Source organism: Fundulus heteroclitus, chromosome 3 (assembly GCF_011125445.2).
Source record: "Fundulus heteroclitus isolate FHET01 chromosome 3, MU-UCD_Fhet_4.1, whole genome shotgun sequence".
In the NCBI taxonomy this organism is placed as follows: domain Eukaryota; kingdom Metazoa; phylum Chordata; class Actinopteri; order Cyprinodontiformes; family Fundulidae; genus Fundulus; species Fundulus heteroclitus.
Genome location: NC_046363.1, coordinates 22,675,402 through 22,819,580, shown reverse-complemented (window position 1 = coordinate 22,819,580; position 144,179 = coordinate 22,675,402). Strand labels below are relative to the sequence as shown.

The 144,179-nt window shown below is 39.4% G+C and overlaps 1 protein-coding gene, 1 long non-coding RNA gene and 1 pseudogene across 3 annotated transcripts; 2 read left to right on the top strand and 1 right to left on the bottom strand.

The window, feature by feature from the left end:
• Positions 1-9,944: 9,944 nt before the first annotated feature.
• LOC105926297 lies at positions 9,945-19,648 on the bottom strand (annotated as a pseudogene).
• Positions 19,649-36,279: 16,631 nt separating this feature from the next.
• Positions 36,280-39,521, top strand: LOC110368548. The gene is made up of 3 exons (XR_002428174.2): positions 36,280-36,435; positions 36,555-36,876; positions 39,504-39,521. It is a non-coding gene; the product is annotated as an uncharacterized LOC110368548 (long non-coding RNA).
• Positions 39,522-79,548: 40,027 nt separating this feature from the next.
• On the top strand, positions 79,549-141,380 carry LOC105926286 (G patch domain-containing protein 8). 2 transcript variants are annotated; one of them, XM_036133231.1, is made up of 5 exons: positions 79,549-80,069; positions 80,194-80,444; positions 126,159-126,296; positions 134,721-134,851; positions 137,429-141,380. In XM_036133231.1, the coding sequence occupies exons 2-5, from the start codon at positions 80,292-80,294 to the stop codon at positions 141,246-141,248; spliced, it is 4,242 nt and encodes a 1,413-aa protein (XP_035989124.1). In that variant the 5' UTR covers positions 79,549-80,069; positions 80,194-80,291; the 3' UTR covers positions 141,249-141,380. The 2 variants fall into 2 exon arrangements, with proteins under 2 accessions (XP_035989124.1, XP_012717995.2); XM_012862541.3 differs by having other exon boundaries at positions 80,191-80,444.
• The last annotated feature ends 2,799 nt before the right edge of the window (positions 141,381-144,179 follow it).

The window sequence follows — 144,179 nt, the reverse complement described above, 5'->3', positions numbered from 1 at the left end:
AACATGGGCAATATTATGCTGAAATTGTGTAAAAACTTGTTTTGCCCAAAAATCTGCAAAAGCATTGCTATGATATAAATGTTGAATGACATCTATCTTTATATTTCATTGATTAATCTTTAGAGAATCCTCCATTAGATGTTGCCAATCCTGTTAATATTAATACATGTCATGATTTGTCTTGGATGAACCCGGACATAGCACAAACACACACAGAGCTGGTTTCCAGAGTTTATTGAGACAGCAGGTAGTGGGTGATGAAGCCAGAGTAATTTTACCAGACGGAGTTGTAGAGGTGCAGGAACTGGCAGACAGGAACAGGACCAGGAGATGAATGGGAACAGGACAGGCATGATGGTCAGAAGACTGCAGACGAACCGGTCACTATGGACAAACTGAGGTGAGTCTATATAGTGGTGAGAGCAGGTGGAATGAGTCCAAGGTGATTGCAGCCTGACAGGTGTTCCCAATCAGGGCTGCACTGGGGAAGGAGCAAGAATGCAGCCTTCCCATCGTCCCCACCTGCCTGCCCGCCTGCAAGTATTAATTCTGCCGTGCTGCTGGTCCTGCTGTTACTCTGGTGCTACAAGTATTCACTCTGCCTTGCTGCTGGTTCTCCTGCTACCTCCGTGCTTTAGGGTTCTCTCTCCGGCGCTCCGGCTCCGTCCAGCTTGCCAGTTCCTGCCATCACCATCCTCCTGCTCCAGCCCGGTACAGACTGTTGGTTTTCATCCTCCACTTTCCACAACCTTCAATAAATTCTCAAATTAAGCTCTGCGTGTGTGTTTGGGTTAGGGGTAGGGTTAGGGGTAGGGTTAGGGTTAGGGAAAGCACCAAGAAAGCAACCATACCGGAACTGACTCTTGTTCTCTCGGACACTGGACCATTACCTCTCCACCAACACTGAATCCTAACGCCCTCCCCCGCTATTACCCACTATGGTAAAGTAAGTTCTCACGTTCTGTCATTATTATTATTATTAATTTTTTTTGGCACCTGCCCCCCTCACTGACTGTTAACTCATCCCTCTCCTCTGTAGACGTACCCGAAGCAGATTCTGTAAATGCAGAGCTGATCTTGGTGGATTTCACTCCTTTTACTGAATCTCTTTGTAAATAAACCTTTATTTTAACCGGTCTCTTGTGAAATTCTGCATGTGGGTTAGGAAATTGCCTGAAAACATGATGCCATAACTTAATCAACACCTTAGTGCTAAACCTAGCCCAGGAAAAAGTCCTCACTGTACTTGTAAAATGAGCCGGAAAAGTTCTTGCACAGCTGCAAGTATAAAAACACACAAAGCAGAAAGCTTCCTGACAGCAGGAAGTAGGCCAATATAGGCAGTTTCCTCTGTAATAGAGTAAAACTATGCAAGTGGTGTGAGGGTTTACAGATAGAATGCACTGATATTTTCAAGAGGCAAGATAATAGGTTATCTGACTTAGAGGATGCTTTGGGCATGGACCAAAGGGAAAAATAATCTTCTTACCCAAGTGTTGTATTCTCAGCAACAGCTACTTTGTTCCTACCTTCCCTCCTCTGTCTCTGAGTCATTAGCTTTAAACAAACTCTTTTACAAGCCATGTTGTCTTTTCATCAGTTGTGAATGTTTAGTTTATCCCACTTCTTGCTTATCATGGTAACAGTTATCAGCCAATCCACTGATAGTGCAGGCTGTTATATATTTTATATATATTGATATCAAAGTTTTTCTTCATACTTGCTTTGAATCTATACACTTGCTAAGATTTGAGATTCTATATCATTAGCAAGTTCATTTGCTTTTGGTTTCTATTCAAATACAATTTCAAATATATTTAGTGGATATAAAGATCTACGCCACAATTAAAAGACTTTTTGCAATATAAAAAAATGTTAAACAAAGTAAACAACAAAGCTTTTGGACTATTTTCACATTTGATTTACTTTAACATGTACGGCTTAGTAAAACTTTAACTTTCCTCATTTCTGGCCCACAGGAAACACTAATACACATTCCAGGCCAGTAAATGGTGCCAAATTCCGTGAAAGATCACATCAGTACTACTATCCATCCATTTTCCGAACCGCTTTATCCCTCATGGGGTCGCGGGGGGTGCTGGTGCCTATCTCCAGCGTTCAATGGGCGAGAGGCGGGGTACACCCTGGACAGGTTGCCAGTCTGTCGCAGGGCAACACAGAGACAAACAGGACAAACAACCATTCACACACACACTCACACCTAAGGACAATTTGGAGAAACCAATTAACCTAACAGTCATGTTTTTGGTCTGTGGGAGGAAGCCGGAGTACCCGGAGAGAACCCACGCATGCACAGGGAGAACATGCAAACTCCATGCAGAAAGACCCAGGGGTGTACTCGAACCCAGGACCTTCTTGCTGCAAGGCAACAGCGCTACCCACTGCGCCACTGTGCAGCCTCAGTACTTCGAGCCAACTATATTAATTGAAGCTTTTCAATAAATCTATTCCACCAACAATTAAAATGTTTTGGCCGGAACAAAATACACTAACATAGTTCGATGTGTAAGATTAAATCTTAAGACTAATATACTATTTATGCACCTTTTGATTTACTCAGACTTTTTTGGCAGAAGCCTGTCAGAATGGCACATCATGACTTTGTGAAATTTGTCCTCTTTTCTTGGCAAATTTGTCAAACTGTAAGGCCATCTTAGAGTCCTTTTCAGACCACCCCAAATATTTTAAATGAAATTCTAGGCTCTGGCTATTACAAAAGTTTAATCTTACTCTGGTAAAGCCATTCTTTTATTGATTTGGATTTGTGGTAAAAGTTGAAGTTCATCTTCAGCTTTCTGTTATACAGGTCATGGCAATTTTCTTTTGTGTTCTTCCCTGTACTAATACTTTTTGACAATGAATGACTTGCAGAAGCTGTTAACATGTTAAAATTTAAAAATGTATTCTTTATTCTATTATTTATTATGGATTAAAACACATAAATTATACTTTAGTCCACAAGCATTAGATTTTAAACTAAAGCTAAAACACTACAATTTAGCTTATTACAAAATCTCAATATTATAAGTAATGGCAGGATATTTAAAAGGAAAAAGGGCTATCCCCTTTCCTATTCAACATGAGCTGCGTTTCCATTGAGCATCAAATTGTGCAAATTGTAATTTGCTTAATGGATACAGGGCAGTTTAGGACGAGGTGATTTTCAGGCGTATCAAAATTGGTGTATTTCGCACTGCTATGGAAACAGATTTTTTGCATCATACGAGTCACATGATTGACAACTGTATGTTACTTCTGGCAAAAAGATTAAGAAGACGCCAAGTGTTGAATCCATAGCTCTTCTGTGAACTCACAGACAACTATTTCCCAAATACGGCGCTTATGTAGCCGTTCCCAAGTATGAGGGGCTGGTTGCTCCAATGCTTCAATAAGATGCCGACATCTTCGCTGATTGCTGATGATGAGGACTAGAGCAGTGACTGAAATATATATCTCGTGTAAGCGTTTACAACTGTCACCACCATGTCTTTTAATGAGTCATCACGTCAACAAGCATATTCATGCGATTAATACATTTCCTTTGTAATGTTATTAATTGCATTTCTTATTTAATAAAACACAGTTACGAAAGTGACAAAGTTTTGCACATATTTGTAAAGCTACTGTCTCCTGTACTGACATATATTTTCATTTTGTAAAAATATCTTATGTTCTGACATAATTAATTTAAAAAAAATTACTATTGACCACCAGTCAACAATGACAAACGGTTGCTTTCACCTTGATCTATTTGAAAAATGTCATAATAAACCCTCCTCATGACCATTATACAGACAGTGAACACAAATGTATCGTGGAGGTGTTTTCTGCAACAGGACACCTCCATAAGAATCCCCTGCTTGCGCAGCCTCAGGGCTCTTTTTGCCAGCTCCCCAGGTTATCCTGGGGCAAGACTACAATCAGTGAATATATTTGGCAGCTTTTTGTGAAAACTCACAAAAATTGGAACTATATATATGTTACAAAGTATCTGTTTTTTTTTTTTTAGAAAGTTAAAAGTTACAGCTGAGATTTATAGAGCTCCCATGTTAGAAATGTGTACAATAATCTAAACTACATAAACTATCTGAAAACTTTACCACAGGCAGTATCCATCAGGCCAGATTCATCTTTCATATGTATAATCTAGTATTTATGTATTTGCTTACTCAGTTTCTGTTTTTGTAAAACAATTCCTTTATCTGTTTTTTTTTCCTCCAGCGAAAGCCCTTGTCAAATTATTATTTTGTAAATAAATGACAGAATTTTATTTCCCTGCCAATATTCCTTCCTTTCCAGTCTTATCATGTTTTCTGGCTCTGTCGTTTGCATCTGTCTGTGTGGATGACATTTGCGGCTGTGAGCCTAAGCTGCCAGTGGTGTGACTTTGACTTACAGGTATTATGAAGTAATCTGATTGAATGAAGAATGACACAAAAAGACAGGATTGGAGAGCTCTGTCTCAAGGACAACCTTTAACCATCCAAATAGAGCAGCATGAAGTCCAATAGAAGACAAGTTTAAAGCAAACATTCACACTTGTTTCTCTGGCATCTCACTCCATTAGAAAATACGACTTACGACAAAAATCACCTCAAATAAGCCCCAAATGTAATGGAATCGCTGAAAAATCAAGTCATATCTGTGAGAGAACAGATGAGATATGTACTTTACATTATGTCATTTGTTAAGTATGTCTACACCTTTCCTGCAATTGACCGGGGCAGCATCTGAGCACCCTATACTGACAGGCCTCCACTGATTCTTAAAGTCTCCAGTTTATTTGATGTCTGTTTCTCAAATGTCAGCTGCATGCATGTTAAAAAGATGCATATAATCAAATATATAGAAACTGTAATTTAAAACATCTTGCATCATTTGTCTATTCAAATTATATACTTGCCTTCAAGTTTTTGTACATCTCATAGTATTCCATGGCATGACTGTCACAACTGAGAGACTTAAACAGCTCATACATGCCACTGCTAAATAACTTGCGCAAGTGATTCTCCAATGCAGTAATAACCAGATAATAACAGGAACCTAATCCAATGTTAAACTAGACACTGTCGGCACTGGTGAAGATTCACTCACCTTGCGATGTGGAATGCTTAAAATAGCCAAAGTGGCAGGGGAATCCTGCTACTTTGGCTATTATATTTAGCTTATTATTTAACCTGTAACGTGCGGGGAAAAACGGATCCAATTATCGACTCAGAACAGGTTAGTCTGTAACAATTAATAGGCTCTTTATTCAGAAGCTGAGTGTGCTGCGGTGATGCGTAGCTCACAAGCCGATAACTTCCTGTTGAGAGCTGTAAGTCCGGCTGCAGGCTGTGTCTGCGGGGCGTAAGCCGTGGGGGCGGCAGCCGGGCTGATGGTCTTCTGGGACTCTCCTGGTGTGATCCAGAGACGGTCCAGGAATAATCACTTGTTCGCCGGGTGCACACAATGTTTCAAAAAAGGGGAAATCCAAAGGCAGGTCCAGGTCCAATCCAAGGTTCAATATCTTGCGGGCTCAGAGGTACAAAGGGAGAAGGCAGGCTCTGTAACTCAGACAGAATGGGGTTCAGGCTCACAGGTAGGCTTTCCAAGGTCAGACAAATCCAGGGTTCCAAAGACAGATCAGGGTCGGGAAACAGAACAGGCATGCAGAATCAAAAGGGCTTGAAAGTAATCGAGAGTTAGCTTGAGACGATCTGGCGCTGGTGGTTTGTTTGGCGGTGGTTTATAAGGAGGTGGATGAAGGTTGATTGCAGTTGAGGTGGAGCCGAGATAGGTGTACTGAGTGAAGAACAAACCAACCCCAGTGCCAAGATCATCACATAACCAACTGGGGCACTTATATAAAATATGTATAGATCATTGACATTTCAGCCCAAGATGGTTAGGTGATCATTTGAGATACGCTGCTCAAAAGTATTAGAACCACTTTGAAAAAATATTAGATCTCACTTGAAAAGAAAAGAAAAAAAAAAACAAAGTAAGTTCTAGGTTCAAATCCTGGCGGCTTGTTTTTTTTTTTTTTCCTTTTCTTTTTTTTTGATGGAGTTCACATGTTCTCTTTGTGCATGCGTGGGTTCTCCCTAGTGCGCTCGAGGAAGCCCAGGGAAATCCTGCAGTCCAATAAAATGACTTTTAGATCAATTGGTCTCTCTAAAGTGTGTGACGAACTAGTGGCCTGTTCAAGGTGTACCCCACCTCTTGTCATGACTGCTGGAGATAGGCACAGAGGGCTCAATCTGAAACCAGTGAGAAAGTGAAATTGAAAAACTCATGCAGTAGGCTAGTCCAATTTGCTGAAATGTTATTGCAGTTACTGAAAATTGTACTCAGCAGTTTGCATGCCCCCACGTGTGATAGTATGCATGTCTGACAACATCAGGGCTCATTATCAGATGATGGATGGTGCCATGGGGTATCTTTTCCCAGATCCCGGCCACGGCATCACTGGGGTCCTGGACATTCTGAGGTGCAACCTGGTGGTGTCAGATGGAGATAAACATGATGTCCCAGATGAGTTTTACTGAATTCTGGTCAAGGGAGCATGGAAGCCAATCAGTGGCATCAATTGCTATATTCTCCAGGAATTGGCTACATATCCTTGGCACATGAGGCATTATCTTGTACCAACAGAAACCCAGCACTCACTGCATCAGTGAAAGGTCTAACAATGGATTTGAGGATTTAATCCTGATATCTAATAGTAGCCAGAGTGCCATTGTTTATTCTGTAAAGGCCTGTGCATCCCTCCATGGAGGTGCCTGCTCGGACCAGCAGTGACCCACCGCCAAACCGATCATGCTGAACCACGTCACAAAATAACCTTCAACACAACTTCTCCAGACCGTTTCACTTTTGTCACATGAGCTTAAAGGGAACCTGCTCTCACCTGTGAAAAGAGCAGGACGCCAGTCCCGAATCTGCTAATGCAAACGCCAGTCAAGCTCCACAGAGCTGGGCAGTGAGCACAGGGCCAGTGTTGCCAGATTGGGCCTAACTGGTCTTATTTTAAACATGTTGGGCTGGGGAAAAAAGAAGCTTTGGATGGGTTGTTAAACTTTGGGATGCTTTTGTCTACAGGAATAACGGGATTTTAGCAAGTACTGGTCATAGGAACATTTTATCAAAATAGTCACTGTGTGGCAGAAAAATAAAAAAACATTCACATATTAATAAAATATATTTTCTTTGCACTCGTTTTATCACTTAATTTATTTTGGAAATGTCCAAAACCTGTCAAACCTGACCTTATTAATGAACAAAAATCATCGGTTAATCAAGTATCACCATGAAATGGTATAGCTCAATGTATATTGTAAAAGCCCTAAATGGGGTTAAGACTACAACTGATCAACTGAAAAATATTTGGCTGATCTACACTCTGACAGAAGTTTTTGTATTTATTGAGATACACAACTTATGTTGGTGAACTGTTGAGAAGTATTTTTGTGTGTGGATTATTTGGTTTCCTGATTGCACAATTTGTGGGGAGCCTGTAGGTGCTACGTTTTTCATTTGCTTTAGTGCAGTTGTGTGTTCATAACGTGTTCTTCATTATGTGTTCAGATTTGGGCAGAATGAAGTTCACTACATCTGGAGAGATGTCAAGTAATGAAGTATGAATAATTTGTTACCTTATGTAGTTTTGTTTGTCAGCTGTCCAAAAAACAAACAAACATAAGAAAACAAAGAAGAACATAGCAGCTGGATATGGCTTGACATGATAATGTCCATAGTAGAATTTATACAGAACTTGAGCGAAAAATGCCAACCAAGCAACATTGGGGAGGTTGGTATAGGGTGACCAGATGTCCCTGATTTCCGGGGACAGTGCTTGTTTTGGAAGACCTATCCGCAGCAAAAGCTATCCTGTGAAATCTCCCCAATTTCATCTTTCTATGATAGAGGAATACGGTTGCCTGCAGCAAGAGCTGACTCCTGCTGCTGTCAAGATGTAGTAGATGAGCTGAGTGTGCCTCCCCCCGCCCAATCAGCATTACAGGATGATTGGATAAAAAGTTAAATTTGACATTGTTGCCATTAGCTAAAGAATTTATAAAAGTACATATCAGGAAGACATCAATCAGGATTTTTTTTAATTAATTATTTGGATTAAGAATAAATTTTGACAACACAGTGCACTGTATAGAGACAATTATACAAGTATAATGGACACAAGTATAATTATCACTAAGCCAGCCCTGAATACACCGATTTTCTTGTCCAGTTTTGTTTTCTTACATCTGTTGCCCTTACAGGTTCCTGAAGCTAAGCTTGGAGCTGGTTGATGTGAACCCGGTCCTTCAAAAGTTGCTGCTCCTAAATTTGGACCCAGCTGTTGTGTATTAGGATGAAATCTGTCAAATAGGCAGCCTGCCACTGAAAAAAAAAAAAAAAAATTAGCAGTTATGTAATCTTCTCTTTTTTCTTTTTATACATAATGATTGCATGATAATTGTGGCAATACTCCCTCAAGTGGTCAGATGGTTATCTTAGTAAACAGATAAAAGGTCTGATTCCATTGCAATGTCAGCCTTAAAACATTCAGTATGCCAAGAGGAGTGAAGGTTTCAGTGCAGACAGAACATTTGCTTAGTGTAGCATGAGATGAACAATGTCATTATGAGGTTGTTGCTAAGAAACTTGTGCAGCACCTATGTACATTTACAACATATATGAAAATGTGATTTTATAACTGCCGGCTATTGCTTAGCTGAAGATCACATGACAGATGCTATAGATTTGATCCAAAATAAAAGGCAATGCTTTTTATCTTTTTTTAACCTCACTCTCCTAAAGCTGTATATCTTCATGCCCCATTTAAACACAAGGCAGATGCACAGCCAGGCATTTAGAGAATGAAGTCTTATAAGTATAAAGTCTATAAGTATTATCTTAAGTATAAAGTCTTATTCTGTACATGCTGCATATTTTAAGGAATTATGGGTAGATTAATTGTGTTACTGCAAAATATATTTGTGCCAAACATAGTCTTTCTTTAATGAATAAATAATTTCAGGGCTATTTTTTGTATAAGTTGAATGTAATCTTTTTTTGTGGTACTGCTACAAAGTGCTAAAAAAATGCAGATTAATTATGTCATTTCACAATAACAAATCTCACAGAACACCAGTTGCCTTTAAGTCTCAATTTGTGTTAATCACTGGGATAATTTGCTTCCATTCAGAGTTTTAGCATTGGGCTGCAGATCTTCCTGTCCACGTTTGCTTACAATAAAGTCAAACAGCGAAAGCAAACAAAATAAACAAACAAACAAAAGAACCATATGAATGTGATGAAGTACTAACCAATCATTATCATGAACAGGGGATAACTTATTTAATTAGTTTGAAACACCAAATCCAATTGTGAGGCTTAATATGCATAGATTCTTCTAGTCACACAAATGACATCTGTAACTAGAAAAAAATACTTTTTTTTTTTTTTTTTTGAAAATTGCTAACTCAAGTGTAAAATCTTTCACAACTCTTTTCAACAGATCACAAGCATTATTTTGACCTATGCGTCTTTCTGTGGGCCTCATTCTGGTGTCTACTTATGGACCTGACCTTTACATAAATAGGCTTGTGACCTGTATTAACAATGTCCCTCCTGGGACTTACACCAGGTATCATAATTCTATTTAATGAATAACTTAACATTTAAAATTCCAGGCAATAGTCCACCAGGCTTTTACTCTGTGTTCCTGTGTTAGGGAGTTATTTAACTTTGCTCCAGGGAGACGGGTGCCAGCAGCTCCTGCTTTCGGAACATTTTAATGACTATCGTAAAAGAAGTTGGGAAGTCCAAATATAACCCTCCACAAAAGTGCTTAAAGATCTTTTCTACTGATTGATTTACTTCACGTGACGTGATAATGTTCATACTCGTAAAGGTGAAATGCACACTCACACACACATTCACATTTCAAACAAAGCTCTGACCTGAATAAAGCTGAATTCTCTCCAGCTGAGGGAGCCTCCCACAGAGGGTAGGGATGTTAGTCCTAACAGGACAAAAAGAAAAAAATCCCAGGATTCCCAATGAAAAAATGAGTCTGTGCCCCACGCTTCTGTATTATCAAAGTAAAATGGGAAGGTTTTAATGTTCTTCATCTACAAAAGAAAGGAAGACAGAAAAAGAACGGAGAAATAAGTGATTTATTTTGTATTGTTAGTGTCTTGCTCTTCTTTTTACACAACTGTGAAAACATTGTAACTGGTTTGGATCATCTTGGTGTACCTCATCCACCACTGCCAAGATGAGTTTGTGCCTGACAGCATAGCGAATAGGAATGATGAATGTGTAGATGGCATGCAGAAAAGCATAACCGAGTACAACAACATCCATCTGCTTCCTGCAAAGCATCCAGCAGTCCAGCCAGTTAGGGAAACGCCTGGAAAAAGCAACACCAAAGCCAAACACTTTTTATTTTACTTTTTGAGTTACTACAAAAAGGTCCATAATGTTTCACATTTTCAAAGAGATTATTTTTTTACATTTCCTTGCTATTTGTGTGATGATCTCACCTGTATTTGGTACCTCTGTGTGGAAAGAAAGCAGCTATAGCACCGGGCAGGTAACAGAGAGACAGCATAATGAGGGCCACAATTGGAAACACCTGAAATATGTTTTTTTTTAAAACAACCTTGAGAATAAAATCTATAGATCCACAAATAGACTAGTTATTGTGGACAAGTGTTTAACTTGTTGGTCAGGGACATCATTATTCAGTATGAGATCTCATTCTTTTTTTCAACATAAGCATAGATAATATCTCTAATGAGGATGTAGAAGAAGAAGAAGGTGCTGAGGCCCACAGCTATGGGCAAAGGTAGCCTCCACTCTGGGAACAACTTCATGGGGAAGTCATCCAACTCTCTGGCTGCTGACAGAGACCCTTTATCCAGAACAATGAGGCCCAGTTTGGAAGCCATCCATGCCACAACCTGCTTTGCTCCTCCACTTTCTCCACACAGCTCCACCTGCACACAGTTTAGGGAACATAAAAAATTTGCAGCAGCTAAAAGGTTTAGAAAGTGTTTTTCCACATGAAAACAAAGTGATTTTAAAAACCACAATTTGTATTTTTATTCCAAACGCAGTTTTTATACCTATGACTGTTTGTTTTTATAATTTGGTAAATCTAAAATAGATTCCCAAAAGTTTCTAGCTCTGTGTACTTTATCAAATATCACTAAGGACATCCTTGAAAAGAATAGACGACGTCACTTTCTTGCACCAGTTCAAAATGAGCTTATCAAGAAAATAAATGCAGAAGAGTTGTTTTATGCATCTATGTAAGGCACTTAAGAAAACTTCTTTGTTGTGGTTTTCTTCAGAAATATGAAGCAATTTCAAATAAGTGTGAAAAAATTGACAAAGAAGTTATGAAGAAATACAGGTTTCAATACATCTAAAATAAAAGCACGGTTCAATATTGGTAATTTATTTTCTGTTTAAATTGTCTTTTTATAAACTAATAGTTTATAAACCTATAACGTTTGCGCTTCATAAAGACCCTGCGCATATAGAATGCAGACAACTACTTGGGATGCCAGTAAGTATTTGTGAGAAAGAGTTAAATGACCCAGATAGACAAGCTAACAGGATCAAGAAGGAGGGGAGAGAAGTTCAAATCTGCTGTAGCATCTTTAGCATCCACGTTTTTTCTTCTTTCTCTCTATATTTCTTTGACAACCACATATGTGTACTGTGTCCCTTTTAAAGTGTTGCATTAAACTTAACATTACTCATAGTTGGAGTGAGATTTTGGAAGGATTAGGACAAAGATTAAAAAGCTCCTTTTGGTTGTTTATATGGTGATTGAGTCTGCAGGAGATTCCACTTCTACAAATGGGTGTAAAAGGCTGAATATTTCTAAACTGTAACAGTTGCAATCAAAGAGTACGCAAACTGAATAAAGTGTGAATTTCTTAACAGAAAACAATTTACTCTCATCAACCTGCTAAAAGCAAATACAACAAAAGCTCTCAGATTCTACGAAATCTAATCATCCTTACCAGTAATCATACCAAATCATGCTTTAAACATAAACATACCATTTTCTATTTAAATAACTCTGAATGATTATAAAAATCAAATCAAGTTTCTCCCGCCGCACTCTTACATTCTTTTTACTTGCTGCTTGTGCTCCAAGTTCATCGCCGGTGTCTGCGAATTTGCGAAGAGTGAAATCCAGAAAAAAAATTTACATTCAAAATCTGTCTGAGGACAAATCCTTCTTTTGTTTATCTCCCACTGTTGCTTCTGTAATCTTTTGAGCTGAAACTCCTCTGCATCGTTTGACTCTGTAAAGGCACAAGTCCACTGCATAGACACATATGCTCAGTATTAAATCCCATTTCTAGATCTCGCCGTGCTGACGCTTATCATCTTTACCTCTCAGCTCTAGGATAAGATGATTAAGTTGTTTGTAAGAAACTAAGAGCTGCAGAGTGTTGGGAGAGAGCAGTCTGACAGGCGTGTGTGAGAGTCGGAAGGATAGAGCACTTTTCCCCAGGTGTGTGTATAAGTGGACTGGGCAGCCAGCCATGTCTGCCTACATTACTGCACCAGTAACAGCAGGGGATGGCCGACAGACTAAATCTCCATCTGAATGTAAATGTGACAGCGCCACAGCCCCGCTGTGGATCTAATCAAATTGCTGGCCAGGGAATAGCACACATTCACAAGTATGTATGTGTGCGCATGAATACATATTGCAACTACATGTGCAGTGAGAAAGACACAATTCATGTTCTTTACCTGTTTTCAAAGAAATAGAGTTTCGCAGAGGTGTTTGTATGTGTGTGTGTGTGTGTGTGTGTATGCGTGCGCGCACATGCAAGCATGTGTGCATGAGTGTGTACAAATACGAAAGAATGTTTGTGCAAAAGAGGATTTGAGGCAGATTCAGGTTTGGTCTCCGGGGGTTCCAGCATGTTTGTGCTTCTCTTGAAACAAACTGAAACGAAGGTTGCAATAAACCCTGGGCTTTCAACTTTGTAACATCATAAGGTGTGTTTGTTTGTGATGTTTCTTTTTTTTTTTTTTTTACAATGTCCTCATTTTCTTTACCCCTCAGATGGAAAGTTAATACAATCAGTTATCAGCAGGAAGGCAAATGAAAAGAATCCCATTTCCAAGTGCACTGTGTATGACGAAGTAATCTCTTTTTATATTTACAAATCTAAGAGGCATTTTCCCAATGTACAACAAGCGATGAAAGCAGTTATTGTTTCTTGGTTTGGTCTCAAGCGTTTCTCATCATGAACAGATCAAGTTGGTAATCTCCTCCCTGTAACTGCTCTGTCTCTGCTTCTTTCCTCCTGTCAGCTGAAGTATTTCTTAATGCCTGGCAGCTTCCTGGTGTTGTTTCGCCTTGATCCCACTGTCGTTCTCTAAAAGATTGATTATTTCTTACCCGTTTCCCTGCTAACAGTCCATTCTGTAGGGCCCAGGCAGACAGTGCGTTAAGGCCTTTCACCACAGCAGCTTTGGGGACCAAACTAGAGAACACACAATATTTCACCCCTATTGGTTTAGAAAAAAACACACACACACACACACACACACACGTATCACGCAAATGCTTACAACATCCCAACTCAGCATTGTGACGGCTGTTTACCCTGTTTAAACCTCAGACATTTGGTTTGGGTTTGCTCGTGACTGTTGAGGTGAGGGACAGCACCATGGTCATTATTATACATAAATGCCTCTGCTCAATACCTTCACATGCTAGATAGTGTGTATCTTGGAGCTTTGAGGTTTATCACAAACTGTGGATCCCTAACTCATCGCTCTGTTTTAAAGGCCAAAGTAAAATGGCCATTGCTGCATGTGTGGTGACCTGGCCATAGGTATGTCTGGATTTATAGGGCTATTCTTAAAAAGAGGGCACCTTATTTATCATATTTTTCAGTTTCAAATAATAGGGCCTGCAATCTCTGATCTCAGGACTTATTTTTATTTTAATGTTCCTCGAGTTGGAGTGGAAAAGCATCTCCAAATTCATGGAACAGTGTGCAGTCAAAACTCAAACTCAAAACTCTGGTTTCTGTAAATGTATTTAAGGACATGATAGATCCCATCATATCCAATTTAAATAAGTGCAATTGTCTTATTTCCATGTAAATATTTTTTTTTAACTTTTTGTTTGTTGTAAATATTGTATTATATATCGATGTCACGATCTTCAGGTATTTGCTGTGGACTTTCTTGGATCGTGCCTTCTTTGATTTATTATCCTTTAGTTTTTGTTTATTTCTTTCTGCAGCATTTTACTATTATTGTCTGCTAGATTTCTTCCGGTTTTTGCTCCCGTTCTGCTCCGTCATTAATCTCCCAAAAACTCGTGCCTTGATTGCTCTTACCTGTCACCCATAATCATCCGATTGCTTTGACCTGTTCTTTATGTCTTTCTCTCCTCACATCCCTGAATTTAAGATGCCTGGTCACACTCTCCATTTGTATGATTCTTCGTTTGCAACCGCTGTTCAGTTCCCTGTTTCTCGCTTTTGTAAGTTCTTTTGATGTTTATTAAATTTGATTATCATAATGGCGGCTCCTGGCTCCTGCTCACACTTCAGTTCAGCCACTACATCACAAAACATGATAGATGTGTTTACAGCTTTTTTTTCACTGTGTGCTGCCCCTCTGGGCCAAGTCTCTCTTGCAAAGAAGATATTTTGATCTTAATAGGACAAATCTAGTTTAATAAAGTTTCTTGTTATTATTGTTATAAAAGAGCTGTATTAGGCACTCAAAATGAAGATTGCAGAAGCCTATGAAACTGGTAAGAAATTTAAAGATGTTTCAAAAGAATTTTAAATCTGCTATTTAATTGTGAGTTCCAGGTTTAGCCATCCCAATAAGTTTGCTCTGAGAGCAGTACATAAAATGCTAAAACAAATCTACAAAAACTCTAAAATGGCATGTGAAAGTTAATATCTGAACAATCAGAAAGAGGCTGAACAGGTTTAACTTCCAAGGGAGGTGTACATTGAGGAAAACTTTGCCTCATAAGGAAAACATGAAGGCCAGACTGATTAGGCAAAGACCATATAATAATGTTTGGACAAATGAGTCTAACATTAAATAACATGAGTGCTAGATCAGAGGACATGTTTGGCATAATCCAAATACAGCATTCCAGGAAAAGAAGCCTGTGTAAAGCACAGAGCTGTACGTCCCATGGTTAGAGGATGCAATAAAGCAGAAGGATTTGACCAGGTCACCATCACAGAATACAGCATGACTTCTACTTGCTCAGATCCTGCTTTTGGAAAATGTGAGACCATGGATGAGTAGGGGAAGTGAAAAGTCTAAGTGAAGTCAAAGCCCAGAGCTTAATCTCATTGAGAAGTTTTAGGTGTTCTTTAAAAGGGCCATAAATGCAAGAAACCCTTCAAACATCCCACAGCTAAAAGTGTGGAGTGGGGCAAATTTTCCTCAGAGTGATAAATAGGAAGAAGTGTCTCGTTGACCTTATTACAACTAAATTGATCAGACAATTTATTATAGGGTTAAATGTGAAACATGAGTTAGACATTGATGTGTAAACATTTCATGTGAAAGTATTAAATTCCATCCATCCATCCATTTTCCAACAGGCTTTATCCCTTGTGGGGTCGCGAGGGGTGCTGGTGCCTAAGCATTATTTGATAGAACAAGGGAAAAATTACAGATGTGCTCCTAGTCATCAAAGGAGAGAAATTAACAATTTAGACTGGATTAAGAAATTTGTGACATGATGAATAATTGTGACAGTTAAATTATTGTCACACAGCATCAAAATGTTTGAATGCACCTTATTTATATCCTCATCATTATTTTAATTTGCTTGTTATGCTTACTCACCATACTGGTCATTTTATTGCTTCATCTATTTGATATTAATGCGCACTCACCAGTTAGCATTTTACTGGGATTGCCTGCTTGTATAAAGCGGTTGTATTTGGCAACACGAACAACATAAAATGGAGGAAAAAAAGGTGAAAAAAACTGAGAGGAGGGGTGTCTCTGTCCCACACAGTTCTGGGAGGAGAATAGTGGAGTGTTGAAAGGTAAAATGGTCCCAATGCAAATGGGCAGACTTTGAAGCACAGATCAATTTTTCTCTGTGCATCTTGGTGCTTTTACGCACCAGTCTGGAAAGTGAGAAGCGCTTTGTGCAGCAACCAAAAGCCAGAGAGGAGATGGATGTACAATACAGGAACTACTTTCTCACCTCTTTTATCTTGTCTAGAGTCTTATATTTTTCTGCTACATTTTCCATTTCTTCAAAAATATTTGTAATTGTGAGCATTTCTGTAAATAATAAAAATTCTTCTGTACTATATTCTTTGTACAGTTCTCCAATTTTTTATTCTTGATTATTCAATATTTTTCCTATTATTTATTTATCCTCAATAAAATTACATTGCTGGCGGCACACCTTTAACAAATCTGGTCTCTGAAACTAATCAATTTCCCCTATGTAGGGGGAAATTGATTAGTTTCAGAGACCTTATCATCCTCATGAATGATAAGGTTTATCTTATTTGCATAGTAATAATTGAATGATTGTTATAGACGTTTATGTGCTCATTTCCTTCACTGTTGAGGTGGTGGATGAGCCAATCAGCTCTCTCTATATCCATCATCTGCACTCATAGGCTCGCTAAAACTCCTCCTCGGTACTCCTATTTTTCTTCTTTTTTTTTTTTTTTTTTTTACTTTTGGAGCCCTCTTAAAGCCTGGGGTGCTTTGTGAATAACTTTTATGAATAATGCGGTAGAATTCCCGAGAAAAATCTAAGAATTTGGCAAATTTCCTAAAATGACATCACTACTTTTAGTCTTAGGATTCGTTGGGAATACAGGCACTGATTCTTATTAATGAACCTTTTAAAGTGCAACACCATCTAGAAGCCTTACACAAAGCTATGATAGGTAATAGGTTATAATTGGATTAAATTTGCAGCCCACCATACAACAATAATTTATATTAATTTCTCTTCTGTACTTAGTCTAGATATTATTACCTCTGCAAGTGACAGCATTGGCTTCCGAATATATGTCTTTCCTCAGATTGTTACTGAGATCCACCAACACCTTCAAAACAGAACATATTCAAAACTCTTACTTGATAATTAACAATTTTGGCATACATACAACAACTCAAAAGTTGGAAAAAATGCCAACCACTGCACTTATCAAAGCCTTACTAAAATGACAAAAGGTTTGTACTAGCATCAAAAACAAGTACCAGGACCTTTTAATGTAAAAGCTTACATTATTATTTATTTATTTATATAGCGCCAAATCATGAAACATGTCATCTCAAGGCACTTTACAAAGTCAAGTTCAATCATATTATACAGATATAATAATATATATATAAGATGCAACCACGTTCATTTTCAACACTGAGAGGTAGTTGTTATGATGTTTACCTTTGGAGGTTATTTGGCTGTGTCCTACTGGGGGAGGGACCATATCCCTTCTGACCTATTTTCCCTTGTACATTTATGTTGTTACTATAGCACTAGAAAAAAGAAATATTTAATGAAAATAAAATATGAACATAATATGCTGTCATAACTCAGTTTAAACAAATGGGAACATACAAAACAGGAATATACTGTATATAAACAACATACATGTGAAATCATTATGTGAGGTTAATTTAAACTTTGTAGAATCTGCATCATGAGCTTGGTTGGAGAGGAAGTCACGCAACAAATTAATCATTTTAAAACAAACCACACATTCACTAAATACTGATTCTGGTTCTTGAGAGTAAAATTTACAGTTAATAAAAATTCTCAACTTTGTGTTTGACACAATGGTTTCTTTAAAGGTACCTGAGCAGTGTTACATAGCTTGTTTCCCTAAGGTTGTGCATTGGGATAGGTGATTATTAGCTGGATATGTTATATCCCCTCTGGTCTCACCCAAAGAAATGTTATTATTATCACTCTGATTGGTCAATATGTTTTAGAGATATGGTCGAGAAATGGAACTTCAATGTGACAGATTACAGGACTGTCTCAGAAAATTAGAATATTGTGATAAAGTTCTTTATTTTCTGTAATGCAATTAAAAAACATGAAATGTCATACATTCTGGATTCATTACAAATCAACTGAAATATCGCAAGCCTTTTATTGTTTTAATATCGCTGATTATGGCTTACAGCTTAAGAAACCCAAATAGGCAGTCAATATCTCAAAATATTAGAATATCGTGAAAAAGTATACTAGTAGGCTATTTTAACTAATCACTTGAATCGTCTAATTAACTCGAAACACTGCAGGGTTTCCTGAGCCTTGAAAAACACTCAGCTTGGTTCAGTAAACTAAATCACAAGTATGGTAGTGGTTAAGAGACGACATAAAATTCTCACAGTAACTGGTGTACTGACCATGGCATTACTGTCCTTGATTGGCCTGCCAATTCCCCTGACCTGAACCCCATAGAGAATTTGTGGGGTATTGTGAAGAAGAAGCTGAAAGACACCACAGCCAACAATGCAAATGAGCTAAAGGCCGCTATTGAAGCATCCTGGGCATCCATAACACCTCAGCAATGCCACAGGCTGATTGCCTCCATGCCACGCCACATTGATGCAGTAATCTGTGCAAAAGGATTCCCAACCAAGTACTGAGTGCATTAATGGACATTTTCAAATGTTTGATTTTGTTTTGCTGTTATAATTTTTTATTACTTGGTCTGAGGAAATATTCTAATATTTTGAGATAGGATTTTTGAGCTTTCTTCAGCTGTACGCCATAATCAGCGATATTAAAACAATAAAAGGGTTGCGATATTTCAGTTGATTTGTAATGAACCCAGAATGTATGACATTTCATGTTTTTTAATTGCATTACAGAAAATAAAAAAACTTTATCACAATATTTAAATTTTCTGAGACAGTCCTGTATTTTGCCAATATTTTACCCATTAAGTACCAAACCAAGATTTCAAACAAAGTTTTGCTGAGTTATTTTAGGAATATGTGAAAGCTATTATTGCAACTTATCCTGTTATTGGGTTAATTGGATTTTTATTTTTTCCAGAGTCCCTTAAAAATACATTTGCAGCAATTTGTCTCTATATAAATAAACTGAATTGAACTGAAAGTAAATCCAAACCATATTGTTAGATTAGGTTTACCTAATCTAACCTTACCTTCACTTGAAGATGATGATCCATTGTTGTCAAGAATTCATAGTGTTCATGGTGAACACAAATGAAGTTCAGGTTAGCACATTTGGCTGCTTCTGCATGGGCCATCACCTGTACAAACCCTTAATTGAACTCTTCCGCACATAACTCATACAGCATACATACATTTATGCTTTCGTTTTGCTTTCATGAAACAAACTCTAGCTTCAGTGTTGTGTCACGTGTTGTACCTGAGCTCCTTGAGGCAAAGGGCCACATCTGTGTGGTCTTCTGCTGCCGTACATAACTCTGTAGCCAGACTGGAGCAGACAGAGGCCCAGAGAGTGCCCCAGATCCCCCGTCCCAAATATGCACAGCAGCTCTGGCTCAGGGACAGCTGCCATGTCCAGAGGATGCAGCGATAGGCAGTTTTCCTTCATCTCCTCTGACTTGCCCCTTTCCACACTCATGTTTGCATTGCCAGAGTAACCATGCTGTGAAGCTATACTGCTGTGGAGTCTGACCTTTACTCTGCCTCTCCCCTCTTCTCTTTGACCTCTCTCTGCATGACATAGGAGAAAAATGTTTGTGTTTATTACACCTATATACAGCCGCCAAGTACACATGCAATGGAGTGTGTAAAATATTACATCATCAATCCCAGTAGCTGTCTTTTTTCACAGTTTTCTTCTTTTATTATTATTATTATTATTATTATTATTATTATTATTATTATTATTATTATTATTACTGCTATAAAACTGTAGAACTTTAAGTTGAATTAGAAGCCTACACCTCTTGGTGAAAATACTACCAACAGATTCACAACTTTCAACTTTTTTTTTATCACTTCTGAGCAACACAGACTGCTTTTGTTCAACCAGAATACGATTTTCATATTTCACATAAGAAAAAAAAAAATTCTGCTTCTGCTTTCCAGGGCTGCCACCTTTTATTTCTTCTGTTTCTACACTAGACACGATGCCGTGTGGGAGATCCTGGCCCACATATTCATTATCATTTCAAAACCTGCTGTTCCAGCCAAATGGCTCGAAAGACAATTTGTTCAAATTCAGTGTCCCTGTCCTCGTGGCTAAAACATCTGCAAAGATGTGACACAAACAGACTCAACAGAGCAGAAATGAAGCCTGGCATATATGTTAGCGTTTTATGTGTAGTTGCTTTGCCTTTGCAGTCTATTATGTGCGGGTAGACGCTTGCGAGTTTCTGGTCGTGTTCGTGTGTGAAACGGGTCAGAACGATCAGAGCTGAGTAAGGTCTCAGCTGTGATGTGCTGCACCTGGGGAGCTGGCTCTGCAGACAGGGTGACAACCTGGCTGTAGAAATGACACTCAACATCACATCAAATTTACTGACTGTTTTGCACAAAAATACACTCGTCCCCATAAAAGCAGCAATCACCCTATACATATAAATATCCGCCTATATTTATGAGCGATAAGCCGAGTTCCTCAGGAGGTTTTACCGTCAGGTCCATAACTAAAGCATTAATGTCTACCTGGGGGGATATTGCAGCAAAATGAAAAATCCTTTTATGCCTAACTTTTAAGGCATCCATTCAGTTGTAGCGCTGTTAGGATGTACCTGATAGTACATCCACTATAATGACTCATTTACTGCCTTGCCTCTGGGAAAACTCCTTTTTCTTGATCTATTCATGTTCCTTCCGACGTATCAACCTTTCTCTGCAGTCACATTATTACATTTCTTTATATTGCTGTTCAATTCAGGACAGATACAATATGTCCACAGCTAATACCTATTGAGCCAACTATGTAAATTTATCCAGAGGTGGTTATAACAGTGTCATCCATGTCCATGCACTCTGCCTGTTTAACTCTAAATATCTGGTAACGTAAAAGAGTGATTGGCTGAGCACTGTGGCCTTCCCCCACCACTCCCAGTGGTTTCAAATGGCTCTTGACATATATGCCAATTTGGCTTCACAATTAAATGCTGTTCTAATGTTTCACCTATCAGTGCAGCAAAAATGCCTCTAGCGGCGGATCCGAAACAAGTGGAACTTATGAATGCATTCATAGAAATGTATTTCCATACATTGCCGTACAACAGTTTTCATATCTTTTTGAAATTGTTCACACTTTGTGATATTAAAGTCACGACGTTCACTGTGAGTTCATGATAGATCAATGCACAAGTAGCACAACATTGCAAAGTGGAAGGCAAACGAAAAGTGTGGATTGTATTAATATTAATACCATGGACACATTGTGGATATTATGTCCAGAACAACAAACTGCCTTAAGAAGTCACCTTATTAGAGAGGTCTACAAGTGAAAAGGATTTAATTTCAATATAAATACTACTTTCTGTGAAGAGCTCTGGCATTTGTTGAAGAACAACACAAAGGATAATGTTTTGAAGAAATTTGGTTGGTTTGAACTTCTATTCTAAGCATTGAATATTTGCAAACAATTGCAAACCTAACCAGACATGGTTATCTACCTAAACTCTCAGGTGTTTCTCAAATATGGCTTTTATGAAAGTGTGGCAAGAGGAAAGTCATTGTTGAAATAAAGTCATGAAAAGTGGCATTTGCAGTTTGAAAAAAGGCATGCAGGGGACAAAAAACAACATCTGGAAGAAGGTGTTGGGGTACAGATGAGACCAAAATGAAATCATTTGGCCTGCATAACGTGTACAAAAATATGCATAATGCATGCATGCAAATGAAAAATGAAAAATTAAATTATACCTGCTAGTTCATACAGTCAAACCAAGCTGTGCTAGTGCATTGCACATGATCTTTGACACACTTTGCAGAATATATCACGCACTCCCTACAAATTTGATGGTGTATCTAAGCTGCAAACCATCATACCACATTCTGCATATGATGCAAATCTCAGCCCCCCCCCCCCCACCCACACACACACACACACACCACCACCACCACTGCAGCAGCCAAGGTCTTCAAGGTCAGAACCCTTCTCTTCACTTCCTGACTTGCAGAACCAGGGCAGGTTCTTTGCATAGGCCTTGTAGGCAGTCGCCCAGAGCCTAAAGAAAAAAAAAACACATCAATGTGCAACACTGACTGGCACCCTGGAAGCTGAAAATCAAAAGTTAGCTTCAGTGACATGTATTCCATCTGAACCAGCTGTTTAACTTGGTTGTTTGAGAGTATTTCGTCCTGTGAATAGGCCAACCAGAAGCCATACCAGATTGAAAATAAATATAAAAGATGTAAATATCTTTTTGCTCCACATCAGACTCATTATTATTAATAGTTTGCATCAACTTGTGCTTATCTGTTCTTATATGGTTAATTTTAAAAATCCTTTTTTACAGAGCCATTAAAATGGCTACACCTTAAAACTTCTCCAAGCCTCCATAGAGACAGAAAGCAAAATAAATAGTAGATTCCACATGAATTCCTATTTTCTTTTTAATACAGTTATTAACTACAGCTAGTATTACTGTTTTTGACCTTCTCTAAAGGACCCAGTTGTAGAAGACCAGCAGTATCTATTATTAGAACCTATCTTATAACCTTCTATTTCACTAAACATTAAGATGAATATTTGATGTTAAACAAAGTTTACGCAGGGTATACAGACTGCAAATATTAATACCTTTTATGGTTTTCTACATGATACTATAGCCCGTCTCCAAAATGAAACCTTTACTAAATGCGGCTGTTAGAACAGCCCAGTAAAAGTCCAGACCTACATGAAGGTAATATGTGGAAAAGCTTGAAACTGGATGTTAAAAAAACACTAAATATCTAATCAGACTGAGCTATTTCAGGATGAACAATGGGCAACACCCTTACAGATGTAAAGGTTTGTTGCATACTTCCCCCACACCCACCTTTATTGCCCACCTGATAAAACATTTACAAGAGTCCAGCAAAAATGTCAAAATTAACATTTAATTTTTGAGTATTTATTGATTGAGGAGACCACAACTGTGTTAATCAGAGATTATTTTCTGAACCCATATGCAGAAAAGCCACTCAGGACACAGAAGCTGTTTTTTTAATAATGTTTACTGAAGAGACGTTGAATAGAGAGGAGGTGGCTCAGAGGGAAAGGTTCCAGTCTGGCTTGGAGATGAGATGCTGTGAGCTCTCCAGAGGGATTGAAGATGCTGAGTGGCAGGTGTGGGGGAGAGCAAGAGGGCAGAGGACTCTGAGGCGAAAGAACTACGGGAGACGACAGTGGAAGTGGAGAGTTATCCAGGAGGTTCATAAGGGGGATCAGAATGTGGCTTGGAAAGCAATTGTTGCTCTGAGATACAACCTGGATCTTTGGCTCTGAAAAATGTGGAGAATAGAAAAACATGTTTGAAAGGATTTGGAGAAGTTTAGTTTATGGCTTGCAATCCCATCAGTAGGGCTCCTTAGATACTCAGAGGTGGATTAGATAATCGCCTCCATGTCTGACTGCAACACCCTGCCCAGACAAACGCCTCAAACACACCCACACTCCAAACCATGACAACAATTTTTGTTAACCATGTTAATATTTTGTAAAACCCAGATTTACAACTAAGACTTAGTCTTCTCCTATAATTTCTGATAAGGTTGGCGCAAACAGACAAAGGGATATTTGACCATTGTTCATTGTTTTCTTGGCAGAGGCGACCAGTATTTTATTTAAAATTTCCGGGTATTCAAAGAGTTTATGATGCCATGTACTCTAACAAGTGCCTTTAGAAGAGAAACACACCCATAGTATCACAGATCCCCCATAATACTTAAGAGTAGGCATGAGGTGCTTTTTTCCCCTCGCATTCATCATTTAAGACTCCTCTTAATAAATTATGCAGTTCCAGTTGAAGACCCTGTTGCATTTAGCAAATCTTTGAATCCTTTGCTGTAGAATGATGGGCGTGTGACTTATAAAGCCTAAACAGTAAATTAAACAGTAAAATGCAACAGTTCAGTCCAGTAATTCGTTATTCACGGTTAACCAGAGACACTTATACATTTGCTGTTAGGACCAAACTCCAGCTGTATGTGCATTTGCAGCTCATTCAAAACCATCCTTTGACGATTAAAAATGATTCTATCAGTCAAATATTCATGGCAGATACGGACATTTTATTTCAGAAATTTCAGAAAAGGGAGATTTATTTAGCAAACAATACCTAAGTTCTGACAGTTTCTTTTTTGTTTATTCTGTATTTCATTATGAACAAAAAAGCATGAACATAAAACATTTATTTTGCGAACTTAGGGGACAAAAATGAAGAATTCTCATTTGCAACTCCTTTTCATTACACTGCTAGAAAGCAGAGGAGGTCATGGGGAAATGATGTGCTGCTCATGCACAGTTCTTGTTGGAAATTATTTGGGAGATTCCAGCTGTTTCCAGCCGTCAGAAGGCACTCAAAGGGATATGAGGTGTAGTTGTTAAGACCGCTTCCAGTTACAGCATGCATATAGTGGATAGCTTCACGCTGCTGCAATGGCAAAGAAATGGCCTGCAGGACAGATGAGTTCTGAGGGATTTCTGTTAGATGATTGCTGCTGTGGTAGTGTATTACATATGAACTTCAGATGGAAGTACTGACTGTGCTCAGGTTATGATCTTTGTAAGAAAAGCAGACAGAAGGAAAGGAATGTAATAAAGGATACAGCATGAAGTACGAGGCAACAGAGAATTTCAAAGAGACTGAGACAAAAAATGAGATGCTAGACAGGCAAAAAAAAAATAACCCATAGTGGAACAAAGACAATTATTAAAACTAGAAGTTCCCAAAGCATTCATTTTAATATTCCATTAATATTCTATTACTGGCATTTCAGACAGGCAAATTGGGAATGCTCATTATAAAACACTGAAACTGCTTTAAGGAGATTAAGAAACAGTCCGACTAAAGTATATCTTTTTTTGCAGCGATACTATATTTCTTCCAGGAAACACTAAGAAATTAATTGGTTCATGTGCAAAAGCCTTTCTGAGTGCATTTTCAATGACAGCGAAGAAAGTATACAGTGCCTTCCAAAAGCATATATGCTTCTTAGACTTTTTTACATTTCCTAACATCACGTTGTATCCATTTTTCCATCAACTCTGACTAGCCCCTCTGCAGAAGGAAACAATTCCCACACCATGATACTGCCACCTGCATCTTTCACTGAGGGTGTGGTGTTTTCAGAGTGATGTGCATGTTAGATTTCTTTCACAAAAAATGCTTTTGCATCTAGGTCAAAAAGTTGTGTTTCGGTAGCTTTGCCAGCCAGGCTGACTTCCACGGGGCAAAAGTCAGTCTGGCTCCATATGCTCCAGCCTAAAACAAACCGGACCAATCACAGCGAGGGAGGCGGGAATTTATGATGCGTCACTTTCAGCGGCAGAATTACCCATGATGCGGCAGCGCTTTTCTCTAACCATAACAGTCAAGATACATACAAACTTCCAGTTTTTTCACACATGTAGCAACTGGACCTGCTGAAGGGTCACATACTACAGGGTTTTTCAGACCTACTAAAGGCAACCAAAAGCATCAAACTACTGCCAAAACTTATGCTAAAGCAACAGTTTGAAGAAACAATCAAAACATTTAATTACGGCTCCATTATATAAGAAATGAGATACAATTTATTTACAATGCAATATTTTAAGTTTAACCCACAAATAAATATGATTTTCATAGTGTTATTATTTGTTATACTCATTGAACTTTTAGAACATCATTCTTTAAGATTTTGAGGTTGTTTGTAGGTGTCGGAATTTTGAAGTTGACTGAAGTCTAAATGTGTTTCTATCTAAACAAACAACATAATGTTTGGGCTGCAATGAAATAAGTTCATTCTGTGTGAAAGATATTTAATTAAAAAAATGCAATATGTTAAATTCCCATGGTAAGATCTAGGGCGACGTGAACTGTTTTGTTTATTTTATTAAGGCTCTTCATTTACTGTATTTCAGTCATGAACATTTGAGTATCTCTCTGTTGTTTTTGTAAACACCGCATGGTTGTAATTTGGTAGTAGATTGCTTAACGCTAAATTCTGTTCTGTATTTATATTCATAATGTTGTATGGTTAAAAAAAATTATATAGCCTATTTTTCATTAGTTCACAGTTAATGTTGTGTTCCAGCCTTTTTTTCGTCAGCAACACAAGTTTGCAGTCCCACTACCCAGATGCATTCACACCACATACACCTAAAGCAATTAAAACTTATTTGACTGCAATTAAGGTCAGGTCAGGTCTCCTCTCACGCTCCACCCTTCATTGCAAACAGATTTTTGTGCTGATTTGCCCAGCTGATTGGCCTTAACTAAAACCAATTGACGTAGACTTTCCCTGACTGGGAATTTAAAACATTGGGTAGCGTGTGCCCAGCTATATGTCTTTCTTCTTGGAGCTTTTCCATCAAGGAAAAGATTTGTGGCATGCATTAGTAACAGTTATCCTGTCAACAGATTATCCCACATGAGCTGTCAGGCTCTGCAGCTTCTCCAGAGTTGCCATCAACTGTTTCTCTGCTCTCCTTTTGTGCCCTGTAGATTTGAGTGGACAGTCATGTCTTGGCAGGTTTACAGTTGGACCATCGTTTAATTTCCAGATGATGGACTGAACAGTGTTCTGTACGGTATTTAAAGCTTACCCAAAACTCGTTCAAAATTTTTAAACACTTTATCCCTCACCTGTTTGGGCTTTTTCTTGGTGTTCTTTATACTTTTTTTCTTATTAAGATCCTCTAATGGGGTCTTCAGATTGGACTAACTGGTGAAGTAAGGTCTCTAATACGCATGATTTACGGACATATATATGATCTGAAAACTTATAAACCTTTCTGTGCGTCATGTGTCCATGTAACTACAGCGAAACGTTGTATTTTCTTATTTTTATAGTGCCCCAAATGGGAAGCTGTTTTAACTGTTGAGCATTATCCAGGCAGTATGGTCCCCTTTCACAAGTGTAGTGAGAAAGTGATCCAAAGCTAATGAAGATGAGAAATTTTGGACGTATTCCCACCCAATCAAAGCAGCTACTACTGGAATCAACTGGCACACACACATGGTCCTGTTTATAAACTAGGATTTTCAAGCTAATGATTGCACAGGATGGTATAGAGGTATATCAAAGAGGGCTGAATAGAAATACATGCCACACTTTTTAGACATTTATTTTATAAAAAGATTGTACGTCCTTTTTCCTACCCTTTCATTTTGTGTTAGCCTATTACATATAACCCCAATTAAAATCCCATTAAAATTTGTAACTAAGATAAACACATGTAAAAAACGTTTAAGGGGTATGAATACCTTTGCAAGGTTTCACACATGTGCACAGGCTGTAAGTGTTAAATTATTATTTCCATTTATCAGCACCAGGCATGCATGCTGCACAGACATATCCCAACTCATCCACTATATCTGCTTTAATGGTTTGAGCACAGGCCGCAAGTTTAAAGTCAGGAATCTTATCTGGCAAGCCAAGCAACAGAAATTGAATCAGGAACGAGCAGCATAAAACTTCAGATTTAGAGATTTTCTTCTTTTGTCCTCTATACATCTTTGCTGAATTATACAGACTTGCTGGGCTTCTTTTTTTTTTCCAGAGTTCAGCCTTTTCAAAACCAGGGGAAAGAGTGTGAATTTTTGAAAATGCCTCCACAAAGACAATGCTTGGAAAGCGGGCTTCGATAATCCCTTCGCTTCATCTAACTTCTTCACCTCTCCTCATGCACAGTGTCAGTCTTCTTAAGAACAGATAGAGGATGAAATTGAACAGTCCTTTATGATTCCCGGTACTATGAAAGCCCAGATTAAAATCTGTTACGTATCAGAGTCATTCTATATAATGATATCTTTGACAAACAGCTGTGGTCTGCAAATAGCATGTGTCCACGCAGCTCCTCCTCTGAGGCGGCACAGCCCATTATGAGGCTGAAATATGCCTAAGGAATTTTTCGCCTCATCTCCTTAGCCACGCTTCCAGTCAAGGGAAACAGCTGACAAGGTAGAAAAAGGCTGACACAGAAGTTTAATCCTGTAAAGATGAAAACCCCACACTCATCAGAGGTGCAATTTATAGTTGTTGTTTTTTTTTCAGGGTGAAAATTGAGGGTAAAACGAAAGAGTGTGGGCTAGGAACCATGCAATTTGCAAAAGTGTAATGAGCAGTGAGATGATTAATATTGATTAGGTGAATTATTATTTGAAATCTAAAGCTGACAATGGAATAAGAATTGTTCTAATGAGCATGGAAGCAATTTGTTCTCATTTCTCTTTAAATATCCCTCATGAATTCAGCATGAGAGGCCATACTCACACAAAAAAACATAATCATTGAAGAATAATCTCAAGGCAGCAGACCTGTTCTGAGAGCAGCATGGTCAGTTTAATCCACATCTACTGTCAGTATAACAAACCATTTTCTGTGAGTCAGATTTATAATTTATCTTGATTTTTTTTAAACTGAATGCTCTTATTTTCTATGCCCTTCTGAACCTTTCACGAGGTTTTCTTAGTTACCTACTAACTCTGTTTCTACAAAAAAAGGAAAAAAAAAACATTGGTAACATAACGTAATGATTACCAAACACAGGGAAAACAGTGAAATGAAAAAAGTCCATCAAGGTCAGGTGAAATTATTTGCAGCAAGATCTCAACTATTTCTCAGACCTTTGAGATCATAATCAGTTTGATATAAAAATATATCTGTTATGGCTATATTCAATATAAAGCTGCTCTAATTCCAAATTGAAATATGAGCAACTATTTTGGGTTAATATAAGTGCAGATAGTGCCTCACCACCAGTCATGAACCTATTTGAACATCATTGATAGTAATGGTAAAAAAAAAGAAGAAAAATCACTGCAGATGTCACGACCCACTGGTATTAAGTCTTGGTTGTCATCTGTGTTTTCATTTTGATTATTTTCATGTCATTTGCTAGATGCTGCCTTATGTGTTTATTCTTGTGTGCTTAGTTTCTAGTTTATTCTGCTATCCACATATTCAGTGTTATTTCTGTTACCACTTTGTTTACCTTTCCTCCATCAACTGTTTATCTCTTCATGTGCCAGCTTGGCTCCCATGTGTTAATTACTTATCTCCCTCAGCTGCCCTGCGTCCTTACCTGATCCACATTGCCCCTGATTAGTGTTTCTGGTTTGTCTTTTGTTTCTCCATTCCTGCCTCAGTATATATACTGCTTGACTGTCATTGTTTCTTTGCTGGAATCTCCCTTCTATCTGCCTCATGAAAATTATTTTTTTCCTCCTGACGTTTTTCTACTTTTTTCCTTATTAAAGAATTTTATTTGCTTCTAATGTGTTCTGTGTTTGGGTCCTCCTATCACATTGTGACAGCAGAATTGTCTGCAAAAGTGGGATAATGCAAATTAAGGAAGTTGAATCTGTGTTTTCCAAAGTAAATAAATATACAGTCAAAAAAAAAGTTCAGGGTGCTGATTTTCTGCCGAACTATGACACTAAAAGACTACATGATTCTGTAACTTTGTAATTATGAGTTTTTAGGAGGCCCCAAGTGCAGGGTGTGGTAGTGGCACAAAAGTTTAACAATAAAAGGAAATTTTACAAAAGGTCTCAAATACAAGGAGAAATTGCTAAACAGAGAAAGAGGGCAAAGAAAAGTCCGGCAAAGCAACAGGGAGCGTGTAACCATTGGAAGAAACCAGTAATGAGACATACATTAAACATAGAGAAACGTGTGGAGGGAAAGCGAGGCAGAAACATTTGAAAGTGTTCAGGAGGAGATGAGGAGCAGATGAGCGCAATGAACAGGAACTGAAGCAGAATGTGTGGAAGGCAGCAAAAAGGAATAATACAAAGTGTACATAGAATGAACTAAGAACTAAAATTATGAATTAAAATTGGAGCAACTAGTAAATCTGAACAGGAAAAAAATTTAAACACAAAGAAACCCCAAAACTCAAACACCTAAGAATAATAAGCAAAACAAAATAACAAAAGATGACGTAGGAAACAGAACAGCTAAGAGATTGTGAAAATACAAACCACAAAAGAAAAAAATAAATAAAAATAAACACCTGGGGATGCAATATTGGTTGCTAGGAGGAACAATTAGAGCTGATCAGTCACCCTCAATATAAAAATTAACTAAAGTATATAAGTATGCACCCTCCTCCTTTCTAATGTCACACAATAGCACGCTTAAAAACAAGTGTTGGCCAAAGTGTTTTACAGTTACACCAACAAACATAAGATTATTTATACATACACACACATTCATATATATATATATATATATATATATATATATATATATATATACATATATATACACACACATCAATCAGTCAACAGTCAAAGAAAAGAGTGAGTAAATACTCACATAAGTCACAGTCACATTTTGCTAAAAACTCTTCATCCTTTTTTGACTTCTTTTTAGCATACAGTAACATTGCTTTAAGCCTTTAAGCAACTCCCATTTCTCATAGACTTTGTTTACCTGAGGAGAGCTTTCCTTACTCTTCACAACATGACAGGTGGTAGTGCAGCAAAGCTACCCAAACTGTAATAGAGACAATGTAGTTTATCTAATGCAGGTGGAATACATGTTTTCTATCAGGTACAGTACCTAGGTTTGTGTAAAAACGTATTTATAGCCGTTTACTTTTCTCATCTAATATTCTTGTTATTCAAAGTTCTGGAGAAATAATTATGTCCATTATGAATGTGTTGTTTGAGCTTATTAATGCACAGCTGTTGTTGGTTATAAATACATTATTCTGTGACAAACAAATGCACCTTTTCAGACACCTAGAAGCTCTTTAAAAAGTTAATGTATTTTATAAGGAAGCCCTTAAAGGAAGGGGGACAATTATAGAAACGGAGGAGCTACCGCTCCTCCATAGAGAGCAAATTTGTGACCAATACTCGTCCTGTCGACAGATTCTCGGACTTGAGCTGTTGAGCCGTGTACTTTGCTGTGTGCTTTGCGGTTACCATACCGATCATGGCTGCTTCTTTGAAAAACACTCTTATCACCTGGCTTGTCAGTTCAGGTAGACAACCTGCCTTGGCAAGCTTGGAGTTGTATCATGATGGATTGAGCAGTGCTATATAAGATGTTCAAAGCTTGAGATGTATTTTTATGAAGTAATCCTGCTTTTTAAACTTCTTTACAACTCTGTCTCTGAGCTGTCTTGGGTGTTCCTTGGTCTTGATGATGCTGTTTGTTCATTACTGCTCTCAGAACTGCTATATTTACACTAAAATTGATTTCTGAACTCTGATTGAATCTACTATGTGGATTTTTAGGGCATTTTAACTGCAGTGTATTTTACTTTATTTAGGGGTATCAGTGCAATGGGGGTTGAACATAAATGCATGTTATCCCAGAATAGAATAGGATTTTCTTTTCTTTGGAAAAAAATTCCTTTCTTTATTCTTGACAAATGTCTATTACTATTTCCTCACATAAAGTCTTGATAAACATTAAAGTATTTGGTTGTGTAGTGACAAAGTTTGTAAGGCATTGCATGGAAGCAGAAGGTTTGGGACATTGGATATGCAGCTCTTGTTATAGCGTGCCTTTACCGAGTAATATTGAGTAGAAAAAAGTGTGTGTGTGTGTGTGTGTGTGTGTGGGGTGGGGGGGGGGGGGGGGGGGTTGCATTACCCTAGCATTATCATGTTCCCTGCTTCCCTGGAAAGAATCTACAACCATGCATACTGTCAGTGCTGATAAGACACAGCAGATTGTTGTGCATGCTGCTTTCTCAAAAAGGTTTTCCATTGACATGGAGATGGACTCATTGTCCTCCACAGTAATCTCTGAGCTGTATTGTTGTTTGCCATTCTATGTATTTTAATTATGTTCCATTGTTTTAAACATTGTAACCCTTTGTGTTACCAAACGGCATAGGGCTTGCCAGCAGAGATAAGAACATTTTGCAGACGGTTTAATAAAAAATGCCACAGTGTAGTATAAAACATTCAAATACTGCCATGTTTTCTTTAACAGTGTTTTGCATTATGAACATTCATCTCCAGTTAACACATGACTTAAAAGCGTGTGAAGATGAAAAAAAATATTTTACTAAGCAATGAATATAAACATGACCATTTTCAATCAGGAAATTTCCCCTAAAATGTTTACAGCTCTCTGGAAGGATAGTATTGGTAAAAGCGCCTTTAAAAATGAACTCTACATGAACTGAAACCAAAGAGGTTAGTGTTTGAAACATAGGTCTGTTTCAGCACTGTGTGTGCGTGTGATGTGCCCACACAGACATGTCAAATTTGTACGCATACAATATACATAGAACAAGCATAGCAGCCTGCGCCCTGGTCCTGCTGAAAGATATGCTTTGGGAGAAGCAAAACTTATCTTCAACTTGCAGTAATTAAATATTTAAGGTTTAAAGCATGATAGGTGTGTCCAGTTATATGTCATTGTATGAACATGTGTATATTGCATTGAATTTCATCAGGTGGAGTCTTTGTTTGAAAGATGGGTGAAAAATGCAGAACTGGCAAACCAGAAATGGCAGTGAAAAAGGGTATGTATGATGCACTGAGCCTCCGTCTGCATGCTGTGTGTTTGTTTAGGATACACACAGCCTGAACAATATCAAATGTTACCGAATTTTGCAGTTAGATTTGACTGACGCTTCTTGTTGTTTATTTCATTCATGAAATACAGCAAGAGAGATTTAAAAAAAAAAGCTGACTATAATGGTTTATCTTTTTAATTTTTACACATTGAAAAGAAAATATGCATGTGCCAGTATGTCGGGCGTTTATAAGCAACAATCTTTTTAATTAGGAAATAAAACTCCTAAATCCGAGTTTAATACAAAATATTTATCTGAAGATCATCGGTGCTTTGGGACAAAATTAAGAATTCATTTATATAATCTCATATAGATTTGTGTCTGGATATCTCATTAAAAACGTTAAACCATTGCACACAGGGATTGTTGTACTATTAGGCTTCTCACTGAAACACGTTTCATCACTTTGTGTGTTTTTGCTGCACATACATTATCAGGGAGTCATTGAAGCAATCCAAGCAAAGACTCCTACTCTTCCTGTTCTCCAAACAACTCCTGCAGCTCTCCCATGGGAACCCACTGCATTCCCAACCCAGCGGAGAGACACTGCCCAGATTTGCTTTCTGGGACAATTAAGCTTATGGGTTGCAGCTCAGAAATCTGCCTCTTGAACTGTCCACTTCTGCTGGTGAGATTCCAAAATGGTGGGGATCTATAAACATGAATGCCACCAGCTCATTTAGGTGATGACCAAAGGAATCAAGCGGAAGCATCTTAAATTAGAGCAAAGTCGAACACAAGTCGACCTGTGAACTCAGGAACCTGCAGTGTAACCTTTCTTGTAGAAAGGACGCAGTCCACAAACACGAACCTGATAAGTGTTGTGAAAATTATTGTTTTGCTTGACAACAATGCAGCATAACCAACAAGAAGGAAAAAAATCATATCATAAGTTTGTTTCATAGGGCTTACAAAGTGTTCAGGAGTCATTTTAGAGGTTTCTTCAGCTTCAGACAGCCGCATCGGCAACAACGACCTAGAAACAGCTGCTCAAATTCTGGGCCTAATTAATTTAGATTCTGCTGTTCATGATTTTATCTCCACATTTTCTGCACCTTCAGCATTGACTGCCTCTTCTGTCTAAGCATCTGATTCATGAAGCAAATATCACTAGTAATATAGCAGCAGGAAAAAGATCATTAGATTCACTAAGCGATCTGCATTATTTTTTTGTAATAAGTCGGAGTAATAAAAACAAAACTGAAGTAATAATATTAGGAACAATAGAGGAGAGATCAAAAGTTAGCACACAGCTTCAGTCGCTTCAGCTAAAAACCACCGATCAGGCCCGAAACCTGGGTGTAGTGATGGACTCAGACCTGAACCTCCAAAAGCATCTAAAGACAATTACAAGGTCGGCTTGCTATCACCTGAGGAACATTTCCAGGATTAAAGGACTAATGTCTCAGAAGGATCTGGAAAAACTAATCCATGCGTTTATATTTAGTAGAATTGATTACTGCAATGGAGTTTTCACAGGTCGGCCTAAAAAGTTGATCAGACAGCTGCAGCTGATCCAGAACGCTGCTGCCCACGTCCTCACTAAGACTAAGAAAGTAGAGCACATCACTCCAGTTCTAAAGTCCTTACACTGGCTCCCTGTATCTCAGAGAATAGACTTTAAAATACTTCTTCTATAAATCCCTGAATGGCTTAGCACCTAAATACATCACAGACTTGTTATCAGTGTATCAACCCTCCAGACCACTAAGGTCTTCTGGCACCAGCCTACTCTGCATACCTAGAACCAGAACTAAACACGGAGAAGCTGCATTTAGTTTTTTATGCTCCGCTTATCTGGAACAAACTTCCAGAAAATTGTAAAAGTGCGGAAAGCCTGAGTTCTTTTAAATCAAGATTAAAAACACATCTGTTTTAAATTGCCTTTGACTGTTCTAGTTAAACTGTTTTACTGTTTTTAATGTTCTTCCTTGTTTCTACATTCTATCACTACTTGCTTTTATTCTATTTTCTATCTACATTTTATTCCTACTTGTTTTTATTTTGCTATATTTTAATCATGTAAAGCACTTTGCTTTGTCTTTGTACTGAATTGTGCTATATAAATAAATTTGCTTGCCTTGCCTTGACTTGCAGTTGTCCTTATATATATATATATATATATATATATATATATATATATATATATATATATATATATATATATATATATATATTACTTTCCGGATATATATATATCCGGAAAGTAATACAAATAATTAATTTCAAATCATATAGATGAAAAACTTTCTGTTTTTATGCTTTTGCAGAATCCAAAGGAACTTTATGGGAGCATCAAATAAAGAAAACAAGCTGGTAACACATTATTGCCTTGAATTGTGTTCTTGCTGGACCCTGACAATGTGCAAATTACTGTTTTAAAATATTCCAGTGGGTAAAATTGACCTCAGTTGTAAGGATACAGATAGAAAAATGGTGGCAAGTGAGAAATGTAATTTAGATTTGCAGCAGTTGCTCTTTATTCCATTGTGTGCATGTGTAGGAGGAGGAGGAGAGAGAAACAGACAGGAAAAAAGTACAAAAGGAAAGTCAGTTTGCACGGTATGTGTGGGTTAATTACTGCATGACCGCACTGAGAGCAGTGAACTCTGACTCACAAAGGTCAGGGATGGTCTTCTCTGATTGGCTTGCAAGAGAGAATGTATAATTAGTGTGAATAGGCCTACTGATGACCTTCGTATTTAGCTGGACACATTTCAGAAATGTATATAAATCAAAATAACACAAACTATTCCTCTACTGCAAATGTTTATATGTATTTTATTTTCTTAATATTTTAGCTCTAAAACTGCACTCCTTTCTGAGCCATTCAATTGATTGCACAGAAAGAGAAAGAATATGTTGGCAGAGCTGCAAAAGCTTGTCAAACCCCTTTTAATTGATCATCATTAAAATGGGCAAATTATCTTACTTGATTGCTTATACTCAAATTGAGTTTCACAATTTAGGACAATACAAATTTGAATAATACAAATAAAAATGTTCATGCTATGATCAGGCCATATAAAGACACTAATGCAATTCCTGATGGATAACCAAGAATGAAATTTTACATCATGTCATTATTTATCTAATACAATAAAAATCAAAGCAGATTTAAAAAGCTAACTGCACTCTGTGACACAACATATTGTAAAATCACCTGTTTAAAGCAATAACTTAAAACATCTGCCTTCTGTAGGATCTTAGACTCTTTGCAATACAAATTATCCACTTCTCTCCATTTATTGACCTTTCAGAGCACAACTACAGCATCATGTTTTTAAATACTTGATTCATGACAAAGTCTGAACTTTTTCTGTCCCATATCAATATCTAGCATTTTCTCTCTAACATCTTAGCCCCCCAATGTGGCACAATAAAGGTATTTTTATTCTATTTATTTTAAATCCTCTGGTAGATGTTTTTCTGTTGCTTTGCCCAGTTTTTCCCAAGCTGTCAGTCAGATGTTATCACATTTGGCTCTAGGATAAATTAACATTCAGGTAAGGGACTTCAACTAGTGGGAAGCAACAGTGTTCCTGCAGAACAAGCAGATTCATGAGCCCTTCACTTCATTGCAGCTGTCGTCTTTGATATGTTGTGCTTAGTTTTTAGCTAGATGTCATGATGCACACTTTTTTGCCAAATTTATCAAATTAACATTTTCCCTGAAGACTTGTGGTTTCTTCTGATGCTAATTTGTAAGCCTATGCTCCTACAATCCTTTAATAGAGAAAAACGCATGCCAATTGTTTCAAAGAAGTTTGTTTTGTCTGGTTCTAATTGCACCAACTTTACATTTGACCGCCATATATTGTAGTGGTGAGCAACCCCAATCTTTGACGGACAGACAACCCGTCCAGGGTGTAAATTACCTCTTGCCTATTGACTGCTGGAAACTGGACCAAGACTCCCAGCGGCCCTGCACAGAAAAGGGGGTAAATACAACGGATGGACTGGCAGGAGGCAGACAGAATCAGGTGAAAAGTCACATGAATGGAAAACAAAGTCAACAGGGGGGTTGCACAGTGAGGTCAACGAAGTCCAAGAGCACAAGACGAACGTTAACAACACAAGGAGCGGGAGTGGATGAAAACAGCTAGCCTACATACTGGGATAGCTGATCACTGGAGTGGAAACAGGTGAGTTCATTGACTAATGGAAACCAGCTGAGAGGGGAGCACTGAGCACTGAATTGAGACACTATGCCTGCACCATTTGTTTCCAGGCGAGGAGTTTACTGCAGCTCATGGATGTCCCAACTGGCCTGCGCAGATCAGTGCCAAGCAGCTCTGCAGATGCCCACTTCAGACTTCAAAACAGAGTTATATCAGATAAAAAAATTTTTTTTTAATAATTTTTAATTAACCCAGAAAATCAATAGAATGTTATAAATATTTGGCAGTTGAAGTGATCCCTTGTAGATTACCTTTTATTATTTCACCATTCTGTTATTAGCTGTCACTCTCGTTTAATACAATTCTTAATTAAAAAAAAAACTCATAGTTATTTGTTGCTTCATTAGTTCATGCTGAAAAAGAGTTGTTAGAGCCAACCATTACAAGGTCACGATCAATATTATCTTCAGATCCCTACACTGAATGTATGTGAGCTTCTCAGCAGAACAGGAGTATAGAGAGCTCCTTGCTATGCTATGAATTGTTAAAACCACCTATTCCAACTCCAGCCTCAGGTCCTCAAAACAAAAATCTAATCGACATAGATATAAAAACATGTGGGTTCATCTTTCAAAAATGTTGCACCTTGACTGTGGAATGAGCTTCCTTTGTTTTTACTTAAGAGCCTAAACTCCTTGTGAAAGCAGCTGAAGACATTCTTGTTTAAACGTCCTTGTCATTTTTCTTATAATATTTGAAAATAATATCGTTTTTGCTTTTAATTATCTGTATCATTTAAGTTGGTCTGTCTTTTAAACATTTGGTTTTATGTTTGTATTCGCTTTGCAAAGTGCTTAGTTATTTTTTAACTGTGAAATGTGCCATATGAATAACTTCACTTGCAGTACTTACATACTTTACTATAGGTATAAATTTTCAGCTTTTTTTTAGTCTTTGAAATTAGATAATAATGGTACAGGATTATTTGACCTAATTTAACTAACTGCATAGGATATGACAGAAAATGACGGCAATCCCCAAAGTGTGTCAGGTGATTGTCCTGAGATTTTCTGCGGTGGCTTCCAAGATGTTTTAATGACCCCCTCAAGTTTGTGAAGTCTGCTTGGAGTCAGTTATTTTGTGAAGCACATTGTCATTCTCTAACAGTTAAACGACATATTGTTTTCTAAGAGGGGAAACACTCCCACTGCAGTCCCTGAACTTTACTACTGCACTGTTTCAAGCACACAGTTCACATGGCTGTATAACATATCATTTTAGAGTCACACTAAAGTGATCACTAATGGCAAAATGTTTGCTTTCTATTTGTTCTGGAACCTCACTCCATCTCCAAATGGTCATTATCTATTTCTGGGTAATTCTGGCTAACTGTTTGAATTTGTTCACTAAAAGGAATTGCATGAGAGATAATAGCTCATCAGAAACACAAATTGCAAGGTGAGGGAAAACTAAACACACCATAACGCAAAAGAAATACTCAAAATATAAAAACCAGAACACACGAATATATTGAAAGTACAGAATGAACTCCAATGGACACAAAACTTCTCTAAAGCTCAAAGGACCTTGGTACTAACATCCTGAAATTCCGGACATTATGGACTTTGGGTTTCATTGTTACCTTGGTTTTTAGTTTTCTGTTTAGTCTTTAATCGTGTTTTATTAAGTTAATTCCCTTTGTTGCCTGTTGTGTTTACCTGGTTCTGTCAATTAGTTATTTTCCCTTAGTTCCAGTAAAATCAGCAATCAGACTTCATTGTATTGCATTCCAGTTATCCCCCTCCCTAACATTTAACCATATCTGTTCAAACCCTCCTTTGGAACATTTAACGCACAGATCTTTGTGTGCTTTACATGTTCTTTGCTGGGTTTCTCATTGTATATGGCCTCCACTGTTTTTTGTAAGTCTCCTAAATAAATTAGTTTGTCGTGATATTGCCTGCTTCCTGATGACATTTGAATCCCCAGCATCAACACACTGACACACTGACTTCTGTCTGTGATTCAGTTTAGAGTTTATATATTTAGAAACTGCATGTCCCAGAGTGTTATAAAAGAAAGACTTACCACATATGTTTCCTTTTAGGTTGGATAATTGTAACTCTTCATTATTAGGAAGTCCAAAGAAATTAATTTACCCAAACTGCTGCTGTAAGAATTCTGATGTAAATTCAAATGAAACACCTAGTTTCTCCAATTTTACCTTAACCTTCGTTGGTTCCCTAAAAAACCCAGTACATAAATATTCATACCTATGAAAATTAAGATTTAAATTATCTTCAAACTACCAAAAATGATGTTCTTTGTTAGCGAATAAGACATGCATCTTTTAAAAGAGAATAAAACATATTAAATGCAGTAAAAATTTTAATAATTATATATCTGTTTCATTTTAATAATTGTTTTATTTAAACATGGCATGTCAAAAATTGCTCTTTACAATAATTAATGGATTTACAGCAATTTAAACCTTTTTATAACAGAAACAGCTTTTTACATGTTTCCAATGGCATTTTTTTATCTGTGGTGATGAGCTGCAAGTCTTTGAGATTGTATGATCTCAATGTCATCACCCTAATCTTTTGCTCGAGACCCCTCTTATCTTTGACACAACCTTCTTTTCACTTCAGGTGAGGAACAACCTGAAGTGAAAAGTGAGTGGATGATACAAAGAAGTGGCCTCATATAACGTACGAGGACATTTTAACCTGTTTTGTGTCGTTACTTGGTGCGGACGGCTCTGCTGTACGACTTTACCGAAGCGAACCTCCGCAGTGAAAGAGTTGGATCGGTGTTAATAAATATCAACATGGATGACCTGGTATTCATGGAGGCTGATGTCTGTTCAAGCTAAAACTAGTCCGACGTTCACGCTGCTGGATTCTGACTGCATCAATCGGCTCTACGAGACCTCAGAGCGCTCTGATGCTGCGGCTCCAGGGAAAGCCTTCAGTCATGCAGCGGCGATTTATGGAAGGTAGGCTGATGAATTATCTGATTCAGAAACATACTGGCCGTTGGCTCGTTGTGATTAGATTGCTGGTCAGTTAATTTTGTAATGTTTGGGATTTAACTGATGTTATGAGAGGATATCAAAACATTAGCTTACCTGTCTCCTCTCCTCTTGATGTCTCCTGGTTTTGTTTTTTTATGGAACTTCGCAGCCCAGACACTTTTCTGGCGTCATGTGGTCTTTTGTTGGTCTTTTGTCCACAAAATGAAAAAAACATACGGTCGCTTCGGTGGTTTCTTCAGATTTTAAGCTTTTAACCACAGGCAAAGGGATTCCTCATTCTTCGGCTGAGGGTGAATGAAGTAGGGCGCCTCGTATCCACAGCTTTTGTACACGGTCGATGATTAAAACACTCCTGCTTCACGTAAACCTTTCTTTTACACCCGTTACTATGACAACCTCTAACCACACAAATGATCCCGGTCTTCCTCGAAGTCATAATGACGAGTAATTTGAGACGAAGTAGCCGCATGAGCCGCTTCTCAGATAGCTAAACACTGACAGGAAGTGAGCGGGCGGAAGTCTCGCCCAAACAAACGTCAACTCGCTGCCTCCATGTTTCCGTCAAAAATAAGGTGGATATGCACGCGAGAAAGCAACAACAAAAAACCGCGTGTCAACGTCAAATAAACGCAAGCAACGCAAGCATATCGAGTTAGCAAGCATTTCAGTTTAAAGTTCTTCCAGCATCGAATGTGACAGAAACAAGTTAGTTGTAACCACTGCCAAGTTAAACTTTGGTATTGAACATAAAATGGCAATGCTGCTCCCTGCTGTTACCTCAGAAATTGCCTGTTTTTGGTAGATTTTTTCCCCATAAAGAGAATTCCCTGTCAGTGGCAATAAGCTTTAATTTATTATTATTGCTATTTTTTGTTTTACATGTTTAAGTTGAGCTTTACACTAAATATGTGTTACTGATAAGTGCTACAAATGTTACAACACTTTTGTTCATATGGCAGCAGAACATTTAAATAAAAGTGCTCTTTACACTACTTTTGAATTCATTCTTGGAGTTTGTAAATACAATGCGATTAATCGCGATTAATCAGGGCGATTAATCGCGATTTAATATTTTAATCGTTGCCCAGCCCTAAAAATAATAAAGGTCTATCTTAATCAAATAATTGATTAATTGATTTATTAATTTATTAATGAAATGACTGTTTTATATGTACTCAACATACCACTCAACCCAAAATGTTTCCTATCATCCCTGGATGGAATGCTTACATAACTGATGTACTGTGTATAAAAGAAAATAGCTAAACATTAATCACCCTGGACATTGTTAGGAGGATGTTCAGTTGTTAATACAAACAGGGTTCAAACTTGGAAATAGTAAAAGGTTTACTTGTTTCGAGAGTGTCTAACAGAGAGTGGGAGGAAGGTATGAAGCTCCTCTTCTGGGGAACACACTCTGTTTTTGTCTGTGTTAAGACTAGGCTTAAAAGTCATTTTCACATTGGACCAGCGTGTTTTCCTTATCTGAAAACAGCTTTTTTGTATTTACTTAGTTTGTTTTTGATTGATATTCAAACTGGTTTTATATTCTTAAACATCTTAAACAACAAAACTAAGAGAGAAGATATTTCTAAGTGGGCCAATATTTTCCACAATACTTTACTGTATATTAATAAACTGAAGTCAACTGCTGTTTTGTTGTTTTGCACTTTCTTGTATGCATCCATGTAAAATCTCTCAATGTGAACAATAACAATTCTGAAAAGACTGACAACTGTGTAGATGTTTTCTTCCTATGAATATTTTTTTTCTAACTGTAAAATGATGGATTTTGGACTTAATTATTTGGAAATGCTCTTTTCATAATTTCCGGGCTCTGAGCAGGAACATTAGTTTTTGGTTTCTTTCCATGGATTGTGTTATAATGGGTGCTGGTCATTTCTCCTGCAGTGGATGTGTTAGGATTGCATCTCACTAAAGCTTGCACATGATGCATGAGTTGCACCAGTATGACGTAAGCTGATAAGGCCCATAAAGAGCGGCTCATTAATTGAAGCAACTGATTGCTACTTAATTATATTCATGGATCAAAAATCATATCAGTGTCGTTAAATGAAAATATTTTTTATCAGCATCAAAACCATTTGTCAATTATAATAACCTCTAACGACTGTTGGTGTGAGTGAGTGAGTTAGTTCTTTCAGCTTCTCCATAATTTGGGGGTCACTGCAGCAAGTCACTGCAACTTGCACATAGACCTGGCAGAGGTTTTATTCCAGATGCCCTTCCTGAGGTAACAGGGATTTGAACGTGGGTCCCCTGTATTAAAGACGCGGACTTAATCCCAGAGGGACTAACCTCTTACCGCTCTAAAGGTTTGTGCCTTATTGTTTGATCAAATATTGGACTGTGGTGTCAGCTCTCTTTGAAAATGGAGTTTGGACCACTGCTACATTGCCATCTCTGTCTCTGCATACATGAGAACCAAGTTGTAACCAATTAGAAAAACCTTTTGCTGGAATACAAGATGATTACAGTGATTTAGTTTTAGACAAAGTGTCTGAAGATTCTGTCTGTTTCTTAGTCAGTCCATCAATTTATCTCTCTCTATTTCCTTCTCGTTGCCCTGACTCAGGACTCACCACTACATAGAAGTCAGAAGAACATTTTGCCACGGCTATTTGACTAGCTGTTAGGAAAAACACATTCTACTGTTTTGAAAACCCTTTGCTTACCCTTTGAAGAGCATAGACAGAATTGTAAAACATTAGATACCATTCAAGATTCCCAAAAAAAAGCAGATATTCTTAGCAAAGGGTCATGGTTGCATTTAGTTAGAAATACTAAACTTCCAGACCAACATTAATTACTTTAAAGAGCATTGCTTTAAATGTGTTCACATTCATCTAAATAAACACTTTTACAAAACAGCTCTATAGCCATAAACAATGTGTGTAAACAATCTTAAGATCACAGTCTGCAAAGCGGGTAGTTATTAGTTCAATTCAATTAAATTACATTTTATTTATATAGCGCCAGTTAACAACACATGACATCTCAAGGGACTTTGCAAAGTCAAATTCAATCAAATCATACAGACAAACTGGTCAAAAAGTTTCCTCTCTAAGGAAACTCAACAGATTGCATCTAGTCTTGACAAGTAGCATTCACTCCTCATAAAAGAGTGTAGAGCTGCAGTGGACAGTGGAAACCACATTTAATTGTTTTAATTTTTGGTTCAATTTGATTAGTATTCATTTTTAAGATTTGTTCCTTTTAGATCAGTTTTTAATCAGTTTAGAAAGACACTGTCTCAATTGGGTAATGGGTGGGTAACAGTACAGAAGCTGAAGAGAGGTGTGTTAAACTACGGCTCTGCTTCCTGGTCTGGACCCTGGGTTGTCAGCATTTTGGAGAGCTAATAAATCTGGCCAGATTCCTAGAAAGAATAGCTGCAACATCCAAAGTAGGATGGATGCCGTCTCTTCGGACCAGGTTTTCCCCAATAAGACCAGCAGTTATCAATGCAGCCCACGTCGTTTTCAGAACACCACCTAGATTACCAGCGGTTGAATGACGACATGCGGCTAAACATGTCATCACTGGTCAGATCAGGCAGAAGACTAGAGAAAATTATGGAGTTCGACATTGTTTTAGCAAATTTACACACTAAAGCAACACTAACGTTAGTGACCTCCTATTGCCGTAACCGGATGTCAAAACCACCAGCGCTAATAATAATTTCATAATAATAATAATCTGCTCGGGTACTGCTGGAAGACCGCTACACGAAGCTAAAAAAAAAATCTACCACAAGAAAGTCCCTTGATTATTTTTGGTCACATCAGGGGTCATAATCAATGAAATGTTATGAGGGTTGTCTGCCCCAAATGGGAATCAGAACCAAAACAAATTCAAGTATAGTGTAATGCAAAGACTTTAGATAACATACACAGTTAAATCGGCACATTAAAACTTCCATAAAACATGAAAACATGGGAGAACAATGAAAATAAAGTAATAAATCATGGTTTTAGTACATGGATAGAGTTTCTTTGTGGGTAAAATGGAAGTAATACAGGACAAAAGGGCAGTCCATCAGTATGAAATTGGGTAGCTTAAGGCAAAGAGAAAAATTGACCTGGAGTCATTAAAACAGCCTTGAATTGTGTACAGCAAGGGTCTGGAACCTGCGGCCCCGGAGCCCCTTGTGGCTCTTTGGAACTTTGACACTGGCTTTTAATAACTTTGGCCAGAAAGGAAAGAACTAACCAATGAGTTTAAATATAGATACAGTAACAAAGATAGATTTTACTAGTTTTTTTTTCTATTTTTATGCAATAATCACATTATATTTCTGCAACAGACTTACATTAAAAGCATCAGTAATATCTTTTCTAGATCCATTTTTCTGTAATTACATTAGTTACTACATAATTTTCTTTTCGAAACATAACATCCCATAGGAAAAATTTATCCATCCTGCCAAATTAAGTTTTTTTATTTTAACATCTAAAAATAGAAAACAAGATGATGGTTCCTTTAAAATGATAACAAATTACCTTTCATAGATATGTATTAAAATTATAAGTTGCCTTTTTTGAAAGGTCATGTAACATTTGTGGCTCTAACCGAGTTTTAATGAGGTGGACTGAGGGCAAAACTAGGCCTTTGGATTTTTAAAGGGTACAAACTGAGAAATTACTTGCTTTGCAATAGTAATCAGAATCAGATATACTTTAATGATACCTTAATTACATTCAATCGCTAATTATGATGGCTATGAAAACATTTGAGGTGTATCTATGTCTTTCGAATGGTTTCGCTTTTTATCTTTGACTTTATGTTCAGTAAATAATGACACAGTGGGCTATCTCATGTGTTTATGTTTGCTAATGTGGGCTTGCATGAAAGAGCGTTAATGAGGACTTTAATCCTCTCGGCTTTGTTCAGGTCACGTAAGCTGTCAAGTCGCTGCATGGATTCAGAGAGAGGGTCAGAAGAATTTCTTTGTGTCAGCAGAGCGACGTAGTTAGTTTCCAAGTTCCTGAGCCATAGATTGACACTGGACTGTGTGAGGGTGTGTATATGCCTATGTGTGTATTTGCACTGCTATTTAAAGTCTAGTCTGTGTTACATTTTTTCTAAGATGAATGGGTTGCACAGCTTTTTTTCCACCACTGCACACAAACATGTTTATGAACACACTGTGAAACAGCCTCAGGACCTAACCCGTGTCAGTTTGAAGCTGGACAGGATCTCACTTGACAAGTTATGACAGAAGCCATAACATGATATCATCAGACTATCAACAAAAGACTGACTCTTGTCCTCTTTGACAAATATACAGTTACTAACAAACTATGCCTGAAAATGTTACCAGTTTATAAAAAGAGAGGTATTTTTTCAACAAAACACAATAAGATAAATCATAGAGGGTAAAAAAAAAAAAGAGATGCGGCAGCATATTGGTATAATAAGTGGTTTGCTTTCATCTGTGGAGTGCACAATGCAGAAATGCTTGTATTGTCTGAGCAAGGAAACAATGAGAAAAAGAGCCTATCTTGATTGAAGGTGGGCAAGGTTTTAAAGGAGGTAGCAGAGTCCAGGTGTCTCAATTACTCCCATTGTCTGCCTCCACCGACTGCTGCAGCATATAAATAGCACACATATAGATTGGAGACAAGAGCAGGCCAGCACCTACACCCATTCACAGCTATAACATAGAATACAGATGCACCTTGCAAACTGACACAATCCTGGCTTCAGGTGATAACCTCTTGTCTCTCATACAAATATTCTGGCTTCTGCCTCCAGCTGATGCAAAACAAAAACAAAACAACTTTGTTCAACACTTTCATATTTGTGAACTTATTTTTTGTAAAGTAAGGCAATGCATTTAATGGAAAGCAATATGTGTCATGATTTGTCTTTGGATGAACCCGGACACAGCACGCACACACAGAGCTAGTTCTTGAAGTGAGTTTTATTGCACAGAATGATGAGTGAATGACGAGAGGAACCAGAGTCTTTATGGACGGAGGTGAAGGGTGCGGAAGCTGGCTGGCAGGAGGAACACGGGGAGACTGACCCGGAGGTGACTCGGGAGCGAAGGACCTGAAGGCGTTGAGCAGAGTTACAGAGCTGAAGACCGTGGAGCAGAGTTGCGGAGCTGAAGTCCTTGGAGCAGAGCTGCAGAGCTGAAGTCCTTGGAGCAGAGCTGCAGAGCTGAAGACCGTTGAGCAGAGCTGCAGAGCTGAAGACCGTTGAGGCAGAGCTGCAGAGCTGAAGACCGTTGAGGCAGAGCTGCAGAGCTGAAGACCGTTGAGGCTGCTGTAGACTTCACCGTGTAGCTGAGAGGATTCTTGGAGGTGCAGATTGGTGCGGGTGCAGGAACTCTGGCAACCAGACGTGGGAAGATCTCTGGACAGAGGCGCAACAGAGGATGAAACAGACTGAGACTGAACGGGAGTGAACACTACGGGCCGGCAACGAGAGCAGAGAGAGGTATGCTTAAATAGGGGTGGGACCAGGTGGAGGCAGTTGCGGGTTAATTGCAGCCTGACAGGTGGAACCCATCAGGCTGCGCATTAACGAGAGAGAGGGAGAGAGGCTCAGCATGCAGCCCTCACGCTGCATCCTGACAGTACCCCCCCCCCAAGGCCGGACACCGGACGGCCCAGAATCTCCACGCTGGGTGGGTGGAGGGGGCCTAGGAAGGCGGGCAAGAGTCAAACTGAGAGACCAAAAAGCCAGCAAGCACCAAAGGGACCAGAGAACACTAGGGGAACCAAAAGGACCAGAGAACACTAGGGGACCCAAAGGGGTCAGAGAACACTAGGGGACCCAAAGGGGTCAGAGAACACTAGGGAAACTAAAGGGGACAGAGAACACTAGGGGAACCAAAGGGGTCAGAGAACACTAGGGGAACTAAAGGGGTCAGAGAACACTGGGAACCAAGGAGCTAGAGAATACAGGGGACCAAGGAGCTAGAGAACACTAGGGGACCAAGGAGCTAGAGAACACTAGGGGACCAAGGTGCTAGAGAACACTAGGGAACCAAGGAGCTAGAGAACACTAGGGGACCAAGGAGCTGGAGATCACGGGGGAAACCCAAGGAGCTAAAAACACTGATGTGCCGGAGCACGACTAGGGCGTGGCACATCAGGGAAAGGTCCGAGCGCTTGACAGCGCCGGGGGAAAGAGCAAGCGCTTGACAGCGCCGGGGGAAAAAGCAAGCGCTTGACAGCGCCGGGGGAAAGAGCGAGCGCTTGACAGCGCCGGGGGAAAGAGCGAGCGCTTGACAGCGCCGGGGGAAAGAGCGAGCGCTTGACAGCGCCGGGGGAAAGAGCGAGCGCTTGACAGCGCCGGGGGAAAGAGCGGGCGTACACAACGCCAAAAGGGAAGGATCGGGCGTACACAACGCCAAGGAACGGGCGTACGGAAACGCCAAGGAACGGGCGTACGGAAACGCCAAGGAACGGGCGTACGGAAACGCCAAGGAACGGGCGTACGGAAACGCCAAGGAACGGGCTCAAGGAAACGCCAAGGAACGGGCTCAAGGAAACGCCAAAGGGAAGGAACGGGCGTATGGAAACGCCAAGGAACGGGCGCGCACCACGCCAAAGGGGAAGGAACGGGCGCACACACGCCAAAGGGGAAGGAACGGGCGTACACAACGCCAAAGGGGAAGGAACGGGCGTACACAACGCCAAAGGGGAAGGAACGGGCCAACAGCAGCGCTAAGGAAGGTAACGGGCGTATGAAACGCCAAGGGGGAAAGGACAGGCGGGCTGACACGTCAGAGCTCAACAGTGCAAGAAAACACTGGAGCACAATAACGTACAGAGACACCGGGGGAAAGGAAAGGGCGTGCGAAAACGCCAAGAGCAAGGAACGGGCGTATGGGAACGCCAAAGGCAAGGAACGGGCGTATGGGAACGCCAAAGGCAAGGAACGGGCGTATGGGAACGCCAAAGGCAAGGAACGGGCGTATGGGAACGCCAAAGGCAAGGAACGGGCGTATGGGAACGCCAAGGGCAAGGAACGGGCGTATGGGAACGCCAAGGGCAAGGAACGGGCGTATGGGAACGCCAAGGGCAAGGAACGGGCGTATGGGAACGCCAAGGGCAAGGAACGGGCGTATGGGAACGCCAAGGGCAAGGAACGGGCGTATGGGAACGCCAAGGGCAAGGAACGGGCGTATGGGAACGCCAAGGGGGAAGGTACGCCGGAGGGTGAGGGAAGCGCTGGGGCCCAAGGGACGAGATCGCCAGGGCGTGAGGGAAACGCCGGGGCGCAAGGGAAGCAACTCGCCGGGGCGTGAGGGAAACGCCGGGGCGCAAGGGAAGCAACTCGCCGGGGCGTGAGGAAAACGCCGGGGCGCAAGGGTAAGTAACTCGCCGGGGCGTGAGGGAAACGCCGGGGCGCAAGGGAAGCAACTCGCCGGGGCGTGAGGGAAACGCCGGGGCGCAAGGGAAGCAACTCGCCGGGGCGTGAGGAAAACGCCGGGGCGCAAGGGTAAGTAACTCGCCGGGGCGTGAGGGAAACGCCGGGGCGCAAGGGAAGCAACTCGCCGGGGCGTGAGGGAAACGCCGGGGCGCAAAGGAAGAGATCGCCGGGGCGTGTGGGAAACGCCGGGGCGCAAGGGAAGCAACTCGCCGGGGCGTGAGGGAAACGCCGGGGCGCAAAGGAAGAGATCGCCGGGGCGTGTGGGAAACGCCGGGGCATAAGGGTAAGATTGCCGGGGCGTGAGGTAAACGCCGAGGCAGAACGGCCGCACACAGCGCCAAGGGGAAGGTATAGGCGTACTGCTATGCTAGGGTTCAACAACGTACGGAAATGGTGGAACACAACTAGCATACAGAAAAGCCAGGGAAGAGGACAGGCGTGTGGAAACGCCAGAGGAAGGTACAGGCGGGCCATGACACTAGGGCTCTACAGCGTATAGAAACGCTGGAGCACAACTGGTGTATGGTTACCCCTGGAGAAAGAACTGACGTATGGGAACGTCAGGGGAAGCAAGAACGAAGGCGTCCTAACACGCGAGGGAACACGAACAGAGGGCGTCCTAACACGCCAGGGAACACGAACAGAGGGCGTCCTAACACACCAGGGAACACGAACAGAGGGCGTCCTAACACGCCAGGGAACACGAACAGAGGGCGTCCTAACACGCCAGGGAACAGGGAATGCGCCGAGCAGCAACTGGCCGATCGCACCAGAGGCTCAGCTGGCGACATGGGAGCGCCGGAGGGCTCTGGTGGCGGCTTGCATGCGCTGGGCAGCAACAGGCGGGTGCGCCAGAGGGCTCAGCCGGCGACTAGAAGCGCCGGAGAGCTCTGGCAGCGCCTAACCACAGAAGGAGACCAAACAAGAGGACTAGGCTAGGGAAACAATGGACTACTACACTAAGACAGGGACTACTAGACTAAGACAGAGGCTACGAGACTAAGACAGAGGCTACGGGACTAAGACAGAGGCTACGGGACTAAGACAGAGGCTACGGGACTAAGACAGAGGCTACGGGACTAAGACAGAGGTTATGGGACTAAGACAGGACTCGAGAGGAACTACAGGGGCTAGACGAGAAAACCAAATAAACCAGAAAACTCGGAGGGGAACCGAAACCTAGAACTAAACTATAAAACAAAGCAAAAACAGGAAGACGAGGGCTGGTTCAGCTAAAACAAATGAAAAACTAGATAACTAAAGCTAGAATTAAGAACACGGGAAAAACAGGAAATCTAAGGTAAATAACTAGAATTTAGATGCACAACGCAAGACTAAAGGTAAACCTAGAACAATAGAACTGAGCAGAAAGAAAATTAAACCCAAAGCAAACAGAAACTCAACTACTCTAAAGAAAACAAAAAAAACTCCTAAATAATTCTAAAGTACAAAAGAACCTAGGGTAACCAAAACCATGGTTAAACCTATATGAATTTTCTGAAAGCAGAACAACCAAACTAAAGAACTCTAAAGGAACACTGGAAAACTGTAAAACCAAAGAATGTTGAGTAACTCAAAACCTCGGGGTCAAAATAACTCAAAACAACAACAACTGAAACTGGAGAACTAGATGTCTAACTAAGAACGAGAATCTGGAAAACAAATCCGGAAAATAAAGCTAAACTAGGAAACTAAAGATCTAAGGCAGAAACTTGAGCATGGAGACAGGAACTAGGGATCGCAGGCAGGAACTGGAGACACAGACAGGAAGTCGAGAGCGGGGATCTTGAGACGCGGACAGGAAGTTGAGCACGCAGACAGGAACTGAGGTGGGGCGGATCCTACCAGCTTCCGCACCTAGGCTCTGTGCGTGCTCGGGTTCATCCTTTGGCCGGCCCGTAATTGTCATGATTTGTCTTTGGATGAACCCGGACACAGCACGCACACACAGAGCTAGTTCTTGAAGTGAGTTTTATTGCACAGAATGATGAGTGAATGACGAGAGGAACCAGAGTCTTTATGGACGGAGGTGAAGGGTGCGGAAGCTGGCTGGCAGGAGGAACACGGGGAGACTGACCCGGAGGTGACTCGGGAGCGAAGGACCTGAAGGCGTTGAGCAGAGTTACAGAGCTGAAGACCGTGGAGCAGAGTTGCGGAGCTGAAGTCCTTGGAGCAGAGCTGCAGAGCTGAAGTCCTTGGAGCAGAGCTGCAGAGCTGAAGACCGTTGAGCAGAGCTGCAGAGCTGAAGACCGTTGAGGCAGAGCTGCAGAGCTGAAGACCGTTGAGGCTGCTGTAGACTTCACCGTGTAGCTGAGAGGATTCTTGGAGGTGCAGATTGGTGCGGGTGCAGGAACTCTGGCAACCAGACGTGGGAAGATCTCTGGACAGAGGCGCAACAGAGGATGAAACAGACTGAGACTGAACGGGAGTGAACACTACGGGCCGGCAACGAGAGCAGAGAGAGGTATGCTTAAATAGGGGTGGGACCAGGTGGAGGCAGTTGCGGGTTAATTGCAGCCTGACAGGTGGAACCCATCAGGCTGCGCATTAACGAGAGAGAGGGAGAGAGGCTCAGCATGCAGCCCTCACGCTGCATCCTGACAATATGACTCAGGAAATAACTTATATGCACATGTTTTTAATTATTATTCTTTTCTTCTTTATTATGGAGACAGGTTGGAAAACAAAAGTTAATTTATTGAAATGTAACTGTCACGAAGTAAGGTTGTGGGTCCTGTGATGTGTATGTCCACTAAAGGGTTTATTAAGATTTTTTCAATTTAGGTTCCACGAAGTAACTATTAGTGACTCGTCTCTTAGAAGATGGAGCAGTGGATGTCTAAACAAATACAGTAGCCACACAGGGACAACTATTTAGCAAATTTTAGCAAATCAAGACTTTAAAATCGAAAGATTATGAGTCAGTTCCAATACTTTTAGATATGTTGCCATTTCCTCAACTGAACAACGCAACACACAATCATGCATGCTGAAGGTACTGGCTCTGCTGACCCACCTAATCAGCTACAGCTTATCTGTCAATGAAAGGTGACCAGGGATTTGCTTCGTTAGTGCTGTCAAGAAAAGCACAGTAACGTGATGTTATTGCACAGCACACCAGTTAAAAATCTTTCAATTTGAATGCACAACACTGTGACATTATCTCAATGCTTCCATTTAGAAGAAATCATGCACATAAAATCTGCATCTGTGTGTTTGTGAACTAATCTTTCAGAGCTGATCACATCGGTTTTCAGAAACTTATTTTTTGTTTTTTTTATTTAAGAGTTGCGTGAAAGGCTGAAAATACAGTTCATGATGTGATTTGTTGTTGTTGATCCTCATTAGCTGAATGAGCCAACATTCTCAAAGCTCAACCATAGTATCAATGTCTTTCTTGTCCAACTCATAATCATTGAATATACAGGTTTGTTTTTGATTGTTTGTTTTTTTTGGCAGATTGCCACAATCAAGGAAGCAAAAAACGTTGAATACGATTTAAAAATTGAATTAGTACCTGATTGGCTAAAATAAGCACCAAGCCTCCGGACACCGAGGACCACTAACGAACCAGAGGCGCCAGGCATCATTGGGGATCAGGAAGGGGGGGGAGGCGGGGGGGGGGGGTGTACTCCCAACCTAGTGGAGACCTGAGATGTCACAGGAGATTGGGCAGTCCAAACCCATCCTTACATAAAGGCAAACAGAAAACCAGGTAAACAGTCACATTCAGACGCTTCCACAATAGAGCCCCCACATCATACACGATTACTCAAAGAAGGAAAGAAAGAAAGAAGGAAAGAGTTTTTGAGTTTAAAATTGCCTTTACTACACATTCCAACAATAAATAAAATAAAAATAATGTTAATAAAATAAAGAAAATAAATCAAAAAGCAAAAACTAAAGATTCGTCATCCACCGAACACAAAACACCATTAACACCCCATACTTACAAAGACATCCATGCTCTTTGTCAACTTAAAAAACTCAAATTCCACACAAACACAAGCAATTATCAGTCTCTGAAATAAAACATGAGCATCTTCCGTTTTATGCCCCTTAATTTTATTCTTTCTTGATATCCATATTGCTAGTTTTGCCATTCCAGAAATTTAATTTAAAACCACATGAACAGATTTCTTCCTTGCACAATATCGTGGACCATAAATAAAAATACAGTTAGAAAACTGTACACCAAAACCACAAACAAACTATCCAAAAGAACAAAAAGAGGATTCAATCTTGAACATTTAACAGAAATATCATGCAAAGTTACCTCCTGCAAACAATAAGGACAGTTAACACTAGTGTCAGGATTGAGGTGTGCCAGGTACCTGTTTGTAGCTATGGCCCCATGTACAATCCTCCACTGGAGGTCACCCACCCGTTTTTCAATAGTGGGTTTGTATAGGGACCGCCAACAGCCTCTTGGGGTAGAGCTGGTGTCAAATAACTCAGTCCACTTCGACACCCACACCTCTGCCACAGAATGTAAATTCAGAACCTTCACACAAATATTGTAGAAAGCCTTCTTTCCGATGCCTTCAAAATTACCTAGTGGCGAAACCTGAAAGGACAACAGCTTTTCTGGCTCATCTCGCAATTGATCCACTACAGGAGAGACAATTATGGAGGGAAACACATATACATACTCGTCATCCTATTGGTCAAAACGAGTACTATCAGCAGCAAATGCTCTGACAGAGTCTGGCAGAGAAGCACAGGCTTCTTCTTTCATCCTTGACAAAAGCCTGTTGGATCGCACATCAAGACGCACAGTTAGGTCGGACACAGATAACTTCATCAGATGACCCAGCTTCACACATCCCACTTCTCTCATCTTAGATCTTAAAGTAACAGACGACAGCAGCTGTGACGAGATGAAATTGTTTTCAAACAGAGGTTCTTCAAAGATCCACATCGCTGGTGTTGTATCAGCCGTCCTCTCAAAAGTGAAAATCTGCCAGGCATTTAATACCGATTGGTAAAATGGAGAAACGCCAGTTAAGTCCAAGGATCCTTGTCGGAACAAAGAGATGTTTATAATATCCAATACATCCTGCTTTCCTTAAAAGAAGACGTGCCGTATTCAACCATGGTAATCCAGTACCATATAACAGTTTATGTGCTGTTTAAAGCCTGAAAGCTGCAATCTGTGAGGTGATGTCTACAAGTCCTTGTCCTCCCTCCTGCAGTGGTAAGTACAGGGCAGCAGCTCTCACCCAGTGTCATCCAGACCAGAAAACATCCATTAGAGTCCTTTGAAGACGTTGTATGAGAGATGTCAGTTTATGCCAAAGGGCCGAAGCAACCAAGTTATTAACCACCAGAACCCTTCCTCTGTAAGACAACTGACGCAGCAGCCATTTCCATTTGGATAGTCTGACACACACTCTCTCCATGACACCCTCCCATTTTTTTTCCAAAAAAGTATATTTCTCTAAAAAAAAGACTAAACATGTTTAAGTGTATCAGTCTTACATCCCAATCCCACTGTTTTGAAACCTCTGGCAAGTTTCCCAAAACGCTGGAGTTTTTTCTCCAACAAGCCATTCGGAATGAATTACCTGAAGTAATAACCCGGGTGGAGGGCACTACAAGCAGGGAATTTTTGTAAATACTGTCCGCCTAATGTCACTCCGCTGACAATCAACTCCCTTATTCATTCTTGAAGCGTAACCTAAATTGATGTGACCCACAATATCTCCAACAGCCAGGAGAACCGTCTCAACTGGGATTGACGGGTCAGGCTGAATCTGAATCCCATTCCTCAAAGGCAGGGGCGGCACCCCTGAAGACGCCATACCCGCAAACAAAACGCATTGCAAGCGCTAATAAAACCAAAAGAATCCCAATACGTAGAATCAGTACAAGAAAGAATATTAGAAACATAACTCATAAAAGGAAAAGATCGGAAAAAACTGTTACAGACAACTCTTCCACTCTCTATCAGACTCACCACATGCAGCCTCCCCATGCAGAAAGAAAGAAAGAAAGAAAGGTGTTAGGCTCGGAACAGGTGGACCCAGTATTCAAGGCAGACAAACAGTTCGAGTTTAACAGTTTATTGATATCAGACCCGGAGCGGAAGACGTCAGCTTTCTCAGCGGGATCCTCTGCAGGAGGAGACAGCAGGTTAGTGACCACGCTTATCTGGGAGTGTTTGCACACAAACGTGTCGATCACTAACCTGGTCTTAATGTCCAGTTCAGATCCAGTAGATCTCAGGTGGCGGGTCGTTAATCCGGTACGGATAACCGTGAGGGCGAACGTGAGCAGGATGAGCCGTAGAGCGAAGCCAAAGACGAAATCGGGGACGTGGTCGAAGGTCGGAGCCAGGAGATCAGAGAACCAGTGAGGTACCGAAGGATAATCCAGGGCGGAGTCAGGTCACAGTTCCAGGTTCGATACACAGAGGGCAGAGGTCCAGCGGGTAGTCAGGTCAGGCAGAGGTCAGATCGGGCAAACAGAATCAGACGGGAACAAGCAGGCTTAGAGGTCGAAAGGCAAACAGGTCAGGATCATGAATTAGAATAACAAACGCTGGAATAAGTCTCACACAAGGGTCGAAATAAACTGCCACTGTTATCTTGTCTTGGAGCTGGTTAAATACTAGAGAGGACAGGTGGAACAGATCTGAAGTAATGAGGAATGGGTGGAGCTAAACAGGTGTGGGACATGAAAGAGACAAGACAATAGTGCCAAAATCATGACAAAAGGAAGAAAGGAAGGAAGAAAGAACACGCACTCATGACACACATTCCATACTACCAGGCCCAGGCACCCCAAAGGGGTATCCAGCCCCCAGAGCCAGGAGGTGAAGCCAATCATTGGGATGGGGGGGGGGACTACCATCAAAACCCCAACCAGGTAGGTTGGGGTTTTGATGGTGACATACTCCGGCCCAAACCCCCACCTCAATCCTAGCTGAATGACCCATGGGCCTACTTTGATCTAAAACACTGACTGATGGGTCTCAGCTGAGAAGGTGGATACAGGTAATCCAATTTAACTTTGCATAGTGATATGTACAATGTTCCACTAAGAAAACTGTAAAAGGCTCAACAAGGGTTTCTTGTAAAAGCGTGACTGTTTACTATCTTCTAATTTGATGTTGTATCCTGCAGATATGAGCAAATCCAATTTCAGTTACTTTAAATAGGTAAAGTTTGACTAGCTGTGAGGTGACCACTCTGAGGATGTTTTTCATTTTCTACAAACTGACTGTGACACAACATTTTCTGCTAAATGTAAGGCAAGTATTGGGAATCATTTTGAACAACCATGCTTAAAAAAACATAAATTATGCCCTTTAAGCTCAGCTCAAACAGATACTGGTTTTCAGTTGGCAGACTCTTAAGGCTTACTATACTGTAATCCATCACCAGGAACACTAATTCAGCACTATTTTTTAATTTATGTCTGATACTGCATTCCTGACTCTTATACAATAATTTGCATATAAATGACACTGACAAGAAAGTGACTGATACAAATTTATATAGGCTTGATGATTAGATAGGTCACACAGCAAGTTCATTCTATCATCTAACTGAATTTTAAGGAAAATCTTGATTCAACCCATTTGAAAAAAATAAAGTGAGCATAACAGCATGGATGCAAGCACACACTTTGTTAAAATAAAAGCAGTAGTGATCTATTTCTACAGACTGCTTTACAGTGGCATAGTGAATAGGCTGCAGTGGCTCAAGAGTCAAGGTAAACATTAAGCCAGTCCGAGTGATTCACAGTTTGACATGTTTCCTAATGCTTTCCTAAAGCGTATCCTTGTAAAAGAGATTGACCTGATTGTATATTATGTTCTGATGGTGTAAGGAGCATTCTTCATGTGTCCCTGTAGTGTTTGTTTCACTGGCTTTCTCCTTTTGTTTTAACTCATCACACCCGTCTAATAGCTCATCCCCAAGGGTAAAGGAAGATTGTCAGAGTTTTAAGTCATGCTATTCCCGACAAATGTCCAGTGGGAAACCACAAAAGACATGGTGACACACAGACTGTACAGATATTTGGAGGAAACCGACGAGAGGGAGAGCTTTACAACTGTTAAACAATGAACAAAGGTGTATGTATCTCCTGCATGATTAGGCAAAAAATTTAGAAAAAAAGTGTTGCATGTCTGAGAGGAAAATGAAAGAAAAAAAAGAGAAGATTCAGTTATTAAATCAGGATACACTTCTAGCAGGCAGCCTATGAAGGAATGTAAGTTCCCCCCTATCTCATCCTCTCCACGCTATCCTCTGCTTTCCATACAGGAGTGGCAGATAATTAAAAGATAGAGCGATAGCACAGAAGGCCACTGGGACCTCATATTCTGTCCTTTTCTTCTCTGACATAATTAATACAGGGGCTTTTGTGAAAATATTCACATGATTTATCATACTGCAGTTTTAAGACGTTATGTCATGCAAAAAAATCATGTAGAGATGAGAAGACTTTGCTGAAAATCCATAAAAAGATTACTGGTTTAAAATTGAATATTTTACAAGCACAATCAGGACAGCTATTTAATTGCTTAAGGCATCTAATTAAGAGATTCATTGTTTTATTATTGTCTCAATTTAAGCAACGCAAACTCCTGAGGCGGATAGTTACTCTGGTTATTAATTTTCCTGCTGTATTATGACCACCTTAATTGCCATTCTTGTTCCGTTTAAGTAAACCTACTGTATATTAGTTTATTGCTACAGAAACACTCACTTTGGCTTGTAATTTGGAAACAAAAATTAAACAATGCTCTAGTCCATTTTGAGTTCAAATAAATCCCTTGTAGGGTTCAGGATATTTTTTAGTCACTGTTCCTCTATACCATTTTCATGCTCTTTTGCTAGAAGAGAACCCCGTTTAAATTGTGTGGTTTTAGTGAAGTCCTTTGTTTTTGTGATTTTCTGGTCTAAAGCACTGCTTTGTGACATGAACACTTCTTTGCATTCAGGGCAGTGGCAAATGCAACTACTTCAAAGAAGTTATAAGAACGGTGTAATGATTATTCTTTATACACCACTTTGTAAGAGAAGGCCTAGAGACATGCAGGCTTGACTGAATGTCTTTAGTCCACCTCTCTAAAATGAACTCATTCATTTGTTCAACTACTTTCTGACTTCACAGAGCTCTACCAATCTAAGAAAGCTTTTGCCCTAAATGCCTTGGTATATGGCTGAACGCGCTTGTTTGTTCCCATCTTTTTACTATTTGCATAGGAGTGGTAGCCCAATGGTTAAGGAGCTGGGCATTTGTGTCTTGGTGAGGCTGCAAAGGTTGTACCACTCAGTGTCAGCAGCACACCTGCTCCCTGAGGGATGGATTAAACACAGAGAAAAATTGGTGGTATTTATTTATTTATTTTTATTTATTTTATTCTCAGCATCTACGAATATCCAGATTAAACAGAGATGCATACCTTTGTATTGTCTTTCCACCAGAAATGAATTGCTATAATGAATTGCATAGATCCATTGCATAGATATGCATGAAAGTCGCAGTTATCAGTCTTCAAAATGTATAACAAACATCAAATTCAGAAGGGATCACTTTACAAACAAATTGTGCGAGCAATGTTATGTCATTACCTCATTAACTATTGAAGATTTTACACCATATGCTAAAAGCTGGTCTGTACCTGAAGCAAAACAGAACTTGTTATCTTCTTCCTAAGAGGTGGTAGGATAATTTAGGCGTCTGCTGCAGTAAACGCCAACTTTGTTGATCAGTGGCAAGGAAGAAAAAGTGGAGTCAAAGAGTAAACATATGAATTTCTTGGTCTAACTTCCAGCCATTACTTTTTTTTTTTTTTCAACTTCCAGCCATTACTAATGGTATATGGAGTGAAATTGTACTTTTGTAGTGACACTCATCACTGAAAGTGCTATATACTAGAGCCACATTCACCCTATCACAATTACAAATACACACATTCATTAACTGGTTATTTTGCAACTTGTGGTTAAGTACCACACCCAGTGGTTCGTCAATATGACATGTTGCTGTAGTGGAAGCAGGAATTTAACCCACAACCTTGACTGTAAGACAAGTACTCTTACAATTGAGCCATGGACCCACTTAAAGGCCATAATCATCTTTATCATCTTTTAATCATCATTGAAACGTACAATCCAATTAAATTTGTTCCCTGCATTTAACCCTTCCCCTTGGGGAGCAGTGGCCTGCCACTGTGCAGCCCCCGGGGAACAATCTGGAGTTGAGGGTCTTGCTCAGGGACCCAGAGTGGCAGTCTGTGGGAGTTGAACACAGAACCTCCAGGATGCATCACTAACCCAAAGATGGAGCGAGTTACAGTGATCCACCCTATATGTAGAAAATCCATGAATGACTGTTTCAAAAGCTGCCTTGATATAATTGGCTTTACTTTTGGCCAAATATCTTACATGAAAAAAGATAGATTTTACAACCCTCCTAATCCAGTTTTCAGGTTTAAGATCGACATCCACTTTTGCACCCAGATTTGGGCCTAACATACGGTGCCAAGAACCAAGATCTATGTTGGAGGTCTCAGATGTGTCACCAAAAACCATCACTTCTGTTTTTTTGCTCCTTCCAATGTAAAAAGTATGTGTTTTTACATATGTTTAGTACATTTGAACTGTGAATCTAATAAGAACCCCTTGGCTTTTTTAAGAGGGAGATAAACCTTTACCGTCCACATAACAGTGACAGGAAACTCTGTTTCCTAAAAATAGACACAACGAGAAAAGCAGAGGTCTTAACACTGACCCCTTTGGGACCCCACACTGAAGGGAAGCAGCAGAGGACACAAAATCACCAAGTTTGACTAAGAAAGTTTGCTCTTCCAGACCTGAATCACTGCAATGCAGTAGTCCCGTGTCCAACACACTGTCCCCCAGACACTGCTCCAAATGAGAAATAAAAATGTTATGATTAACTGTGTCAAAGGCAGCAGTTAAATCTAGAAGCATAATGATAATAGTCCCCTGAGTCAGTTGCTTAATGTTAAAAACTCTTACAGGGGCAGATTTGGTGTAGATGATGTAAACGTCAGGTTTTATTTTTCCATGGTGCGGCAACAAACACGAAGGCAGGTAAACGGTTTAACAGATTGATTGAAACGTTAGAGAAGTGAAAGCAGGGAAAATCGGTGGTGGGGGGGGTTGTGATTTTGGGCTGACTGTAAATAGAAAATCAAGATGGTTACACACCAACAGCAAGCAGGTAGGCAGAGAGTTTTTTGGTGGACCTGACTTCACCCGGTACGGGTGTGACAGGAACACAGAGCTCTGTGGCTGACAGTCTGAGTGGTGACTTGTTTATAATCTTCTGGCGTAGGAGAGTGGACGAGCAGACGATTGTCCGGCTGGAGAGCTGAATGATGTTTGGTCCGTACTGGAGTGAGGGTTAGCAAGAGTTCCAGGAATGCTCGTGAGCACTGGGCTGGCATGGCTTGTTAGGGTTCCTCTGAGAAAGCAGGAACTGGATGAGGGTCTGACAACGAAACATAGGTATTTGCTTGAGAAGAACAAATGCTCCGATGCCTTTCGGTTGACTCCTGCGCCTGTGACCGTAGCCTGTCAGTTATATCCCACTGGAGAAAAGAGAGAACTAACACAAAACCACCACACAGATCTATGAAACTGACATTAAAACTAGATGGAAAACCCTCTAAAACACCATGTTCTTCTAAAAATGCCATGAGTTGCTTGAAAACCTTTCAACATTTTATTTAAAATACCAATGATGAGCTCGCACAGGGAAAAAAGAAAACTAGGCAATTTCTCTCTAACAGCCAGAGCGGATCAAGAAATGCATAAATCTGTTATTATTTAATTTTGCCCACTCTAGTCTCATTTGTGATTTTGGGCTCTGGACAAAAAGAAGAAGTCTGCTTTCAATTCAAAGAGTTTGAGCTATGAGAAGTCAGGAAGGAAATCTAAAGGAGACAATCAGGATCTGGCAACGAATAAAGCACAGTAATTTGTGTAGTACACTTAGCATTAAAGGAAGTCATTAAATTGCTCCTTGTGAACACTATCTGGAGCTTCAAACTGTGGAACTTTTGATTAGTTTTAAGAGGTATGAGTCAGCAAGGAATGACATGGTGAAAGGAATTAAAGTGACTGCAGTGATGGTGAACAATGTGCAAGGTTATTGTTCGGCTACTTCAACTAAAATCTTATAGACTGCTTGTTTTGGAGGCTAACTAACTTCAAACTGTAATATTGGTGCATATTGTAAGCATCCTACTGCTGTGAAAACCCAGAGAAGACTAGGTACAAATCATCATATGAATGAAGTCATAAGGACTTCCCTCAGCTGAGTGTTCATGATTCAAAGAAAAGAGACTGAGCCAAATTGCATCTATAAGAGGCAAAAACCTCTGCTGAACAAAATGTACACAAAAGCCCATCTAACCTTTGCCAGAAACATATTGCTAATCCCTAAGACTCTGGGAAACATATTTTTTGAATGATAAGGCACAAGTCGAACTTTTGGAAGGTGTGCTTCCTGGTAGATCTAGCATACAACTAACTCAGCTTTCCATATAAATCAAAACATCATGCCAACAATCAAACGTGGTTGAGGTAGAGAAATGCTCTTGGCCTGCTTTATTTCTTTAGGAAGCTGGGCTATTCACCATAACTATGGAACCATGAATTCTGCTCAATGGCAGAAACTCCTAAAGTAGTATTTCTAACTGTGACCTCAAGTGCACGTGTGTTATGCAGCATTACAATTATCTGAAAGCCATTATCAAATCCATATGTAATTGCTCAAAATGAAATAAGATTTTGATGTGGTCCAGTCAAAGTCTAAATTGGATCTAATTCTGATGCTGTGGTATGACCTTAAACGGGCTAACCATTCTTGAAAACCCTCCGATATGGATGGTTGAATTATGACAATTATTCAAAGAAGAGGTTTTTTTCCACCAATATATAAAATAATCATTTGAAAACTGCCATTTGTATGCATCCTGTTTATCTTTGTCTAATATTACAGTGACAAAAAGCAGAAGCTGAATTTAATTTGAAAGGGAGCAAATCATTTTCACTGAATTGTAACAGATGTCACCAACTGCTTGATGATCAAACTATGACAGACCTGTTGATTTAAAACAGCTTATTCTGGTTTGTTTTTATCAGCAGTCAGGTTTTAGGATATCTAACCTGCAATATGCTGAGGTTTGGGTGGATATCTCATGTAAATAAGGGCTATATACCGGGGGGTTAGTTTGGTTTGCTGCCGTTTCCCCAAGGTCAGATTGTGAAACCAATTAAAATACCCAGATAAGCTTTCTGTTGCTGACAAAGTTCATGTAATATGTCCAAAGTCTCCAGAACAGTAACCTAACAAAATGTGACTGCATTACCAATCAAGTGATAAAAAATGATATAACCTTAATAACCTGTGTTGATTTAATGTTTGCCCATGAAACATATCTGAGTAAGAACATCTGAAGTAAAGTGTTTTGCAATTATTTGGAGGAGAAGTACAGAAAGGGAACCACAATATGCTGCCATGGGAACATATAAGTTTTCTATTTCTGCATTTTTGTTTTTCGCTCTTTCTCAAAAACCCATTGACCATCCATGGTCCCCCTCGTCTCCATCTCCGCAGCTTCGAAGATAGACAGATCAATACTCTCTGAAACTCAGCTCTTGCCGTGTCTTTTTAAGTGCCTTCATAGCTCCTCTTCCCCTTCCTGTCGTCCCACTACCATCCAAGATGTACCCTATTGTAATCCCTCTCCATCTCCCTGGCTCTCATTTGCTCCCTCTACTTATTTTTCACTCTCTCTTTGGGCAGGCAGCCTCTTTTAGGCACAATGTGTGTGTGCACGCGAGTCTGTGTATACGTGGAAGTGTGAGGGAGGGAAAGAGAATGAGAGAAAGTCCTACTAGAGCTTTTCTAAATCCCAGGTAAGAGCAGAGATTTTCTGAGGGAGAATTTCATTTCAGCACCTCTCATCTTGCGCAGTGAGCTCGAGGATAGGACTCTCCCAGTTATGAATCCAATAACCATTGTCTGTGTGTGTGCCATGGAGATTTGTATTTGTCTAGGTGTGTGTGTGTGTGTGTTTGTGTGTGTGTGTGTGTGTGTGTGTGTGTGTGTGTGTGTGTGTGTGTGTGTGTGTGTGTGTGTGTCTTCACAAATCGTGGTGGTGTTGGTGGGAGGGATAGCTAGACAGTGCCTAGTTTATAGGATTGGAGGTTACTCCCATAAACTCAAAATGAAGGTCAAAAAGAAGAGGGATAAAAAGACAGCTGGAGGATAAGAGTCGGCCCGCCTGACATTTGCTTTTGCATGAACATATTTATGTGAATAAGTACGGGGTCACAGAGTCAGTGTGGAGGTGGCATGATGAATCACTTCCACATTCTCCACCTCTTTATGTTAATTTTGATGGTTTAGACATAAAATAATTGCTCTTACAGTCCGTTGCAAACATATCCACATCCCTATTTTTTACACATTTTCTGAAATTACAACCACAAACTTTAGTAACAATGTTTTATTGGAATTTTATATGATAGTAAAAAGTAAAATAAAACATGGCAAATGCATGCTGTTTACCCTACTAGGTTTGTGACAAGCCACAAATAGAGCTCACTTTTACACTTGAATATGTGTGTGTTTTTATATATATATATATATATATATATATATATATATATATATATATATATATATATATATATATATATTATATGTTTTATTAACTTTACCAAGGCTGTTACATGTTTAATAAACTGCAATTAAATTAAATTGCATCGAAAATGTCTTTATTTCTGTCTTTGGACAACATTTGGGGAGTAAACATCTTGAGATATGGATCTCTGCAGCTCCTCCAGAGTTATCCTGATGCTCATGGCTGCTTGTCTGATTAATGCTTTTTGGCAATTGGTTATATTGCATTTAATTTAAGGATATCAAGCTAAAGGGTTGAATACATGATATACCACACTTGTACTCATACACTGTATGTTGTCCTTGTTATGCCACCTGCACTACTATGTGGTGGTCACTTACAGACGGAGAAATTTGCTCCATTATAGCAAGCAACTACAATGAAACATTGAAAAAATTGCTTCAGAAATGGAACTTTGAAAAACCTCTCAATAAAGTTTTTGAGTGATTTACAGTGTGTATACAAAACCTACATTTTTGCAGTTTGCTGTTTTTCAGATTTGATTTTTTTCTCATTTTTTGGGGAGACAGATTTACAATTTTTTTTTTTTGTCAAAACACTTTTTACAGATTACATATTCTGTGCTTTCTGTCTCTATACCTCCCAGGTCGGGGCTTCCTCTGAAAGGTGGAGCAAAGAGTTTGCTTCGATGCGTCCTTCAGCAAACTGCTCCAACAGGAGCAAATGATTAGGTGAGTGCAGAAGTGTTGGTCACAGTATATACCCATAATAAGAGGTCACAAAATGTAGTTTTAAGATGTGTTATAGTGAGAAAATTAGTTTAACACTTCATCTATGTAGCCATTTCATCAAGAGTTTGCCTTCTTTGAAATTTCCTCCAGAGGTTTTGGAGCATCACAGCACTGTCAATGGGCCACGGTGGCTGCAGGCTCAGCGGGAAGTTGCAGTGTACTCTCCCCAGTACCTGCAGCCTAATCTCGCAAGTCACACAGACATTTTCTGCTACCTGTTATCTGTTTGTAGCGGCTGAAACTGTTTTACTTTAGTACACGTGGTGGGTAACTGCAAGGACCAGAACATAAAATATACAAATTTACTATGGAAATTTAAATTTTATGTAGGGCCCTTAATTAACAAACAGAGCACTTTCACTCTTACATGTCCATAAAGTGTACACAAATGTAGCCGCAATATGGGCTTTTCATGTAAACCTAATTTAGTGGAGTGTGAGCTCTTTAATATTTTTTATTTTTCATTTTTTATTGTTTTATGCAGACAGCTTTGCAGAAGGAGAGACCACAGTTTCAGGTTTGGATGCAGTGTTTCAAAAGCTCCTAGTGATCCTCTGCACCCTCGGGTCCTGCCATCGACTACTCTATTGTCTCTTCATCTTGTTTTACTTTTAAAAATTATATTAATATTTTCTTATGACTACAATTAATGTACTTCCATGTACTTCTCAGATGATTGTTTTTTTTTTTAGTTTTTCTGTTATTCCACTAAAATACAATTTTTACTAAAAATATTTCATCATATGGTGTGAGTTTATGTGGTGATAATAGACCAAAAACTTTTTTTGCAGTTATTTGTTTTGTAGTTATTGTCAATGTATCATGCAGTTGTAAAGTAACAAATCTAGGCAGATGCAGGTTGGTAATTTTGTTTTATGCAAAATAATTCTTTAAACATTTCCTGGCTACAGATCCAGTGCAAACTTAAAGGGGACATATTATGAAAGACCCACTTTTTTTTAGCTCAGGGGGTGAGGGGCCTCCTTTTGATTTAAATAGATCACAACAAAACATGTTGCTGTCAGACGCACCTCAGAACAGGGGTAAAAGAGGGAAACATGGGACAATAACGAGAAATTCAGACCAAGGCATTACAGTTCCACGTTTTATAGACCACAATTGAATGATTTCAATGTGGAGAAGAAGGATTTAAAGACATGATATGTCCTCTTTAATGAATAATGAAAGGAATTAATCAACTGTAAAACACTAAAACCAGTCATAATCTACTATTTGTCAATTGAAACGAAAACACTTCATAAGAAAAAGCAAAGGTTGTAATTTCTTAGGAGACAATCATGCTTCACCGGCAGCAGAATTCTGAAAAAGTTAAATAAGGTGATAAAACACGACTATTTACTTAAAGCCCCAGTGTTTAAGATTTAGTTCCATCTAGTGGTGCGCTAAATGGATTACAAATGACAGAGAAGTGCGCTCTGGTGCCTCGCACTAAGTGTGTAATAACTTCTACGGAATAAATGTGATAATGTCAAAATCCTTTTTTTTCCCCCTTAAGTTTACTGTTTGGCAGGGCAGCATTAAGAATTGCTGTCTTAATGACAAAGAGAGCCCAACAGATTTTACCTTCACAAGTCGAGCATTACTGCTTTTGCCACAGTGCTCCGTTTGATCTATATATGCAAAAAGCTTTATTAAATTTTAGTCTGGGACTACTTCACATTCAGTGGACACAAAAACAAGAAGGTAGAAGAGAAAAAAGGAAGGGAAAAGGATGAGACAAAATGGTAAAAGGGAGAAAAGGTGACAAAAATAGAGGAGAGGAAAAGGAGAGAAAAAGATAGCATCATTGGAGTCGCGTGGTAGACAAATAAACTTCACTGTTATATTGAATTAACTTATCTATCCAGCAGTAAGCCTGCAACCTCCGTATCCATTTTGAATCCCACCTCCATCATGGATCGTCTCCACAAGCTAAAAGCTACGCTGATGTAGACTCTCGTTTTCTCTCAGGTATTACTTCTTTTTCTTTTCTTGGTTAATTTATCTTCCCTTTTGCTGGGCAAAGAGTATGGATAGTCCTCCATTTTAACAGAAAATGGCAAATAGAACAATCTACGGTCGCCTTTGCTTGTTTTATACTCCACCACTGACAAGACGTGTTCATATACAGGGAAAACGCAAAGGTCTAACAAGTTTTCCCCCTTCCGGCTACTGTAATTAAAAATGGCGGCACAACATGGTGTCTTTCATGGGTTGCACCACCACCATGTATTTTTAAACAACTCATTCTACGCTATGAGGGCACTTTCATTTTTAATGTGACTGTTATTAGACTTTAGCAAAATATGTATGTATGAAAGCAATACTTGATTTTGCTAATAAAAAGCCAAATTAGTTACACACTGTTCCTTCAATAAAGCTTTTTATGACCAAAAGTGAAAATTTTAGCTCATTAGTTAGAATAAAACTCGAGTTGGTACTGACACTTCCTCCTTACTAATCATGTGTATTTTATATTCCCAAATTAGCATTTTCTTCTTATTTTAACCTTTATAAATGTGACAATAAACATATTCCCGAATAAAACAGGGCCACTCATCGAAACACTGGGAAAGAAGACATAATCAAACATGCTCTATTCCTTGTGTTCTTAGAGAAACACCCTGGGCTGTTGTTTACATGAGCTAGCACATACCGATAGAAATCCTTCTCACTTTGTGTTCATGCTGACCAATAGAAACGTGTGCGCTTGCTGCAAACTGACCAGTGGAAATGCAATTGCTGACATCCACGATGTGAAGATTTGCGTCTTTGCTCCATCCCTCAGAGGAAGCCCCGCCCCCAGATGTGTGGAAACATGAAAAGTGGAAAATGCAATCTGTAACAAGCACTTTGAATAGAAAGCAAAGTAAAACTTAGCTTCCAGAAAACAATTAAAAAAAATCTAATCTGAAAAAATATCAAACCTCAAAAATGAAGATGGTAAATTACTATCACAGCTATCCAAAATTAAAACTATCAAACTCTTTATTTGCTTGCAATAATATTATTGGATTACATTTCTCTCCATTGTCAGTCACTTAAAGTTCTACACAAAATGCATACAGGCTTAAGACTGCAATGTGACAAAATGTGTATCTGTTAATGTGGTATAAATACTTTTGGAAAGCACGGTATATATACCCATTTAAACACAGACATATGCACCCTACAGCTGAGTAGAAAAGAGTATATTGAGTTAGAGAGCTGAGGTCAGCACTAAATCATTACAGGTCACCATGGCCGGCCTGGCTACCAGATTAGATTAAAGTCTAGTTGACAGAGCAAGCCGAGCACATTATAACAAACACACACACACACACACACACACACTTCGGGACTGAAATAAACACAAAATTGTATACCCTAGCTGCACATTAATCACCTTGACTCTGAATGTAATGTGCTGTGATGTAGCTTTGGTTTTCTCCTACAGAAGTCGAGGCCATTTGCTGACCCCTGATCAGTAAACAGCCGTGCAACAGATAAAAGCAGAAGCTGTCCCAGTGGAGCATACTGTTGGGAAAATCAGCGTATTAGGAAGTTGAGGAGACTGATTAGATTAAAGCAAACTGAGACGGGTCACAGTGCCAGTCTACTGGCTCCAAAGCTCTCACTACCAGAACGACACACACCAGGGCTGAGCTGCAGATACTGTACACCACTGTGCTTAATTCTCTGGGAATTATGATCCTTTTCAGAGATTAAGGGGTATTTGTGAACAGCTGGATGGAAGAGAGGATGCAATGAATAGAGAAGCAGCTGCTGTTTGTTTGCTTGGCGTCTCTGCTTTCTAGCACAAGAACCACACTATAAAGCTCTTGTGTGGGCTATATCTTACTACAAGCAAAGTCAGCCCCTATATCCCACTTGCATCACTTGCAAATCTCCCTCTGTAGTTAAAAAGAGAAATACAGTGAAAGATGTTTATGTCTTGGCTACCCCACCCCCATTCTCCTGTCTGGCTCCTTTCTCTTTCTTTCCACACGCTGCCCATCGTGCTCCACAAGGCGGTGTACGTGTGACCTTCACTGCCGAGTTTGCCATTTGCTGCCAAGTGGATCTTTAACTGCTTCTGCGATACACATGACCTAACCTTCTTTGACCCTACTAGGCGCTGCTCGCCATGGCTGGCAGCCAACAGAACAAGGGCATGAAGCCAGGCCAAAAAAGGACTCCTTCAAATCAGCTTGGAGCACAATGATAGCTCTCCTCCTTTCTATCATTTCAGCTCTATTTTCCTTCCCTCCTCCTCCACAATCACTGATGTAGGGCTGCCGAAAGCCTGCGCTCTCTTTCTAGCACCAAATTTAATCCTTTCTGCCATTTCTTTGAAGTACAATAAGTGTAGATGTAAGGACTCTCGAGCGTGCTCGCCTGTTTGACTAAAAATTAGCTGAATGTGTTTCCCAGAACCCTTCTGAATGAATCAGAAAGCCCATGACCAAACTGTATCTGTTGCCTAGCACTGAGATTCAGATACAGTCTAAAAAGTTTAATACAAACAGAAGAAGCATTTTTTTTAAAAAGATTGCGGAGCTGAAAAAGTAGATCTACTGAATCAACATGCAGTGAATATGATAAACAAGGTATTAAAAGGATGATAGAAGGTGGAATACGGATGAGAATATTGTGAGCATAATGAACTTTGGGCGGCATTTAAACAAAACATTATTTTTTGTCCATTCAAAAACTTTGACACTATTTCCATCCGAAATCTGTTGAGGGGGCTAAAGACCAGACAATGACTAAATTTCAATATTGAGGCAACGTTCTCTATTCTAGCTCAACTTAAAACCTTTATGTTTTGTGGTGTGGGCAAAGATAAAAAATGTAAAATCCCTGAGAAAGGCAACGTTTATAAATCAAGCAGAAAAGCCAAACGCATAAACGTAAACTTGAAGACCACTTCCTTTCAATCGCAATGAAAAATGTTGGTGTTTTTCATTGAATCAGAATATCACCACAAAATGTAACATTTCTTTCAGTAATTCAATTTAAAAAGGGAATCTTGTTATACAGAATTTGAATGTAATCTGTTTGTCTACTGTTATGTTATGGTCGGCACAATCATCGGGAAGACTGACAATTGTCCAGGACACAGTAATTCACACTCTCTGCAAGGAGGGTAAGCTGCTAAAGGTCAATCCTAGAGAAGCTGAAACTAGGCGTATTAATGGAAAGTTGAGTGGAAGTATAATGTATGCACAACCCATAGAGATGATTACAACATCAGGAGGATTGTGAAGCAAAGCCCATTCAAGAGTTGGTAGGGAATTTAAAAGGTGTGGACGCCACACAGGCCATGCACTGACTCTTTCTGGATATCAGAGGAAGCCAAAGTGAGAGTGCTTTCATGAAAATAAATAGGTTCTTCATCATGTGTCTCATTCGGTGGCAGAACCTCTGAACCTTCTGAGTAACAGAGGTGACGCAGCACTGACCGGATGTCTCCAAGGTAGATGATGAAAGGAGTTTAGTTTGTATGTGAAAAAAAGTCAGTCGAGACTGTAGGAATGACAACAAAAACAACAGAGAAATAAGGAAAACCTTACAAAGCTTTTGTGTGAAGTGTGTCGATCATCAGCTCAAGACGGGAGAGCTCCTGAGTTTGATTCTAGCTAATTTCACTGGTATATTCATAGTCATAAAAATCAGCTAACAAACTTTAACAAACATTTCAAACACAATTTAAACATCAACTATAGGTTTACTTTTAGACTATTTTACATTTAGACATAATATTCCAGGTATCAATAAATATAAATGGACATATTTTCAACCAAAAAATACTGGAGGAGCAGCAACATAAAAAAGTCACACTCTTATTCCCCTATAAAAAGTAATCCTAGACCAGTGCTACTGTTTTTTTTTTTTTTGTTTTGTTTTTGCTGTTCTAGTTTTGTTTCATTGTTTGTTTGTTTTTTTTTGTTTGCCTGCCCCATTATCTCGATCCCAAGTGGGTCAAAGCAGATAGGACCTCATACAGTACTTACCCTGGTTCCGCTGAATGTATTTTCCTGTTAAATGGGAATTGCTCCTTTCTTTGTTCGTAGCCTTTCGTTCAGAATGAGGGATTTCTGCAAAGTCTCAGTGCAACCGGCTGGATTTCATTTAACTGCAGCTGAAGTGTCAATTGAAGCTGAAACTTCAATTGACATTATAAATTAATTAAACTAAATTGAGTATGTATTTATCAAATGATAAATGAGTATGTATTTATCTGAACACAAAGATCTGTTTGAGTGGATTGTATTAGTTTGGACATAAGCTGTTTGTCTTGTCATGTCTTGACATTATATTTCTTGTGAATTGGTGCTATTGATAAAAAAAAATTGAATTCCACATCCACGCATAAACATAAAAATATTGATCACAGTTACATAAGACTTTGCAAGTCATTATGTGAAAAGGATATAAGTCATTATGGAAGAAACTGTGGGAACATAATACACTTAAATAATTCCTGTCTTTCTAAACTCTAGGTAGGTCAGATATGCTAATTAGGCTGCAGGGAACAAGCCTGAGGGAGGTGGTGGGGCAGCAGAGAGGTGTGGGAGTGAAAGAACGAGGTGAAGGTGGACAGGGGGTTTTGAGATATGAAATGAACTTCTGTCAAAGTGCATTAAAACTTCACCGTGATTCACACCCCACTGGAATGCGGCAGAGGGAGTTTTAGCAAACCCATGCAAATCCAGGCAGACTAAAAAGAGAAACGGACACATATAAAAGATACACACGTTCTCTGCATATTCATGATTGTGTGTCGCGTTCCTAAAAATGCAACTCGATGATTCCTTTCTTTTTTGTAACTCCAGGGCATGCAGGGATCAAAACAGGACAGAATTCAGAAAAGAGTGACAAATTGACCACCGCTCACAAGATTGGGTCCACTTCAGAGGCTAGGTTTTTAGCTCCGGCAGCCGGGTCCTTCACACCACTCTGGTCCCCCCCCCCCTCCCCCTCCCCCCCCCCTGTCTCCTCACTGCTTTATCTGGGAGGAATCATATTCAGAGCTCCTTTCCTCTTCGTGTCAATTTTGTCTTCTCATTTTCCACTTCCCTCTCGCTTTGCAGTCTGCACCCACACGCCTTCACTGTGTATCCATAACTAAATATAAATCATCCATTTTTTTTTTTTTTACTCTTTCATCCCAATATGTCTGCCACCCTCTCTCATTTGTTCTCTTCATATTTTTTTCCTCACCTCCACTCACCCCCAAACTCTCCCCTCCTTTTTCTGTCTGTCATATTCTCTCTTTTTGCCTCTCTACCTTACACAAACACAGCTCTAATAAATCGTGCATTGGTAATTACATAGAACCCACCGGTAAATTTCACTTCCATTTACATTTAGATTAAAGAATATTTCACTCCCATCAATCTGCAGTGCCAGTCTGCGCTGTGCACAGCTATGCCCATGTGCAGACACTACAGTTTGTGGCATTTTTATACTCTTGCCAGTCCATGTACGCACACCCGCGCGTATGGAAACCTGCTCAGGGGTGCCCACTCAAATATAAATGAACATAAAGTGCACCAGAGAGCACCCTCATGTAGATAAGTTAGACATAAATGGCACACTCTTATGCCAACAGAGACAAATGCACCAGCTGAGCTGTAAATCTAAATCTTCATGAGCTCGTACGGACCAATGCACATGTACTAATCAAAAATTAAATGCCCGCATGTTTCTCTGTGTGCAGAAAAATGTCAGAGTCACTTGTAGATGATGGGATCATGGAGTCACCGTTGGCTCTATAAACTAAGTTTTATGTTGACATACAGCAGGGTATTGACATTTTTGAAGAAATGTGTACATTTCTAATGTACAGTATCAGGAAAATTGTACTGTTTCTCATTGCTTTTTCTTTATTAATTTATTTTTCTAGATTTTTGATCAATACCACAGCTATCCAAAGCTTTAAGGCATAGAAAGCCAAAAAAAAAAACAGCTGAAATCTGCCAGTATTTAGGAAGCAATTCTGTTCACTATCGGTACCAACTAATATCAGCTTGTTGAGTCCTAACCAATCTCCCATGAAGAGAAGAATAAGCAGCATCTCATGAATGGTACAAGTGAAGAGCTCTTTCACAACCTTATTGTAAAGAAAACATACAGATGGAAATGGTTACAGTTTAATGAATATTGAAGTTAGTAACATTGTGGCCATCATCCAAAAGTGGAAACATCTTTATGCCCTTACAGTATTACCGACAGACTCAAAGAAATAATCACAAAGGTTTTCCAAATGCTAAAGGCCACTTCCAGATAGCTTCAGAAATATCTGGAATTAGTAGGCATATGTATTACAATTAATACAAGTAAAATCCTTAAGGTATGTTGACTCTATGAGCACACACTGCACAAGAAGAAAACGTGACAAGCTGGTGGAATACCAGGAGAGTATGGTCTGGTCAGATGAAATCACAATTTAGCTCTTTCAATGTTATTTTAAACAGCATGTTTGTAGGAGAAACTGAACCATGCATCACCCAAAAACACTTCAAGTAGTTTTTGGAGTAAGGAACACCATTGTGTTGGTTACTTGCAGACTTCATTAAATTAGAGGAAGGACATATGCGAAATGTTATGGGACATTCTTGATAAAAAAATTTGAAGATGAGAGGAGGGCGCATTAAGGAAATATAGCTGTTTGGATTGCCCAGTTAATCGCCAGACTTGAATCCAGGAGAACATCTATGAATAGAACTGAAGCTCAGAGTACATAGAGGGAACCCTAAGAGCCTTTTTTAAGACAAAGTCACAGCTGAGCAATGCATGACTTTAGTTCCTACATAAAGGGGACAGCTTGAAGTTATTACCAAAAAAAAGTTCCTCTTTTTATGTACCAAATGCACTTCAAAAAGCCTCTTCATTACATTACAAATACCCGGTGTCATTCCGCTTTATTCCACATAATTTGAAGGCTTTTTTGTTTCGCTTTTCGTTCACATGTTTAGATGATTTAGGTTAATACAGACATCGGGTGTGAAATTCACACCGTCTTTGGAAATGTTCAGTACCTATTTTCCCTGCTGTCCTTCGAACTGTACAGTACAGTGGTGATCCACGGAAGAAATCCGCCTTAACCGTGCCCTCTGTGGAAGTCTGGTCCTGTTGATGTGACCTTTACAGAAATATTTGTTTGTAAGACTTCACCCACACACACACAAGGAGCGTGGTACTTCTCAGGTAGTGTTTTCACCATAATGCTACAGTGGATTTGGAACAGAAACTAACTTCTCTAGTTTTTCACCAACTTACCCTTTTCTAGAATATCATAACGCATTCAGAGCCAACTTCATTCACTGCGCATGAAGACAGCAATAAAAGCCAAAAGTGTAATATTCCAAAGGATTATGAGAAAAAAAGGAGACCCAGAGGCAACAACTGGGGAAAACAGATACCACCAAAAAAAATGTATTTCTGTCTTTCTTTCTTTCTGTGTCTGTCTGTCTGTCTTTCTTTCTTTCTTTCTTTCTTTCTTTCTTTCTTTCTTTCTTTCTTTCTTTCTTTCCTGTGTTTCTGTCTAACTCCAGCTCTAACAGTAATGAACGCACCAGGAGCAAGGAGGGAGCAAAGGGAGAGGGGTGGTACTTTAGGGAATTAGAGTGTTTAAAATATACACAACAGTTTCCCTTAAGTGGATGATCAGTGCAAATAAGCCCCCTCCCCCCCTCACACCTTTCCTTCCTGCAAACACACACACACAAACACACACACACACACACACACAGAGCATACCCAGCAGGTATTAAAACAGCACGTTGCACGGCTTCATACTGTGTGCTATCAGATCCCTGACGGTTTAACAGCATCATTATCGAAGGAGCTCCTTTTTTCAATCACCATCGAGGAATCTTTGGAGTCGTCTTTTGCATCACCAGCATTCACAGGACACAATCCCTGCCCTCAGAGGCGCTCTGCGACAAAGAAAGTACATAATCTAGCAATGCTTAAGTGTATTAGACGTTAAATAAAACACTTGTCGGAAAAACGTTTGTTTGCAATTTCCTGTGTGGAACTGGTTTTGTCTTTCTTGAGAGAGGGAAGTGTTTTTCCCTCTGTGTAAAATAGGGGATAAAAAGGAAAAGTTTGTTTTCCATCCAACTGACATCTGCTACAGTAAAAACGTATCTGCAGGCACTGACATTAGGGCGCTGTTTTGAGTTTATCAGTGAAGGGGTGAGCCTGTGGCTGCAGGAGTAAATTACAGTAACAGCGTGATGTTGGAGAGTTCAGAACTACTGAACAGCGGGGCATCGCGAAACTGATCACCCTGCAATAATGTAAATAACGCAAATTCTTAGAGATGTAGATAAATAGATGCAGTGCTGGCCTGAATTTTGAAAGACCTGTTAAAATATATCTTGGAAAAACAGAGCATTGGAGAACAAACATCTCAGAAGACATGAGGGCAACATACTGTTTTTAACCAACAGAAAGCAAACCTAAGTATAAAATGATTTTCTTTCTAGTTAGGACAAAATATCCATCCGTTTTCTATACTCTGGAGAATTGAGATGGCTAAATGAGCACTTTATTCTTGGTGTGATGCTCAACATTTTGTAGGGCACATCATGCTTAAGGAGTCCCCGCTGTCCATAGTCTTTCTACAGATAGTTTGTACTTTTGGTCAGGCACAATGTTTAGTTACAGCTGATATGAGTCAAAGTAAGATCCTCCTCAATGGCTGGACCTGGCATTTTCTTGCAGAGTATGGCCCAAAGCAACATCCTGCCCCCCACAGGCTTCTCCTCTACGCAGACTTAATTGTGATGCCGTAGGCAGCACATGCTTACAGATCTCACTTTTTGTCTACATTATGTCACTTGACAAACAAAAACTTCAGTGTATTTTATTAGGATGTTATGTTACTGACCAACAAAAGTTAGCAAAATGTAAGAAAAGGATAGATGGCTTTAATTGTTCTAACAATTAAAAATCTTGAAAAAAAAAGGCATACATTTGTATTCAGCCTAGTTTAGTGTGATCCATCTAAATAAAATCTGGGGCAACAGATTTTCATTGATGTCAATTAATTAGTGAGAGTATAAGTGAACAAACAGCAACATGAAGACCTAGGAAATAACTAAACGGACAAGGAACAAAGCTATAGAGAATATTGAAGGATAAGAATGTAAAACAATATCCCAAGTATTGACAATACTAAAAGCACTGACCACCTACAAATCTGTCGAGTATGGCTGACGATCTGAACTGAAAGACTGGGCAAAGGAATACAAAATAAGCCAAGAGGTCTACGCAAGTCTATAGGAGCTGAAGGATCAATAGGTGAGGTGGGCGAGACTGTTGACAGGATAAATATGAGTTGTGCATTCAATAAATCTGGTCTTTGTGCAAGAAAAGCAAAAGGAAAGCCTTTATTAAAAGAAAGTCATCCTGAAGCTGGAGTCATAGGGAAGCTTATTAGAGAAGATGAGTAGACAGATTGAGCTAAATACAACTCAATCCTTGAACCAAGCATGTTAGAGCCTGCAAAAGATTTAAGTCTGGGGCAGAAGTTCATCTTTCTGCAGAACTATCAGATTAACAGAATATAATCATGTATGGATGACCATGTCAATCTAGACTTAAATCCAGTGGACAACCTATGACAAGACTTGATATCTGATATTCAAATGCTTCCCATCCAAATGGACAAACCTGACCAACTTTGCAAACAAGAATGAGCAGAAATATCAGAACCTGGATGAGAAAAGCTTGTAGAGACGTACAGTTGATAAAGACCTGCTACCGTGATTGAAGCAAAAGTTTGTTCAACAATATTGACGAAGGGAATATGAATATAAAATTACAACACACTTTTCAAATTCATATTTGTAAAGATAAAATCTTGAAGACAATCATGTCTATGGAGTGTAAATAGTTTGCAAGGAACTTAAGAAATTTTGAAAAGCAAAATGGGATTCATCAGATTAGGTTATTTTCTTCCTTTGTTCTACAGCACTTTGTGAAGTTCACATTACCAATGTAGTTGCTGTTAGTAATTTTTTATCCTGTTTTTGTTTGAAACTGTGTCTTGTTTTTCATTAGTTTTGTTATTATCCTCAATCCATGTGTTTCAATCCTAAATCCACAAAGGTATTAAATGCTCTGACTGGAAAATACCATTGAACAGTTTCAGAAATCAAATTTTGATTTTAAAACATCTTAATTATTACATTAAATTACATAATTTTAGAATATGTTCACCTGTGATTACCTGTGATTACTTCAATTCACCCTTCAAATCGATATATGAGATATTTGCTGTAAAAAAAAAATCAACAGAGGTTTAAAGTACAACAATCTTCAGAGAGCTCTTGCAACCCAAAGAGCCTAGGAAACTTTATCCCAGGCATTTCTCAGCCTCGTCCTCGGGGATTCTCAGCTGTGCTCAGGCAAGCTGGTAGACATTATTCCCTAAGCAAATCCTGAGCTGATCTAGGACCTTTGCACAGCTGGCCAGTTCCGGTAAGCCCCTACGGGGGGCACCTAAGGGGCATCCACTTCAGGTGCAAGAACATCATATGTGTTTGGTTTTTAACAAGAGGGAAGAACAGGTAATGAATTTAAGGAAACATCTCATGTATTTTTTTGAGAAAATGATTTGCTACCTACCAGCAGCACATATAATAGAATTTCCTCAAATCTTCTGTCAGTATCCCCGTCAGACAAACCTAGAAAAAAATAGATTAATGTGTTGCATAAAAATGCATCCATAAATGTAGTTCTTCATCAAATAATACATTCATATCTTTTTTCATCATATTAGACATCTATTTAATGGGAATATTAAAATGTGTGCAATTTCCCCCTTACAGTAACAGTTGATGTGAGCTAATCACCCAGTAGTACCTTTTCACATTCTCTTTATACAAAGTAAGATTGAGATATGACTCTTGCAGTAATCCTGTGCATAATGAATATCAGGGACTGATACATGCATGACTCAATTTCTGCACTGCATCAAGACTTTTAAATCCCACAAGGAACAACCCTCTTCTGATTAAAAACAGCATGACCACTTGCTTTCTCCCCACATCGGATCAACACAAAGATGCAAGGCAGCTTTGAATACCATCCCTCTGAGGCTTATTTATGTAATGATACAACCCACAATCTGGAATGGTGAGAGGTGGCAGAAGCTGGGCCTTAAGGAACAGATCATAATTTGTCAAAGACTAGAAAAACTGCAAAATTTTGACCTGGGGTCTTTCTGCATAGAATTCGCATGATCTTCCTGTGCACGCATGGGTTCTCTCTGGTACTCTGGTTTCTGCCCACAGTCCAAAAAACAGGAATTTTAGGTTAATTGGTGTTGCCCTGTCATGGATTGGCAACCTTTCCAGTCTGTACCTTGCCTCCTGCCAAATGACCACTGGAGACAGGCACCAACCCCCACCCTACGACCCTGCACGGATAAGCAGGTATAGACAATGGATGCATGCATAGAAAAACTGCAGCATAAGAGGCTAGACAAGGTAAAGGGAAGGAAAAACTTGACCAAAAGATGAAGATTATTGGAGAATAAGATGTTTGCAGCAAAGTTCCAAGATAGGGCAAATGTTTTAAAGTGCATCTGATCTAACAACGGTAAAATAAATAAGACTTGCTGATAATGTTCAGTTTTGATGCCGAAGAACATCCACAGCTTACTCTTCTGTTTTTAATTTTGCCTCTATATGGCCCATTTTCACAGACTCTCAGGCTGAATTGATAGCTGTGCTAAATCTGTTGAAAGTTGGAGGATGAGTAGCCTCTCAGAGTCTGGCATTTTTGTGAAGATGTATTGCATCTCCCCAGCAAGTGACAAGTGCCTCAACCTTAAATAACTCTTGAATCTAATAATAAATTACAAGCAGTGCTAACCAGAAACATATAGTGTAGTATCTTGCAAAAGTATCTATAGCCCTTAATGTTTTTTTTTCTATTTAGATCATGTCATGTTAAAACCATGAACTTCAAAAAACGTTGTTAGGATTTCATATGCCAGATTATTACAAAACAGTGCATAATGGTAATGTGAAAGGAAAAGTTGGTTTTGAATTTCTTTTTTACAAATAAAGATCTGAAGAGTACTTTTTAGAACCACATTTCAATGCCATTACATCTGTAAGGCTTTTGGGGTTTGTCTCTATCAGCCCTTTTAGAGAATTACAGTGTCTATGTATCCCACTAATAGTCCTTTGGGATGGACTCTAAGATAGATGGTGCTAAATTCCTTTGTATTTAGTGCCATTTAGTCCCATCTATTTCCTATTAACTCTGTCAAACTTATCTCTCTCTGTTGATAAAAAACATTACCCCAGCACAATGGTCTAACCTTCATGATTTACCACAACTATTGCCTGTGCAGAGTAATGCCCAGTGCTGGTTGTCTGCCACATGGTGGTTCATATTTAGATTTAACACTTTTTAGTTTGTTCTCATCAAGCAAGAGGAACTTCTTACACATGTTTGCTGGGTGCCCCACTTGGCTCCTGTCAAAGAAGAAATTGGAATTCCTGTAGGTATGTATCAACAATGGCTTTTTTTTACTGTATAAAACAATAGATTAGTGAAGTGCACAAATAGTAGCTGTCTCATCAACATATTCTGTCACCTGAGATTTGGCTCTCTGCAGCTCCTCCAGAGTTACCATGAGTCCCTGGGGTGCTTCATTGATTAATGCTTTCCTTACCCGGCTTGTCCGTTTAGTTGGATGGCCGTATCTCAGTTGGTTTACAGTTGTGCCACTCTCTTGATGGATCAGTGTTCTGTGAAATGCTCAAAACTGCTTTGCTTTGTAACTTAACACTTCTTGAAACATCGCCACAAATTGGTTTCTTCCTTGGTATGAATGATAGTGCCTTGTCAATAATGCTCTCAGAAAATGCACATCAGAAGATGCATTTCTACTAAAAATAAATTTTATGAAAAGGACTCTGTTTACTAAAATAGGTGACTTCTGAAGGCAGCCGGTCACACCAGATGTTATTTAGGCATACCAAAGTAACCTGGGCTAAACGCATGTACCACCTGTATAAGCTCTCAGCTTCTCATCCTATTAGTGACAAAATAAAAAAAGTAAAATGGCAATGGACGTTTTACAACTTTACTCCTGCCCGCTGAAGTAAGCACAAAAGAACACCTAACCCCTTGCAGAAATTGCACGATGCGCCGCTGCATAGTTTCAGCACCACGTTGGGGTGAACAGCTCCAAGCATCTCCAAGACAACCTGAAGACTCTTCTGAAGAAGGTTTCGAGCTGCTCTGGACACAACCCGATAGTAAAAAAGACCCTTTTATCATCACTAAGGCTGCAGCAACGTGAGACCCCACCCCCACCCCATCCGGTGATCTTGTTTCCCAAAGGTGTGAGCCGTTTACTTTGATTGAGGGCATCAAGCTCCCGAAGACTGAAAGGCGTGCCACTCAACATAAAGCTGATATTGGTGAAAAAAAAGTTTAGCAGTGTGCACGAGCGATGTTAAGCGATGTGAAGAAAAATGAAAAACACATAACAAAGAAAGAAATCGGGGTGTGCAAGGAGGTGTGTTTGCGAGTTACTCAAGCACAGCGTGGAGTGGAGTGAACCCTCTCTATCCCAGGGACCCACGCTGCAACCGGGGCTGCATATTATACAGCAGACAGGAATCAGATCCAGAACCAGAGCAGCGCACACATGCACACACACTGACTGGAGAGAGAAAAGGAGAGAGAGAGATTGTGAAGTGTGTGTGTGTGTGTGTGTGTGTGTGTGTGTGTGTGTGTGTGTGTGTGTGTGTGTGTGTGTGTGTGTGTGTGTGTGTGTGTGTGTGTGTGTGTGTGTGTTTTGGAGAAAGAATGAACCACTTCAACCTGCCTGCGCGGGAGCCCGATAATAACTACCGGGCTGTTCCTCTGGATGGATTTACCGTCCTTCCCACCACGCATCGCAGAATTTCGTTCACAAGACAGCTGATTGTGAAGCCAATCAATACGGAGCGGAGGGGAATTGGACAAGAAGGCTCAGATATTTTTTTGCGTTCTTTGCTCTCCGACATCCGTGGAGAGGACTGCGCACCTGCGGAGAGTCTCTGCTTGGCTTTTTTTTTTCTACCCTCACTGAGAGGTCCGATTTGCGAGCTGTCGCAGCTATAGGCTACACTTTACTGGACTGGACAGCGGACTGGGCATTAGATTTGAGAGGAGGGGTGAAGAGGAGAGAGAGAGAGAAAAAGAGAGAGAGAGCGTGTGACTGGATGAATCCATTTCTTTCCTTTGCCACTCCACAGGCGCTCACCCTTTTATCCCAGCCTGACCGACGGACAGCATGCCAAACGCAGACTAAAAGCGGAAGAGTTTGGTAAGTAAAGGTAGACTAGTTTCTCAGTCTACTCTGTTTATGCCCCCCCCTTCTTCAAGGAGTAAAAGCAGCTATCCCACAGAGCGGTTTAATTTCCCCCTCTTTTTCCACTTCTCATCAGAAGACTGGAGTGAGACGTTCACACCTGCAGCACCCCCGTGCAGGACCGGGTATCGTCCGCATCTTGGATCGGGGCTGGAGTAACCACTGGCTCCGCGTTAAATGGTCTCCAAACCCCGAGGTCCCCCCGGGATGGCGTGCAGTGCGTGTTACTACCTGGTTATCAGCTCCACTCACCTGAGCAATGGACACTTTCGGCGCGTCAAGGGTGTCTTCAGAGGACCGCTCTGTCCAACAGGAAGCAGCGACGCACCGGTAGGAGCGCGTCCTGAGTGAGAAAAATGAGCATGTTTTCATTGTCTTGCTTGTGGAGCAAGTTGTTAAATTGAGCATGTAAAGTACTTCAAAGTAAGTAAGTAAGCGTTGTTGTTTTTTATTGAAAGTCTGAAAGCTGGAAGGGTCATGGTAGGGACTAAATTGACAAATGCAAGGTTTCCAGCTGAAGCATAGAAAAATGAAATAGAAAATGGAAAGGTAGTTGTATTTCCTTACTTTATGCTCTGTTCCATTGTCTTAAAGCTCCGCCCATCTATCTATCCATCCTTACAGCCTGTAGTTTTTGCAGGCCCCATATTGCAGGGTTTCTCCTGGATCATAAAACGCAAACCTCCTAAATTCAGAAATCTTCATTTGTGCCCTTAAAACGTTTTAAATAAGTCTAGATTCTCTATAGGAGAACTTAAATAAAAATAAGTTACATCTTTTCACACATTGCTTCTTCTATCGATTCTGTTATTTACAATAAGCACTGTGCTTGTTGTAAAATACTCCTGAAATCGGATTGTTGTTGCTTAGTTGTTCATATATGTTGCTATAATTGTTTGTTATTGCGCATATGATAATTATGAAATTTAAAACGTTCTTGTTATACATTATTACCATACTAAGTGCTTTGTCATACCAAACTGTATGTTTAGCTTGGTTTTGCATGAAATGTTTGATTCTGATAGCCAGCTGAAACCCAGTAAACGTTTTTAGGTATACTGTCAGAAAGCATTGAAGTTAGGTAACCTAGGCATTTTAGGACTGATGTTACATGCCAGAGTCAATAAACAACAATTTAGAGTCCTGTTTAACTAGCCTAAGTTATTATATATGTTAGGTACAGGTTATAAAGTTCAAGTCATTATTTATAATGTGTGTTGTTTATAAATTTGAATAATAATAATAATCTAAAAAGTATTCAGTTTAATTTGCTAAGTCTTAAATAGACCACTGTATAAAAATATGTCATAAAGTCACAGTTACTTTTTGTATTTGCATTTCAAAATTAGCTAAACAAGCATGGAGAATTCTGAAAACTATATAATTTTGCTGTAAAAAAAACAAAACTTACAGAAGCCCTGCAAATGTGTGCTAACAAGAAGCTTCTCAAGTTAACTAAAGATAGGAAAGATAAAAATAGGAATAAAAAGCTCATCAGACCCAGAAACAGTCTTATGCAGCCGCAGGGTGGATGAGAATATTTTTTTCTCGTATGTGATAATTTCTTTTCCTGAGTAATAAAAGAACATTTCCTTTTATTTCTTTTGGTGGGAGAGAGACCAGAATATTTTTATTTAAAAGAAAAAAGAAAAATTGTGTAGCCAAGCATGAAGTCATTGTCCGGTACAGTTTTTTTTTCTTCTCTCCTCTGGGAATGAAATGAATCAAATCACATTACTTCTGTGAGAAGGAGATGAGTTGAGCAGACCAAAATGGGCCTAATTACCTTGAGTCTATTGTTTAAGTCTTAGTTGTTCATCAAATGTGTGCAAGAAAGAAAAAATTGTTTTGCATTGGTGGAGAATATTAGCCGCTAAAACCCTGCATGCAAGCACATGTGTGGTCTGTGGTACAAATCTTCAGAAGAAAAGCCAAAATGGAGGGAAAAGCAGCTCAGAAATAGCGACATATTTGAACTGCGTATTTTTAGGTGAATCATGTGTTTGCATGTACGCATGTGTGTGTGTCGTAGGTAGATCCAGGAGCTGCTTGGAGGGTCTTGGGTAATCACATATTATTCATGAGCTCTTAATGTGGGATGAGACAAACTGGCACAGCTGATGACAAGTTTGATGAGAAAGGAGGAAAGAAGCAGCTGGTGTGTGTGTAATGCTGTGTGTGTGTTTGTGTGTGCACGCGCTTGTGTGTGAACACTCGAGTTATTACCAGTCTGTCATGTTCTGCCCGCGCTGACTGTGTGATGGGAATGAGCGAGCGGTGCAGAGCAGACGTAGTCAGACTGGCACAGAGACACGGCAATAAGTCACATTCACAACCATCCCTGCAAACTTCAGCACACTTTCTCAAACACACAAACACACGGAGGGAAAATGATATCCAGTTAGACCATCAGTGCATATCAACTCTTTAGATGCACAGTGCATATCTCACTTTCTGCAAATTAGGGCCCGGTGTTTGAATTTCATCATTCCTATCACCTGTCATCTTCTAAAAAAACATCAAAAGCCACTTTTTGGCTGCTCCTGCAACAGTGTACGTCTCCTCTCGGCTTAATTTATCAGAGAAAGTCAAATTTTGAAACACTTGTAGCTCAGTAGCGCATCTAAATTTAGAGATGGATGCAAAGTTTACGAACAGTTGCTAATTCCCAAGTTTATGGAAAGTTGTTTGAAGCTTCCTTGTGCATTTTGAGATGAGGATTCCCGTTAAAATGTGCCTCTGTTTTGTCAAGTCTACACTCAGTTGCAGCAAGGAGGAATGTTTGCACTTTCAAAGCCTTTTAAGTACAGATCTGAATCGGTCTGTATACCATATGTCTGACTGTATCAAGAGAAAGACATCAATGTTTTGTCTATCGCAGTCAATTAAGCAAAGCAGTCCTCTTTCCAGAGAATTATTATGGTTCCCAATCATAATCACATTTGGTGGAACGTGTCTTACCCCAGAAACTTCGACTGGACCACTCTAACACACAGTAGATCACTGATCAAGCCATTCTATCAGTAGCTTTGGCTGGATGTTTGGAGTCGTTCTCCTGCTGGAAGGTGAAAGTCTTTTTCAGCCTCAAGAAGGTTTTCTTCGACTTTTGCCCGATTTTTAGATTCATCCAGCTTCCCATCAGCTCTGACAAGCTTTTCTGTTCCTGCTGAAGAAAACTGCCCCCACGTCACGATACTGCCACCACCATGTTCAGCTGTGGGGATGGTGTTTTCAGGTTGATGTGCAATGTTAAGCCAGTGTGGTGTGGCCTTTCAGTAGGTGGACATCCATGTCTCCATTGGTTTGAAGTTCATCAATACTTATTCTATTCCAAGATACTTGGACTGAATAGTCCTCCATGAGATGCCCAAAATTGGGATAATATTTTACATTCTAATTCAGCATTGCACCTCTCCACAACTTTATCACTGACCTCTCTGTTGCGTTCCTCTAAAATCTTCACAGAGCAGCTGTATTTATGCTAACTTTAAATTACACACAGGTGGACTTATTTACTATTTATGTGGCTTTTGAAGGCAACTGGTTGCACTGGATTATATTTACGCATGTCAAAGTAAAAGTGGTTTAATAACTATGCATACCACACTTCAAATTTCTATTTGCTAAAATATTTGGAAAACTATGTCATGTTTTTTCCAAATAACGTTCTTTATATTTAGCTATCACATTAAACTCTAATTCAATACAATAGTATATGGTTGTAGCATAACAAAATGTGCAGAAGTTCAAGAAAAAGCAATACTTTTCCGAGACATTTGTGACAAATGCTTCCTAATCAGCTGACCCAGAGTAAATATCTTTAGTATTTTTTACATACTATTTTTTTTAAAAAATCAACTTCACCCACAATGATTAGCAATTATTTAAAAAAAAAATTCTAAATCTCTTCCATAACAAAAAGTGAAACTGTAAAAACAAAAGTTAAGATAAAAATGGTTTGTAAAAAGAGATTTTTATATTCAAAAGCTTTATTTTTTTCTATCAAGTCTGCAAAACATTTCAACTGTGGAAAGAGTCTATATGGTTAAACTGATCTGAAGAAATTCAAAAGGTAAAAGTGCTGATCAAACACAGCCATTCAAGGAATACCTTAAGTAGCTGTAGTTCTAAGGTTCCTCTCTCAATGCATAGGGCTGTTCAAGGGCTGACCTTACTTTAGTTTGCTGGATAAAAATGCTGACACCCTGCAAGGGTGTTGCAGGCTCAACTGCATTTGACCTTTACATGAAAATAGAAATTTGAACCATGTCTCACACAAATTGGTCTCTCAAAGCTGTGTTTTTCAGGTGGTATTTATTTTAGGAACATCAAAAGACTTGTCAAAGCTAATGTAGCAAAATGTACATATGGGAAGTTTTCCAATTTGCAAAAAGCTGGCTTAGTAGGTATGGAAGGTCAAAAGGTAGAAGAAAAAAAAGTGCTTTCAGATTTATCCATATTAGGGTAGACAAGGTGCGATATATGAACCTGTCAACATGATGAACAGTCCGTGCTTGTGGTCTAGTAGTTGAAAAGTGACCCCTTGTTTTAAAAGAAGTGAGGAGGAGAGATTCTAATGCATCTCTTCAACGTGGTTAAACATGCTGAGCAGTGTCTTTTAGGTGCTGTCGCTCCCATTCTGGAAAATGCCACAACAGCTAGTCGTTCTTTGATTTGGCGAAGTACAAAGCACCTCACAGCGGGGATTTGTCAAGGGTAACTTCTTGTGTCTTCTCTTTGATAAGGTATTGCAGAATGAAGAAAAAAAATACTGGGCACCAATAAGTGCTGAACATCAGCCAGCTTGCATCTCCAGAATATATCCTCTGGTGCATTTCAAAAGTGCTCTGATATTTAGTTAGCCTCCCTGGAGTGAGCTGTTCTGTGTCAAGGACAAGTTTTTTATTTTTTATGTTCAGGACTGCTTTATCACCACTAATTAGTAATTATTATAGGTTTCCGCGGTGTGTCTAAATTTCGGATTCTGTATGTATATTATCACCTAATTATCACTAGTGAGTCGTTCTTTAAAACTTTCATTAACACGTATAGGACGTTTTTGTTCTTGGCGTCAGTGTTAAGGGACGGCCGGAGGAGATAGAGAAAAAGGTGTCTGCAAAGGGAATTGTTTCAGGTCCAGTGGGTTCCTAATTTCAGACAGATCCAACCTGATACACAGCCAGCTACATTCTGTCGCTATTCTCTCTTTGGCCCCTTTCCCCTTGGAAAAAAAACTCTCTTTCTTCCACTGAGATCAGGAACAATGTCCAAAATTATATGATTCAGAATATTCAGCATTCCTCTGTACTTCAAAGCTCTCTACAATAATTATTATAGCCAGATCCAGTGAGTGATGACGCTCACGAAGCCTTCAGCAAGGAACGTCAATTGTTCCTCCATACATATGCTACTTTTACATTTGAACCATAACATTTAATATTTTCTTGCCTAAACTAGCAAGTCCTATTTACATAAGAATCTGTGGAGCCAATGCAGTAATATTACAAAGAAGATATTGGCCGCCAACATGAGCAGAGGTGCATCATGTTCCATGACAGACAGAAAGCTCATGAAGGTAAAACACAGCTAAACTGTTCTTAGGTGTTCCTTCCTGCTCACTCTAACTTTGTCGCAGCCAGAACAAACCACAGACATGTCTTGAAATGTTGTAAAGAATATATTCATTTTAATTAGCTCCTAAAGTGCAATGCCCACCGGCAGCGTCAGTCATGGGAAAAAATATAGCCCTATTATTTGCTATGTAACAACAGACAGTGGCAGAATCTAGTCAGAGGTTTCATGAGGTGCTGCCTAGCGATCTTTTTCAAGCCTGTCCTTTTCAGTGTCACCTCTGACACCGGATGCATCGCTTCTTCGTCAGATCGGGGTCGAAGATTTGAAACTGAAATCAATCAGCTTAAAAAGCAAAAAGTCTGAGACTGGAAAGGACACTGATTTTGATGTGAAAATAAACTGAGACAAACTGAAAAAAATGTCCAGTACATAAATAAAGGTGTAATAAAAAGAATAATTAAATCTTTTTTCAAACTTGACAGTGTGAAACTAATTTGACTTTTAATTAGCAAAAATTGGTTACTTTAGAGCCCAAATAAGCAAATGCACATTCGGAAAGAGCCCAAAACACACGATTCAGAATTAACAACAAGCGGACTTAACAACAGAGCCAAAAACCATTTCACACAATGACCTTAGCTATTAGCTATTAGCAGTAGCGAATACATGGAGGACATGTTTACATTGTCACACTTTTTACACTTCGAGGCTTCCATAGTAGCTATTACCATGAAGTTGATTGTAATTCATTTAGGGCACCATTAAATGGTGTGCCGTTGTGAAAATCTTGCACACTGGGGCTTTAAAGAAACTTTAATTTGCGTCTTTTTATTTTAAATTTTTCAGATTTCATTATCCACATTTTACATTTAGTTTTAACAAACATTTTTAAGCTATTTTTTAAAAATGGACAATACATGTGACCCTCACTTGTCTCCCTAGAGTTCACACTTACCAGTGGGTGTCTTTATTGACTTAATTTTTAAACAGCTGACAACTGAAAAGACCCAATTATGAGTTTTTTTGTTCACTTAGTAAAAGTGTTGTCAGCATGACCGTAGATATAATTACTGATTAGATGTAAAGCAGTCTAAATAATTAGATCTTATGAGTAAAGGTCAAGAAGAGAATTGCGAGAATAACATTTATACACTTGTAGAAAACAGTTACAATGTAAAAGACTTAAATCCACGGGTACTGAACTATTTGTCAGCCGAAAAGTACAAGGGGTCAGCTCCCATATCCTTTACAGAATTTTATACGGACCTGTTTTTAAATATTTGTCTTCTAACTGAATATGTTAATGAGACCAGCATAAATTAATTGGAAGTATTAACAATATCTTAAAAATATTCAATAAAAGAGAATAGAAACAACCATGTAATTGATGAATATTTGCTTTTGTGAAGCACTATATTTCAAGAGACTTGTCCAGGATAAGAAGGATTGTGCTAAAGATGAATTGGTGCCTCTAAGTCTATGGTCCTCAGTTGGAGGATGTCTTGCCATCTCCAAGTTGGGTGCTTGCTGCCTGAAGAGGAGCTACCATGGAGGCGCAGACAACAGAGGCATTCAAATAACCCAATCGAAGTGGTTTGGACATCTTGTAGGATGCATTCCCAACTTCTGACAAGTCCCTCAGGGAAGAGGCTTTAGGGCAGATTAAGGATTCGCTGATGAGATTACCCCTCAAGGCTGTCTTGGGAATGCCTAGAAGCAGCTGGGGAAAGGGAGATCTGTTTTTTTCTGCTCAGACTGCTGTCTTCATTGCCTGCTGCTGCAGGCTTGTAGCCGAATTAGTAACAAAGTACCTTGAGGACAAAAAAAAAGTCGATGTATGGGAGGGGTCATCACAACACTCTGATCTCATTTCCACAGAAATGTGGGGAGAGCACACAAAGGTTGTTTCAACAAGGCAGTCCACAACCTTGTCTCAGTTACAGCAGTTCTGGAAAGTGTGACATGTCAGAAAGAGAGAAACAAAGCTTATCTGTGTTTTCAGCTGTGTAAAGATCTGGTTTTAAGTGTAGTCAACCATCATAAGTAATTACAGACGTTTTTGTTTTTTTTTACACAAGGAATTTATTTACCAAAATAGTTTCTATCTAATTGCAAAAATTTAGAGATCAAATCTAATCTATCAACGACTATTCTATCCTTTTTCTTGCAAAAAGGTGTTTAAAATTAATTTTCCTGGGAATCATCTTTAGCGTTTTTTCTGCTTTCAGAGGTTTGTAATCTCCTCGTCCTTCAATAGGGTGCAGTTGGATCAACCTATTTTTTTTTTATTTATTGTTTTTTAAGGTTGTTTCGAGTCTTCGAGGTTTCTTCAGCCTAATTGATTGAAGCAGAATTTTAGGCTAGTGTGTCACTGCTCCCTGGGATGTTGCTTGTCATCCTAGAAAATAAGCACAGGCAAAACCAAAGTGAGCAGGGATTTTTATTTGGTACAGACAGCAAGGAGAGGTTTGTTGCCTTATGTGAGTTTATGTTTTAACCACAATGTGCTCCCACTAGGCTTTTGAGAGTCAAAAGGCTAAGTCGGTGTGTTTCTGTGAAAGCATGATAGTTTAGTAATGACCATACAGTTTATATGGATGCATTTCTACATACAAATTCCCCACAAACATTGTAATTTTCTAGTCAAATGGATAGCAAACCCCCTACCTGCATACGTAGCCCTGTGTCCGCTCATCCACCACAGACCACTTTGATGTGCGTTTCACTGCAGTTGCACGAAGCAGATGAATCGAATTCATCATGTCACACAGTGTCAAAGCGAGTGGAAATGTGCTTGCTGGTGCTTGTGTGCGTGTGTGCATGTGTATTTGCACTCTTGTATTTTCATTGACTCCAGAGGGAGCTAAGCAATGTTTATGTAAATAAGGCTTCATTTGAACATATGCCCTGAACAATTGCCTTAGAAAAAAGTGTTCAAAAGCAAAAGACACTACAATGCTCAGAGTGAGTCATGTTCTAAGCTACAAACATCAGGCCACTAATGAGGAGAAAGGAACGGGGAGAACCAAGTGGAGGGCCATTTAGCATAGGAGTTTGAGCATCTAATTGACACTTTTAATTACAATGAGTAATACATATATATATATATATATTCACTGATTCAGAATCAGTATAAAAAAGCCCATTAAGCATTCCACCTGTTGGCAAGAAAGTGTAAAGCTCTTGACTTTAAAGTAGGGCTGGGCAACGATTAAAATATTTAATCGCGATTAATCGCCCTGATTAATCGCGATTAATCGCGATTAATCGCATTGTATTTACAAACTCCAAGAATGAATTCAAAAGTAGTGTAAAGAACAGTTTTATTTTAATGTTCTGCTGCCATATGAACAAAAGTGTTGTAACATTTGTAGCACTTATCAGTAACACATATTTAGTGTAAAGCTCAACTTAAACATGTAAAACAAAAAATAGCAATAATAATAAATTAAAGCTTATTGCCACTGACAGGGAATTCTCTTTATGGGGGAAAAATCTACCAAAAACAATTTCTGAGGTAACCGCAGGGAGCAGCATTATCATTTTATGTTCAATACCAAAATTTAACTTGGCAGTGGTTACAACTAACTTGTTTCTGTCATATTCCATGCTGGAAGAACTTTAAACTGAAATGCTTGCTAACTCGATATGCTTGCGTTACTTGCGTTTATTTGACGTTAACACGCGGTTTTTTGTTGTTGCTTTCTCGCGTTCATATAGTGAATGGCAGGGAAAAACAGGCAAAAACACATGGATACTTTGAAGAGAGAAGCGACTTCACCGACGGCGTCTAAGCAGACCCCCCCGCTCCGCTCCGCACAAAACTTGTTCCGGCCGCCAACTCACCGCCTCGCCTCGCCCCGCCCCGCCTAAGCTCGCTCGCGGTACCTGCGGGAAACACCGCCTTCCGCATGTCGGCTTTGTTTTTTTCCGGCCAGTATCTTTCTTCCTCTGAATCCGAGGCTTGGCTGACAGCGAGGTTATTGGCGCATTATCGCCACTTACTGTTCTGATTCAAACCCCTACACCGCAGCAACAGACCTTTACAAAATAAAAGCGTTAATGCGCGTTAAAGAAAATATCGCCGTTAATAGTCTAATGAGTTAACGCAAAATTAACGCGTTAACTTGCCCAGCCCTACTTTAAAGGTAAAAAATGTTTACCATAAAAGCCCAGAGACAGACGCTAAATAACGAGGGGTTGCTGTTTCACAGTCAACACCTGTGATGCCGCAGCGCCTCACATTTATAACGGCTAATGGCAATGCTCTTGCACGCTCGCCGACTTGGCCAAAAGGCCCTGGAGGAACAGATTGAGAGAGAGCAGGTAAGTGCTACTGAATGCTAACGTCCCTGTATGACTGGGCCGTTCCTGCTGACCGCTGCAAAGTGCTCCTGCTGATCACGGCTAATGTCCTCCATCACTGCATACGCTCAGCGCTCTGGAGATGGCATGTGCGCAAGTGTGTGTTGGGGAGAAAGGTAGATAATTTGGACAGATGGGTGAGAGGGGACAATGAGGGGGAGGAGGGGAAAGAGACAGTTGGCATCGGTATTAAAACCCTCTTAAGCGTTTATTGGCATTTCATTTAACTAATGAATTAATTAGTGCCTCATAGCGTAATAACCTTTGCTTGATCAGTGAACTGGTTGCCCATAAGAGCAGTGTTGTCTGTGATCTGCTCTTTAATACTTTTTTCCTTAGCAAACTTCTTGTCAGCTTTTTTTTTTTTTGCTTTGCTCTCTATTTTAGTACCTTTCCATTCTGTTTACAAAGTTTTCAGTTTGTTTGTGCTTTGTTATGTAACTTGTGAAAAAAGTGTCTGTTTAAGGTGATGCAACCTGCAAGTCTCTCAGCAACAACACAGCGTGCCCTGAAGCAGATGCTAGGTGTATAAACATCCGAAACACCATCCATGTGTACTTGTATTTTTGAATCTGGGATGATTTTGAGTTGGTAGCTGATCTGTATAAAGTTCACTATAGACCAAATCTTTTCTAGTTTGCGTTAGCAGCTTCCCTCTGCAGTACTGTCTAAACATACTGATATATTGAAAGGGAAAAGTGTCATTTGTCTATGTTTCTTTAACAAAGTCAGTTTTATCCTGTTCTTAGCCAATCAGGCTAACAAGAAATTACAAAAACAATGTAACTTCTGTTCACATTGGTTTATAATAGGTCAGTAGTTATATTATGCTTGCACAGGATATTAACAGTCAAGTCCAAATTGTTCATGGCCTTGATACATTTACAGCAGCTGTAATCTTCTAATTTCACCAAGCATGCTTTTTTTTCTTACTTGAAGTATTATCAATATTTTGGAGTGGCCCACCCAGAGCCCCACTTGAATCATGGAGGGAATCTATGGAGGGAGCTAAAGTTTATGGTCATAACAAGGACCGACTTCGGAGACTTGAAATTCATCCCCCAAATATATTACTTATTGCTCCATTAACTAACATTAACTGTTTGCTGTTGGTTATTGTTTTTTTATGTTACAATTTAACCCCAGCTCCTTTACCAAGCTTTGGACTGGAAGAAATAACCCAAATGAGATACTCTGTCAGAGTTGCACAGACTTTTGTTCATTTATCTGGTTTTGTTTCAGTTTTCTTAATTTTGTTTTGGTTTTCAACCTTATGATTAACTAAGATGTCAAAACAAGCGTAATTAAAACAGGCATATTAAACCATGACATTTTTTATATGTTTGGTATAAAACTTATATTTACAATCTAAATCAGTGGTCTCTAAAACCGTACAGTCATTTTACAGCAATTTTTGTAGTTAAAAGACAAATTACTAATCCTTCGGTTCCTTTGGCTGGAAAGAGATTATATAAAGAAAAAACGCTTGCTTTATTTAGGCAAGTTTAACAAATATGTGCGCCAAGCTATGCTTTTAGAGAGAATGTTGCTGAATGTTTACAAACCTATTTGCTAATGAAAATTGCCATGAAAGCAAAAGACATGACCAAGGAAGAGTATTTTGAAGGCTAACCTATATTTTTCATTTTAAGAAGATTACAAGAGGATTTTTATGTATAATTGGAGATACAACACTCACAGTAAACCACAAACAAGTATCGAGAGATGTATTTAGTTGGGCAGTAAGATATTGCTCATATAAAAATGCTTTGATCTTGACTACAAGAGATTGTATTGAGATCCTGTGTAACAATTTTCATATGGAGGAAAATGCAGAAAAATTGTAGTGTATATTATGTTAACATATTTTCGCCAATACTGCAAATAAATGAGCCACATTTTAGTCCCACAACATTGTTTTACAACATAAAAAAATGTTTATGGGACGTTTAATTATATTCACAAAAATGACCTGTTTAAAGCCTTAATGGACCACCATTTTTTTATTAAGCCCAAGACAACGCAACCAGATCACACAGCCTATGACATCCTTTCTTATCCTGCTTGAAAACAGCAAACACATAGCAGATACTGTGGCAAAACACAATTCTTGCATCATCATTTCCTCCAGGTTTACTAGTGTTTTTAAGGAGCTAATTTTAAAGTCCTGTTAACTTTGTGAGATCAAGGGCAGCAGTATATTTTTGACTTGTTAGAACTTTATACTTGTGTGACTCTGTGGTCATCTAACCAGAGATTATTAAGAGTTCCTCAGACCAGAGTTAAAGCCCCAGGGACACGGTCCTTTCAAAGGAGCTGCTCTCCAACAGTAGAGTTAGTTTCCTTCCTTTTAACATTTACTGTCTTCATTTCTTTGAAAAAAAAAAAAAACAAGAAGCAGTCCTTTTTAATTAGAGATGCTTTTAGTAAGGGAGAGCTCTTATACAATTAGTTTGTATAAAGTCTTCTCTACAGTCTTTTATGTCTGTTTTAGAATTTAATGGTATCTTGCTGTAATTTATATTTATTCTGCAGTACTTTTGTGTTTTAGTATCAGATAAATTTGCTAAAATAACAAAGTAACCTATTTAGTCTAATATGCATCTGTTTGTATCCAGCTATAAGTACCTACTTATTTACACTGACTGTCAAAAAACAAAAATAACAAAAACAAAGCAGTTGTTTTGTCTGTAAAAAATAGAATTAACACAAGAAATGTGGTTTTAGACATAAAATAATGATGGTCATCTGTTTTGTTTGTTTTTTTGTTTGTTTTTTTTACATGTGCACCACAGATTTCCATAGAAGACCTCTTATAGCCAACTTTATTGATTATACTAATCAATAATTGCAGTATTTGCTACACTAGCAGTCTCCAAACCTTACATGTTTGTAGCAAAGACAGTAGCTGTTTCATGAATTTTCTGCATGCATTAGTTCACATTTTATATTATACATAATCCTATAGAGTCCTCCCTGCATAATACCATCCCTTGTAAAGATGTTAAAAAGCCCTCAAATAAATCCACTTTCTATTGCAGGAACATAATCTGATTCTCAAACAATTTAGTGTGCCAAAATCAGGTGTGCCATTATTTATCACACCTGTGCTATTAATACTTTGTACAGGCACCGTCCAATAGGAAAAAGCTTAGTCTTGTGTTATGTGTCTGGCGAGCCATTTCTCAGTTTAATGGTCACATGTTTTACATTATAGTGCTGACAAAAGACCCATGATGACCTTATTTTAGCTCCCTACTAAAATCTACATATTTTTCTTCAAATTGTTGTGGTATTTAAAATATATACATAGCCTGGGAAGGTTCTCAGGACATTTTGAAGTTAAACAGGCTCACAACAACATGGATCTTCCACCATACTTAGTGGCATACATATCTAATGTTTCATACCAGACTCTGGCAGTGTTAATTGCCAAAAAGCTCAGTCTTAGGCCTTGTCTGAACAGAGACAAACAGTAACAGTCAGTCTCATCTAGCAAAAGCAAACAATTTCAGAAAACTCTTATATTTATACTGGTCATGGCTGAACAGGAAATACTTGAATCATGGAACGGCTTGCAAGCAACCAGTTGGTATGTGGACACCATCTGATCCTTGTATCAAAAACTTGGTGACCCTTGGGTGCCGCTCTTTGCTTTGGATGTCAAACAGTGAGCTTTGGATTTTTTTATTTTTTTGTTTGCCTTCCGTATCATCCTCATTGTGCATTTTTACTAAATAAACCCGAATTAAGAAGTCTGCTACACTTATTTTTAAGGCTTTTTATGTTGTGGTGATAATTTAGACACCAGTGATTTTGTTAAAACAATTATTTCTTTCTCCCAGTGACTAAATGTACAAAGAATTAAAGGGTATTTTATTGAAATTTTTCTGTACGACATTATTCTGGATCATTAAAGGATTTTAAGGCTATTTTGCTATTTTAGGGCTTTTTACAAATCTTTCTTCTGGGCTTCAATAAGGATGTTGCACAAAGATTCCTGCAAAGCTGAATTGACTTGTCTTGACACCAAGTTCATCATGTGAACATGTAGTTGGCTAGATTTTGCTATCTAAAAAAGAGAAAAATGCCTCAGCTGATTTAAATATTTCATCGTAAAAGGTCCAGACATCTTCAAAGTTTGCTGTGGGTTAATGTAGAAGAAGAGATACATGAAGAACACATCAAAACTTCATGCATTAGCTACAGGACAGTCAATTACTAACAACAGGCCAGTTCAGGCATGGAGGCAAGGAAATGCACAGGATTTGATAAGAAAGGTGGAATTGCTGCGTTTAAGCCAGCCAAGTAGGTGCCAAACCTTAAAAAAGTATAAACAACAGTCAGATTATTATCATTATTATCACTCCATGTTTGTCAACCATTTCTGCCATATTAAGATAATTTTAGTGTTATTAGGGTTAGTGTTATCCATGTTAGTTTATTCCTTTGTATTGTTCCTTAGTTGTTTTGTGTCTTTTCACTGTGTGTCAGGATTCCCAGGGATGTGAATACTTATGTTTGCTCCCTGGGGAGCCTTCAGTCTGTTACTTTTATTCTCTCTGTCCCTCATTTGTGTTACCCTTTTTAGGTATCCGTTTAGGGTTTAGGTTTGTTAGATTCTTGTATCGGTTAGATCCGGTTTCTGTTAGGTTATGTTGTTGTTATTTCTGTCCTGTTCTCTATATCTGTTCTTTCTTAGTTTAGTTAGGCTATGTTCACACTGCAGGGAAATACGAGCCAAATCTGATCTTTTTTCTCATATGCGATCCATTTCCGTCTCTTTCATGGCAGTGTGAATGGCCCAAAAAAAAAAAAATCTGATTTGTGCCACTTCCATATGTGATACTAATTCGGATACGTATCTGATATTTTTCAGTGTCTACAGTCTGAACGTTCATGTCACATTTTATCTGTCTTTTGCGTCACTCTCCTGGCTCTCACTACACATCCACACACATTAGTAACAGTTAGTGCTCCATGAAACACTGTGCTGCTTTCTTCTTACCTTACTTCATCTTGCTATGACGTGGTCTTAATATATTCATCTGTTTTAGTTTTACATGTGCACCAAAGATTTCCATTGAAGACCTCTTTTAGCCAGCTTTAACGATTACTCTGTGATCAATAATTGCAGTAGCTGCTAAATTGGCAGTCTCCAAACCTTACGTGTTTGTACCAAAGACAAAAGTTGGTTCATGATTTTTTTTTTTTATAAATGTGTTCACATTTTGAGTCCTCCCTACGTATTACCATCCCTTGTAAAGATGATAAAACACACGACTCCTGAGCTCTTGTCTGTGTTACAGTCCAACAACAAACGTGATACTGTGCTTTTTGGTGCGTCTTCAGCTTTTGGTTAGCTGAATCCTGTTTCTCCTGTGTCCATCATTCATCCTTCCCTTGGTTCCTTGTTCAGATTCTCCCCCAGCTTCTCTCTATCTTGTTGACTGTACTCACCTGGTTTCTATGTTACCCATTACAACTCCACAGTAATTAAGGTCCCTGGTCTCTTCCTCTCACTGCTGTTGCTCTTGTTTTCTTTCTGTGCAGATTTCCCTCTTGTCTCTGTAAGTTTCCCATTATTAAATCTGTCTGTGTGTCAATTACTTGTTGTTATTTGGGTCCTCCTCAACAGGCTTCAAACATGACAATTTCTGATGGGATACTAATTTCCTGAAGCCCACACTCTCTTCAAAAGCCTGTAACTCATTTAAAAAACATGATTATGGTGATAATCAATACTTTAACACATAAATGTCACAGCAACACAAATAACTGATGAAAGGAACTGTGTCTCCCAAAATGGACTTCTGACATTGGTGTGTGTAAAAAACGTATGTGACCCCTTTGGTAACTTGCTAAAGAAGGATTAAAATCAATCATGCAAAACCTAACAATTCTAAAGAAACCTTTACTGTGGTGAGACATTTTTTTGTGTTTCTTTCAGTAGGGGTGTAACAGTCCTGTTGCCGCAGAATTCAATGTTGTTTTCTACCTGAATACATGCAGGATATTTATGTGCAGAACTAAACACGCGATGCCACGTTCTGCAACTCAAATTTAAAAAAGTGACACCAAAAGAAAACAGGAATTCCAGTTATCACTGATCCCTGCTGCTTAGAAACTTTAAGGTTTCTCGTGCAGCTACAGTCAAGAAACAAATGGGGACCGAACCAAACCTTTATGTCGGTCTTTTATTAACAGCAATAAGCCATGTAGTTTGTTCTGCACTTAACTCAGTTCTTCACCTGAAATAACTTCAAGCTGAATGGAAATATCACAGGTACGGAAGAAGAAAATCAGCTGACATCCCTATGGCTACTTATAGCATCTAATGAACTCAAACTCCATACATGTATGAGAAGCAAGTATCTCTATTGATGAGAGGGGATTTTCGCCCAACAGCTGCAGCATGCTGCATTCAGGTACAACACTTGGTAGGTTTTATTTTGATTTATCTATCTATTTTTTATGTGTCTTAGATGAATGCTGACATTCTCCACAGGACATTGCTTAGCTTTCAGTCTGCGGCAGTGCCTGCTGCTCCAAACTGGGGGCATGCCAACCGTCCTCAGTACTGGCTATAGACGACTGTTTCATTCAACCCTTTCAAATATTTCAGCCTAACCTTTACAAAGTGTGCTTTTCAACGTTCGATCCGTACGGTGACTGACACACGAACTAAAAAAAGACTTGCACGCTCATGCAAGCAGCCAGGCGCAGCAGATGGCCAACCTCTCATTTTGTACATTACCTCAGGACAGATGTTTGTCTGTGTGGTCATTAGTGATCGCAGCATCAGATAATCACCTGGAGACACACCAGCAAATAAACACACACTCACACACAATTAGTGAGTGTTTGATAATTACAGGATGTTTGATGAACCATCTGGAACACAAACTAAGACATAGATGAGCTGACTTGCTCAGAAGAATACCAAACCCCCAAAAAATCAGAGGGTATTAAAAATATGCACGAACATTACATAATCAAAAGGGTTTTTTATCATCAGATCATCAAGATTTCTTTGGATTTTTTTATTTCTTTATTCTGTTGTAGCAATTCATCCCCACTTCTCTGAACTTTGCAATTTTTTTTCTTTTTTATCATTTGAAGTTATCATCTGTGTTTTTCCCTTTCCATTTCTCTAGCCAATACCTTTGCTCTCACTTTTTTTTCTTCTGACACCTCTCCCACTGCCCTTTCCTTTTGCTTTTCATCTCATCTCTGAAACCCATTCATTTTTTAGCAGGTCAAAGGTGCAACTGTTTAGGCCTTTGAATCCTCCGTGGGAATGTGTGAGCGCACGTGAGGACAGTATGGCCGTATGACTGTTTGGGCGTGCACGAGGAGACTAATATTGCAGTGGCAATATTGCAGAAAAGTCCTTGAAGGAATGAAAGGGAAGACAGGGTGTGCTTTATTTGATGGTCAGTTTTTCTTGCTCTTCAATATCCTCCATTTTCACATCTCCATTCTGCTTCTTCTTCCTCCTTTGGTTCTGTCTGGATTCACGCCTTCACATAGTAATGATTGTGGAGATTACATTTATAGCTCCATTAACCACAGCCTGCATATTTTGATGTGCCTTCGTGCACGCTCGGGCGTGTGCGTTTCACATATTTGCACCTGTGTTTCCAGTGACTGCGTATCTCCACCGCTGACACCCAGGCCAGGGTTAAGAGCAGCTCAGACAAATTAATTATCTCTTCTCTGGAGGAGAGATGACTCACTGTGCCTTCTGGCAGAGCAGAAGCCCAGGAAATACTCCCAGCCTATCAGAGACCAAAGGGGCTCCTTCTGAATAAAGCAGCTTGGGTTTCTTTCCCGACTCAATCTTCACATCATATTTTTCTCCCACTTTGGATGTGCATGAGGATTATTTATAAAAATAAATGTGTCTGAGAGAAGTTGAGCAGGCACTCTGCATTTATAGATCAAAGTAGCGGAGGAAGTTTAATGCATATGAACAAGTTTTACTTCTCTGAGACTGAGTTCGTTGACATAAGATCAAGGCTTTTATGTTTTGCATTGATGCGCCCTGGAAAGAATGTGCTGTTATAGTAAGTATTGCTGCGTGCAGGTATACTCTCACACATAACATTAAGTCGGTCTAAATAAATGGAAAATAATCATAAACTAAATGCCTTAATTGGTATATTGAGTGTTGAGAAAGAGAGACATTAAGGTCTAAGTCTAAGTTTGTGGTCTCAACGCAAACTGCGAAACTGACAAGATATGAAAAGGGTTTTTCTTATACCAGTGTACATAAAATCTTTTAATGAGACAGCCATAATGACTTTCACAGTACTTACCTGTAGCTGAAGAGTTAATCAGCTACTCATGGTTCTGTTAATGAGTAACTGGGCCGTGGCTTTAGAAGCTTAAAAAAAAATGTGTAGGAAACAATGCAAGAGGTTATTCTTTAGGGAAAGCTCTAGCTGGTTGAACCTAACTGGGTCCTAATTGGGGTTTCAATGGGGGGAGGAGGGGAGGGATTAGTTCAATTATAAACATGAGGTTTTGTGAAGTTAATATCAGTAATGATTCTCTTTGTAGCTGATTAGCCGTTCCGACACCAACATTTTTTTGTGTTGTAACGCAGATGTTGTTCTGCGGAGTAAACGGTGACAAATCTAAGAACTTAAAAATTTCTTGCAAAAATGTAATATCTGCTAGTAAGGCATTGCATCTGCTGTATATATTCAGTTTAAGTTGTTTGGTATTGCTAAAATAATCTAACCCAGGGGTCTTGATCAGCCTACGTTAGCTTTCATGCATTTATTGGACAAGTCAAAAAATATATACACCATGAATGTTGTTACTCTGGGATGCCATGTATGCCACATATATGCTTCACTGCAGCAAAATATACAAAAGTTCCAAACAAATGTCACCGTAATGACCCCATAACATTCTTATTTAATCTAATACTACGCTGTGCATATGCTCGATGTGCACTGATGAAGATTCACTCACCATGGCATGCTGAATGCAGGGAGTGGCTCTACTTTCTTCAACAAGTTTCTGATAAATTTAGATACAATAACAGCATGATAATTATATAATGGATATAGAGGTTATGAGGCACTCATGGACTGTATAAAACCTTCAACTGTCATCTTATTGAGTGTGGTGAAAAATAAAGAGAGACAGTAATACTATGTTAAAAGTAATATGCCTTGTCCTGATAGAGCAAAACATTGTGAATTTTACACATTTATTCCCAGACTGCATCCACAACACAGAGAGGCAGAAAATATGCCTTGCTGTTTCACAAATGCTCTTCGTTTTTTCACATTATGACCCCTGTGAGAAATATCTTTTAGATAAACAAACATAACTGGCAAGTTAAGAAACAGTGCGCCAGCAGCTTAACCAAATAAAAAATAACTTCATAGAACCTCACTTCAAAAAATCTAAAATACCCTTTTGAGTTTCTGGACAATTTTGGAAACTGATCTGAGATTATGCTGCGTATTTAGCAAATGTAATAACATCAAATTCTCCTGAATGATAAGTGTTTTCTAATATTGGGAAAATGGGGGATTTTGCTTAATCGTTTTTGTTTCTGTTGTGCTCCATGTTTGTCTTCTGACCCCTGATCACTAAAATGGTGATGAGAAAGTCAGTGAGGGTCAAAGATTCACAGAGATAAAATATGACTGAGCAGTTATCTTCTGAAACCTCTGTCCATCTAAAGCTCTATTATTTACTGATTTCATGACTGAGGGGGGAAAATAGAAACTGCACAAGCAGAGTAGACATAGCTATTGCATTATAATAACATTGCATGTGTGTGCAGACGTTCTAGCGTGCTCTCATGTTTATGTATTTAAGCAGATAGGACCTACTAGGACATTCTGATAGCAAAGGGTTGGTCATGCATCAGTAGAAATAAATCAAATTATAACATTTTTACCTCCTCCAGCCTCGAGAGCCATGATCCCGACACTAATAATTCATGCTGTTTGCTTCAACCAGTCTTCATATTAGCCGCCATGGCAAAAACAACCTTCTGCAATTACCATGAGATGCAGCGCTCCTATGTTTAGCAGATTGCAGATGCCAAGCGTCCAGCTTAGGATAGTGCTGTGCAGAAATGTCCTGGCTGCACGCTGCCAGGATGGCAGGATCACAGCGGTCTGCAAGCTGCCTCCAGCTACCAGCCACCAGGTCTTGGCAAACTCGTTTTATACGGGCAGGGTGCCTGACTCTGCTGTCTGTTTGTGTATGTATGTTTGCAGTGATTGCATTTCTGCTTTTCTTTGCACAAGTCTGCTTGGTGGCCTTCTTACCCTTGCTGTGAGGTATATTCTTAACCCTGTGGTTTGGGATTAGTCATAACAGAGAATGGGAAGACACAGAAACAGCAGGAGGGGAAGGGAAAAAAGGAGAGAAACAGCACGAAGATGAGATACAAGATGCGAGTGGTTTGAGAGCATGCAAGTGCATGTGCATGGCAAGGACACTCATCAATTTCCCCAAGATTCCCGTCTTTCCCACTTCCACGAAACAGGCAAGGAGTGTAAACACAGACTTTGTAAGATTCTGCTTTTGCCTGCCTCTTTGTTTCTCTATGTGTCACTCTTTCTATGTCAGGTTAGCAAAGCATCTGTAATTGTTGCAGAACAAAACACAAAAAATGTACCGTGACATTATTTTGTCTTTCACGTCTTCTAATGTACAAGCTGAGTGCTTGCCATGTAAAAACATTAAAACACCTTTAAAAAAAAAAAAAAAAGATTACGCAATTTGTGGTGGTCTAACCATATACACAAACTTTATATTCAGCCCCCCTGAGCCAATACTTAGTAGAACATTCAGTTATGCTGTTGGTCATTTACTGCATCAGCTTTGCTCATGAAAAAAATGAAATTCCTGCTCATTCTTTTTTGCAAAATACTCCAGGCATAGTCAGATTAGATGGAGAGAGTCTGTGAACATGATTCCTTTTTTTATAACAAAAAACACCCTTAGCAGTTTTGCAAGGACCCCTGTACTGACATACAGATTAACATAGCAGTACAGCGGTATTTTAAAGGACAACAAAAAGCTTCAAATTCAGTGGCATAGATTGATTGGGTAAAATATGAAGTGTGATGGTGTTTTTAATTCTTAATCAGAGGCTAGAATATAAAGATAAAAAAATAAGGCAAAGGTCTTAGAAGTGCAAATTCTGAGAGGGAAAAGATGGGGGTTTAATTCTAACCTTTAAAACTTATAATAATAAAAAATGGGTTTTATTATTAGTATGTGTATAGCTCTTTCACACAAAGACTGATGTGCAATGTCCTTTAATGAACACGTTGCTACAGCGTTTATGCTAAATGCAAAGAAGTTGTTTGCTCACCTCTCACATAAATTAGCAGATCCAGCTGGTTTTGAATTTTGGAACTGCAACACGGTTTGCTTAGATTCAGGCTGTTATAAGACTTTACTCAACACTGTTTTTTTATACGAGAAGGTAGACTGGTCTCCTCTGTCCAGCAGAAGACTAAACCACTACTTTATCCTAATTTACACAGCAGTTCTTCCAATTCCACCAACAATCCTACTAAGCTACATCAACTAAAGGTTTGTGGGATTCTACTCTCTTCACTTACACATCTACCTTCTCACTGTAAAGGTCTTAAATGAAGTGGGCAGCAGGTCTTTTTAAAGTGTGGCTCCATTTGTTTAGGAACCAGCTGCAGAATGTGTTTTGGGTTTTCCAGGAGCTCCTCTGTAGGAATACGTCCAAAGATTATTTAAAGGTCTTGGAATAAAGTACATCTTGTTGAGAAAGCTTTTAAAACTGGTGCTTTACTTTTTGATTTTCACATTGTTTGAAATTCTTCCTAAAGCCTTGCGGTGTGCTGCTGCTCTCTTTGTCAGAATTCTTAGTGTGCGTGTTTCCTTGTTAAATGTAGGTAAAGAGAAATGGGCGGAAAAATATTATCAGATCCCTATTACCTACAACTTTAGTGCCACCAACTACATTATAGTCTGCTTTTTTCATATTTACCTAGAAAAATATCAGTACAAAGATTTTCACAAACCACCACTCAATGTGCCCAAGTATCACAAGTGGTACTTTTACTTTAAGCTTCGGACCCATACCTCTAAACCATTTTATAGAGCCATAGCCGAAGCTAGATGTTCAAGATCAATGTCCTGCTTGGAAGGGGAACCTACGCCCCAGACTTAAGTGTTCTACAGCCTCAAACAGATGTTTATCTGCCTGTATTCCTCTACAATTAGCTCAATCTAGCTTCTCATCAATCCAGACCATCTTCCCTGCACCAGGAAAAGCATTCCAACAGCATGATGCTGCCACCATCATGTGTCACTGTGAGGATGGTCGATTAATGGCAATGTAGTTTTACTTTTCTACAACACACAGTGTTTTGCATGTGGGCCAAAAGTTTACATTTTGGTCAATTGACAACACTACCTCAGTTTGCAAGGCAGTGCAACTTCCACTTGAAACACTGTATTTGCAGGTTACGTTACCTTCCATCTTGCAGGCCAGGCAGCCAGTGTGTACGTTTTGGGAAAAGTGCAAGTAACTCCTTTCACAAAGTGAGGAAAGATAAATCTATGAGCTGGTAGCTAAATGTGGGTGAATGTTTTCGTTTATGCAGCGGCATGTGAAAAACAGCAGAGTGTGATTTATGTAAATGAGTGTCACCGGCCGAGAAAGGAGGAGGAGGCAGAATTCCCAGGCCTGATGAGTGGCTTAATGATTCATCAGCCCAGGCTAAGGCAGGCATCAATAATGGATGACAGAGTGGGTCATGCAGGATTGCTCGCCCCTTGATTAAAGCGCTCCACCGCTAAACGCCTCACTTCCTCCCTATTCTTACCTTCATTCCGTGGGGATAAATACAGGAGATGTGCTGCATGCGCACGGCGTGGCACGCTGGCACATCTGGTCACACACACACACACACACCTCCTCCTCAATCTCTGCCTGTGCAGCCTAATGTCATCTCACCTCTCACATGCTTAATAGGCTCTCATCCCTTCTTCATCTCCTTACCCTGTTTCTTCAGCCTTAATCCAATCATATTAAATGTGAGACAGCAAGAGAGGAATAAAACGGAGCAACAAAAAAAAGGGGGGGAAAGGAGAACATGAAATGCATTTGGTCTGAACAGAAAGGGAACCTCGTTGGAGCTGCGACAGGAACATAAATGTTCCTGGCCTCTTCTTCTCACACAGGCTGGGAAGACTCGTTCGCCCTCTGTGTCGAGCTGTAAGCTATATGTGGCTGTTAGCGCGACAGGACAAATCTCTGTCTATTAGGAGACATAAACCTCTAAACCCTGAGCTACACAGCCATACATACTAATGCTGCCATGCAGACGGTTGGAGAGAGGTTAGAATGAAGGTAAAGTGTTAGGGAAAAGAAAGGGTTGCCGCAAACCGAGCTGTGGAAGGAGACAGAGGAGGATGTTGAGATCTGAGAAAATCCCTGCACAACACGGGGTCTCACCCGCTACGGAGTCGCAGAAATGCAAAAAATAAAAAATAAAAATCCTGCAAAGTTGCACAAAACCCGCAGAACCTGCGTATGTGTGCCCACAAACAATTAATTTCGTCATCAGAGGTATCATTAGTCATCCATGCACTCGTGCTGTAATCTGCCTGGAACGAGATCACTCACTCCTTTTGGACACACTTGTGTTATCCCCCTGATAAAGCACAAATGAACCACACAAAGGGAACAAGCACACGCGCACAAATGCTCAACCGCACAGCACCGGAAGGCTTCAAAAGAATCTGCAATCATAAAAGCTTGAAAGGGAGCAATCATTCCTCAATTCACCGGCATCAGCAACCCGTCGCTCCCTCTCATCCGTCCTCGCCCCTCATCTGTTAGTTTCCTAGTTACTGGGACTTAGACAAGCAGGGACAGGAGTGTGTGTAATCTTCGTTTATATTAGGTCTGCTCTTGAAAGCTGTGGCTTTTCACACACTGATTACCTGCTTTTGCTTAACCTGTCTTTTACTCTAATCCCATCATGCTCAAACTGTGGTATAGGGACCACTAGTTATTTTTGTTCATTTTCCTTCAGCTTTATAAACTAACTTTTTCTACTTAGGGAGAAAACCGTTTCTGGTTTTGATTTTAATGTTTGGTTTCATATCTAGTTGGTATTACCCTTTGAAACTGAATTAAAAGGAAAATTGATATGTCATTATGAAGAACTCAGGATTTTTTGTCCATTAAAGGCAGCTTATCACTGTCAAAAACAGCAGGAATATTTTAACCACAGAAAACCACTAGTTGTGAAACGTAGCCGTATTCAGAACTTTATGACTGCCTAAGCAAGGCTAGTTAAATATGTTTTTTTTCTCTCACTACATTCAACAGTTGTTTGCCTCCAAAACCTTACTATAGCTGCCACATAAATTAATGTTTAGTGTTTGCTGTGTCCTTGTTCTGCATGGTCCGGTCTGCCTGCATAGTTTCTTTCAAGATTGGACTGTCAGCATTGTAAATGAAGGTCGACTTCTACTAGGCAGGACATCTAAAGTAGATATTCAAGGTATTTTGGCAGAAGAAATTAGATGAGCGTCTATATTTCTGTTCTCTGGACCTTAAATGAAATAAGAAAGATCTTCCTCCAAATATTCACGATAAGAGCCTTGAGTAATTATGGGACTCTAGATTTTGAAGAAATATTTTCAAAAAGACAACTCACAGTGTCCCATAAAGGAATCCGCAGAGGCATCCTTTCTGTGTTATGAACAAAATATGAAAAGATAAAAAAATATATTTCTACTATAACAACTAATGGTAATAATTATAGTTGTAATCACAGGGACAGACTACAGTTCAAGTCTTAAGTATGCACTCATTAGACACTAATTGCACATTATTTTGATTAATTTTTTTCTCATGTTATTTTCAAGTAAAACATTCAAGATTCATGATCAGATACTGTAAAAAAAAAATCCTGATATGACATTTTTGCTACATCACCCACTCATTAATTACACATTTAAAGGTTTTCATAATAGAAAATTGATGACTACAGCATTTATTTGTCAACTTGTTTCTATTACGATTTTAAGTCAAACAATCTTTAGAAATGCGTTGAGATTGACTTGTTCCTCTCATCGTTGAAAGCCCCGTCACTGAGCAAACGATTAGCAGACGCTACGGGTTCTCTGAGCTGCATCTGGAACAAGGTGGAATTGGTTTGATGTAATTCCAATATCTAAGTTCCACTGCGCAAATGGAAAGCAGTCACACAGATAAGTGGTTTGAGCTAATCATAATCTGGGCTCCCATAGAAGCAATAATAAAAAAAAGGAATATTTAGAGAATCCTTGTGTAAACGTCAGTGGGGGACAGTGAAATTTAGACAACAGCTAGAGTTTTCCAATTCAGAATCAGTGAAGTCTCTGTTGAACATGCGAGAAACAAAAGACACAAAACAAATATTGAATATTTGACTCGAGTCTTTTCAAATTCCTGTTCTGTTATTTCCTGTAGGGAGAGGGCCAATTGCACATGTCTGATAAAATAGCATGCAAAAGAATTCATACTCCTTGACTTTTTTTTTCAGATTTTGAGTTCTTTTAATCTTAAAATTCAGTTCATCTTCTTTGGACTTTGACTTATGTCTGCGTGTAATTGTTAGATAAGCAGCATCCATCTTTCCATCATCTTTGACCAGCTTCTCTACCCCTGATAGAAAAACAAACTGCTCACAAAGCAAGATAGTGTCACTAACATATTTCTCAGTGGGAATAGTGTTTACAGGGGGATTTGTTGTAAGTTTTAAAAATCACATAAATGATTTGCATGAGGCAAAAATGTTCAGTTTCCCTCTCACCTGACTGGAGCAACTTGTTCCATATTTGCCTTGTCCTGAACATAGCTTGAGAAAGTTTTTTTTTAATGGGCTTACCATGTCTTTCTCCCATAAAGTTCAAAGTTGTGGAGTTGTGATCTGTCCACAGATTCTCTCTCCTAAGTTCTGCAGCTCATTCCGATTTTCCACGAACTTCCTGTCTGTGTCTCTGAAAAATGCTCTCCTCAGACAGCCGGTAGAGGTTTACAGACATGTTTTGGCAGATTTGCAGCTGTGCCATACAGTTTCTCTCTTCCATCGGTGTATTAAAAAGCTTTTTTGTGAAAGGTTCAGAGTTTGGCGAAGTGCTTCATGACCTAACTCTCTTTTGAACTTGTGCACAACCTTATCACTGCTCTGTCGGCTGTCTTCCTTGGTCTCCACGATGCTGTTTGTCTGCTAATGTTTTAGCCTCAGAGGCAAAACAGCTGTATTTGTTCTGAGATCAAATTGCACACAAGCAGTGTCTGTTTACTAATTAGGAGAAAGTTGGTTGCACTGGATTTCTTTAATTTAGAGGGATCAGAGTAAAGTGATACATTTGCACACCACATTTCATGTATATAAAATTGTAACAGGATGCATTGTTTTATTCCACATAATACAGAGTTACTTTGTGTTAGCCTGTCACATAAAATCCCCAGTAAAAATGCATTTCAACCAAGTGTGCAGTAGCAATTAGCATTTTCAAAAAAACTGGCAAAACACAACGAGGTAAGGTCCAAACGATGTCTCACAGCCTTTCATCACGGAGGCACTTGAAGAGGTTGATACATCCTGAAAAATTTGTGAAACCACTATTCTAATCTATTTCATCGCAAAACGGCAGATTAAACCTTGATCACTCTTTGAAGCCGCCTTTCGGCTTGTCTGACGGACGGACGGGAGAGTGACTGACAGCGCTTCACTGGCAAATTTGATGGGCCCGACATAACTCAACAATGCTGTAAATTCTCTCACTGTATCTACGCAGGGTTTTCGATTGTGTCTGTAATTTAAATGTCAAGAGTGAACGCTCCATATACTTCTTTTTTATCCACCAGCTGGGAGAGAAAACGTTTAATACTCGAGGTGACATTTACAACGAAAAGAGGCTCAATAGGCACTCAGATGGAAGGACACATAACTGACAAGTGCTTTTAGCACACTAAAGAGAAATGTGAATCACAAAATGGAAGGAATCTGAAATGTAAAAAAAAAAAAAACAGAACCAGAAATAAAAAACACCTGGAAGAAAGGGAGAGTTCAGTGGTAGGAAAGACATAGAGTGAAAGGATAATGGATGATCAAATCCCACTAATCTGTTGGTCCAAGGCTATTCTTACTCATTCAGCCCCTTTGGAGAATTTGTTATCATTCAGGGCAAAACATGGACTTCACACTTAGTGTACAATTCACAAAATGTAGTGAAAAGTATAAAGTGCAGCCCAAACTTGCATTAGTCTCACCATCCTTCAGTGAATAAGCGGTAGGAAACCTTAAACTTTAAAGAGAAAACAGAGGTCGAAGTCAGAGCAAGGCAGCAGTAGAGTAGTTGTGGGATTTGCAAGAACCCATCCCCACTTTCATAAATCTATCCTGCAGATTTGTTTTAGTATGTGAAAATTTCTTCAGATATGTTTGTTTTTTTCTTTAGACTATGTCTGTTAAAATAACTCAACTGCTTCAGCCCGGCGGTCAGCTCGCACTGTGTTCAGTACGGCAGGAACAAGGTGGACAGGTGAGAGGAGGGCATGGATGTGGAGGGGTGGGCACACTTTAAATGTGTCACAGGGTAGTTCAGATGTCCAGCGCATGATTAACTCCGAGAAAACAAGTTAGCCCTTTTGAATAGAGAGGGGGGATGAAGTCAGCGATGGGTGGTGAGAGCTGCACAGTGCCTCCTATGGCCTTGCATTGTGATGGACGGGGAATTAAAGTTTGATTGCCTGCTGAGTGATCGTTTGGTCAGGCCTTGCGACAAATTATAGATTTATGACTTCAGCAGGAAAGTGGTGCAATTTGTCGATGCTCCCGGCTCTCTGCTGTAGACCCCAAACAAAAGCATGTTATTTTTAGCATGATGATCATTCTGTGATTATTCCAATTTTCGTACGTGTTTGAATGCAATATTCTGCGGATTAAACAGTGCTGAACTGCTATTTTATTCTTAATTGAAACTATGCAGCATAAATGCTTTCAGAGTTGATTTATTACCCAGCATAACTCTGTTTAATTAGAAATAAATGCAACACCTAACATGCACTGTGTAAAGCTGCTGTCACACTGTTTCTTATCTTGCCATTTAATTCAATTCAATTCAGTTTATTTATATAGCGCCAATGCACAAGACATGTTATCTCTGGGCACTTTACAAAGTAAATTGTATCGAATCAGTCAGACAAAGTGGTTAAATTTTTTCTTTTTGAGGAAACCAAACGTATTGCATCAACTCACTGATTTGCAACATTCACTCCCCCTGGATGAGCAGGTGGAGTCAGTGGACAGTTGTGTCGTTGACTTTGTGGCAGTCCCTCATATATGTTGAAGTTATGGAAAATGCTTCTTACGTAGATCTAAAAGTGAGAAAGTTTGCTGCTTTTCGTGAAATATCTAGTCCTGTCCAGTTTTTGAAGTATGTGTGTTGCTTTTATTGCACGGAAATGTTGTGTAGGGCGTGTGAACTGGAACGAAGGATGCCGAAGCCACGTTTTTAACCGTATACCAATTTAATTGGTGTGTCCCAAATGCTACTCAGTCCATAATTTATTGTTTGTTAAATGTGGGTTAAAATAATTTATTTGTGATGTCACTACTGTAGCTGTGGTCTTTACAAATAACAGCGGCTTTGCAAGAATTATGGTAATTTATTTTAGCAATCGATATTCAGAAAGTTTGTAATGTTTGTATTCAGCAGCTTGTTTACATTGGATGATTGTTTTTAAAATCATGATTGAAAACAAGATGCTTCTCACCCCTGGCCATTCAACCGTGAACTTTATGCCTTGTTAAATTTAAGTCCACAGTGTTTTAGACGGATTGGAATGATGTAAAGGCAGCTTGACAAAATCATGTGAGAAAAAGGTAATTTAATTAAGATAAACAGTGTTGTATTGCCAATCAAACTCTATCAATTAGGATAACCTTCCCAACCTGCATCTATCCCCTTAATTGGCCCTATCCTAATCTGTTTAGTTTATTGCTATGTATGAAAAAAAGCAGCTGGAAATTTAAAATCTATTTTTTTAAAACAATGACTTTCATAACTCATAATTAGTTGTATACTTATTTATCAGTGGCTCAAACCAACTTGCTCAAATACTTTCTCTCAGGTAGAATCCAGTCAGCAAAGTTTCAGCAACTGTAAAGGTAACGTAAACCCAGGCAGACAAAAACAAGACGTAAATTGAAACCGGGACCCCATGACGACGAACACATGCAGGACATGCACAGGAGATGAGCCGACAATCAGACAACGAGCAGCCGGAGCAACCAGACTATATTTACACGCATGGGACCCAGCCAGCTGATGAGACACAGGTGAAGCTGAGCAATGCAGAGAAAGCAATTTAAATGAAAGGGAAAGACACAAAGGGAGCAGGAAAACACTGGAGACACACAAACAGCGGTTTTCATCTCGCAAACTTATGCCTTGTTCAGCTTTCGTTCGGAGGAAGCTGGATTCTCACTAGAAGCAGAAACACAATCTCAGCATCCTTGCTGGGCAGTTGTTAGATTAATGCTTCGTAATGGCAGGAATGGTCTGGTTTTGGTTGTGTCAACAACTGACAATGATAATTTCTGAGTTTCTAAATTCTTGTGTTTAACGACACGTCCACTCTTATAAAACTTCTGGTCAGGAAATTTGGACACAAAGTCGACAAATGAAAAGCTGTTTTGCTTTTCTTCACATCTGGTTTTGCAAAGCTTTGGTTTATCAAGTTAATCAACTGTTAAATGTTCATTAACATATCTGGTTAAACTTTAAAGTTTGCCCGTTCACCCACATTGTTGTAGTTGTTTTTTTATTTTTAGTGTGACACCTTTTACCAAATATTTTACAAAAACACTTTTCCTTTTTTTATAGTATCCTGTCTGGCAATGTGGCAATAAGAATTGTTGTCTTAATGCCAAAAAGAGCCCAACAGACTTTCACAAGCGGAGCCTTGTTACAAAAACACCTTTCCAAATGTTTCCATGCAGCACATTAACTGGCCAGAGAAGGTAGCTTCCTTTTCAAATGACCTAAAAACTATTCCGTTTATTCTGCCATCACCGTCTGTCCTCAAAATCCTTAAGAGCATCTTTAAAAGACAAGGAGAGAAGGAGAAAGAAGGCCCCTGGAGAGCAGGGAAACACAGACATCTGCCTCTCACATCCTTGCTTGGAGATGCAACAAAGAAATGTAAATGAGAAAAGCAAGAAAATATGTTCACAATACAAAAAAGGAAAAAAAAAAAACACTCAAGGAAAGTTCTGTTGTTGTCTCACCAACTTTGTGACTTTTCAACTCATTTGACCTAGAAATGTTTCTCCTTTTGCTTCTGTGGATGACCCACGAGTTCCTCCCCTCAAACAGACGAGGACACATGAAGCTTCTGGAGGGAAAAACTTCTTGGTGGTCCTCTATCAGATGGCACAATATATATTTGGCACATTTTCACAGGCACAAAGGTTTTTTTTTTTTTTTTTTTGTCACCTAAGACTGATGTTATGGGACCGAGAATTTAATCACTTGACAGTTTTGGCTGCTCCATCTGCAGATCTCTCCTCACTCTCACACACGAGCCCTTTTTCAGGCATGAACACCAGGGATTTGGTGAGTCTATGCCGAGAAAAAGAAAATAGAATATCTGTCTTCTCTGCAGTAGGTAGTTTCGTATGCAGTCAATAAAACCAGATTCTCTGCTGGAGATGCATTCTCACAATTCTTCTGAGTGGCATCCGGGATAAGTTCACAAGAAGCTGCTGTGTTTTGTTTACTATTTGTCAAGAATGGCAGCTGAGGTTCCCCAATGACTTTCATCTTGTGCCGCTATCAATATCAGATAAATCTGGACAAATTTACAATATCACTAGGTTAGGGGAAGGCAACATTAGAACAGTGGAAACAGTGTGAAGCAGCTGCTCCTATCAGCATGCACACTCACTCCTCCAATCCTCCAGAGGATTTCCAGCTGTATTCACCTATAGTCTTACTCTCTCAAAATCCTGGCTTTTCGCTCGGGAGCTCGCCATCCAATCGAAACTGCAAGATGTCCAGAATGAATGCCTGGGAACCTTGTGTTCACACATGAAGCACTCTTGGAGATTGTCCCAAAATTTTCAAAATGCATCCGATGTGGGTCTAATTGTGAGGAAAGTAAAAGCATTTTGTGGAACATATTGTCATGCCTTTGTAGCATAATGTTTCTATTTTCATCCATCCCCTTTTTGGATAATGCATGTATATTGGGATAAAGATGTAAAATTTACTGTGATTTGCCGTGTCAGGGTTGTGTATGTTCTCTTGTTCTGATGTCACCGGCTCATTTTGATCAGTTTTTGTCCATATTTAAGGACCTGGAGAAGAAAGTTGAATTCCTTGTAAAGAGAATATGAATCTACCTACGTGTTCAAATAAATATTAGGTAAACTAATCAGAGTCGGTCTAAGTACGTCAGATGGAGCTGCTCTCACCATTAAGACCATGATTAATTAACAACTATTTATTAAAAACGGGATTGTTTTTTTGTTGTGGTTAGCAAACCTACTTTAAAACATTTTGATAATGATCTCCATGTCAGGATTTTGAGGTGTTTGTTCATGGTTTTTGTTTAGATTCACGATTTTCTTGTCATTTATTATGTTTTATATGTCTTGCCTTTTTTTTTTTTCTTTTTAGGTTTTGCCATGTCAGTTCACTTATCTGTTTATGCTTGTTAGATGATTTTCCTCGTTTAATGCATTTCTTTACTTTTAGCTTTGTAGTTTAATCTGTTGCTCATTTTCACTTAAGAGTGTTGTACTTTTATTCTTGGTTAAATTTTGTCCTTGCATCTCTGCGCAGCTCCATTCATGTTTATTTCAGCCTATAAGCGTTAGCCACTGCCACCTTAATCAGTTTCCTTCAGTCCACCTGTGTATGCCAATCAGTCCCCTTGTTTTCACCTGCACCAAAGCCACATTTATGCTGGTCAGTTTCATTTACTCCTCAGGGGTAAATACTCTTTCTGTTTGTGTCATTCCATGCCAGGTCATACCGTTTTCATGCCCATTTCTGAATGTAGCTTTTTATTTTCTTTCTTTTCTTTCTAAACTTCTCAATTCACCATCCTGCCTCTGCTTGCCTGTTTGCACTTGGGTTAACGCCAAAGCCATTCCTGACACAATGTTTGAAATAGTGTAATATCCCTTCCACACCACTAGTAGGTGGTATGTTCTTTGAAGCTCAACTTCATGTGCATGCATACAAATACTCTCTGCCTAAAAAGTCATCCCTACTATCATACGGTGCATGTGCCAGGCCTTCCCCATACAGGCCGATTCTGTTTTTCTTGTGTTCACCACAACGCAGACCGGGGTGTTTTGAAGACGTTACACTGTGGAGCCTGTTTTTTTAGAGAAAATGCGCAACATTGAGGTGTACAAAAACAATAGGAACACGTCATGTGCACTGGGCATCAGCCAAGATGAGTTGGAAATGTTGCTGTGCAGATAGAGCATCTGCAAATCATAGCATAAAATAAAGCCATGTTGTTGTTAGGTCATTGCTTCAACATTTGCACACTTGTCTATTTTGAAGCAATGGCTTTTATGTTTAGCATTAACAGCACCAGTAGCTTTAAGTTGTGTCATGCAGCAAAATGTTCTGGAATGTTTACATAACCTATGGCAGACTGTCTTAGCTGGTGATTTCAGTGATTTTGAAGTTGAGATCTTTGAAAAAAGGGGATATTCAAGATAAAGTAAATGGAACAAAATGGTGTTATCAATGATCCTGAAAAAAAGCATAAGTAAAAATGCCTATTGACTTGCGCCTCTAATTGTTTGAGTCTTATTGAAAGATTGCAGCATAGTGTCGTTTGCTCAGCCTTTTCAAGCAACATGTCTGCTCTGTTTGGAAGAAGAAAAAAGTAACTTACAAAAATTTTAGCTATGGTCACAATGCACTTACTTTGACCAAACTCCTAATTGGTTTAATGGATCAACAGTAAAGAAAGGCACCCACACAGATACACAAACTCTACCAGACAGTTGTAAATAGACCAGAACACAGACTGGAGCATGCATGAAGATGGATACAAACTCATCAGATGAATAGATGGGTTGGTGCAGACCACAGAGGCATATTACAGCCAGCCAAGGGAGATGCATTAGGGCTGCAAATATCAGCTCATTAACACTCGGCTATCCTGTTTGGCACGCCGTGTCTGCGTGCGCGCGCGTTCGCATGTGTGTGTGCCTGCCACAGACATCTTCAGGTTATTACAGTAACGAGCAATTTGGCCCGTGGGTCAACTGTCACTAGCTTCAAAAGAATGGCACGAAATCTCGCTGCTCTGCCAGACTCTTGTGCTGTCGGAGCCTCTCCATTTGTGTGAATAAATGTGTCTGACGGAACGTATCAGAGGAACACTTTAGAGGCAGGCGGGGGTAAAACGGTAAATGTGCTTTGGAGACGCTTTTGTCGTCACTTCAGATGGAGCGGTTTCCATTCGTTACAGTGCTGTAGGTGGAGCTATTTAAATACTTAATTGAGCTTGATTAACAGTTGTGAATAGTTTATTGCATTGTTCTCTGAAGGAATGGGGGTAATTGGAAGTTCTGTGATTTGATAAATCTCTCCTGTTCATACGTTTTCCTTGTCACACTCTTCTCATATTTTCAGCTTCACTTCCTGATTTGCTTGATACTGTGTTACAAGATATTACTGGAATAAAGACTCAAAGAATCGAAGTTATGATTTTAGTCATGGTGTCAGCTGTTACAGGGCTTGATGCTGGGGCTTAATAGTTTGAACTGTATTGTTACATGAACAAATACGCAACCAGTACATATGCAGCAAATGACAGAAATGAGGTCAATATTTTCCGCTTACCTAACCGCCAACTATTACCACCATTTCCTGTAAACAGCTTTTGTTCCAGGAGGCTTTTGAATAAAAACCTTTCATGTGTCACCGGGTCCTCAGCCTTTGGAAACATTGGGGAGAAATTGGTCTCATCATCTCACCAGCGGATTATTGTTTGGGTGTTGAAGGAACAAAAGACACATTAGAAACAAAAACAATGCTGCAAAAGTCAAAAGGGATTTGATGGAGCATGTTTTTCATGACTCCTTTTAGATAGAGCTCCTTGGTTAGTTGTCATTTAGATTTGTAGCTCTGCATTCAACCATATTTACACACATAGAGATCCTCTTCCTTTACCTCGGTGTCTATTAGTCTATCCGCCTGCTAGACACACGTCCATACCCATCAAGAGTTATGTTCTTGAATTGTAAATGAACAAGCGGCTGTGGATTATGCACCACTAAGCTTAGTAAATAACTTATTTAAAGTCTCTCTTCAAACCTTGCTGTCCTGTAGGGAGACTCCTGTAAATACAGGAGCCGACATGAACATCTTTGCAACCTCTTTTAGTTTTTTTTGCTGCATTTGGATGAGTAATAACTATGTGCAGACAGAAATATATACCAAATCCGACATTGTGATGAACAAAGACATTGTGAATCTGCAGTAATGTGTTCTTATGATTTGATGCCAGCTTTTCTGTATCAAACGTTTAGTTTTTCTGTTTTCTAAAAGCGAGAGAGCAATATGAAACTAGATTTAGAGAGAGGGAAATGTTTATATTTAAGGGATATGGTTGCCATTAATCACAGGGAGATAGAGAAGGCAGCTGTTTGGTGGAAGGCTGTGGTAAATATTGGAGCTAGAGGTTAGCTGCTTTAACTCAATGCCAAATTTATTGCCACATTGCAAAAAAAAAGGATAATAAATGTTCTTACAATCTAAACTCCTGGTCTTCTAACTTCCTGTTCCAGTTAGCTGTGCTGCTAGTTTGTACTTAAAGGGTAACTCACCCCGATGTACAGGCATAACTCCTCCACCAGACAAACATTTTGAAAAATGGCACCACAGCTTAGTGTGAGGATGAGCTGTGGAATGGGGAGTTAAGCAGGGCTCAGTGCCACAGTCAGGTCGAGGGAACGTGACATGTTGAAAAATGGAGTAACCAGGGCGACATCTCGTAATTTTATCTTGTGATATCTTGTACACAAATATACATTTAATATATAAATTGATGCCAAGTCCAGCACACGGTCTACTGAGAGATATTCTGCTAATCATCACATGAGTTTGTATGACCAGTTTGCGCCTGGCAACTGCTGTTCATTGTAATAATAGTTTCTTTGAAAGTTGCAGTGATCATAAAGATCTGAATGTTTTCTTTTCCATTCTTTGCATTAGAAGTTTTATTTAGCCGGAAGTTTCTATGTTTGAGCAGAGAGAATTTGTAACCATTGGCTGTGTTCTTCCAAACTCTCTATCTGCATTTATTATGCATGCATGAGTGTTGTTCTGTCCTATTTTTTGCTGGTTCTGCCCTGTTTTGAATTTCACAGTGAACCAAGTTTGCAATTAAAACCCATGTTTGGTTGCTGTTAACAATTATACCATCTGATCAGTTACATCCCTGAATGTCCAAGCCAGCATATTTAATAAGCCTGCAGAGGCGCAAATTCACATTCTTCTATATAAAAAAAATACCGGTACTCACCACTTGCCTCTGCATATCTTTTCACTTGTGATGACACACTAACGAGATTTTATGTGTTTATCTAGAAATATCTTATCATGTAATTGGAGTAAATGCTGTTTTCTATTTGTCCTCCCTGCTCTCTTCATCAAATAAAACTGCTTCTCTCATCTCGAGTCACATCTAATTTGCGTTAGGGAACGGTTTTAATGATCTTTCCCCGTTCTGTGTCTCATCCAAACATCATCAAATTAAAGAGGCAAAATGCTCTCAAAATACAGTGCCGCAGTAACTATCAGTCATGACAGACTCCAGAGTAAATCCTCACACTTTCTCTAAGTTCGCGTCCAGCAATCCATGAAAATACTGTTCAATATTTAATTACAGCCAACAAGAGAGTGACCAGTGAGATGAGAGAAACAATTTAGCTCAAGAGCAGTTGGCTGGTGGGAGCAATAGTAATTGCTTATTTAAGCTTAATTGATTAAATCATACCAATTTATTCACTCACTCATGTAGACTGCAAAGGAAAAGAAGACCAAACCCTTTTTTCACTGATATAGGCTCAAAGCATGAACGTTAAACCATTTAGGTTGAGTTAAAACATTGTCTTTGACTCCTACAAAAAAGTAAAAACAAAATCATGTTTGTGATGTATGTGATGGTGGTTGTACTGAAACAGTAATTTCCCTCTGGAATCATTAAAGTATTTCTGATTCTGATAAAATTGTTAATGTTGAATGTTCAATGAGACTTGGATGCAATGTTGTCACAATGCTGGTCTTACAAAATCTTCACATGCCAACATCTACCTTAAAAAAACCATAACGTACCAACATAATATTAGATGTGACTGTCAAATAAGCTCAGTTACATCAGAGTTAGTATGTTCTAATGCTTCTATAATGTTACATATCTATGTTTGGCCTCATAAGCTTTTTGTGCTTTGATGAATGTGTTGTTTTTTTAACAATCAATTTATATTTCATATTCTTTAGAGCAATTTAAAAAAGATCAGAGGGCCTAAACTGATCTGACCCAATAAAACCTCAAAAAATAAACTTGAAGCTGGAATTTGAAGTTATTTAAGGCTTAGAACAAAAATAAGACATACAGATTATACATAGGAACGAGAATAAATGAGGTTCATATTCACAAATAAAAACACATGGTGGCAGTTTGAACGGGTTTCATACAGACCATCAATGATGAGTGATAAGTACTGCATATCAAAGTAAAGTGCTGCTATATCTGTTATGTGTTTGTTTTATTTGGTACCATTATTGTGATACTACTGTGTTTTAGTCTTGTGGAATTGGGGCCTCTCTGTAGTTTATATTCGTTATAATAATAATAATAATTATTATTATTATTATTATATATAATAATTTCCATATGTATCTTGAAATAGCGGTGGAGGATTTAGGGATCTATAGTTGCGTCAAATAAGAGACATCACAGTTTAAAAAAGGTATTTGCCAGTGATGAAGTGCATTGACTTTCAAGCCAAACACACAAAATAACTATGTAACAAACTTCTGAACTGTGCAGTCTGTTCAGTATCAGATTTTTCTGTTTTGCCATCTTTAAAAAAATCACACTTTGCTTTGACTTCTTTTAAGATTTCTAGAAGATTTTAGGTCATTACTTCTTCCCATCATTAAGTCACCGCTAGCATCACCATGTCAAATACAACCTAGTTATTATTTACAGAAAAAGTAGAGAGTAAAGAATTTCACATGAAAACATGTAATGACAACATGTTTGACAATAAGGATAAAATGCAGTAGTTTGAGAACTTATTGAGCTCTTCAAAATTGTTAAAGTGTAAGTGTTCTTTAAGTAAAACCTTAAAAAGTCGATATTTTATTAGAGATTTCAGTTTTATTTAAATCAGATAATTAGATTCCAAAACCTATGTAATTGTATTAAAGTAAAAGAGACCAACCGTGGGGAAGCTCTGCAATAAAAGGGGAACAGGCAGCAAAAAATTTAAAATCTTTCTCAGCAGGTGAGGATAACAGTGGTGGAAACATTGTGGGGGAGGATGCAGCTGAAGCCAAAGCCACAGAAAGTCCAGAAAATGCTGAAGACTCAGACGCGAGACCATTAGTATCAAGAGAGCAGATGATTGCCACAGCATGGTTCTGCTCAGTGGAGCCCATGCAGGATCACGCTCAATGGGGGTCTTGAGCTGTGTTAGAACAAAGATGCTTAATTCGGAGCCAGAGAGAAAATCTACAAACAGCTGCAATAAATTTTCATCAAGTCTCAATTTTGCAAAATACTTTGATGAAGTTCATTACATTTTCACTCTGTGTGCTCAAAGCAGAGCCTGTCTATTTCTGTGTAATGAGGATCACATAATAGATGATGCAGCACTTCAGCCAAGCAAAATTTAAACTTGTTTTCTACATGCCTCTCTGAAACAGTGGATGTCATCACAAGGTATTTGATGTGTGATTATGGAGGACACATTTTATACATAGCTAAAAAAAAAAAAAAAAGAGCAGATGCTGTCGCTGTGCAGATTAGGTGCTTAAGGAGCCTCTTTGACTCAACATTGAGTAGAAATGGTCGCACTCTGCCTCACATCACTGTTCGCTGGTCAGAGAAAGTAGGCGTGTTGTTTGCTGAGCAGGGGCAGCGGTTAGGTAGGTCAAGGTAGGTACATAGACCAGTGATGAACCACTTGTTTTCCAGGACAAGCAGTGGCTGCTGCTCAGAGAGCTGGATTTACCAGGATTATTCAGACATACATGAATCAAGCAAACCACCACTTTGTCCATGATTTTGATAAAGGAATAGCATTTTTTTGATTTATTCTTCTTTTTTTTGGAGGAATAGCATTTCAACATAGTTAAAAGCTCAAAAAGGTTGCTTTTTCACAATATAGGCCCATTGAACAAAATTCTCAAGATTTGAGTGTAATAAATCACGGCAGTGGACCCAGAATTCAGCCAGACCAGCAGAGGTTCTTAAAAAAGGGATTTATTTAACAAAAAGCAGAGCAATGCAAAGAGGACTGAAGAATCAAAAAGACTAATAAAAAACATCCAGAACTTCATAGGAACAGAAACTGACTGATAACAAGACAGAATAGCTCAGGTTCTCTGGAAGGGAAAAACTTGGTCAAAATTCCAAAAACAAACATCAGCTCATGATTGACTCACCCAAAAAAAAAGCATAACAAGACGACCTGGCACTGATGTCTGGTCCCAACAGTATATATGGAGGTGGAGGCAGGTGAAACTGGTGAGAGGTGATTGCAGCAGGGGTGGAGTTAGGCAGGTGTGCAGAGTAAGTAATTAGACCAGACATCAGTGCTGAGGCTCTGACAAGAACAGATCAGAAACCAAACCTAAAAAGCTGAGAGGACAAGTGGACAGAAATAAACTACACCAGACCTGATAAGAAACAAAACAAACCAGAAGTATATCCTCGTTAAAAGGATTAATCTGTGCTTTCCAAGAATTTTCTGCAAGAGTTTGACCATTCATGTCATCATTATTGTTTTCTCAATTTGAGAAGTCTTCATAAGTTTTCCTCACTATTTCTCACTGACACGTTTTCTGTAGATTCTTCATTTACTGAGGTCTTGCCGGCTCTTGTGGCGGCATCTCTTTGCATATTTAATGTATAGAATAGCAGTTTTTTTTCTCTTAGCTGTCAATTTGTTAACTTGCACTGGTTTCTCAGTTCTAACATTCATTGTCGCCCACCATCCATGGCGTTAAACTTCCTTTTGGAATAATTGTTTTCCACTAATGTTGAAATTCAAGACAGAATTTCTTTTTAACTAAACCATTAATTTGTGTGGAATCAGAAACACACACACACACACACACATATATATATATATATATATAGATATATAGATATAGATATATAGATATATAGATAGTGGGCTGCACAGTGGCGCAGTGGGTAGCGCTGTTGCCTTGCAGCAAGAAGGTCCTGGGTTCAAGTACACCCCTGGGTCTTTCTGCATGGAGTTTGCATGTTCTCCCTGTGCATGCGTGGGTTCTCTCCAGGTACTCCAGCTTCCTCCCACAGTCCAAAAACATGACTGTTAGGTTAATTGGACCAAATTGTCCTTAGGTGTGAGTCTGTGCGTGAATGCTTGTTTGTCACTCTGTGTTGCCCTGCAACAGACTGGCAACCTGTCCAGGGTGTACCCCACCTCTTGCCCAGTGAACGCTGGAGATAGGCACCAGCACCCTGTGACCCCATGAGGGATAAAGCGGTTTGGAAAATGGATGGATGGATGGAATGGACGGATATATACATATATATGTTTATATATATATATATACATATATATTTGGTGAACCTTTGGGTTGATCTGAAGCAACCTAGCTAATTACTTCTTCAGGAAACATTTGCATTTCCCTTTTATGTTCAAACTGATATGGTGCAGGCATATAGCAGCACAGATCCTCTCTAAATGTTGATAATCAGTACATTTGTGTTAACATGGTGAAAGGCCCATGTTCAAGATGCCTCTGGTACAGATGAACCTACTGAGATAAGGAGGCACATTTATCTCCCAAATGAAGCAAAGGTTTCTGGCTCTGATATGAGCTGGGTTTTTTGAGATAAAAGAAGATGGTACTTCATGAGATGAATGACTTCAGTTTTGCCTGGAGGTTTCCCCAAGGACCCCTTTGATAGGCAGAACACATAATAGTGTGTATCCTTATCACAAACCCCTTTTTGTAAGTCCATGGGGTGGAAAGGGATAGGGATTACACCTCATCTTTGCTGGTAAGGGCTTAGTGTACAGTGGTGTTTCACAGTTTGCAAACCTTTAAGGACTTGCTGGTATATATTTGACCTAAAACACTACCAGAGTTTAGAAAACATCCTCAAAGCAGCATAATAAAATCCTACAAGACATAAATGTAATTCAGGGAATACACTACATTTTATTTGGTTATGTGCATTCTCTGCCTCAACTGAATTGAAAGGATTTGTTTAAGTAAGGTTATGAAGTTATAATCAGTAAATGTCCCCTAACCTGAAGAAGAATGCCTCATTATAGTGAATTCGTAGAAAAAGTGAAAAAATACTCAGAGCAGTGGATGGCTTAAACTCGTCAGACAGTATTCCTTGTTTAGCTGATTTTATCAAATTTAAAACACTTCAACTGAAATTCCATAAAACTGTGAGATACAGCACTATGTTAATGGATTTCACTCGTCTATTTTAGTCTGCGTTACTACAAGAAATTACATTAACTGAGGCGGCAACAGTGCTTCTGAGATCCAGAAAACCACCGCAGTTCCCATTGATTCAGTTGCAAAAATGACAACCTGTCGCAAAATCATATTTTATTTCTCCATTGTGTAAATGAAAATTCTCTATTACACAACAGTGTTGTGCTGTATCCCTGGGTAAGAACGTTTTCAACTCGCATTATTTTAATTTTAATTAAAGTCTGCTGATTGGCACTTATCTGAATAGGTATCAGCTATCCACTAATACAGGAAAAGAAAGTAATAGCTGATTACGGCCCTGTCCCAATACTCACACTACACCCTACGCCCCTCTATGGAGTGTGCACCTGGTGGAAGTGCACTTAAGGGTCCAAGTGCTTAGGTTTCAAGTGTGTAAAATTGGAGAATTAGGACACTATGGGTTATGTCATCAACTTCGACTCTGTGTCATAACTGCGACACCAAAAATGATGGGACCGTCACTGATTTTGCTTTCTTTGCTGCTAAAAATAGTTAAAATTATAACTAAGGGAATTGTTTGAGGGGAATAAAGTGCAGGAACTGAAATTTGAGAGGACTGGGCATTGCAAAGCAGGTATTGCCACAAATGAAAAATCAATGTAAAATAATATTGTTAAAACATGTACCCAAAATAAATATAAAATGACTAAAAAGTATACGTTGTGTGCCTTTAATTAATGATAGCACCTTGATGTGACATTGTTTTCTTTTGATACAGAAAATTTGTAAATAGTATTAAAGACATTTAACAAATTTTGAAAGCTGTTGTATTTGTTTAGAAAAAAAATTCAGCTGCTGCTACTGGTTGCTTACTTTTTTTTGGAAAAAAAAACACTTTCAGATAAAACAAACTCAACAAATAGAAATGCTTTACTTGCTGCTTTCCGACATTTTAAAGTGCAAATCCTTCAAGCTAATCCGATAAAACAGATAGAATAAAACTAAACCGGCTGCTACTATGGGGAATAATTTTTACTTGGTAAGGTTTTCAACAAGTCTCCCAAACAGGAGGTGGCAGTATGTTTTTAAATGTAGCATATAGGTCTTTTTACACGCAACACTAAAATATGTTGTTTTATTACTTGTATACTTGGCATCTTTTCCTCTATTTGCTCAAAATGTCACATGCAGCAATGAATTGTGGGAAATACACTTCAGCAATAAAAAGAAGTGCGGAACAAGACAAAAAGTGGGTGGGGCAAAAGACTTCTCTGGAGCATCGGAACACACTACACACTCAAGACCTCAGGAGGAACACGCATTTGAGGGGCACATGGGCACAAGTGCGAGTATTGGGACAGGGCCAATAACTTTGCCAAACTTCTCTTTGGAGAAAAAAAAACACCAAAGCAGTGAATTAAAGGGTTGTAATAACTCCTATACCACACATTTGCATAAAATCCAACACCTAGACATTCAGACTGCTTCTACAGACATTAGTTTAAGAATGGTCACTCTTGGGAGCTCAGTGAAACCAGTGTGGTATCGCAATAGGATATCACCTTTGAAATTCCTCTGGCCGCAAACTGCATCCAGGCAATACATCTCCAAGTGCAATGCAAAGCACCAGGAGTAGAGGTGTAAAGCACACTGCCACTGGCCTCTAGAGCAGCAATCTGTCTGGAAATCCAATAACTGTGTCTCTGGGCCGACATCATATTAAAGCCTTTGTAATAAAAATGGTGGGTCATATAAAGTTAATGTGTGTGATAAGGCAAGTAACCCAATGGTTTTAGCAATACAGGATGTTTGTAATGTCACTTTTGAAAGGGTGTAAACATTTATCCATGCCAACGAGCACAGTTGTAGATGTTTTTATCTCCAGTCCTCAAAAACCATGCGTCTTAAATGTTCTTGAGACTTGAGTCTCAAAAATACAGTAACTGAATGAATGGTTGAGTTGCCATTTCAGGATGTCATCAAAATCTGCAGGGACCTCTCATTCCATACAAGTGTGTTAACCAGAGGTGCATTTAAAACATGCAGCTTGTAAAAAACTGGGGTTGGACTATTCCTCCCCATAATTTCATGAAATAACAACATGACGATGGTACATCTTGGACATATGTGCAGTTCAATCTAATGATGTAACTGTTAGATGCATTTTGTCATTATTATTAATGCGGATATTAATCTCAAACCAACATCCCTGGTCCCTGGCCAAAAGATAGCCGCTGTATATTTTGATTCAAAGGCCCATGGGGGGTCCTTTTCTAATTTGTATTGCACTTGTAATGCTAGCTTGAACAAAAACAAGAGCAATAAGTGGAAATTTGCGCTTAGCTTATTTTAAATACTTCAAAGATGCAATAGTGCAGATAGTTACAGTCTTTTCCAGAAATAATTCCTCTGTTTTTGATGAATATGCTGTCCATCATTAGTTTCCTGTGCACATTTTACTGATTATCTCAGTAAAACAAACAGGACCTGTCCGTTCCCACACCAGCTGAAAATTATTAAAATAACTGCTTGTTTTCCAGACATTTTGGTTAGGGTCACTGATGACTCTCATTCGTGTCAAGTTTCAGAAATGTAAATGTAATTTCTTCGACAGACTCGGGATCAGAAAAAGTAAAACAAAAACAAGAAACACTGAAGCAGATTAACATTCACAAGCCTGCAAAAATAATCAAAAAACATGACATATTCAATGTCCATTCAAGCCTGCAAATATATCAACTGTGTTTAGATGAGAATAGATTTACACAAGTGAGCTAAATTGAGGTCAGTATTAATTTGGCTCTGGCATTTCAGGTTGACAGACTGTGTATGATTGGACAAGCTTCAGTGTGTGTCAGGATTCTCCTGCTGCCGATGTACTTCTATAAATGGGTTTAAGCACGTCAACGTGCGGGGTAAGGGTTAGAAATCACAGGCGTGTGCGTCTTCCGAGCCAATTAAAGTTCTCATGTTTGATTCCAGTGTACACCAGAAAAATGGTTTTCCAGGGTGTCTCTGACACAAACAAATTACTCTTGAGTGCACACACACATACATACACGTGTTTCTGCTTTGATGCCTTCGCACATTTTCTTTTTTTTCCCCCTTCCCTCGTGTGTACACTCCTCTCTATATTTCATTGTTAAAAGTAATTATCCTGACAGAACACAGGGAAGTGAGAGGAAGGTGTTAAGAGTATATCCTTAGGTAGGCCAGACCAAAAATACATCATATTCACACTCTTATAGAAGGTATACATGCAACCGATTGCATCTCCACAAACACCTAGCATTCATTATTTCTACCTCATCACTTTGGTCTAACTCCAGTGAAGGCCGCTCTCTGTGATTAGATCATTTCCTGGAAGTGGCTTAAGCTTGCAGGTCAGATCAATACCATGGCACACACATACACACTTCCAGAGGCACAGGGTCGATATATATCAGTTCCATCTGAGTTGATTTCAGTCTGGAAGAGGCCTGTCAGTCCTCCCCTTCTTTTCACCCTTTGTGTGTATAGGAAACTGACCGACAGCTTGATCATAGTAGGGATAATGTCTTTCCAACGACGTGTGCGTATTCAATTAAAAAGAAATAGATAAACAAGTGTGGAGGTGCCCTTGCATGGTCACAACTTTGTCCCACAAGATTTTGTACTTATAAACCAACTTTGTAGCTTTGTGGAATAAAAAAACCCCTGAGAAATTAAAGTTTTATTTGCAAAGTTAGCACCATTAACAACACTAACTGTAGCAGCAATCTGTCTGAGTAAGTTCATTTTTTTGAAAGATTCCTACTTTGGGTCAAGGTTTTCCATAATACTAATATTTATAAATTTGATATATTCTGTGGCGAATTGAGGTGCAAATAAAACAAAATAGCTAACTTTTTTTTCTGAGCAAGATCCCTGTCATTCCCCTGTAGTACTAAAGTGTTCTCCTGGGGTTTTATTACCCTAACATTTTCAGAGAACCTCCACCGCTCTAAATGTTTGCACAAAACACCCAACAAACATCTGTCCTGTGTTTTCTCCATGTTAACATGAACATGTCTTGTGTGAAACCGATGCTTACTCCTACAGATGCATCTCTTAAAGACAAGTTCTGTTCTGATTCATCGACTTGAATGGGTTTTGTCCAACCAAGGTCGCAGAGGTTCACAAACCATACAGAACTGATCCACAGACACAGATCTTTAGCGACGACTCATACCGTGCATGCTTTGGTACAGAAGCACAGATCTAACTTTCTCAGACATTTTCTTCCAAAAGGTTACAAGGCTTGATTTACATGTACAAAATATTGGTGAGTAAATATTTTGTGAGTCTGAACCGGTGTTTACTGAAGTGAATCGGTACCAATAAAAATTCACTGAATGACCAAGGCACCAGGAAGTAAGAAGAGTGGAAATAGAGGGAATAAAAGGGAGAGATAAAGTAAAGAAGAAATTAATTTACTGAAAGGAGGGGCATAAAAAGGACAAAGAGTGGGCAACCTGAGGAGGAAGAGAATGGTCAGAGGGAGGAGAAAGAAGGGTAGAATGAGAGAAAGAAGTGACAACCTCAAATTAAATTCCCATCATGTCAGTGTAGAACAGAATTCAATAGTGTTTATTGGCAGCCCCTAGCCTCAGGGAAATTACATTCTGAAGCAAAGCATGGCATGAATGCACACACAACCCTCAACACATGCGCACACACTAATACACAGCCGCACACAAACAAGTGAACACACTTATTGTACACAGCAATGCACAAGGTTCTGGACCCGAGAGGGCCTTCTGGCTGATGTGAGCATGCAGACAGGCAATTTATCCCCTCGGGTCTATGTGCCATTTACACAGTGCATGTGAATCTGTGTGTATGCTTTTATCCTAGTGCTATTTTGCATATCTATTTGTGTGTATTTGAACTTTTTTCGACACATCCAGGATTTTCCCGCCGTACAGAAGTCTAAATTGTACCATTCAGACGGTCATGCTTCCTGTCTATCCAATGTCCTTTTTCTCCACAGTCGGACTTACCGTATTTGCCATCACAGTAGATACGCAGGTTTAATATTATTGCGGCTGTGTTAAATGTGTATCCCCAGGCTAAAGCTGCAATAAGCACGTGGCTTCGGAGGCTTTGTTCAGCCTCCAGCAGTGCCAGTAAAGGCAACTCTCTTTAATAGGATGTCATTTAACTGTTTTATGTGGAGCACATGTAGGCTATTATTGCTGATGTCTCTGGAATGCAGATTCCCTTTAGATGGGTAACAGCTTCTGCCATTCGCTCCACCTCTCACTTTCTATGCCCCTCTAACCCCTTATGCTCTCATTTTGAATGCCTCTATCTTTCTTCCTCCAGGAATGCACAGAGAGGACTTTGGGTTGCTCGGTCGAGGATCTGAAGTCGCTTTTCTACTGCGAGCTGTGTGACAAGCAGTACCTGAGACACCAGGAGTTTGACAACCACATCAACTCCTACGACCACGCACACAAGCAGGTACAGAATGATGCACCTGACACACTGGCAACATATAGACAGGCAGGGGGTTTGATTTCCTGTTGTAGGGTTTGGATGTGTTACTATTTCATTTTGCTTGCTGATGGAAAGCTGTGCCATTATTACAGGAAGTGCCTGCCCAATTGGTTGTTTCCCAGCTGCGTGACAACTGTGTCACTTTTTTCTTACTCATCTACAGTAAAGAGTGTCGCTGGATTTATTCTTGGCATTTATATTTCAACACACTGAATGCCTCTTTTTGATCAAGTAAAAGATGAATTTTGATCAAAGAACTTGTGAAGAATGAAGTAGTTGAGCCCTTGCCCCTCAACCCCTCACTTTTTTTAATTGCTTTGATGACGTCTGATAACTGTGATCTTTTAATTTCCTCTCTTTTTTTTGCTTTCTGTTTTGATGTATTCAAGATTTTATTTGATTCAAGGTAGCAAGACATTACAACTGGAGACACGGGGCATGCAGTTCCACAGCAGGTTACCAAAGGGGCAACTGTAACCTTAGCAAATTGATCAAATAAATGCCAGTCTTATATATTCAATGAGCTGTTCCTTTGATAAGGATCCAGGTCTTCTCCAATTTTCAGGACAATCAGTCTGGTGGTTCTCGTAAATCCTGCAGAACACAAATTAAGAAATTCTTCTGTTGTGATGAACCTGAGCTAAAGAAAAATCCCAAAAAGGTAACTGTTAAAGTTGCAGGAATTTTCTTTTTAAACTATACACCAATAAACAATTACCAAGACAACTAGAATACCAAAATGTAATTATATGTAAAGTTCATAGGCCATAAATCTTTTATGCAAGAATGTTCCCTTCTCTCCCTTTAGCCCAAATTTAAAACCACTGATTTCTATGCATCTAGTACATAAGTACGCCGTTTTTATGTTTTTTCCCTCCGCTTGTGCTTCCTTCAAAAGACAAATAAATATTCAGCATTAAAAATAAACCATGTTGCTGTTGCGATAGCTAAATCATAATTCTGCTATCCTGGTTAGGACAGGTTGAAGCCAGTGGACCATTAGTATTTTACTGTGAAGCACTTTGTGATTTTTATCTGAGAAAAGTGCTATATAAATAAATTTTACTTACTTACTTACTTATTAGAAGAAGCCCCTGCAGCAGGTTTTCTCCTCCTTTCACATCCACTTCACCTGCAGTCTGGACTAACAAGCTGAAGGTTCTGCTGATAGCCCATTCTCCTAAAGCTATCTGTTGTCATGCCAAGACATATACTCACACGCTAAAGCGCACAGACATGCACTTACCCTTGTACACTTGTCCGCAAACACAAGGCGATCTCTCAACCAAGCCAAAGCGCTTCCCACTTCTCAACGCCCACACTGTGCATCATGAAATAAACATTGAAAAGCGGCCGTTCCTCCTCTGTCATTGTTCTTTGGAAATGAATTGAGGCAACTGCAGCCCAATGTTAATGCTTTGTTTTAGCCGACGGCAGGCACATGAAACGAGCTGCATGAGGCACTGAGCTGACAGTAGCCAGCGGTACTTTGGGAACGCACACACACATGCACGTACAGAAATAAAAGGATGCATGTACGCCCTGCCTGCAGAGCAGACAACAGATGAAATTCTAGCTGAAGACAGATTCCCTGCAGGAGTATTGGCTTTGGAGAATGGAAGCTGATTGCGTTTGCTTTGTGTCCTTTTTCTTGTCATCGATTCCAGGGCAAATATTTCTGAATGCAGGGGTTTACAAGTCTTCGCTGCTGATTATACCCATTGATTTGTACAAAACAGATCCCAGATTTTTTTTTATTTTTTTGTTTAGGGGAAAAAATAGAAATCAGTGTATTGACAGCTCCCCTCAAATGATACCTGAAACCATTATTTATTTTTCTCTCAGTGGATTGGAACAAACTTAGACTCACCCCTAGTTAAGAACTCTTTAAACTGGCTCTCATCACAAAACAAATAGAAATTAATAAAAACATACAGTACATAATGGACACATTATCTGGGAAAAATAATATTTTCAACGTGTTTTGGGGATGGATGTTGAATATATTCACCTATCCCATGTGTGGGCAATGTCTTCACGGAACAAACAAATTCTTTGGGAGGCAAAAACCCATAGTGGGTTTGCCTAAGTGGACAGTGTAAGGTAACAACCCTGGTTTTATGCAGATTTTAATGAGTTGTTTCTACATCTAAAAGGTGACATACCCCAACCAGATTGTCAAAAGCAGTGGTAAGAGTAATTTTTTAGCTGGAGAACAAAGATGGCAGACATGTATGGATGCCAAAGGAGCAACAAGGGCTGTCAGCTGAACAATGAACAGGTCACCAAGAAGTCTGTTGATGTTTCTATATGACCAGGGATTCAGTTTCTTGAACTCTGTTATCATACAGACATCAACTCTTAGGATTAACCTGTGTAGTTATGACAGCTAAAAGTTTTGAGCTTCGTTTTTGCACCCTAACAATTGAGAGTAGCAAAGGAGAACAAATAATTTGGGAATTTACATCACTCAGTGTCAGCGCAGAGACACTAAAGATGTTAGTTCCTGGAGCTCCACAGCCAAGGAAAAACATCTAAACGCTCGCTGTCAGCTGCAGCTTTAATGAACACAGAGTGATCCATAATCAAGTGAATGATCATGCAGAGACTGTAATGCAGATAACTTGACACATTTTACCGTGGCTACACTAAGCCACTGATAGCTTTCAACACGCACACTGCAGAGAAAACGTACCTGTAATCTTTGCATAACTTATGACATAACTTTTTTTTCATCAAAAAGAATTCCAATAAGTTATTGCAATAAAGCATTTTAGCCAAAAACTGCAGACTGTGATCATTCGTTGGTCAGCCTGCAAATGGAGACTGGAGAGTGTAAGTCTAGAGTGTAAAACAAAGTTTTACACTCTAGATTTGAACATTTAAAAAAGAAAGTCCTAACTGTAACAAAACCCAAACACAGTCAGTATGGTTTAGGTGCATAGGTTCAAAATGGTTTGTGAAACGAAAGTAAGAAGGGATGAAATGTCAAGACAAAGGAATGAAATTGAGGGAAAAATGGGGCTTACAAATCCTAAATTATAAAATTTGGCCATGGCTTTATCTGATTCTGGTTTAAATAAGTTCTGGAGCAGACTTTTGTTTTTCATTAATTGAGACATGACGTCTTCTACTATTGAGTTTGAAATTAAAAAATGCCTTCCTTGTGTATTCACTGAAAATGGTCGCTTTTTGTTGGGCTCTACATGTAATTACAGTTTGCATGGAGAGGCGCCTGTTTCTGAGAGAATAATAACCTGGCAAATGCACAGTGCCGCAGAAGGTATTCATCCTCATATATTTGTTCTGTAATAGACTGGCCAGTTTTGTCTGTGTTCAGTCCCTCCATAGTATAGTGGGCTAAGTCCATGTCTTTGATTTAGGTTTGTGAATCCAGAGGTGGGTGGTAACTAGTTACATTTACTCAATTGCATTTACTTGAGTAACTTTTTGAACAAAGTGTACTATTAAGAATAGTTTTACTGCATTGTGCTTTTTATTATTATTACTCAAGTATCGCTACTTTTACTTGAGTAACATTTCTGACTACCTGCTGGGAGTAACTTCATCAATAGTTTATGTTAAAATGAGACTTCTTATTTGTACACAAGCTTTGTTATTTTAATGTTTTTTTCTATCTGCTGAGCTCATTGATCCATTTGAAAGTCAAATGAAAGTACAGTAAACAGCAGATATTGTCGCTAGAAGTACATTGCACTATTCTAACGTACTGTACATTAACTGCTGTAAGTATTGCTTTCAAGTATAATGTTGAAAAAAATATATTAGACAAGTGCTTCTTCTGCCTGAATTTGCTATTTTTCAATTATGTTATTCTTTGTATTTATTTTTGTCTTTAATAAACCAGGAATTCCACATAACCTTATACTTTTGTCTGTCGATTAAATAATTTTTAAACATTAAAGCATCAATTGTTATGCTTAGTCACTCAGTACTTGAGTAGCCTTCTTACTGAATACGTTTTTACTCTAACTTGAGAAAATTCTTGGCTGACTATTTTTACTTTTACTTGACTAAAGATATGTTGAAGTAGTGCTACTCTTACTTGAGTACAACGTTTGGCTACTCTACCCACCTCTGGTTGTATCAGGACGGGCAAAAATGCTGTCAAGTCTGTGTGCAAGTTGTAATGACTTGCTGTAGTGGCCCCTGCACCAGGGAGCAGCCGAACAGACTCACAGGCGAGGTATTTTTTTCCCTTGCTGATTGCCATGAACAGTATTAGTGCAACTGAGATCTGTTCTTTCCATTTTTTTTGTTGCTTTTTTTCTTCTCAGCCACAACAGTTCATCATATAAACCTCTTTATTTCAGTATGATTACTATTCCCCATAGAATACCTTTTGCATCATGACCACTCACATCCCACGTCTACACACGACAAACATTCGCACTGCTCAGGCATCTCCATGTTTGAGGGATCCCATACTCACAGTTTCAGGCTCACATACCCAGAGCTATCCACAGTGAGCGCAGAGTGGGAGGTTAAGCATCACTCGATAATGTAAAAAGGCACCAGCTTGTGTAAGACTCAGCAGAGATTAACCTGACACCTGTCAGCTCCTGCATTAGATCCAGCTCGCGAAAATGAGTGAGTATATAAATAAATCTGATGAGTGAGGAGCTAATCTGATGAGTGCATGCTGGCGTGTGTGCGATACCTATTGTATTGGCGGAAAATAGTGCAACGCAATTTGAAAGTACATGTGGGATAATCCTGTTGCAAATTACATTGCAAGATTCAATTCAAAAAAACATATGAGGCGAGCAACAAACCCTGAGTTCACTCTGAAGGAAATAAAAAAAAATACATAAGTATATATATATATATATATATATATATATATATATATATATATATATATACTGGAAAGCAGGAGGAAGAAAGCGATGCACAAGGTTGCCTCTATTCCCAAACTCCTGAGTCGCATCTCTACCCTTCAGATGTACGTGGAGACAAAAAGTCTGTGCACACTCACACCTGCCAAGCATGGATAAAAACAGGATTAAAGCATGTCAGAAAAGGAAACCGGAGTGAGGGGCATGAATCATTGTTTCCCTGGAAGAACCAGTATACCCATGGCTATGGCTTCACATAAATACACTCACACACAATCCTTTAACATACACATGTTAAAGGATTGCCAAGCTATATGGCCAAGCTAATAGACCTCCCACAGTCTTTAAAAAGAAGACACTCTTAATGTTGCATTTTCTCCTCTGTATGTTTCTGGCATTTGTTTTTTTCTGTGTTTGACAAAATCATATAAGCAAAGATGGTGCCTCGTTTTGCTGCCACAACAGATGTTTGTTAAAACCCCTTTGACATCGCATTGTAAAGCAGTGGTTCCCCTGTAGCGCTTTCATTTAACGCACAGGAATAATGAAGTGTATTTTAAGCCCTCCACCATCCGCGATAACCCAAGAACCATGGCGGCAGAACATTTTGCACAAGCATGTCTTTTTTTCTTTTTCTTTTTTGGAGGGGAAGACTTGATCTGTTCAGTGTCTTAGTAAAGAGTTTTTTATAGGCCTATGCATCTTCAAAAAGCATTAAAGAGCACAGCAACCTTCGAGAGTTTCACTGCCTGATGCAGGCTGCACCTGTGTGAAGGTAAACCATTTACAAAGCCAGAGATTCTCTTTTTAGCTTAGCTAATCGTACAACGTGGATGCTGCAGACTATGTTTTCTCATCAGGGGAAAAGTGAAAGGGACGCACACTTTTTATGAAAAACAATCATGTTACAACCACAGACATCAATGTATTTTATTAGAATGTAATGTTAATTGTGAAGCAGGAGGAAGAGGACAATGGTGGTTTTGTAAATGTTTACAAATAAAAATCTGATAAAGCTTGCTGTCTACAAGTATTTAAGTCATTTACTCTCATATACGTAAATGAAATCTGAAGCAAACCGATTATCTTAAGAATAGGGGTGTAAATCACCAGTTTTAGCATGAGACGATAGTATATCGATTGGTTTGGATGATTATATGATATTTTCAGGTATCACAAAGTCATTTATGATTTCCGATCAATGGGATCGATATGATCAGAACATCATCTGCTACCTAAACTATTGTTTACACTGATTTCAACTCACAAAAAAAAAAAATTGATTTGACCATTTTATGTCTAAGCTCTTACAGGTATCTTACAGGTATTAAATCTAAATTACCATTTTTCTAATTTTAAAATAATAACAGCTCATCTGTTCGTTATAGTATCATCCCTGAATTTCAAAATAAAGGTGTGTCTTAAAAATTACAATATGGATCAATATTTAAATTTTGCATCGATATAATTGAATCATTAGTCATTTAATCAGTAGATCAATGTGGATTGATGCATTGTTAACGCCCTGATTCCTTTAGTGTGAACCCAAGGTTAAAAACCTATTTGTTTAGAGCTGCCTTTAATGTTAGTGTTGAAGTTTGTAGTCCAACTTGTCTTACACTGTATCTGACCTGCTGCTACTATTCCAATGCAATGTGCCTGCCTCTGTAATGTTCTCCCTCTGTCTCTGTAACGCTTTTCTTTCCTCTGTTTTTTTGTTTGTTTGCTTACGTACAGCACTTTGTATCGTCTTGTTACCGAAAAGTGCTTTATAAATAAACTTGCCTTGCCTACTTCAGAAATCAACGATTTAGTATTTAGAGATTGTGATTTAAACTCAATGTAACTACAGCTGTTCTGTGAAGCTCTCAGAGGTTTGGTGGTGAATATTACTGAATAAACAACATCATGAAGACCAAGGAGCCCAGCTGGCAGGTCAGGGGAAAAGTTTTTGTGAATTTCATAACCGGGTTATGTTTTTATTTTCATTCTTTGGAGGAGCTGTAGAAAACCACAGCTCAAGTGGGAACATTTGTTGACTGAACTACGTACAAACAGTTGTACACATCAGAAATATGGTTGTCATGACCCACAAGCCACATTGGGGAGACAACGAAAGCCCCACAGTAAAACATGTTTTAAAAAAAAAAATTGGTTCCTGAATACCCAAAGCTGGTACAAACATAACCTCCAAAAGTTTGCAGCTATAACTGTGAAAGGTGGTTCTGTATGGCATTGACTCAGAGCTGCTCAATACAAAAGCGGGCCACAATTTTTAAGGTTTAATTCAGAAAAAAATGTGAAAATCCTTCATAATTTTCTTTCTATCTCACAATTCTTTGCTACTTGCTGTATGACTGTCACATAACATTTCAAAGAATGTATTGAAGTGTTTGGTTCTAATATGACAAGCTCGGTGGTTATGAAGACTTCTGCTTCAAGTTGCTTTAATATAAGATTAGAGGGTTTTCTGTACACTTAAACATGCAAACACCTTACTGGGAAATGATCCACATGTGTATTTTCTTTCTCTGCTCATATTGGCTTTGTTTGATCAATTGTGATGTGGTCCATGGCTGCTATGCTTCTCTGTTCACTTATTGTTCCCTCAAACCCAGCTGCTAAACATGCATGCAGGGAAAAAGCTGTATGAAAGGTAGCCCATAACTTTCTCAAACTGCAGTCTTTTACAACTAAGTAGAACAAAAAGCAATAATTTCACACAGGACATGAATTTTGCTCTGTACATAAGTTCCCATGTGTCTTCTATGGTAAATGTAAGGTGGCATTACGAAGCAAAAAGCAATGGAAGACATCTTTAAAACAAACAAAAAGGAAAAGAGAGTAATTTATTAAGATATAAACACAGAAATCAATCAACATTTAAAGGGGACAAAAACTGTTCTGGTATTGTCTTGTTGGATTACATTGAATGTGAGTTAGTTTTACTTTAATGTCACTTTTGTTCTGCTTTTAATAAATATTTATTATGTCGTACTGCTACATTTTCTATTTCATTTCAGAATTGTGGATTTCGTCAGGTTTTATCTTATTCAAACAATCAATCTAACAAATATGTGGGTCTCTTTTCAATGTAAAAGCAGATGTCAGTGAATCACTTTTCCTCAACTGAGCTACTTAAGGGCAAGATCATTTCATTTAAAGTTCTGTGGTTGCCTTCCCTGCAAGTAAAACATAAATAAAGCTCCTTCCAACAGCTCAGAAACAGCATCAGTGACTCCCTCATGTCAACTGCTTCTGTAGGCCGCTTTTCACTGTTTGGTAGTGTTTTGGTCTCAAGCTGTGTGTTAAAGGAAGAAAAAAAAAAAAACAATTTTCCCCGCAAGCTGAATGAAGTTAATTGCCCATGAGCTTCGGGGGAGAACATCTGCAGACAGAGATCGCTGACGGCTTTGATAGACAGCTGCATGCAGAGAGCCTCTAAAACTAATTTCTTTCTCACTCCTTCCCTCTGTCATCTTCGTTCCTCCCCCACCACCCACCCCCTTTATTTGTCCGCTTCCCGCAGAGGTTGAAGGAACTGCAGCACAGAGAGTTTGTTCGCAACGTGGCCTCAAAATCATGGAAGGACCAGCGCAAACAAGAGAAGGCTCTAAGGCGTCTGCATCAGCTCGCGCAGCTGCAGCAAGAAAGCCAGCGGTGAGCAGGAGGAATGTGTGCGCCTTGTGTCTTAGTCTGTGTGTTTTATGTGTTAGTGTGTGCGTGTCCGACCGTGGCAGTCTGTGTGTAATGAGACCAGTGGCAGGAGTCCAGAGGGGTTAGAGTGCGTCACATCCAGTCAACGCTTCTTAGACTTGATGGATGCAAGCGCATATTTGAGAGCACTCAGCTGGCCTAGATAGGCCACAGGTGAAGTAAATATAACATAAAGACACATTCTTGCTGACACGTGGAGAGTGGATGATTTGTAGGTGAAGGAGATGTGGGTGTTTTTTTAGTGGCGAGCGAGGAGTGGAGAAACTTAAAAGTTAATGATACGAGTGAACAAAGTGAGTAGATGAAACTTGCCTGCGGGCCTGCAAATAACGACAGATGAAAAGAGTGCGTTGCTTAATGATAATCTTGATTGTGCTTATTTCCTTTGCAATTAAATGCTCTTCTATAATCAGATGACAAGACATGGATGACATCGCTACTAGGTTGAAACAAATTTGTTTTCTTTCACTCTTGTCTTGTTGATCATGTGGGATAATTCCCCTGAGAGTGCGTCAATATCAACTACAGTATAGTATAGTGCTATAGTAATAATGCGTACTGTAGCTAGGGAATATAAAAACAGCAAAAAGCTTTCCTCTATACATAACTCATTAAAGTGCTGAGAAGTGGTCTGCACTTACAATAATCCTCCAAAATCATCCAACTGTTGCAGAACTGAAAGCACTAGTGTTTACATATGTCAATAAATTAAGTCAACACAAGATGATCTGATGAGTCCTTGAGCAAGAGATGGCAGATTTCTAAGCATGTTTAGATTTTTTTTTTATATATATATAGTTTAAAAATTGCAAAAAAAAACATATCTGTCAAAACCAATTTTTTTGGTTAAACTTCACCAGCCAAAACCAGGACTGATAACTGGCAGCCCTGAAGATTTGAGAGATCACTTAAATTGGATCTGTCTGTCAAGACAAAGTGGGCCAAAAAGCAACATGATACTCATATCTAAAAAAAAAAAAAAAAAATCAAGAACACATGAAAGACAAAATTATCGCCATGTGTCAGTTTGGAAAAGGTTTTTTAAAGCCATTTCTAAAGGCTTTGAGACTGCAACAAAACTCAGTGAGAGCCATCGTTCGTAAATGGAGAAAACATGGAACAGGGGTGAACCTTACGTGTAGTGGAGAGCATCAACGACTCATGAAGGAGGTCACAGAAGATCCCAGAACATCCACAGAACTAAAGACACCATGTCTCGAGGATGTTTCTCACACTGTGGACTATTTATTACATATCAGAGTATACAGAGACAGAGACATAGGAATGGTTAAAGATGTCATTATGTGTTTAACTGAATAGAAAATGTCCTTGAAATCAATGCTCTAACAAAACAACAACCCCTATAAAGTGACATGGTTACAAACTAACAAGATCAAGGTCATGGAGTTGTTAGCCCAGTCCCTGGATCTTAACCTAGTATGAAAGCTTTTGACTTGATTTCAGACCTGTTATTTCTAAAACAAATCAGATAAATAAAGAGGAATTGTGGAATCTAGTCCAGCCACCGCGCGCTAGGACATCTGTTCAGAAACCAAAGGTTGACTTCATGCAACGCAAGAAGTTCTCCGAAACAACCAAATATTAGTTTAGTATTTCACAGGAAAGCTGAATCTTCAAAGACTTTTTTTCTAGTTTATATATTAATGGTTTGAGTATGTAAGGAAAATTGCTGACACTGCTCTTTTTTCCCTTTGGAATAGACTGCAGCATTCCCCATGGGTTTCCGTGCATGGACCTGACTTCTTCTTTTTTTAACGCCCTGCTTTATTTTTTACCACAACTGCATATCATTATTGAAAAGAGGATGTGATTAAATGTGTCGTGAGCTTTTTGAGCCAATTATCTACTAATTATTCCATGTATAATAAATGTGTGATAAATGTATTCCTGTGTTTGAGTAAAACAGGCCAAACATTAGCATGATTATCTCTGATATAAGTACCAACAAGTTGGTGATGGTGGGATGGGTTAACCCTGTCCTAAAGTGTGGGGTGTGCTCTGGTTTGCCTTATAAAATTATGCTTTAGACTTTAATTATCTGGATTTAGAACCACACAAAAAAATACTGGACTGTGCCATTCTTCAAGAGATTTTACAATTGCAAACGTCTGGCTTAATATGCATATATTTTTAGGATTTGCTGCTTTCATTGAGTTTGATCATTTATTATTTTGTTTATTTTATTTGGGTAGTTCCTAGAATGCTTTGAGGGTATTGTCCATTTGCTTAAATCAGCGTTTGCATTACACTGCATATTTGTACATTTTTCTTCACTCAAAGATTGTACAACAAACACTAACGTCAAATAAAATGGAAAGCTTTAATGACATCAGGCTTTAATCTTTAAGTTTATGCTTTGACCAACACTGGGGGATTTAATTTCATTCTAGATCTTCATGGATTATATTTTTAAACAGCTATTAAGTGTTAGGTCCTTTTTTTGTTATAAAAGTGAAGGTATAAGTAAAATTGTTTTGTGTATTTTCTATCTTGTTACAGAGTTCCAAGAAGGAGTTTTGGGCAGAGACGTGCAACTAGAGCTATTAGTCAGACACAAGATAAAGAAGTGAACCAAAGAAACTGCAGCTCAGAGGACAATCCTAAAGCCTGTGACCCCCTCCAGCAAAGCACTGCTACAGAGCCAAGGACTTTCAGCCACCAGTCAGATGATTCATACCAATCTCTTTCACAAATACCTTTAGCCACAGCTCTACAAGAATCTCCACTGATTCCTTCAGTGTCTCACACAGACTCTCCGCCACTGCATCCACAACCTTGCCACAGCTTTTGCCCTCAACTACCTCCCCCTGCACAGGGGAGAGTGGGAGGCAGGCTCGGGGTGTCCTTCTGTTTCTCTCGGAGAGGGCCCAGGCTAGAACCTTCAGCCTCAGTCTTCTCAGACCTGGAGGAGGAGGAGAGAGAGAAGAGGGAACAAATGAAGGAAAGAGTAAAGGCTATAATGGAAGACATCGACAGGGAACTAGGGGAAGCAGATGAAAGTGAAAAGGATAAGTCCAGCCCTGAGAGTGTCTTGCTGAGGGACATGCAGCGCATCCCTGGAGAGGTTGCAAGAAAAGAGGGACAGATGGAACGTTTTCCTATTTCCACTGCAGCCAGTGACAATCAGAGCCAGGACTTATTAGTCTCACAGTCCCAGGCTGCGATGACCGTATATGGCACCACACTGGCAGAGTCTCAGATGGACACCAAACAGAAAGACAGAGTTGCTGAAAGACACCAAGTAACACTGAGACAGAGGGAGGGGGGTGATTTTCTATGTGTGCTGGGCAGGGACGGTTCAACCAGTCTCAGATGGCCTGTCAGTTTGCTTAAGTTCACCAAGTCTCAACCACACATCTCCTACAGCTGCAACCCGCTCCGCACCAATCTTCAGACTGCGGATAAACTCAATGAAGATCTGCAGGAGTCGCAGCAAAATCTGCTGCGTGCTCTTTCAGGTGAATTTAATCCGTTTGAGCCATCTGCTCATACAGCAGATGTTCATTCCTGTTTGCAAGGACGAGAAAGACATGAGATGAAAACACACAGACAGGGAAAAGATGAGCAACATATCAACGTGGAGACAGAAGCACATCTGTTCCTTGAAAACAAAAACCCTCCATCACTAGGAACAGGATCAGACAAAGGAAGGTGCATGATAAGTGAGGAAAATTGCAAAGGGGCAGCCCCCCATCCATTTGACCCCACTCAGAGTGACAGCTCTGACACAAACTCACAGAATCCTCCGGGAGGCAGATTAGAGGGTACAAGAGGGATCAGGAAGAGAGCCATCACAGCCCTGAGCTGTAAATTAGAGTCTGTCACCCAGCCTGGCACACAGGGGATGTGCATCAGCCCGTCCAGGTGTGAATGTGGGAGTGAGACAATGCACAAGTGTGCCAGAACTCCAGAGCCACACGTGGGTGTCCCAAAAGTGTCACCCAGAAAGAGGAAGACCAACACAAAGAAACACAAGCTGGCAAAGAAAAAGAAGGACAAGAAGGATCGAGCCTCAAACAACCGGCGATTAGCAAAGTGCAAAGTAAGGAGTGTTGTCTCCGCAGTCTGCAGAGCAGTAGATGCTAAAAAGAGATCAGCGAAGAAAAGGAGGCAAAGAAAGGACAGGGCGAGGGGGGTGGCTGGCGCAGACGGCGACTGTCTCCTGGGGAGATGTGTGGCTGAGCCAGTATCAGTCTCTGTCAGAAAGAGGAGGCCTCAGAGGAGCCGCCGTGGTGAATTCAAGTCAGAGCCGGGCAGTGAGCAGGCAGGACCGTACAGCGTCTGCACCGGACTCAGAGACACAGCAGAGGAGAGAGAGCGAGAAGGAGTTGCAGCTGCTTTTCCCTGGCGGTCCCACTTCTTTCGTTCCTCCTCGCCGGGATGCAACTCAACGTCGTTTTGGGAAAGGGGTCACCATGGCAACCCCAGGAGTTTCATTGACTTCTGTTACCCTGACAACAGCTGTGGTAGCGGCCCGACGAAAAAAAGAAAACTCCTCCACAGGGACAGAGAGTTCATTCATGGTGAGAGGAGGAAATCAGGGGGACGCGCAAGCTGCAGAGACAGAGGCCTGGCTTCAGACCCCCAGCAGTGGGAGTGGACGAGAGGTGGCTCTGCTGGAGGCAGTCAGGAGGGCAGGTTGAGAACTGGATGGAGCCCGAAAAATAAAACAGCCGAGTGGGATCATGTGGGAAGGTTTAACCCGAGTCCTACTTGCTGGAGCAGAAGACAAGAGAAGACAGAAGACGTAGACTGGGACAGGAGCAGTATCGACAGGTGGACTTTTGGCAGCAGTGATAGCTGGGACGACAGGGAAACAAAAAGGTCCACTTCATGCACCAAGATAATTTGTGACAGCAGAGACAGCCCAGGCAGTACATGGAGGTGTGCAGGCACAGGGCGGTCAAGTTCAAGGCACCTCTCAAGCCCTGAGTGGTGGACAAGCCGACAGCCATCCAGCTGCCAGAGTGGAATGCGCGCACAGGGCAGCAGATGCGATAGCCCACGCTCCTGCAGCCCCTGTAGCAGCACTAGCTTGTCCGAGCTTAGCTGTGAGTGGAGCAAAAGCAGCACCTGCTCAGGGATAATTGGAGATAGGTTGAATCCTGGCTCCTGCAGAGCATCCTCAACATTTGCAGAGACCCCTCTGGAGACAAGAAAGCACGGCAGCCCCACATTACCTCCATCTACGCTTCCTATTTCTCAGCTGTTCCCCCAGATTTCCCACCTGAAAGGGCCAAACCTCCCTTGTGACAGAAATCCCACACCGCTAAAGGAGACCGGCTCACAGTTAGACCATGGACCCTCTGCTTCTGATGCCACACGCATCCCAAACGCAGCTTCCCCAGAGTTGCTCTCTAGTAAGACTCTGCCACAGACAACATCCAGGACATTGATTTTACCTCTCATTGGAAAACTTCCTGCTATCCAGAGAAAGGCAAGGGAAAAAAAGGGACTGCTGGAAAAAAGTGTGGAAAAGAAGGGAGAGGAGGAAGCTAAGATCCATGGGGCCCTTGGCACAAGGAGTGGCAGTCCAAATTGTCCTCTGAACACTGCTGAGTCAAATCCCAGCATGATCCCAAATCTTTGTCAGCCGCAGATTAGGACAGATGACAAACAGACGGGCGTAGAGACAACTGCGGCAATCAGCTTTTCGGCAGAGGAGATGGACAAATATCGTGTCTTGCAGGAGCAGGCAAGAGAGCACATGCAGAAAGTCCTGGAAAACATACAAGAAGAGCCAAATAGTCACATACAGTCCAGGCATACGCACAGCACACAGACAGATAGTTGTTTGATTTTACAGGAAGAATACAAACCTGCACCCCTGCAGAGCCCGATGGAGCCCCAGTTGATTCATCCAGATTTGTTGCAAAGACAAGTTCAGCACATGTTCCATGTCAGTGTCCCACTCTCACAGGAGAACTTTACACACCCTGTGGCTCTGGGAGTTCCCAACCTTAACCCACTTCCACCTTGCCCCCCTCTCTCAAATCTTCACCATATAATTTTACAGCACACAGCTCTCTCCATGGCCCCCCATGTAACCTCCACGTCCAGCTCATCCACTGCTCTTCACCAACATTCCTCCCCATGCCTTCCTTCCATCTCTCACCCTCTTCACTTTACCCCGTTCCCCATTTCTTCCCTGTTTCCCTCAATCTTGTTTTCCCATCAACCCATCCCTCTCCTCTCCAATTCCCCAGCTTTGCACACATCCCCTCTCACTCCTCTGTCCCCATTAGGTCTGCAACCACTGAACTCGCAGCCTTTCATGGACCGATCATGGCCAATGCAGTTTCAACAAAAGACAATTTGATTTTCCAAGAGTGGCTGCAATGTTTTGAAAGAACAACAGTGAATGCTTACCCCCCCCCCCCCCCCCACAATTTATTTATTTATATATTTTTTTCAAATTAGGTCTGTGTTTTGGGTTTGCCCGTATCAGCAACCAAATCTTACGTATGCTTCAGAAACACTTCTATAAGTGCGTATACACCAACAAGTATTGACTGAATTCAATTGAAAATTTGTTTCTCTGTTTAGTCTCTGCTCCGCTGCAGCTGACAGCAGGGGGAAAAAAATACAAGCTTTGATTCTGTGCTTTTGCCATCATTCATCATTCAGACCCAGAATAAAGGAGAAAGGTACACCTGCTATTCAAACACTCGTGTCATCCTCTCTTTTTCCTCCAGAGCTACAGGCAGACCAGCTGCCTTTTGAAGTACCCTTCAATCCGGGGACAGGGCAACAAGAGAAAGTGATAATACTCCCCGCTTATCTCCATTTCATACAGGTTATCTGGGTTAGACTGTGACTTTCAACAAACAGATAACATACCAAGGACCAGGGGGGATGATGGCACAGTCGTTTTATGTGAGCTCTGTGTGAGATAGGAGTAATCCTGTCCAAAGACAAATTTACATCACGCTGGAAACAGATTTATATTTGAAAGCATTAAAATAGAAAATGTTTATACATTAAATATTCCTTACTTGTTGAATTTATTGCTGGATATCATTTTACAACTTCAAATATGAGACATAAGTTGTTGTTGGGGGGGGCGGGGGGGGGGGGGTTGCCACATTGCATCTAACAGTTCATGAAGCCGGTTATGATAAAGTGGGTGTGACAATAAAAGGACTTTTGTGCTTTTTCAAATTCTATCTGACTCTTGCTGATCATGCCACATCTTGCAACAACATCTTCATAATGTTGTTGCAAAATGCAAAATGCTACTAAAACAAGATTCCTAACAGTGTTATGACATGTGACAGCTGATGGTATTTTCCATTTACTTCAGAAATTGGGAGGCCAATCTGGGATAGGCAGCACGTCCAATTTAAGCATGCTCAAGTTGCAAATCCAAAGAACCACGGGATTCATTAGACATGGTGCTTAGTGGTCAGGCTAACATTGCGGGCACAAGATGATAATATGTGCATTCAATGCATTTGAACACAATGGTAAAATGTTCAGTCATACGTAGGGATTTGATCGGTATTACATTGAGTTCTTAATAAAGACATTTTTAAAAATCAATAAGTAAGTCATTGAAAGTCAATTCCAATTTGTTGTTGGACTACCTTCTCTGATTTAATGTCAGTTGAGACCGCAGTAAGCTATGTGAATACATTTTGCTCGTTCACACACACACACACACACACACACACACACACACACAATGAGTCTATTTTTGGACAACAACATAGTGTGCAGCTGAAACACCAGCCATCATATTGTATGTGTTTCAAAGCAAAGCCCTAATAGATTAAGCAGAACATTCTGCTGCATGTTTTGCTTGCAAACAATTAATTGAAACAGTATTGAAATATGCCACAATCCAAGTCATTAACAAGCCCCACTGAAACACAGATTAAACATGCATTAGCCTACCATCTAAGCTAAATGGCCTGCATGTAAACATAAGCAAGACATCATTTTACTGAAGACTGTGACTGTGGAGACAGATATAACGTTAGGAAGAAATGAGGAAGCTCACACTCAAGCAAAAAATATCTTATACCCATGGCAGATTCAGTTTTAAAGTAAAGTCTGTTTCATTTCTTCTGAGTGAAAGCATTATTAATATTTTGGGATGGCCATATATATACTGCATATATAGTTTTGGCCTGGATGAAGCAGGTGAAGATGAATCTGCTGGAATAGTCCCAACCTGAGTTTAGCTGTATAACTCAAGAACAATTAATGAGGCAGTTGCACATTTTATGTAATGTTGTCTGAACAATGTCCTACCTTTCTTGCCCTGGCTAATTTTGCGTTTGAGCATAAAATCAAAGCTGTCCTGCAGAAACTCCCACCGGGACAAAGTCGCTGTCAATAAAAATAGACAGGAGAGACTGCTGTGACTGGGACGTCAGTAATGAGTGAACTAAGTGGGACACAATTACAATACTAATGTGAACCATGAAACGCTGATGAAATGTGGTGTGGTACTTCTTTTCACTTTAAAGCTACTGAGGCCTTGAAGTATATAGAGCAGTGATTTTAATTAAGTATTGGATGAAGACTATGTGTGATCAAATACCTATTTATAAATTACTTCAGGGTAGTTACGAATTACTCAGATCAGTATTGGAGACAAACTATCAGTTGAGTTTAATTATATACCGCCAATTCACATCCTATGTCACAAAACCCCCTCTTTGGAGACACATGCTGACCATATTTATCATGCAATAACTTTAAAAAGCAAAAACGTAACACCAAGTAAAGTTATTACCACTTTTGTATATTGAAACCAGACAGGCTGGATTTTGGGATCAAGGTTGCTAAATAACATCTGACTATTCAAATGAAAAAATCTGACTTCACTGTGTGTTATATCTCATCAATGTGGAAACTCTGACTTTCCAAGGGAACTTCTGGTTTTGCCTCTTTCATTTGAAGCTGTATTTTCTCATGATATGACTCTTCGACACTGCGTACAGTGCCAACCACATTAATTGTCACCCCTGGTAAAAAAGTAAAATGAATGTTTTTATTGTAGTAGCATAGTTTCACACTAAAAAAGATTGATGCGACTTTTAAATTCAGTAAATGAATTAAGTAAAGATGAAAATCAGTGTAAAGAAATAATTGTTTTAAAGAAACATCACAGAAGGCACAAGTATTGGCACCCCTGTTGTTAATAATTTGTGCAACCATCTTGGCACAGTGGAGCAGTACTGAATCTTCTTCAACAACAATCATATTATTGGAGCGTAACATAAACAGGATCTCTACCCAT

What these genes read in the sequence shown, in the direction of transcription:
- LOC105926286 (XM_036133231.1), top strand. Translation starts at nt 80,292, where the DNA reads ATGGTCTCCAAACCCCGAGGTCCCCCCGGGATGGCGTGCAGTGCGTGT. An exon ending in CAGGAAGCAGCGACGCACCG is followed by an intron (nt 80,445 to 126,158) that starts GTAGGAGCGCGT and finishes TTCTTCCTCCAG; the next exon opens with GAATGCACAGAGAGGACTTT. An exon ending in ACGACCACGCACACAAGCAG is followed by an intron (nt 126,297 to 134,720) that starts GTACAGAATGAT and finishes CGCTTCCCGCAG; the next exon opens with AGGTTGAAGGAACTGCAGCA.